This window comes from Lathyrus oleraceus, chromosome 1, assembly GCF_024323335.1.
Source record: "Lathyrus oleraceus cultivar Zhongwan6 chromosome 1, CAAS_Psat_ZW6_1.0, whole genome shotgun sequence".
NCBI lineage: Eukaryota > Viridiplantae > Streptophyta > Magnoliopsida > Fabales > Fabaceae > Lathyrus > Lathyrus oleraceus.
The window spans coordinates 107,819,415-107,963,593 of NC_066579.1; the positions used below are offsets into that span (position 1 = coordinate 107,819,415).

Consider the following 144,179-nt stretch of genomic DNA (forward strand, 5'->3'; position numbering starts at 1 on the left):
TAGGAAAACTCCAGTTCGAGCGACAAATATTTCGCCCTCAAAAGGATTGTAGAAGTAATACCCTCTTGTTTCTTTAGGATACCCCACAAATGAGCATTTTTCAGATTTGGGCTCAAGCTTAGTTGAAATTTGTTGTTTCACATAAACTTCGCAACCCCAAATCTTCATGTAAGACATATGTGGTTTCTTACCACTCCATATCTCATATGGTGTCTTCTCAACCTTTTTGGATGGAACACGGTTAAGTGTGTAAGCTGCTGTCAATAGTGCATGTCCCCAAAAGGAGTTTGGAAGATCGGCGTGACTCATCATGGATCGGACCATGTCTAACATGGCCCGACTTCTTCTCTCAGATACACCATTCCATTAGGGTGTTCCAGGAGGAGTAAGTTGGGGTAGGATCCCACACTCTTTCAGATGGTCATCAAACTCTAGGCTTAAATATTCACCACCTCGATCTGATCGAAGAGTTTTAATATTCTTACCTAGTTGGTTTTGTACTTCATTCTTGAATTCCTTGAGCTTTTCAAAGGACTCTTATTTGTGTTTCATTAAATACACATAACCATATCTACTGAAATCATCAGTAAATGTGATGAAGTACTGAAAACCTCCTCTGGATGGTATGTTCAGTGGTCCACATACATCAGTATGTGTGAGGCCAAAAAGATCATTCTCTCTTTCACCTTTTCCTGTGAATGGAGACTTTGTCATCTTTCCAATTAAACAAGATCTGCATGTTTCATATGATTCATAATCAAAAGAGTCAAAGAGTCCATCTTTATGGAGTTTGGAAATGTGTTTCTCATTTATGTGGCCTAATCGACAATGCCAAAGGTAAGTTGGATTTAACTCATTAGGTTTCATCCTTTTAGTATTAATATTATAAATAGGCATTTCGAGATCAAGGACATATAGTCCATTGCTCATTTGTGCAGTAGCATAGAATATATCATTCAAATAAATTGAGCAACAATTGTTCTTTATTATAAATGAAAAACCAAACTTGTCCAAACAAGAAATGGAAATAATATTCCTACTAATTGCAGGTACATAATAACAGTTCTCTAACTGAATTATTAAACCACTAAGTAAATTCAATACATAAGTTCCTACGGCTAAAGCCACAACCTTTGCTCCATTGCCAACTCGTAGGTCAACTTCACCTTTTGCCAAATCTCTACTTCCTTTCAGCCCATGCACATTTGTACAAATGTGAGAACCGCATCCAGTATCTAATACCCATGATGCAGAAGTAGATAAATTTATTTCAATAACAAAAATACCTGAAGTTGAAGTCTCTACTCCATTCTTCGTATCTTCCAGGTACTTTGGGCAGTTTCTCTTCCAGTGTCCGGTCTTACCGCAATTGAAGCAGGTGCTTGCCTTTGCTATGCCTCCACTAGGCTTCAAAGCAGCAACATTGGGTATGGGTTTGGCAACTTCCTTGCCTTTCCCTTTATCACCCTGCTTGTTGGGTCTTTTGTTCTGTCTCTTTCCATTTCCGATCATCAGAATGGACTTCCCTTTTGACTTCAGGTTCTGCTCAGCAGTTTTTAACATGGCTAGCAGTTTAGGAAGAGATTTGTCCATATCATTCATATTGAAATTTAGGACAAATTGACTGAACCTATCTGGCAACGATTGTAAGATCAAATCAGTCGCAAGTTCCTTTCCGAGGGGAAAACCCAACCTTCCAAGGTTTTCCACATACCCAATCATCTTAAGCACATGGGGACTTACAAGGGCTCCCTCAGCTAACTTTCCTTGTAAAAGGACTTTTGAAACTTCAAATCTTTCATGCCTTGCATAGAGCATCTTTAGGTGTTCGATCATATCGAACGCTGCCATGTTCTCATGTTGCTTTTGCAGTTCTGAGTTCATAGTAGCTAGCATGAGACAAGCAGTTTCATTGGAATCATCGACATGATTCTTATAAGCATCTCTTTCTGCCTTAGGTGCAGAACTAGGAGATTCCTCTTCAGGAACAGGTTTCTCCAAGACATACAGCTTTCTATCATGTTTGAGGACAATCCTCAAGTTTCGGTGTCAATCCAGAAAATTTGTCCCAGACAATATTTCCTTGTCAAGGATTGATCGTAAAATGTTGTTAGACGTGTTTGTTGTAATGGTAATCTACATAAGAAATAATGAAAATATAAGTATCAATAACATATTTAATTAGGCCTTTAATTAAATATGCTCCCACTATTTTACTCAAAACAAATGACCCTCATCATTTGATTCGGAAAATCCCGTTGGAAGATTTTCTAGTGGGTCGAGATCCATATTTTACTTTGTTATAAGTCCGCGTAGGTGGATTACACAAAACTATGTTATTTAGGTCGGAACTCCTTCGAATTGTATCTAATACAACTCTCGAAAATTTCAGTTGGGTGAATAACTCCTTATTCCAATCCATCATATGGATCATTTCCAACTCTTGCTTCTAAACATATATAATCTTATAATAATTTATTTAGTTAAGTTTGACCCATTGTTTTAGCAATTGGATATTACAATTATCCCATCGCACCTTACTAATATAGAACATGCACCTCGTGTAGGCGAAACCTACATTATCCGATACTAGTCTTGATGAGTGCTAAAACTTGGAAAGCATAAACTTAATATTTAATTTGAGGGAATTGCAATTGTTCTGATCTCACCGGCTTATTTATCACATAAATCGTCTCTCACATGCATCAACATATATTCACATGCATCAACATACATACACATGCATCAACATACATAATGAAACAGTTATGGCCCCTAGCGCAATTGTTCTCCCAAGCCAATGAGAGAACCTAAGCTAACCTAATAACGATCTAAGCTTCTCCAAGCAAGATCTTCAAGGTTATCCTCCTTTGATATTGAATTCTTCTCTTTCTTCATAACATTGTCCTCCTTTGATATTGAATTCTTCTCTTTCTTCATAACATTACATTACAGAAGAAACTCGTTTTACATAAGAGGGATTAAGATGAGAAAAGAAGTTACATTAAGAGATTAAAAGGAGAGGCACGACACGCAGGTCGTATTTTAAAAACCCAAAACAAAATAAAGGATAACTAAGGCCATAACCGATCACCACAAGGCAATAATAATAAACACATTATTATTATTAATTTTAATTCATTTAATTAATTAAAACTAAATTAAATTTCGGCGACCGATCACACTACGCAGAGTTAGCCCGGGCAGTGCCCCTTGCGGGGTTGTAAGGGCAGCGCCCCTGTCCGAAATTTTAATGAACAATTCATTTGAAATCGACGTCGTTTTGCATCAACACAACTTTTGCGCAGTCACAAAATAGAAACCCCGATAATTCTGACTCTGTGAATGTGACGACCGTCACAAGCATGTTACGACTGTCACGTCCAGCTTGTTATGACTGTCACAGGCCCATGACGAACGTCACGCGGCCAAAATAACAAAAACGCCTAGAATTCTGGATCTGTGAATGTGACGACCGTCACAAGGCATGTTACGACCGTCACGTCCAGCTTGTTACGATCGTCACATGCCCATGACGAACGTCACACGGCCAAAATCAGCGCTTTTTGAAACAGTCAACAGACTTGATCCAAGAAGCCCTCAATTCACAACTTCTTGACGGCACAACCCTTGTGCCGTCACTAACCCTAATGCACCAATTTCATACCGTCAAACACATCTCGATTGTTGATTCAATATGATTGATCAACAAGTCATTGCTTCACCATACTAATGTCGGATTCCGAAGCAAATGACCATTGATCGCTCAAAGGAAAACAACCACTAAGTGTTTGAATGAACGAAATAGAAACAATATATCATATATACCGTATTTTACATTAGGATTACTTATATCATATATATAACTTGATCGATCTCAATTGCGTAATCTATGGACGATCGGATGTATCGCTGCTTCACCATACTAATGTCGGTTCCAAAGCATAGTCAACATCAATCATCCAAATCGTACATACATGATGCCAAATTTAATTACTCGTTTAATTAATTGATTCTTTTTGTCTTTTAATCATATTAATACAGAAAATAAACAATTATCCGATGCATGGTTTCGTAAGTGGCTCTAATACCACTGAAGGAGAAGGGCGATCCAAAACGCAGCAGAAATTAAAATTTTCTCCTTTAGTGATCCTTACGAATGGGCATGATCATTGACAAAACAGTTACCTTTTGTGACGATTGAAACCTTTGATGCAGATCTACGGAGCGATCACGAATGTTGAACGATGACAATGCCTCTACTCAGTCCACACGAACGGATTCCTTCCATCTCAGTGCTAGCTGCTATGAATGAAGGCTTTGAGTGAGTGAGAGAGAGAGAGGGAGAGAGAGAGAGAGAGAGAGAGAGAGAGAGAGAGAAAATGAAAATGCAACCGCAATTAATGCTTCTGCACAAGGGTTCTATTTATAGAACCACTTGTGTGGGCTTCAAGCTAAAAATCTCACTTAAGTGTATGTGGCCCATATCTTATAATATGCCCAAAATCACTTAAGCGCATGGTACCTTACCATATTTCGTATTCTACTTAAGTACACCATACCTTACGATGTTCTACAATTCACTTAAGTGCACCGTACCTTACGGTGTTCCTTAGTTAATCTATCTCTCATCAATTCGTCCTTTGTGTGTAACCCTGTAGGTTTTCGCGGCATTGTCAATTATATTATATCACGTATTTAACATAATAAACAATGAGCGGTATCTAGCAACACATCACTGCTACCTAAGACACAAAAATGTCATGTGATCTGACAAATCCTTCTATGATAATACTTATGCGTATAATTACCCTTTTGCCCTTATGTTTATATTGAACACAAGGCATAGACCGTGTCATCCTTGTCCAGTTCAATATTGGGCCCATAGAAATTTATCCTGTTACGCAGGATGGGCAAATTCCATCTAGGTCACTCATGTCCCTCAACATGCTTCATGGAGTACCCATTAACTGTCTTTATGGTTATCCAGTTACGGACAACGTTTGATCAGTAATAAATCACTCGACTCTACATCTAGGGTCCATAGTGGTTTCAGGTCGAAGGGTGGTATACACCATTATCACCATGAGAATAACTTATGACACTTTGCATAACTTTCTATATAGTATTCTCATAGCAGGTCAATCCGGTATAAATATTACTCTTAATATTCATACCTATGTTTAAGACTTGATAACTCCTTATCCATGATCCATGAGATGTGATCATCAGTCTATATACATAATAGTCTTAATGATTTAATGTTATCCCACTTCATAATAAAGCTCGACTACGGATACTTTAAGAATAATGTCCTTATGTTTAATGTGATCTCATGATTAAGTCATACTTGATACATTAAACAGACTAGCTATTCTAGGGACTTTATTAAACAAACATAATAAAGAAAAAGCCTTTTATTATTAATAAATAATTCGATACAATTACCAAAAATATTGGCCTCTAGGGCTTACACCAACAAAGGGGAGCGCAAATTTTGGGGTACGACAGTTGCCCATATTTAATCTACTTAAACTTGAATTGTCAAATTGCGAGAGCTTTTCAGATATTCAAGGTATGAGTGGATTAAATACCGAAGTATCCGAAAATTTGCCCATCGAGAACGGTCAAATGGGATATAGGGACGGTAGTTCGACTTTTAGAGGTTTATCTGCTGGGATTTTTTTTATGTACTGCGGGAATATTAATGGCAAATTAGGGTCATGATATGCATGTTAAATTGTATCTTTGACCATTTTATAAGGCGATGTATGCTAATCTCTGGTATGAGAACAGAGAGCCCAATGTTTAAACATGAATGTTCTAGAATACCCTTACAAACAAGGGGTTTCAAAAATGAATCATTAGTTCAAAAACTGAAAACAAAGTCGACTAAGAAGGTTTGAAAAAGAAGAAATGTCATCAACCCTGAAGATTGGGAAAAAGTTTATCAATCATGTAGATTGAAAAAGGTTCATTAACTGTGAAGGTCGGAAAAAGATTCAACAACCATGAAGGATGGAAACAAAGGATCATCAACCTTAAAGGTGGGAAAAAGACTTATCAATCACGAAGATTGAAAAAAGGTTCATCAACCATGAAGGTTGGAAACAAAGGATCATCAACCCTAAAGGTTGGAAAAGGATTAAACAACCAAGAAGGTTGGAAACAAAGGTCATCAACCCTAAAGGTTGGAAAAAGATTCATCAATCTTGAAGATTGAAAAAAAAGATTCATCAACCTCGAAGGTTGGAAACAATAGGATTATCAACCATGAAGGTTGAAAAAGGGTACCAATCAAACTGGGCTTTAAAAGACGCCAAGCAAGTTGGGCTTTGAAGGTGCCAAATAAAAAAATGGGCTTTGACTCTCCAAATTTGCACACATGGCTTCATGTTATGCTATATGAATGATATGCAAGAATGAAGTGATGTGATTCATACATGATGATGATTTATGCAATGGTTAAGCCACATGATCATATAGAGGGAGACGGGAATTTCGGGCTAGGATAAGGGATTATTCAGATGTGATTCTTCAACACCTACTTCAAGCTGAACAATTATTATCATACCTATGAATTATGTCTGAAATATGGAGAGAGCTTGTACCTGTGTAGTTTTCCTCTACCCCAATATTCTGGGTGTTTGTACTAGTTGCCCCAGTCGTAAGTTATGGAATAGCCTCATCATCTGAAGATCTCAAACTAGCTTTCCCCACTGTCTAGAAATTATATCCTCTTGATTAACCATCCCTGGGAGTGGTGACTTCTCATGCTCTTGAGGTGGCCTACCCCCATATGAGCCTTGAAGTAACTTTCCCCCTGTCTGACTGATTTAGAGAGATTTGTAGAATCTCGACGTGGTTTCCCTAGATTAACTAACTCTTGAAGAGATCTGAGCTACAGGATATCAGAAGAATGTTCAACCTTCCCATTGTGTAAACTTTCTTGATGTTAGGGGTCTATTCGCGAGTAAAAATGCTCATTTTGAAAGTGATAATTGTAATGTCATGTTTATGCAAGTTTTGAAACTCAAGCGTGTTCACTAAGATTATGACATACAGTGAATGAATCACTAGTTAGAATTCCATATCATTATCAATACAAATGACAAGCAAATCTTTAGGAGTCAGCTTTGACGCAATCTTACCATAGTATGCTTTCGAAATAAACCTTGCTTCAATTAGGTCTTTTGAGGGTTGTAACATGGCTTGGTTCACAGTTTTAGAAAGAAAGGATATAAGGCTTAAAACCTATTCTAACCCAACCATTCTCCATGATGTTCTCCAGCCCTACATTCAGTTAGCTTAAAACAAGCATTCATCTTTCAAAAAAGAATTTTGAATAGTGTCAATGATGGTTAAGGAACCCATGAAAGCTTGGAGCGACAGTCACTCACCTTCTATTCTTATCTATAACTCCAGATATTTTCTCTTGTGGAGGATTTTGTTATTTAACCTCTTGTTTTTTTGTTTTGTATCTTCCCTTATTTTTGCCTGGGCTGATCCTTTGGGTATGCAGCCCACCGGGATGTGTAATACCCTAAAATTTACCCTTCACTTTTTCTTGGAAGCATAAGATTATGTTTCACATTGCATTAGCATCATGCTAGGTCATACTCATTGCATACTGCATTAGTGACTTGGGAAATCATGGTTTGATTGATCACTCCTTAATAGAAGGAGCCCACACAAAGCAAGACTGAGAATTGAACTTCATTCTCCAAGTATACAAGTCTCAAGGGTCTCAAGGGGGTCCAAGTGTCTTATTATGGTTCTCAGTTCACCAGTGGAAGATTCAGAGCTCTCAGAGTGTGCATCTCCATTTAATCAGAAATTAGGGTTTCATGGCTATTTGCAACAGACAATGTTTGGTGGGAAGAAAAACGGGCTCATTCATGTCATTATTATAGAGGCATCTTGGCCTAAGAAGATCCACAATCATCTCAGAAAGATCCATTGGCAGTCAGTGCAATCAGTTCTTGATCATTTTGCCCTAAAACTAGGGTTTGGCATAAAATCAGTTTATTTCTAATTCCTTGGGTGAAACTCATTTCCATGGCCCTTCATATATCCACAAGGGTCTACATACAAAAATCAGCTCTTTATTTGAGTCAGAGGTGCTTCAATTGATCAATGGAATCGGAAATCAGACAGTTTGGGAAAAGTCAACTGTGGGGCCAAAAAAGTTAACTCCTGACATTTTGAAAGTGGAATCTCAAAATTCATGCCTAAGGGAGCCTACATGTGAAATTTGATCAAGTTTGGATCATGGATTCATCATTTAATCAGGAGTTGGAAAAGTTACTAAATTTGGAAATAGTTGACTTTCCATTTAGGGCAAGTTTTTATGGTTTTTGCACCCACTTTAAGCCCATTTCCACCACGATTCAAGCTCCATTTGAAAATTTCTCCAACGTGAAAGTTGTTCCTCTTGTTCCAAGCTTTCTAGAGATATAAAGTTTGTTTCATTTGGATTAAAATTGAGAAAGTTACGCTTGGTCAAAGTAAGACATTATTTTAGAACACTTAGAAAATTTTCTAAGTCCAAAATTTGCAAAATTTGTCAAGACTTATGGGCCAGTTTTCTTGCACTTCAAGGCATCTTTTGAAAATACTTTATTCATAACAATTGCACCTTGCCATGTCCTATTTCACATCCTTTTGGAATCATCCCATTTGGATCATTGGTTTTAAAGATACACTCATCTAAAGTTGGCATCATGGACTGATTTTTTTTACAGCATTTAGGCCAAACTGGCCCAACCATTTCGCAGTTATGGAACCTGAACTTTATCGCCAATTTTCAACTCTTTCCACTCATCATTTCAATTTATGTTCAACATGAAAGATGTTAAGCTCCATTCCCTCTTTCTACTGTTTGCATTGCCTTGCCATTTGATCATGTTCTCATCAAGTTATAAGGTCTCAAAGTCACCTATTTGGACTATTTTTGTGCTGCACAAGCCAAACCAAATCAGACCACAAAACCAACCAACACACTTTTTACCTCATTTGGCCATTTTCTTTATTTCCACTCACTTAAGTTTTGCCACATTTAGCCATTTCTTTTCACACCTCATTTTTACACATGTTACTCATGAACCCAAACCATACATTTAAGCCCATTTAGAACACTTAAATCCACCATATTTAAAGGACATAAACCCTAATCTGAAGGGAGGCTACTACTTTTTTCGAGTTAAGGGTGGAGGCTGGTATTTTCAAAGTAAGCAAGGCAAGCAAAAGTTCCATTTCCATTTCACAAGTTCCATTGCACAAGCACTCAAAGTTGCAACATCAAGGCTCATTCTCCTTCCATATTCAAGGGGCAGTGGACCTTGCATCCACTAGGTACCTTTACTTCTCCATTTTCATGACCATATATCCATGTTGCTCATCATATTATCCATACTTCATGTTATTTTTCATTTATACCATGCTTGTTCCATGCTTTGAGTTTGTGACATTATTTTCAGTTGGAATCCATGTGCATGAGGCCACCTTGTTGTTCACTTTTCTACATGATAAGGCCATTACTTTCATTGAAACAAGACACCATTGTGTTCTACTCATTTCGTACTAGAACTTTGCTTTTTATACCATGCCATTTGGAGCACTGTAGCATGAGATTTGTTGGCTGGAAAATGATCGAAACATCCTGCGTTTTTTTGCGTTTTTTTCTGCACTTGCATGGGACTAGGATTTGCTTCCCATGAAAATGAGACGTGTCTCTCTCATGCACCGGCAGATCGCGTGCGTTTGATATGATCTTGTCCATCCATTTCCTATTTTGTCTTTAGTGACTTAATGAACCATTGACCAATTGATGCAAGTGACATCATTTTTTTAAAATAAATGTTACTTCAATTTATTATGTCACGCTGGAATTAGTTATGTGTGGACTAGGCCTTTCCAGCGATTGCTCTTCACACACTACCCGCCTGGCCCATTGCTATTATACCACATTCACATTTATTTTCTTTCTTAATTCATTTTTTATTTTCTGTTTTGCTTTTTAATTAATAAAAATATTTTATTTGTTCACAAAAATACCAAAAAATATTTTTCACATTCTTTAATATTTTATTTAATTTATTTAATTTTTATTTTCATATTTTATTTAATGTTAATATTTTATTTTAATTATAATAGTCCATTTTAACACACTTATTTGTATTAATTTTATTTTCATGACTTAAAATTATTTTTAGATTCTGATTTTTGGGATGAGGGTTGACCAATGTCTCATGATCAACCTGACCTTTTCTTGGGATTTTATTTCTCATTTTCAATTTATTTCGGATTTATTTTTGACCTAGTTTGCTTGGTTGACTTTTCATTTGACTTCTGTTTTATTTTAATTAATTTATACACTAATTCGTATTATTTTTAAAACCTTTTAGGGGATGATGATGTCCTGACCCCACCTTACTTAGTTTAATTTTTCATAATTTTATTGATTAATTTACTATTTATTTGGTAATTTTCAAGTTGACTTGATTTTTCAGTTGACTTTTCCAGGATTGATGTTTGACATAGGGATTGCTTAGGACAATTGAAGAGATCTTTTGATCCTCCCTTGTTCATCTCATAGGCCATGTATTAGAGGCCTTACATCTTGATTTTATTTGATCCTTGAATCATTTCCCGATTAAATTATTCATTGATCCTTTGTGTGCACAATTTCATCTGTCTGATTCATTTGTCATCTTTTATACTTGTTCCTTTCATACATGCTTCAATTGTTTGATTGTTTAACATGTTTATACTTCTCATGCATTGTCTAATGCTTCATTATTTCATTCTTTAATTCTTTGATTTGGTCATATACTTGATTGCTTATCTGATTGTTTGATAACTGTTGCCTACTTGTATGTTGTATGAGGCACATATCATGTTGTTTGATTACCATGAACAACCCCCATTCATAACAAATGTATCCCTCTCCCATGAAGTGTATAATGTCTATTCTTTCATTCTTTATTCATCTGTTAATACAAGAATTAAAACGAACATCCGATAATCATTTCAAAACAAGATCAAAACCTCGATCCAACGTCGAGTAATCATTTTCAAAACTTAACAGAACCAGCATGTATTCATCCATTCTTTTGTAAGTCGATTGCTTCATGCATCGTCATTTCTCTTGTAAGTCGATTGCTTCAGGTATCGCCATCTACCACCTATAAGTCGATTGCTTCATGCATCGCCATCTACCCTTATCCCTAGTTCCTTTCCTTGCTCCTTCCGTCGATTCTTGTTCCGTTTAGGTGGCACCCATTAGGTAGAACCCTTTGTATGATAACATAGGTAGAATTCCCTTATTCTTTTGTATGATAACATAGGTAGAATTCCCTCATTCTTTGCATGCTAACATTAGGTAGATGTTCCCATTTGTAAATCCTAACACATAGGTCCCCATTGCATGACAACTCTAGGACAGAGCTTCCCCATTCTTCAGACCTTCTGTGCGTCTCCGATCTTGTGGCATGTCAATCCGTTCTATTGCAAAGAGGTAACTGCCTAAGACTCGATTCAGCGAGCTGCGACACCTACTGCTAGGACGTTGAACACATTGCCCACTCTCCTGTGACACAGCTGGTGTCCTCCTTTGTAAGTCCATGTTCAGATGGCAGTCCCTAGTTAGTCGAACTACGACAACTCTGATTCTCATGTTCAGATGAGATACATAGGCACAAGATGCGATGTCTTGTCGAGTTTCTTTTTCTTGACTTTTGACTAACAACTAATCCTTGTTTGCTTTCGCCCTTGTTGCGATTCGTTTCTCTCGCCCTCGTTGTGATCGAGACCTTCCCTTTCTCTTTCCCTAGTTGCAATCGAGACCCCTTTTATTCCCGTAGTTAGCCGAACTACGATTTGCTCTGATTCTCATTCCAGATGAGATACGTAGGCATAAGACGCGATGTCTTACCGAGCACACTTCTCTTTATCCCATAGGTAGCCGAGCTACGAAGACTCTGATTCTCATACTCAAATGAGATACGTATGCAGTGGATGCAACATCCGTGCGAGTCATTTTCTTTTGACCCATATTTTAGTAAATAGTACCTTAGATAAACACACATCCTTTAGACGAGAACAACAAGAGTGGATCCCGTAGAGTACTACGGATGCGTAGGGGTGCTAATACCTTCCCTTCGCATAATCGACTCCCGAACCCAAGATTTGGTTGCGAGACCTTGTCTTTTCCTTTCCTTTCTCCAGATTTTCTTCGAGCGTTTCCTTTCCCTCTTTGAGGATAAATAACGCACGGTGGCGACTCTTCTATCTTTCTTTTTTTCGCCGGTTGTTTTTTTCGCAGGTTGCGACAGGATGCCCTAACTTTTTCCTAAGTCAATATTGTTTTCAAGTGTTTGACTTTGTGGTCTTTTCATTTTCTTTTGATTTTTCTTTATCTTTTCTTTTGTATTGGAGAAAATCCTGTGACACTTGCTTCATTGATTTGTTGTAAGGATTGTGACTGTCTCACTCCTTTTATTGGTAAGGGATAACCATTCTAAATTTGTGATTCAATCCTCTTGAGAGAGATATGATATGATTGATCACTTTATGGGATATTCTCCTTTTGAAATTTGAATGCAAGTTCAAACTAACTGAAGACTACCCTGCCCCTGGTTAAACATGAGGGTTTTATGTGTAAAGAAATAAACTCCTACTTCAAGGCCCAAAGGGGTTAACTGGGATTAACTTCCTTATATCTCCAGTGTTTAGGGGTTTGAATAATGCCTTATATTATCATCACGGTTTTATTCAAAAGCATATGGGTAGCAATCTTGCGCATTTTTATTGCATCATTCTCTTTTGACTTTGATTGAGAAATAGGTTGATACTGATAAACAAAATATGAGTGAACATGAATGGATTTAATCAAAACATGTACGTTTATTTCATTATTATTATCATCTGAAAACCAGACAAGTTTTACAAATGAACAACAATTAACAAACAAGAAAAAAATTACAAATGAGATATGATTAATCAATATGATATTGCTAGCCTTGATACTCCTATGAAGAGGTAACTAAGTCTGAGAAATCTTCACCATTAACTGCATTCACGATTTGTCCACAGTGATCTGGAAACAAATTGGTTATGACATTGGGCCCTGCCTTAGAGAGGCCAACAATCAGCTCTTGTACCTTGGGTATGAGAGGCCAACAATCCTCGGTTGAATGTCCTATATGCCCGACATGGTAGGCGCACGGGGCATTAGGATTATGCTTTGCATGATAAGGGAAAGTCGCATGCGGAATCTTTTTTGGCACGATTACCCCTTACTGAACAAGATATGGGAGTAACTGAGTATATGATACAGGGATCTGATCACATTGAGGACACTTCTTATCATAATGTCTACCCGGCCATGATTTTGGTTTCTATTATCTTGCGAAGGTCGCTAATTCTGATAAGTTGAAGCTTGTGGAGGCTACTAATACCGAGGTTAGTATGCAGGTTGCTGATATTGGGTAGCGGCAATGTACTGATAAGGGTAGTATGGCATAGGAGCCATGGGTGTTTGAACTTAAGGGTAGACATTTTCTATCACGACACTTGCCCCCAACTCTTTCTTGGAAAAACCCTGAGATTTCCTAACCACTGTCTGGTTATCAACACTAGCAATCTTCCTTGTTTTTAGCCCAATCTCAATACGTTCTCCAATGGTTACTATGTCAACAAAGTTGGACGACGAGTGTAGCGGGGTATTCGTTACCATTAGAGATATTGACTAAATCCAAGGTAAACCATACAAGTCGAGTCGCCACCGCACTTCTATTTATCCAAAGGAATGGTTAGAAAGCGAACAAAAACCTAAAAGTTTTATCGAATCAAAAACTAGTAAAAATGTCAGAGATCTGGGTAAGGGGGTTGGTTATGCAATGGGAAGGTGTTAGGCACACAAAACATCCTAGGTACTCCTAGGGAGCCCTTTTCACATTTGTTGTAAAGATTGTTTGTTTTTGTAAAAAAATTGTGCAAACATGATTGAAGAGATGAGAAGAGAATATACAAGTTTATTTACATTTTTGTGTTTGAATGGATGAACCCATTGCCTACGTACCATCTTAAAAAAAGATTAGGATCAAAACCTCGTAGTTCGGGGTAAAAATCCCAAAACAAGTTGGTGAATTGATTGGTCCAAAAGCCTTAAGGTCCTATGTTATCCAAAGGAGAAAACTCGACCTAAAACCACAAATCCACCATGTGAGGATAGCTTCAACATGCTAGTGAGGGGTTAACCCTATAATAAGCATGGAAGACTCATTATCCATCACTAAGGATATAGGTAAGCATTATATCTACCTCAGGGATAACTCAAACCTAATAGCTAAAGGTTATGGAAAAAAGTTTGATTAAGAAAGTGGCCATTGAAACCACAAAAAGATATTTGAATGGGTGATATTTACCAATCAACAGTATTTACAAAATGGTTAAAGTGGATTAGAGATTCAATTCAACATAAGTGTTATGAAAAGAAAGTTTGAAAATCAAAAGCATAAGGCTTAGGTTTCTAATGTTGAAAACAAAATGTTAAATGTTTGCACAAAAGTTTTGGCTTGGGTTAGAGTGGAGAGAAGAAGAAGAATGGCTAAAATCCTAAGCATACAAGGAGGTAAGGGAAAACAAAACAAAACCACACAAGGAGTTCCTCTCTTGAGATCACATTGAATGATCCAAGTAGCTCCCATCCTTTGGAATAAGCAATTACAAGCATAAAATCAAGCAATCAACAATCAATGAATTCTTGGATAAAGCTCCTCAAGGATTGGATCTCTCTCTTTTTGAAGCTCATGGTAATGGTTCATCAATTAGGCTCAAGTTGGAAACCCTAGCACAAGAAAACACACATCAAAAAGTTCTATAATACAATCAAAGAAATGGACAAGAGGGAGTTTAGAATATGGTCCTTTCAATGTTCATCTTCAAGTTTTAAGCATTCTAAAGGCATGAGGCCTAGTTGCTCTTTGACATTTAAGCACTCTAAAGACATGAGGCCTAATTGCTCTTCATCATCCATTAGCTTGGGTAAAGTCCTAAAGTCTAAGTCCATTTTGTCCAATTCTTTGCATTTGGGTCACAACAAACAGACAAACACAAACACAAAAGATATATACACAATTATGTGCTCAAATGAGCAAAAAGTAAATGGCATTAACATAAACATGTGCTCAAGTGAGCAAAGGGAAAAGCAAATGGATAATATGTGCAAGAATAGTAAATTGCATAAAAGTAAAGTGCATAAAGTAAATGTTAATTGTTAATGGTTAATGGTTAGTGTGCCATAAGGCAAATTTAGCGCTATGTTAAGCAATCGTAATTGGACTTATGTAGAAGTCACAACTATCTGAGGCCGGTCAATAATAATGTAGGCAACAAACACAAGTTAGAAGTCTTGATTAGTGAACCAAGTTCCAACAACTTGCCATGCCAAAAGAAAAAGGGAATTGATCTTGTATTGGTTTAAGCCTTTTGCATAATTTAGGAAACAACCTATCCTTAATGCAAAGCCATTCACTTGATCAATTGATCAAGATGAATTAGATTTGGATCAAAGAAGATTAAGTCTCCTTAATCAATGCTAACTTATCAACCTTCAACTCATTGATCAAAAAGAAAAAAAGAAGAAGAAGATGGATAATGGAAATGAAAATGACAAAATTAAAGTGCATTAAAGGAAATAAAATGTGCCAATCTTCATATGTTGACCAATGGCATTGAAAGTCAAGGTCAAACAATCAAAAACAGAAATGAGATGAAGATTGGAAGTCAAGAAATAAACAAAATATTTTTGGCATTTTTCAATATTTAAAATAAAACTTGAATTAAAAAAATAAAGAAAGGTCAAACCTCAAAATCACTTCAAATCAACTTTGAAAAGTCCAAGTGATTTATCCAAAGTTCAACATGGTCAAACAAAGTTTGACAAAAATATTCAGCATTTTTAAAAGTCAAAAACTATTTTTAATCAATTAAAAATGAATAAAATTAACCTAATTGAACTAAAATCTCAAATAAATCTCAAATCAATTAAAAAATTGATGAGAATATTTTTCATAGATCCATCATCATTCAAATAGGTTAGGAAAATATTTTTGTATTTTTTGAATATCAAAAACTATTTAAAATAACCAAAAAAGAGAAAATTCACAAAAAATATCAAATGATGAAATAAAAAATATTAAAAATCAAAATTAGAATCTAGAAATTATTTGGAGAAGAATGCAATTGGTCCCATAATTTTTGGATTAAAAATGAAGAAGATATTGATTTTTGAAAATAATGGAAATAAAAGAAATTAAATCAGAAAATTGGAAATTCAAAAAAAACCAGGAGCGTTAGATCTGAGCTCATTAATTGAGCTGGCAGATCATGCGCTCCAGAAACGCGCTTCCACCATAGGTCCAAGTCCACGCGTAACACAATGAATAAATGAAAGTCATAACAAGCGAAGGCCAGGATTAGATCTGGGAAACTCAATCCAACGATCCAGATTCAAACTGGCAATGGGACGGCCACCAGAGCCACCTTCTTCTCCGGTGAGCTTGTGTTTTCCGACCAAACTTGCAGATAACCAAAACTTAACCAAAATACACGATCCATACATCTTTGGAAAGCTGGGATGATGTACATCATCCCTGTACCACTCAATTCCACTCTAGATCTCTATATTGAGAGAAATCAGAGATGGAAGTTCTGTGGTGTTCATCATGAACTTGATGGATTTCAAAAATTAAATGCACAGTCATGGTGCCTCTATTGAGAGGACTTCAGCCAACACAAGATCCAAGCAAATAGATCAATAGATGATGAGTTTCGAAGAAAATACCAGTTGAAGAACAAACTTGGATTCTAGAAGATTGAGCTTGCTTCCTTGCTTCTTTTATCAAAACAGAAGATCAATGAGCTAAATGATGAAGGTTTAGAAGCTTTGGATCCAAAGATTCAACCAGATGTAGTTGAATTTTAGATCTGAAGAAAAGTGAAATTTCTTCTTTGGTGAGAGGTTAGGTTTTCAGTTCAGCATCATTTCAGGTTGATTCATGGATGAAATTTGAATGGAGTAAGGCTTCTATTTATAGATGGAATGGCAAGGTAAGTGTGATCAAAGCCATGTGCATGGAATTGGATATTCATTGCATGGGCTTGCATGATCATCCACAAGGCCCAAATTCAATGCCAAATGCAATCTGAAATCATACCAAAGTGAAATAAACGTGTAACTTGGATGGTAATTGCTTGCACATGGAGTTTAAATGAGTTATGCATAATTGAACAAAAAACTTCTCCTCTTCGAAAATACCATTTGCCAAATCCAAATATGATCATGTGAGTAATGGTTGGAAAGGTTTTAATGTAAGGAACAATTGTTATGTTGGGCCAAAATCCATTTGAAGTGTGGAAATTGGTGAAATTTGAGTTTAAAGTGCAAGGTACAAAACATGTTAAGGCAAAGTTTCTAAATTTGGCCAATGTTCAAGCCCCTCTGTTTCAATGATTAAAACCTCAAATGAGAAAACCTCCAACATCAAAGTTGTATATCTTCTCAAGACAATCAAAATGGACTTAAATTTTGCATCATTTAGATTTTTTATGAAGGAGTTATGGGCACTTGAAGTTGGACTTTTTTGCCTTTCAATGCATTTGGTCCAAAGTGACCTATAATGTTTTGCATTATCACATGTATTTCCTTTGAGATTTTGAAACTTTGTTCAACATAACGTTTGAAGTAGACATATTAAGATTTTTCAATGCATTTGATCCCACCTCAAAATCCTAAAAAATGAATGAGTTGTGTCCTTGTGAAGTTGACCCAAAATTAGGGTTTCAGTCAAAATGACCTATAATGTCTTGGAATGGATGATGACCTTCCAAGCTTCAAATCAATTTTTGATGAACATGAAAGTTGTTCATATTGTCCTTAAGAACATTTTTTCGTTTGGAATCATCTCCATTTGACCAACACATAAAAAGTGAGGTCTCAGTGCATTTCAAAATAGTCAGATGAATTGACTGATCAACTTCTCAAGTCCACAACCCATATCTTGATGAATTGATGATTGAGGATACTCAAATAAGTTCAAATATGCATGAAATGATGAACTAAAGGACTTACCTTGATTGTATTTGACCATGGGCTGAGGTTGCTTCAAGAGCAAGGCAAATGTGGTACACAGATGAATTAAGGTTTCCTTGAGAAACAAAACCTCAAATCCCTTGACTTGCTTTGATCAAAATGATGAATTGAGATATCAGGGAGGCATATTTGATGGATGAGAGCTTTGGGAACCATTACCATGCTTGCTATCATCTTCTCTTGACCATGTCTTTGCACCAATGATCTCCTTGAAACTCTTGACCTTGTGATTGCTCAAGTTACAAACAAGAGATATTAGTGACATATTTTTGTGCTTTTGGTTAGTAGACAAAGTAAGAAGAGAAATAATATACAATTCAAGCATGCTTGGTGATCTCAGACCACTCACAAGGAGTCCCACCAAAAAACAAAGGGAATCAAGATGCTTATGATCCTTAAGGCTTTGCAAATGCAATGTTATGATGCCATGAGTGATCTTAGGGGCAAAATTGGGGTCTTACAACGAGTTACCAACCATCTTCTCATACTATAAACCTTGAAGAATTCTCATGAAGATATCGATTAATTCAGTGTCTGTCAACGCGGTTCTAACTCGAGAAACCATTTCATGCCACCTCTAAGCGTATTCTTTGAATGTTTCGCTGCTCTTGCGGGCTTGATTTTACAGCTGTAACCTGGTGGGATCTGTAAGTTTAAGGAGTGCCTTAGAGGGGGGTGAATGAGGCACTTGGAAGATTTTCCGGATTTTCTACGGTTTATTGAATTTTACTTTCTTGAGAAGCTTATGTGATGAAAAGCGGTAAAAGTGCGGAAAGAAAAGAACACCACGATGTATAGTGGTTCCCCTCACAGATCGAGAGTACTCCACTCCCCTTTCAACACTAAAGAGAATTCACTATAATGTTAGATACCTAGAACAAGCCTCTAACTAAGTAATCAAGAACAATCCTCTTGAAAACTTAACTTACAAGAAAAGAAAACAATCCTTCCTTTTCTTAACACTTATATCCAACAATCCTGGATCATAAGCAATACACCTAAAACCAAACAATCCTTGGTACTTAGGATTTTTTAAAGAATTTGAATGAATATTTGATTAATTGTATTGTATAAGACTTTAATCAATTGATTAAAGTCTTCTTCTCTTTCAATATGAAATTTCAAATGCAAAATAATCTCTAAGTGCTCAAGAGTACTTTTTGAAGAAAATGATATGAAAATTCCTTTTTCAAAAGTATCTTAATATGAGAAATAGATGGAAATTGAATGTAGAGAGATTTTGCAAATTGTTTTGAAAAGAGGTGAAATTTTGTAATGAAAATATGAAAATTATTTATAGTATGAATGCATCCCTTCAATCATAACATGACAATGTTTAGAAATGAAATCAGATAATTGATCATGAAAAGATGCAAGCTTAAATCATGAAAAGTTATGATGAAATGGTGCAATTAATGATGAAATAATTTTTCAGATTTTATAAAAAAATTCAAGCATCAATCGATTGACACACACAACCAATCGATTGACATAACTTAAAAAATGAAAAATATACTAAGATCAATCGATTGACATACAACATCAATCGATTGGTTCAGTTTGAAAAACGAAAAATTTAAAACAGAAAGATTGATCAATCGATTGTATCAAGGTATCAATCGATTGGTTCAGATTAAAAAACGAAAAATTATAAAACATAAAGTTTGATCAATCGATTGACATACAACATCAATCAATTGACATGACCAAAATGTTGAAGAATTTTCTAAGTTAAAAACTTTTGAACATGCAATTTTTAAACAATATTTTAAAATAAATAATCATGATAGAAAAGATTTAGAATGACAATTTTTAATGCAAGATAAAACTTTTGAGCACTAGGAGTATTTAGTCAAGAGTTTCATATACCTATATTAGATTCATGAAAGCTTGAGCAAAGTTGAAGTGATCTTCTTTTTCCATTCTTTTGATTATGGAGAGCTTGATATGTTGTCTTCATCAAAATCTTATAGGAGGTTTGTCTTCACATTCTCCCCCTTTTTGATGATGACAACCAAATAGAGTTTGAACTCATACTCCCCCTATCGTCTTAGAGATGATCACATACAACACTCCCCCTGCATTAAACAGTTCAAGCATAACACACATACAGACATCTTCTCCCCCTTTGTCATAATCAAAAAGAAGGGAAAAGTAGACATAATAATATAGAAGAGAAAATTTAAGCATGTAAACCACACACGCAAACGATGTTCAAATATTACACCACAAGTAACTAGATAAGTCATGCAAGTTATAAACTAAGGATTGTTGTTTCCATCATTTGATCCACCACCGGGATAACAAAGTCATAAACACCATAAGATAGCCAACTACTGATTGTTGTTTCCATCATTTGACCCACCACCGGGATAGCCACCACCCTGAAAACTGCCACCTTGATAGCTACTACCTTGAAAGCCAGTTTGAGATAACTCCCACTGGTCCATTCTTGATGATAAATGACCAATCTCGGCCATAGAATTTGTGCGAAAGCCTTGTAGATAGTCCATAATCATTTGATTCGAAGGTTGATCTGGTTGAATGTCTGTAGGAGGGTTGAACTCATCATCACTGTTGGCTTCTTGTTGAGGTTCTTCATCTTCAATATCCAAATACTTTATCTCAAGAGTCTGAGGGTTAAAGATGACTCCCATCTTCCGATTGATCTATTTGATGCTAATCATAAAGGAAGGTTTTTCCATCGAAAAACACAACTCATTTTCCAGATTAACCTTGAAATGTCGGAAAATTTTGGTCAATAGGTGAGCATATGGTAGACCTTCGGCATGTTCATCATGAGACATCATATGAGATAGGATTAAATGACCCCAATCGACATGGAAGTGAGTTTTGATGGAATAGAGAAGCATCGTTTCTGGATCGGTGATAGTGCAGTGATTTGAAAATCTTGGCACAACAACATATACCAGAAAATAGTGTAACATCCTATCATTAATAGAAAAATTTTCTAAGGACCAATAGACTCGTTCCGAGTTATCTCCTCCACTACTCTTCTTTCTCTTGTTATAAATTTGATGTTCAGACAACCGACTTAAGCTATAGTAAAAGGCATGTTTACTATAGTTTTCCCATGGAGCAATTGTCCTAACAAATTTATGGCCACCAGGAGGGATTTCAAAAATAACACAAATATCAGATGCAGTTAAAGAGATTGGGACTCCTTTCACTACAGATGTTAATTTCCCTTTCTTCCTTACCATATTGGAGTAGAAAACCTTAACTAGTTCAGGGTAAAAGTCTAAATGGCAGCCAATTAGGTTACATAAATCTAAATCCTCAAAGACACTAGGAAAAGTAAATACTTCTTCAGGAAAAGTAACAAAAGTGCTATACTTAGGCTTCATGATTTTCTTTTGGAAGAAGAAGGTCTCATACCTTTCTTGTTGATGTTTTGTAGTAAAGAGCCTTGATAAATCTAGAGAGCCTCTTGAGGAAGAAGCTTTGCCTTTCCCTTTGCCTTTGTGTGATAGTTGAGATGCCATGAAAAAGGTTGAAGAGAGAAATCAAAGATGAAGCAAAATCCTTTGAAGAGAAGAGTAGAGGCGTGAGAATGCTGAAAGTTGTTTGATGGAGAGAAGTGGCTTTATGGTGGTGGTGGATTAGTAATGAGAAACAGGTAGTTGGACCAAGAAAATTAAAAGTAATAAAGGCACGCATAAAGTAACATAAAGATAGAGAATATATTGGTAAATAATATTTACTAGGGAATAGGAAAAAGGAGAAAAAATAGGAGAAAAAGAGGGAAAAGACAAATGACTAATAAATACAATGAGGCAAATGTATCAGTAAAAACAGAAATCACATGGCCATTAAATAAAGATTGGAAGAGAATCATGCGCATGTTGATAAAAAAAACAAAAATTTCAATGGATCAATCGATTAACATTCATGACCAATCGATTGGTTGTGTAAAAAAATTAAAAAATAATGAAGACCAATTGATTGGCTCAATCATGCAATCGATTGTAGAAACTTTCTGTAAAATGAAAATTGAGAGAATAAGATGGACCAATCGATTGACACCCTACCATCAATCGATTGACACCAATTTTTTTTTTGAAAAATACTTAAATTAACACAAAAACAAGTACACTTATCATAACAAGAACATCTAGGACCCCAAGTTCCCTTCGAATTTTGTAGAATGGTTCTCGCGCCAAAGGTTTTGTGAAGATGTCGGCCAGTTGATTATGAGTATCTACAAATGTGACTTCGACATCTCCTTGAAGCACATGATCACGAAAAAGTGATGTCGAATATCAATGTGTTTGGTTCTTGAGTGCATGACCGAATTCTTTGTAATGTTTATCGCACCAGTGTTGTCACAAAGGAGAGGAATGCATCTAAGATCGAGTCCGTAGTCACGAAGTTTTTGCTTAAGCCAAAGTATTTGAGCGCAACAGCTACCTGCGGTGATGTATTCTGCTTCGGCAGTGCTTAGAGCAACACATGCTTGTTTCTTGCAAGCCCACAAAACTAATGCATTTCCAAGGATGTGGCATGTCCCACTAGTACTTTTTCTATCTATTTTACAACCTGCATAATCCGCGTCAGAATAACCAATTAACTTACAAACACTACCTTTAGGATACCATAATCCAACGTTGGTTTTTCCCTTGAGATACTTCATGATTCTTTTGACCGCCGTGAGATGTGACTCCTTTGGATTTGCTTGGAAGCGAGCACATAACCACACGCTAAATATTATGTCAGGATGGCTTTCCGTCAAATATAATAAAGAACCAATCATACCTCGAGACTTCGTAATATCAATTGACACACCCGATTCGTCTTGATCAACATAGGTTCCGGAGCCCATTGGTGTTGACATTGCTTTACAACCATCCATTTCAAATCTCTTTAACAACTCTTTGCAATACTTTGATTGGTTGATAAAGATTCCGTCTTTTAGTTGCTTGATTTGCAATCCAAGGAAGTAGATCATCTTTCCTATCATAGACATTTCAAATTCACCTTGCATTATCAACGCAAATTCTTCACATAGTTCTTTGTTGGTTGAACCGAAGATTATGTCGTCTACATAGACTTGAACAAGTAAGGTGTTCCCTTGTATCTTCTTGATAAATAAAGTCTTGTCTATTTTGCCTTTTTCAAAACCTTTTTCACATAGAAAATTACTTAGACGATCATACCACGCCCTTGGTGCTTGTTTTAATCCATAGAGTGCTTTCTTCAATTTGTATACATGTGAAGGATGCTTGAAGTCTTCAAATCCTGGAGGTTGTTTGACATAGACTTCTTCGGTGATGTAGCCGTTCAGGAAGGAGCTTTTGACGTCCATTTGAAAAAGCTGGAAATTCATTGAACATGCGTAAGCAAGTAATAAGCGAATAGCTTCTAACCTTGCAACCAGAGCGAAAGTTTCTTCAAAGTCGATTCCTTCTTCTTGATTATACCCTTGAGCGACCAATCTTGCTTTGTTTCAAACAATTATTCCATTCTCATCAAGTTTGTTCTTAAACACCCATCTTGTTCCAATGATGTGTTTACCACTTGGTCTAGGAACAAGATCCCAAACTTGATTTCTCTCGAATTGGTTTAATTCTTATTGCATAGCAACAATCCATTTATCATCTTCTAGAGCTTCATCAATTTTAGAGGGTTTTATTTGCGAAACGAACGCCATGTTTAAGCATGCATCCTTGAGATTCAATCTTGTAGCAACACCTTGACTAATGTCACCAATTACTTTGTCAAAAGGATGATCTTTATGAGTCCTCCATTCCTTAGGTAGATCATTTTCATTTGACAATCCTTGAATCAGTGCTTCTTGATTCTTGTTTGAAGTATCTTCTTTAGGAATTTCTACAAAATCATCATCATTATCATCATCACAAACAACAATTTCCTCTTTCGAGGGCTTAGATTCGTCAAACTTAACATGCATGGATTCTTCTATATTTAAAGTTCTTTTATTATATATTCTATATGCCTTACTTGTAAGAGAATAACCAAGAAAAATACATTCATCCGATTTTTCGTCGAACTTACCAAGGTTGTCTTTGTCATTGTTAAGGACAAAGCACTTGCATCCAAAGATGTGAAAGAAAGCAATGTTGGGTTTCCTTCCTTTGAAGAGTTCATATGGAGTCTTCTTTAGGATGGGTCTTATGTTAACTCTATTACTTACAAAACATGTCGTGCTAACCGCATCCGCCCAAAAATACTTAGGAAGATTTGAGTCGTTAAGCATTGTTCTTGCAAGTTCCACCAATGACCTATTCTTTCTTTCAACTACTCCATTTTGTTGTGGAGTCCTTGGAGCCGAGAAGTTGTGAAATATTCCTTGATCTTCACAAAAATCTTCAAAAGAGGTATTCTAGAATTCTCCACCATGATCGCTTCTTATGGAGGCAATTGTTAATGATTTCTCATTTTGAATTTGCTTTGCAAACTTCTTGAACGCTTTGAATGCATCACTTTTCTGCACTAAAAAGAAAGTCCAAGTATATCTAGAATAATCATCAACAATAATGAAAGCATATAAATTACCTCCGAAGCTTCTTGTTCTTGATGGACCAAATAAGTCCATGTGTAACAATTGTAGTGGCCTAGAAGTGGACACCACATTTTTGGATGTGAAAGTTGACTTGGTTTGCTTCCCCTTTTGACATGCGTCGCAAAGTCTATCTTTGATGAATTTTATCTTTGGCAATCCAATGACAAGGTCATGTTTTACTAACTTATTCAAGTGCTCCATGTGAAAGTGAGCAAATCTCTTATGCCATAACCATGAGTTGTTGTTTTTCGCCATAAGACATTTAACCTTCAGAGAAACATCATCAAGGGAAATCATGAAAATATTATTAATTCGCTTACCTATAAGCATTACCTCTTGTGTGACTTCGCCTTCAATTAAACATTCATCTTTTGTGAATCTTATTTTGAATCCTTTGTCACAAAGTTGGCTTATGCTTAAGAGGTTGTGCTTTAGTCCTTCAACATATAGCACATCTTCGATGGATATGAAATTTGGTGCACCTACTTTGCCTATGACAAGAATTCTTCCTTTGTTGTTATCTCCATACGTAACATAACCCTTGGCCTTAAACTTTAGATCTGAAAATTTGTGCACATCACCGGTCATATGCTTGGAGCACCCACTATCCAAATACCAAAGATTTGTTATGACCTTCAAGCATACCTACAAAACAAAGTTAAGTTTTGTTAGGTACCCAAATTGATTTGGGTCCTTTATAATTAGTACCTTTCTCAACTGTAAGACCCTAATTTTGACCCTAAGATCCCTCATGGCATCATTACATTGCATTTGCATTGCCTCAAGGATCATAATCATCTTGGCTCCTTACCTTTGGGTGGGACCTCTTGTAAGTGGTTTGAGATCACCAAGCATGCTTGAATTGTATATTATTGCTTTCCTCCTTTCTTTTATTAACTCAAAAGCACAAAAATATGTCACTAACATCTTTTGTTTGTAGCTTAAGCAGTCACAAGGTCCAAAGCTTCTAGGAGATCCTATGTGCAATGATCTGGTCAAGCGAAGATGAAAGAAAACATGGTAATGGTTCCCAAAGCTCTCATCCATAAAATATGCCTCCCAAGTATCTTAATTCATCATTTTTATCAAAGAAAGTCAAGAGGGTTTGAGGCTTGTTTCCCAAGGAAACCCTGATTCATCTATTCATCAATTGTGCCTTGCTCTTGAAGCAACCTCAACCCATGGTCAAATACAATCAAGGGAATTTCTTTTATTAACCATTTCATGCATATTTGAACTTATTTGAGTGTCCTAAATCATCAATTCATCAAGATATGAGTTTTGGACTTGAGAAGTTGATCAGTCAATTCATCTGACTATTTTGAAATACACTGCGACCTAACTTTTGATGTGTTGGTCAAAAGGAGATGACCCCAAGAGAAAACATGTTCTTAAGGACAATATGAACACCTTTCATGTTCATCAAAATTTGATTTGAGGCTTGGAAGGTCATCATCCATTCCAAGACATTATATGTCATTTTAACTGAAACCCTAATTTTGGGTCAACTTCCCAAGGACATAACTCCTTCATTTTTCATGATTTTGAGGTGAGACTTAATGAATTTGAAATCTTAATATGTATAATTCAAATGTTATGTTTAGGAAAATTGCAAAATCTCAAAATAAATACATGTGATAATGCAAAACATTATAGGTCACTTTGGACCAAATGCATTGAAATGTGAAAACGTCCAACTTCAAGTGCCCATAACTTCTTCATAAAAAATACAAATGATGCAAACTTTAGGTCTAAATTGATTGTCTTGAAAAGATCTACAACTTTCATGTTGAAGCTTTTATCATTTGGATCTTACATCATTGAGACAAGAGGGCTTGAACATTGGCCAAATTTGGAAATTTCACATATGTATGTTTTGCACCCTACACTTCAAGCTCAAATTTCATTAATTTCCAAGGCCCAATTGGAGTTTTTATCAACATAGCATTTGTTCCTTATGCAACAAGCTTTCCAACCATTACCCATAAGCCTACGTTTCAATTTTGGAAGTATCATTTTCGAAGAGGAGAACCTTTTAGTGCATTTTTGGAAACTTGATTCAATTGCCATGCATGAGCTCATGATATCATATATACACGTCCATTCCTTCTAATTATGATGCAAGCAATCAATTCCAATCAGAATTGGGCCCTCCATGCGCCTGTACATGCCCATGCATGGAGGCCCTCTTCTCCCATGCACACTTTGTTCATGCATAACAGATGGCTTTGGCTATAAATACAAGTGTTTTGCTCTTCATTTCCTCAACCTAAAGGCGCCTGAATCCCTGCTGAATTGAATCCACACCCTCACCAAAGGAACAAATCTCAATTTTCTCTAAAAATTTCAGATCTAGAATTCAGTTTCCTCGACTGTTTTCTTAAGATCTCAAAAATCGTGACTCAATTCATCTCAATTCCAAGGTTTTGCTCAACTGCATTTTGCTTCGAAACAACTCATATATTGTTCCATTTGCCTTGATTTTGTGTTGTCGTAAGTCCTCTGCATAGAGGCATCATTATTGTGTTCTTAATTTTTGAAATCAAGCAAGTTCAGTTGAACACCACCAAAGTTCCATCTCTGATTTCTCTCTCAATAGGGATCTAGAGTGGAATTGAGTGGCATAGGAGTGATGTACATCACTCCATCTTTCGAATGGTACCTGGATCGTGGCTTTTCATGCACATTTTTTCTTCTGCAATTTTGAGCTCTCACCGGAGCTAGCCGGAGAAGACGGTGGCGCTGGCCACCGTCCGTTTGCCAGATTAAGTCGTGGCCGTTGGATCATGCTTCCAGATCTAATCAAATCCATTGGATGTTATGACTTTCTTTTAACATTTGTGTTTCTCATTGACTGAGGTTCATTGTGCGCGCGCATGCCATTGCCATTGGATCCTCCACGCCATTTAATGAGATCTCATCCAACGCATGTGGTTTTTTCTAATTTCTGATTTAATCCATTTTATTTCTTTTATTTCATTTTATTTCAAAAAATCATAACTCTCTCATTATTGGTCCAAAAATTATGGGACCAATTGCATTATTTCTCTTTTAATTTCTAGTTTCTAAAAATGATTTTTAAATTTTTTTTATTTTATCATTTGCTATTTTTTAATAATTTTCTCTTTTCTGATCATTTTTAATTCATTTTAAATAGTTTTTGATATCCAAAAAATACAAAAATATTTTCTCAACCTCTTTGAATGGTGATAGATCCATGAAAAATATTCTCATCAATTTATTAATTGGTTTGAGATTTATTTGAGATTTTAGTTCAATTAGGTTATTTTTATGCATTTTTTATTGACTAAAAATAGTTTCTAATTTTTAAAAATGCTGAAATTTTTTGTCAAACTTTGTTTGACCTTGTTGAACTTGGGATAATTCACTTGGAATTTTCAAAGTTGATTTGAAGTGAGTTTGAAGTTTGACCTTTCTTTAATATTTTAATTCAAGTTTTATTTTAAATATTAAAAATGCCAAAAATATTTTGTTTATTTCTTGACTTCTAATCTCCATTTTGTTTCTGTTTTCTATTGTTTGACCTTGATCTTCTCTATCTTGAGTCATAGCTTGTTGATTATCTCATTCCATTTCATTTAATGCACTTTAATTCTTCATTTCCATTCTTCATCTTCTTCTTTTCTTTTTTGATCAATGAGTTAAAGGTTGATGGTTAGCATTGATTAGGGAGGTTTAATCTTCCTTGATTCAAATCTAATTCATCTTGATCATGGATCAAGTGAATGGCTTTGCATTAAGGATAGATTGCTTTCTAAATCATGCAAAGGACCTAAATCAATACAAGATCATTTCTCATCTTCTTTTTGGCATGGCAAGTTGTTGGAGTTTGATTCACTAATCAAGACCTCTAACTTGTGTTGTTGCCTACATTATTATTGACCGACCTCAGATAGTTGTGACTTTTACATAAGTCCAATTACGATTGCTTAACATAGCGCTAAATTTGCCTTATGGCACACTAACTACTAACATTGACCATTAATCATTAACATTTAATTCTTGCTCTTTACATTTATGCAATTTACTATCCTTGTACATCTTATTCATCTGCTTTTCCCTTTGCTCATTTGAGCACATGTTTATATTAATGCAATTTGCCTTTTGCTCACTTGAGCACATAATTGTGTATATATCATTGTGCTTGTGTTTTGTGTTGATTGTTGTGGACCAAATGCAAAGAAATGTACAAATGGACTTAGACTTTAGGAATTTCCCTATGCAAATTTGGAGTCAAAGAGCAACTAGGCATTGGGCCTTTAGAATGCTATAAGAGTCAAAGAGCAACTAGGCATTGGGCCTTTAGAATGCTATAAATATGGAAGAGGACTTTGAAAGGACCAATCTCTAAACTCCTTCTTGTTCATTCTTTGATTGTTTGATAGAACTTTTTGATATGTGTGTTCTTGTGCTAGGGATTCCAATATTGAGCCAAATTGAAGATCCATTGCCATGAGCTCCTAAGAGAGAGAGAGATCTAAGAGCCATTGAGGAACTTTCCAAGAGCTTAATTGATTGTTGATTGCTTGAGCTTATAATTATTTTGCTTGTTTATTCCAAAGGATGGGAGCTACTTGGATCATCAATATGATCTCAAGAGAGGAACTCCATTTGTGGTTTTATTTCTTCTCCCTTATCTCTTGTATGATTAGGACTTTAGCAATTCTTCTTCTTCTCTCCACTCTAACCCAAGCCAAAACTTTTGTGCAAACATTTAACACTAGTTTTCAAACATTAGAAACCTAAGCCTTATGCTTTTGATTTTCAAACTTTCTTTTCATAACACTTATTTTGAATTGAACTTCTAAATCAACTTTGACCATCTTTTGTAAATATTTTTCATTGGTAAATACCACTCATTCAAATACTTTTGTGGTTTCAATGGCCATTTTCTTAATCAAATCTTTTATAACCTTTAGCTATTAGGTTTGAGTTATCCTTGAGGTAGATATAATACTCACCTATATCCTTAGTGATGGACAATGAGTATTCCATGCTTATTATAGGGTTAACCCCTCACTAGCATGTTGAAGCTATCCTCACATGGTGGATTTGTGGTTTTAAGTTGAGTTTTCTCCCTTGGATAACAAAATACCTTAAGGCTTTTGGACCAATCAATTCACCAACTAATTTTGAAATTTTTACCCCAAACTACGAGGTTTTGATCCTAATCTTTTTTAAGATGGTACGTAGGCAATGGGTTTATCCATCCAAACACAAAATGTAAATAATATGTACATTCTCTTCTCATCTCTTCAATCATGTTTGCATAAACAAATTTTCACAAAATACCAACCTTATAACAAGTGTGAAAAGGGCTCCCTAGGAGTACCTGAGATGTTTTGGGTACTTAAAACCTTCCCATTGCATAACCAACCCCTTACCCAGATCTCTGACATTTTTACTAGTTTTTGATTCGATAAAACTTTCAGGTTTTTGTTCGCTTTCTAACCATTCCTTTGGATAAATAGAAGTACGGTGGCGACTCGACTTGTATGGTTTACCTTGGACTTAGTCAATATCTCTAATGGTAACGAATACCTCGCTACATCAACCCATACATAATGCCCTTTTGCTACACTAAAGTTTCTAATATAGCAAGCATTAGGTGTATGGCCAATAATACCACAATAAAAACAGGTTGATTCAAAATTGCTTTTATATCTAGGAACAAAAGACTTTTTCTTTGTAAACTTTTTCTTTTTAGGATGTTGATGCACAAATTTTGGTGTGTTGACTCTTTCTTTTGGAGGTTGATCCTTAGGCCTTACAAAGATAGTGTTACTTGAACTTGGTTTAGAAAATTTGGAGTAACCAAGTACACTTTTGTCATTTGAGTACCTTTGTTGGCTAAGAACCCCTTCCAAACCAATTTTTCCTTTTTCATACCTTTCAAGGACTCTTTTAAGTTGGACAATTTGGAACGAGAGAGACTCACACTCTGGACATACAAAATTCTTCTTTTCACTAATCATCTTTTGTTTCTCATTTTCAAAACCTTCAATCTTTTCTTCCAAGGAAGAAATTTGTTTATTTTGAGATGATATATTTTTATAAAGAATTTTGCACTCATTTAACAATTCATTAATTGCATCTTGTGCACCATCATCACAAATAGAAAAATTATTACTAACCTCTTCTTCATCATCAGAATGATGTGAAGCCATTAGCGCCAAGTTTGCACATTCCTCGCTATCCGATCCAGATGAAGAACTAATTTCATTGTCCTCCCATGCAAGATATGCCTTTTTGTTCTTGAAGTCCTTCTTGCTCTTGAATCCTCCTTTCTTTGAAAGTTTAGGACATTCCGGTTTTAGTGGCCTTGCTTTCCACATTCGTAGCATGTTACATCTTGCGTAGATGTGGTGGCCTCCTTTTTCCTGAAATGTCTATTCTTTTTAGTGTTAAAGGATTTATCATTTTTGTTAAAGAACTTACCGAGCCTTTTAACAAGGAGCATGAAATTCTCATCTTTCTCCAATTCGTCATCATCTTTATCTTCTTTTGAGTCTACCTTCAAGGCAATCCCTTTAGATTTGTTTTCTTGGCTTTCATGTTTCTCAAGCCTACCAAGTTCTAACTCATGTTCTTGAAGTTTTCCAAAGAGTGATGCAGACGTCATTGTTGAAAGACTTTTCTTTTCGGAGATAGCCGTCACCTTCGGTTTCCATTCTCGAGTCAATGATCTTAGTACTTTAAGATTGAGATCGTCATTTGTAAATGTTTTTCCGAGAGCAATCAAGTGGTTTGTCAAGTGAACAAATCTCTTTTGTAGCGCCACGATGGATTCTCCGGGCAGCATTCTAAACATCTCATATTCTTGACTTAATGTGTTCAACCTTGATCTCTTTACTTCGGCGGTGCCTTCATGTGTCTCCACTAAGGTGTCCCATATTTCTTTTGCCGACTTTCATTGAGATATACGGAAGAACTCATCCATGCTTAAAGCACTTTGAAGAATGTTTATTGCTTTCTTTTCATTTAAGATTTTTTTGTTATCATCTTCATCGTACAAACTCTTTATCTTTGGAGTACCAACGCCATTGACCACACTCGTAGGATTATGTGGACCATTTTCAACGGCTTCCCATATGCCTTCTCCTTGGGCTTCTAGATGTTACTTCATACAGATCTTCCAAAAATTAAAATATTCTCCAGAGAATAGTTGTGGTTTGTTACTACTTCCACCGTCTTTAAAAACCGGATTCGTGCTAGCGGAAGTCATGTGGATCTTTTAGGAACAGGTTACCTATAACCTGCTCTGATGCCAAATGTAAGTTTAAGGAGTGTCTTAGAAGGGGTGAATGAGGCACTTGGACAATTTTCCGTATTTTCTACGGTTTATTGAATTTTACTTTCTTGAGAAGCTTATGTGATGAAAAGCGGTAAAAGTGTGAAAAGAAAAGAACACCACGATGTATAGTGGTTCCCCTCACAGATCGAGAGTACTCCATTCCCCTTTCAACATGAAAGAGAATTCACTATAATGTTAGATACCTAGAACAAGCCTCTAACTAAGTAATCAAGAATAATCCTCTTGAAAACTTAACTTACAAGAAAAGAAAACAATCCTTCCTTTTCTTAACACTTATATCCAACAATCCTGGATCATAAGCAATACACCTAAAACCAAACAATCCTTGGTACTTAGGATTTTTCAAAGAATTTGAATGAATATTTGATTAATTGTATTGTATAAGACTTTAATCAATTGATTAGAGTCTTCTTCTCTTTCAATATGAAATTTCAAAGGAAAAATAATCTCTAAGTGCTCAAGAGTACTTTTTGAAGAAAATGATATGAAAATTCCTTTTTCAAAAGTATCTTAATATGATAAATAGATGGAAGTTGAATGTAGAGAGATTTTGCAAATTGTTTTGAAAAGAGGTGAAATTTTGTAATGGAAATATGAAAATTATTTATAGTATGAATGCATCCCTTCAATCATAACATGACAATGTTTAGAAATGAAATCAAATAATTGATCAAGAAAAGATGCAAGCTTTAATCATGAAAAGTTATGATGAAATGGTGCAATTAATGATGAAATAATTTTTCAAATTTTTCAAAAATTTTCCAGCATCAATCGATTGACATAACTTAAAAAATGAAAAATATACTAAGATCAATCGATTGACATACAACATCAATCGATTGGTTCAGTTTGAAAAACGAAAATTTTAAAACAGAAAGATTGATCAATCGATTGTATCAAGGCATCAATCGATTGGTTCAGATTAAAAAATGAAAAATTATAAAACAAAAAGTTTGATCAATCGATTGACATACAACATCAATCGATTGACATGGCCAAAATGTTGAAAAAGTTTCTAAGTTAAAAACTTTTGAACATGTAATTTTTAAATAATATTTTAAAATAAATAATCATGATAGAAAAGACTTAGAATGATAATTTTTAATGCAAGATAAAACTTTTGAGCACTAGGAGTATTTAGTCAAGAGTTTCATATACCTATATTAGATTCATGAAAGCTTGAGCAAAGTTGAAGTGATCTTCTTTTTCCATTCTTTTGATTATGGAGAGCTTGATATGTTGTCTTCATCTAAATCTTGTAGGAGACTTGTCTTCACGGGATCCATGTACAAATTATATTTGTATTTCTTGAGAAAGACTTCAGACAAGTCCTTCCAATATCTGATTTTACTACTCTTCAAGCTTATGTACCAATCTAAGGATGCCCCAGATAAACTGTCTTGGAAGCAATGGATAAGAAGCTCATCATTATCAATGTAGGATGTCATCTTCCTACAATATATAATGACATGACTTCTTGGACAGCTTAAACCCTTGTATTTTGGTAGGTCTGGCGCTTTGAAATTTGGAGGAAGCACCACATTAGGAACTAGGCACAAGTCCTTAGCTTCCATACCGTAAGCAGAGAAACCTTCAATGGCTCTTATACTTTCTTCTAGTAATTGATAGTCTGCTCGTATGTTCTGATCTGAACCAAAAGAAATTTGATTAGCAGTCTGAGGATTAACTTGATGATTGGGAAGTTGAACACCCTGAGAAATTGCCTAAGCAATGACTGGTGGAAAAGCAAATTGGGGATACCCTTGAGGATACATAAATCTAGGATTAACCATATGACAAATAGTATGACCAAACTGACTCTGATATGTAGCATAGGGTGCCCCAGGATACACGGATGAAGGTGCAACATCTAGAGATGCCCTAAGGTAATGAAGAGGTATTTGAATACCTTGATTCAATTTCTGAACAGTAGGTTGAGTAGCCCGAGGGGGAAGACGGAAATGAAGGATATGGCTTATATACTCATCTTCGTTGTCATTAGGAGTTTCAATAATAATTGGTGCAGAAGTTTGAAGAGTCTGTTCTGGGTTGATCTCACGGTTGTCAACACTAACTATCTGAGGAGAGTGAGTGGTCATGCCCCAAGGATGGGCAACAGAATTCCCGTTGGCAGGATGTACATCAAACAATTGATATGGCACAAAAGCATTGCCATTATTAACTTGGGGAGTAAAATTCGGAGGCAAACCCCATGGATAGGCGGCAACATGCCTACTAGGACCCGACTGACATATTGGATGGCTTACTACAAGTTGAATCATGGTGTCCACAACAACATCAACAAAAGTGGTGACAACAACGACATCAATAACTACAGTAGTAGCGGGATTGGCAGAAGTGGAGGTAGCAACCTTCTGAGCTTGAAGGTACTCCAATATGGTGTTCATGTTACCTTGGAAGGTGTCCATTTTTCCTTGGAACTGAGCCAAGGCTTACCTATAGGTAGAGTTCTCTTGCTCCATATCTGCCATGATTCTCGACTTGTTAGCCCTTATGAAGTACTGGTGTCGAAGAGTCATCGTCTTTCTGGATGAAGAAAGGACAAGGTGAGCTTTTTCTGGTTGATAGGCATGAAACGCAAATGAATGAATGTGTATATTGGGGATGAAATGAAAATAATTATGCAACATCCATAGATTCAAAGCATCGATGGTACATTATCTCAGGTTCAAATTTTCGGCATATATACAACAATGCAATAATGATATGCAATAATGTATGTGAACAACACAAAATAATCTGGATAATCTGCGCATACTGCCCGATGCGGGATCAAAGTTCTGACGTCCATGAGAATAAAGGTATGTAAAGTCTATGATTTCCTACATAAAAACCCATATCCCCCTCATTGGTAGGTTCTAGTCTTCAAAAGGTAGTTCCTAGAAGGTCTTCCAGAGTCATCGATTCAAAATGAAAATACCCTGTCGTAGCGAATTCTCGCGGGACAAAAGTACTTTCAAGTGAATCTAATATGGGTGTGGTTCTCGTGATAACCCAACGCGCGAAACACAGGTGAACAGGAATATCCATGAGTATATCATGTGTATGTGCTCAGCTCGGGTATAGAGCTTCTCTCATGTAGCATAACCCCAACCCAACAGAGAGTATAATAGATATCCAACATAATGAATATTTAAAGCAATAAAGAATGTGATAAATAAAGCGAGTAAAACATAAAGGTGAAGACCTCAAGCAGGCAAAAAAAAAGTTAGGCTCGACTCCTTTTAGCGACTAGGGAGTATCCCAAGTAGAAGAATATCCCCATCAGGGTCGCCAGTTAAAGCTAGCGGAAATATAGTCGAACGCATCGCACGCTCGAACATACAACAGAGTCGCCATCAAACTTTTTTTATTTCCAAAGGAAAGGGAAAACATCGATAAAACCCAGGGAAAGAGAAATATGGGTAAGGAATTCGGTTATGCAAGGGGGAGATATTAGCACCCCTAACATCTATGGTACTCCATGGGAACCGGTTTGATTGTTCTTGCTCGAATGAGTGTTATCTAAAGATTACTCGCGAAAAGGATAAGGGGAAAAGAAGAGAAATAGATAAAGTGTTCGGTGAGGATTAGGGACCTCATGCCTACGTATCCTTATAGTGCAATAAGGAATTCAGAGCTTCGTAGTTCATAGAACTAGTGGTGGGAAGTGAAAAGAAAGTTGTGATAAATATATGGTTTGAACCAAAGGATAGTGTGACTTGAACTCCAAAAGGGATAAAAACTGAACCCAAGAGTAAAACTAGCGTGAACCATATATGGGGTAGCTGAAAGTATGGTGCCATTATATGGTATAGCCAAAAGCAAAGAGAATTAAGTATTTGGTTTCACAACATAAACATCTCTTGGTTCACAAACTGACACTATATGGAGCTCAAAGAGATAGTGTATTTGGCTCAAAGGTAACAATATATCACATGGAGTGAATGAAGGTAGAATATGAATGCATCATGGAGATGAATGGAAAATTCCCTACGGTAGGAGTAATAATTATAAATGTGTTTGCCAAGGATTTGCATCCTCGTGCCTACGTATTCTCACTGTGCAATGAGAAAGTTAGAGCATTCGTAGTTCGTGGAACCACGAGAACAAAGGGAGAAGTGATAGTGATGAAAAGTATAACTTGTACCAACAGAATGGTAACATGGGAACCCACAAAGGAGATTGAACTTTGACCTAAGAGTAACCAGGTATCTTAGCCAAAAATAAGGAATTAAATGTCTAGGTACGAGCCAAACAACTCTTGGTTCACAAGGTGGACTGCCACTATATCGTCCTAAAAGGGTATATACGGGGACCAAAAGAAAGTATTGTTAGGTACAAGGAATAGTATATCAACTGTTGGGGAACAATCAAATTTGAAATCAAAGGAGAATGGTATCTTGGATCCATGAAGGAATAGACTCGGAACCAAGAGTAAACAAGCGTCTTAGCCGAAAAAAAGGAATTAAATGTTTGGGTACGAGTCAAACAACTCTTGTTTCACAAGGTGGACTTTTGTTATATCAGCCTAAAAGGATCTACATGGATTCCAAGGGAAAGTGAGAATTGATCTTAAAAAGATGGTATTGATTAAATGGAGAATGAAGGATTAATAAATAAGATAGCTCGCAGAGAATCTGAATTTTCCTGCCTACATCTTCTCACCGTGCAATGAGAATGTCAGAGCTTTCGTAGTTCAGCTTACTACGACTGACAGCAAGATGATGCGAGAGAAATGATATATTGATTGCCAAGGTACACAACCTTTCAAGGCAGAAAAAGGATGCCAGAGTCCATAACTCTCAAGGCAAAGGGAAGCACCGCCAAGGTCCACAACCTGATAGGCAAGGGGATTTCCAAGAGTCTATAACTCTACAAGGCTAAGCAAAGATATTGTCAAGGTCTATAACCAAGTGCCAAAGTCTAAAAATCCATAGGCACATAAAGAGTTTGCCAAGGTCTACAACCTCATGGGGCAAAGAAAGATTGCCAAGGTTTATTACTTTATAGGTAAGAAAGATTGAATTTCCTAGGTCCATAACCTTACAAGGCAAAAAGAATGCCAAGGTCTATCACCTCATAGGCAAGGAGAGAGTTGAATGAAAGAGGGTGTACAAACACAAGGTGCCAATAGAAAAAGTGTTTCACTATTAAAGTGTTGAAAAATTGATGATATAAGAAGACTTGTCAATTATATGATTCAAATTGCCACAAAGTCTATGAATGAAGGCGAATTCTTTAAATATCTAGGGCCTACGCCCCGTACGCAAAGTCACTATAGACAAGGGTAGGAGAAACCATGTCCCATCATTCCTCATTACTTAAGGCTCATGACTTACAATTTGAATCACAGTTGCCAAGTGTCGATACCTTTGTTGTGCTTGAGAAACAGTCTCTTTTGTTGGCTATGCTTGATTGATGTTAACTTTGAAGTCTTGATCTTGCAATTGAACATTGAGGTGTTGAGTTCCTGAGATTCAGCATATCCTTGATCTTGCATTTGAACATTGAATATGATTACTTGAAAAGACCCTTGATCACTTGATATGGCAAGTTCATTGTGCCTTGTAAGGTTATGGGTCTTTTGATTACTTGAATAGGCTTGAGGATTTACAACACAATACAAAGGATTTGGTTTACCAAAGTGTCATTTGGTCAACACTAATCAGTGCGATTGAAAAATATAATAGTTGAAACTAGGTATAAAATAACCTATTGAATTAATCAACCAAATAAAAATCAGACAAATCTGATTAATGCCCTACACTAAAGGAATAGGTATGAAAAATCAAGATTCTAAGCTATAAGGACAAAATGGTCATATCTATAAATTGATTAATATTGAATTAACAAAATCTAATTAAAACCATTAATCCTAATTATAACTAGATCTAAACATATCATGAGACAAACAAAAAGGCTAATCTAATTATGCATAATTTATAGAATTAACAAAATTAATTAGAATTAATTGCAGCTTAACTAATTAAAATTGACATGATGAAAGTTAAGCCTAAATTATCTTAACCTAATTCTCATATTAGTCAGTTTATCATACAAAACATGGATTAAGAATTAATCAAAAACACTTCATTACTATCAATTAATTAATAATTAAAAGAAAAGAAATGGATTAAGAATAGTAATGGAGAAAGGGGGTGTTGTTGTGGAACACAGGGTAAAAACGCAAAAGGCCCCTAGGCCTGGGGCTCTGAGGCCCAATAAATCAAGGGAAAGTGAAGTCCAACTCGGACTGGGGTGTATGGTTTCGGAACCGGGGTGCATGAGTGATTCGTTTGAGCCTTGGGCCCAAAACGGGTCTAAGCTTGAAATGCACATCAGTGAGTCTTCTTCATGTTCATCGCAGAAGTGGAGTCTTCTTTTCTTCTTCGTGATTCTTCTCTTGCTTCCCTGAAATCGTTGTCATCGTTGTTGCGAGATCGCGGTTGAAATGCTATAGATCGAGGGTTGTAGAGCGAGAATGATTGCGGAATGAAATGCATTTAGCTTAATTTGGTTTAATGTCCTTTGCGTGTAAACTTACAGTGGAATGGAAAAGTTGATTTTGTTGTTAATTAATGTTAGTTTCAAATTGTATGTTTAATTGGTTTGTGTAATTCCAATATGCAAAAACTTGTTATCATCTGTTTGATATGCAATTAAGTTATGGAGTTTTTGGTTTTCATGCTTGGAGTGGAGCTTGGATGCTTGGAGGGAAATGAAGATGAGATGATGAAGCAAATTGGGAATTGGAAAATGGCATGGATCATGTTAAAATATTATGGAAAATATATTGGATTTTCTTGTATAAAAATGTATTGTAATGTTTGTTTTTGAATTGATTTTTAACTAAGTGACATTGACTTGTTTATGGGTTTAAGTTGAACTTTGGAAGTTGAATTGTTATTTAGAAATGGTTTCTGGTTAGACAATGACTTGGATTGTGGAATGGAATGGAATTTTGGTTGAACTTGGAAGTTGTATTACAAATTGGTTTGAATTAGATTTGGAAATTAATTGTGATTGAAAATCTATTGAATATTATTGTAAAGTATGAAGTTAATCATGAATGTGGATTTATTGTGAATTAATTATGGTTTTGAATGGTTGATTAAAATGTACTCAAATGTTGAAAAGGAGTTTGAAATGGAAGTTTACACACTAGTAAAAGTTTTTGAAATGTCAATTAATTGAAAATGGATTTTCAATGTTGAAGTGGTTTTGAAAAGTTTAATTTAAAATGTCAAAATGTTAATTAAAGTTAATTTGAAATGGTTTCCAAATGTTAATTAAAAGTTAATTTGAAATGGTTTCAAAACTAAATTGCAATTGGATTTGAAAAGATTAATCAAAATGTTAATGGAAATTGAAATTGAAAGTTCAACATGGAAAGTATACATGAACATGAGCATTAAAAATTGAATGAAAGCTTTTAACGCCTTAGTTACTCGCGACTTTGTTAATGTAAACAGAAATCAATCCATGGAAAGAAACATAATCAATGTTGTCATCTATAAAATCTAATTATTGATTATTGTCAAAATGATATGGAAATGGTATGTAAACAAGCCAAGTTAGATTTAGAAAGACCACATTTGGAATGTCTGACTTTGATAAATCGGTTGACCAAAAAGTCAATAGTTGATCAAAGTCAACCGAGAGGCATGAATTAGGGTTTCACAACATTGCAAACAAGGCATGAATTAGGGTTTCACAACATTGCAAACAAGGCATGAAACACATATTGTTGTATAATCCACAATGAATCGGACATATGGGTCAGTGCTTCTGCCAATACCAAAAGACTTAAATCAAAGGCCTAGGCAATGTTTGAATCAGATGAAACATCATGTAAGCATGCAGGTGGTGAATGAATCAAGGTTTGTACCAAGTCCAGGATGATAAGTCAAGTCACATGGCACCATAGTATCATTCTTTTCCTGATTAGGGTTTCAGACGCATAGGCAAAAGCTTATGAGGTCAAAGGCAGTAAAGCCAGGAACTAGGGCTTGAATAAATAAGTGAATGTCATGATGTGAACTCCTTGAATCAAGATCCAAGAGAGTACATAATTGGGGTTTGTATGCCATATGATGAGTAATTATCCCATCCTTTCACAAAACCCTAGTTCCAATTAACCATCAGCTTTGAATTTGTGGAGCTTGTTAGAAAGTATTAACATGAATGAATAATGCACATGAATGAGTACAAATGAATCTTAGGTCCAAGGTTGAGTAACAAGATGAAAAGGGGAGGACAAATCTTGGAGTACAACGCCATCAAACACTGAAAGCTACATATTCAACCAGCCGTTTCTGTCGTTCATCTTCGATTTTGTGCATTGAAACTCACACATATCTCACCAAACACTCGTGTTTCCCAATCCTGCAAAATCAAGAAATGCAATTCTATTACGATTTCGATTGTGGATTCAACGTAATTCAAGAAACTAAATCATTCACACACGCCTCACCGTACACTCGTGTTTTCCTATGAATCGAATCGAAGCTCTAGATACCAATCGTCGGTGCACAAGGTTGAAGATGAAGATGAAGAGGAGAGAAAGAGAGAGAAAAATGTAACTAACTTTTGAATAAAAATGATACTCTGCAATTCTGTTACACAACTTGTTTAAATACAAAACTAAAACTACCACGTAGATTCTGAGCACCAACTTCTCAACTACGTTGAGTAAGGTTCTTAAGCCTATAACTTCTGAACAACAATACTTCTAAACTATGAATTATATCTAACACTCCTCAATATTGTACTCAAGATGAGGGAAATTGTTTTTTTCTTTCTTTAGTTTTTTCACCTATAAACTCGTTCGCATGTTTGGCGTTATATCTCTTTTGGATGTGATTATTAGCCACAATCTGCACATTCGACCTCTACCTTCCACTACCAAACTACTGTCTTGCAATATGTGGTTGTTTCCTTGTCATTGAGCTCTGCCCTTCTTGCAACATGCTTCTAATAGAAGGATCGATAGTGAACCAAAATAAACTGTGATGATTCTCTCTTTCCATTACTATGTTCTAATGACTCTATCAAATAAGCTTTTAGAAGAGTTTTTTTTTAATTAACACAATTTAACCCTTCCACTCCATTCATTGTGTTCTTCACTAAGTTTTATATTTTATATCTTTGTGTAAGGACATAATATGTAAATATGCCTACAATTATTTCCCTCTCCACTCATAGGAGGCATCCATGAGAGAAAGCATCATTGTAGATATTAAGCTCGATAGTTACTTGAATAATGCTTACTCCAGAACTTTAAAAGATCTCATTCAAGATAATTAAAAGCTAATTAAAATAGTTATTTTATTTTTAATATAAAAATTATATTTTAACAAAAAGAGTTTAATTTAGTCACAATTTGGTTATTTTAATTTTAGGTGTTCAATGAATCGATTCCTGTACTTAAATTCACCATATTTTTTTGGCACGTTTCTCATACTATTAAACAAAAATATGTGATTTAATAATATTTTAAATGATACGATATGCGACTTGATGATATAGAACCATCCAAATTGATTGATTCATCCAAATTGATTGATTGTACATATCAATAACTAAATTATAAGAATAAATTATTTATAAAATTAAAACAGAAATATTTAGAAAATTTTGTATAAAATTTTAAAAGTGTTTGATAATCCTAAATCATCAAATGTCATATTATTTAACTCGTCATATTTTCATTTTTTTCTTCAAAAATTTAATTGAAAAAACAAAACTGTTAAATTTTAAAATAAAGAGAAAATTTTTGAAAGCATAAAAAGATTTAAGAATTATAAAATAAATGGTTCAAAATCATATGGTATTGTTGAAGATTGCTCAACATAGTATGTATTTTCCCACAATCCTATAAAAATATGAGAATATGGGCATGTTTGATTCCCTTTTTAAAAACAGTTTTTAGTTTTTGAAAATTGAAAAACTAAAAACTCATTTGATAAATAGTTTTTAAAATGGTGGTTTTGAAAACTGTTTTTGTTTTTTAGTTTTAAAAACTAAAAAACCAAAACTAATAAAAGTTGTTTTACTTTTGAATTTTTAAAACATAAAAATTGAAAACACATGAAAAATTTGTAAATTTTTATTATTAATAGTAATTACGTTGATTTGTTAAATATGAATTTGTAATAGAAAATATGTTTTTGTTATACTCATATGCGTAAGATAATTATTTGCATCGGAAAAACTCAACAAATAATAAATATTACGTTTGTACAAGAGAATACATTTTAATTGATTGGATATTTTTATGTTTATAACATGTACATTATATATTTATCTACTTTTTATTTTTTAATAAAATTTAATTATCATTCTTTTATGTATTCATTATTTGATTGTTTATATTTTGACATGAACATTCCGTGAAATTACATTCAAAAATATTTAACTTATAGAAAACAAATTGAAATTTGTAAAATTGTAAGATAATAATTTGTAAATTTTATCTCTTTTAAGAAAATGATATGATTGGAATAAAATTAATTTGCAAATAGTATTTTACAATAAATTAAAATAAATTATAAAGAGATTAATGGAGATGTACTAACCTAGTAAAAAAAAATTACACGATCATTCAATAAAAATATATCATTTTGTTATATCATATAAATAATTTTACAAAAAAAATAATATGATTTAGTGGGATATAATCGTTATTGATCGAAAATGTAAAATTAATTTACACTATCAATGTATCATCCATTTTCTCAATTGTAAAATAATTGTTTAAAATTTAAAATTAAAAAAATAAATTAGTTTAATTAATTACTGAAATAATTTTATACTTTTTTTAATAACTCTTTAATATATATAATATTTTATCATTTACTTATAATCACACTATTTCTAAAAGTAAAAATCAAACAATATTTGAATTAGTTTTTAAAAACAAATCAACCAAAAGTTTTTTCTTTTATTATCTCAAAAATAGTTTTACAAAACAAAGCTTCCAAATAAATTTTTATTTTGTTTTCATCCTTAAAAACAATTCTTAAAACTAATTTATAAAACAGTTTTTAAAAACAAAAAGTTGAAATTGAATCAAACAGGCCCTTAGTATTTAGAAATGATTTTTCCTTTTGTATTTTTATTTTGAATGGAGAATCACACCCAAGAAAACTGGTTTAAGAGTTTAATAAAATTCAAACTTGTTTTCAAAATTTAATTTAATTCACTATTAAAGTAGTGTTGTACAGTTCAAATAATTATGGTTCAATTAACCATATATTTTGTCCACTTCTAATTTTAATGCAACATTCATACGTTGAAAAACATTAATGAGAAAGTCTGCAAATTGGAGCATCTTGACACATGTTGATAGAAATCAGTTTTCGGTTGCTATATACATTATGTGCTTCTGAAGTGAAGTTCTTGCTTATCTAGAAAATTGGATCCTCTGTTGCTTCAAATCTAACAATTCACAACTGATCCACATTTGTAGATACAGTTTCAGGAGAAACATCCTCAGAAAATATGAAGTACTTAGTTGCACTAAAAATGCTGGCTAGATGCAGAATTACACTTTGATACGAGTAGCTCGGGGACAGGACAGGTTTTGGAAGAGAAGGGACACATGTTGGAAGAAATTCGTTTTTGTTGTAGACTGGTGCATACAAGGTCAACACTGTCTGGCAAAAAATGAATCTGCACAAGGTAGGAAACAAAAAGATATGCTGGTTAGAGAACTGAGAATTATTATGGGCAATAACAATAACAAAATCGAGAAACATCAGATCAAAAATGAAGATAAACTTTACCTCAAAAGAAGTCTCCTTATGAAGGGATCGCCTAAAACCTGTCCCCAAACTGGATCAAGCGTGTCTGATGATGCCAATGCCAATCCCCAGTTATTTAATGATGACGAGAGCAGCATTTCAGCTTTATTGTACAAGTCCTGAAATCAAATTTAAGTTGCTGAATGATGAAGTACCGAGCATAGAAATTTCTCACTTCCACAAAATGAAAAGAATTTACAGAAACAAAAAAACAGGGAACTCAGGTAGCATTAAGGAAAAATAAGGCATACCAAATCAATATCAGTGCCTGAAAATCCTAGCAGCAGACAGAAAGCTTGCAGAGGAGCTGTAAGAAACATGGTGAATAAGCTCCCATTTGAGGTATGTGAGAAATCAGACGCAATAGGAGGCAAACGGCTTGGAGAAAGGAGCATTGCCACTGACTCTCCTTTACTTGCCTCTGCTATGACCTGCACATTCTATTGATTGCTTGTCAAGTGTGTTGTAGCTAGTAAGATGTGAAAATGGAGAACTTAATCACAAGTAATAAAATTGTTATAGTTGAAATAACCACAATACCTATAGTTAAACTTTTATAGGTTTACATACTCTGAATATTTTTTTGTAAATTCCAGATAGAGGTGCCTTGCGGCCAAACCCCAAAACACTATATAATAATAAGGATAACCACCATTTCCGGGAGAGCCCAAAAAAATACACAAATAAAGAAAGAAAAAGTGACAGCCATAGATTTTTCACTAAATATTTGGTGTTCCTCTGACATCTCTAATGCCACATCAATGTAGGCACTACGAACTACAATTGAATTGGGAAATCAAACCACCTAGCTGTCAATTTATGATTTTTTCTTTCTAAATCCATATTACTAGCACTCAAACTATTCTAAAGTTGGCATTAATTCCTACCAAATTATGGGGTAAAGTTGGCATTAATAAACTTACTTTTACAGATACAAGTGATAATTCAATAAAAAAAATTTATCAAACAAAATCAAGAAAAAAATTACTGAAGTGGTAAGGCTTGCCTTAAAAGCATTGCTGTTGTCATTATCAATGACTAAAAGAAGTGGTCTTCTAGTAAACGGTAGAAAGTCAGATGGATATATGCAGTTCGATCCTGAAAAGGAATTCGGTTAAAGTAGTCTAGTTTTCAAATAAAACCATGTATATTATGAGAACTCATAATATCATCATAATACAGATTTATGCACTGGATGACAGTTAAGATGACACAATATTTCAATCAATACGTATGACCATAACTAATGTTAAATCCTTGGGTTTTAAGTCCTCTATTCAATATGCTTGGACCTATTTAAGCAAACTAACACCAAATGGAAAGAACCGATTTAAACAAGTAACTATCAGAACACTTAAACATTGCACAGGTTCATAAACATAACCATTACGACTAACAAAACTTGTCATGAACAAATTCTGCAAATGTTTGAGAAACTAGGTGGAGGACAGCGAATGGTGGAGTCTTCAATACATCCTCTTATGTAAGAGCCATTAGAGGCTTGAAGCATGGACAATACAGAATACACAAGCTCATTTTATGCCAAAATTGACTATAGTAATGAAGGCAGGTGACGAGGAATCAATCACTGGCCATTTGATTCCAAACCCATCTCTGTAATGCTGTGCATCAATAGACAAAAATCAGTCCCAAGTGATGTTTCAACAGCCCAGCAGCCATCTTGCCTCTGCTGTCACGTTTTTTTAAATTTTGACAACTTTCATACACATTGCACATCTGACAGAAATCCATAGAAAGAGATGATGACAGGCTAAGCAAGTGAGAGAGCAAGAAAGAAAAGAAAACTTCTGTTAATACAGAATCAAGGAGACTATCATCCTCTAAGGCTTTCTTTGCGAGTTGGGTTTTGGAGGGGAGGAGAGGGCTTACTTATCTTTTATAAACCTAAGACACTATATGTTTTTAAAAATGAACCAAGTGTGATTGAAGTATTATGTGATCATCTATCATGTTCTTCTTTCAATCTTTTTTTTTAAATATCAAATATATATCAAAATATAAACTTAGCCCTCCAAAGTCTAGACTAATTTTCCCCTCTACACATTTCTTTCTGTCTCATGAATCTTATCCCTAACAACGTCATTCTGGCAAAGGTTCCATAGGCTTCGCTTTTAGTATTATCATGGCCTGGCCTGTGGCTTGGTATACTCACCATCATAAGATTACAAGATGCTCCAAATGGTGACACCGCCCAACTGGACCTTCAAACCACTGTCCCACAAACCACACTTGACTTTCTGGTGCATCGCACATGCTTTCAACGTTTCCCCAGCTTACTCCAAAATATCAGTTGAATTCCTCATTTGGATCACATCTCCATTCCTTTGAACTGCATCTGCATCATCCAACGGGTATCCAGTTACCTCATTGTTTATTTCTATAAATTCTTTACCCAGTCTCTCATTAGCAGATGGCTCCACTGCTCCAGTCATTGGTAATGGCAATGTCAGTCTACTGATTCAGTGACTTTATCTTCTGTATGTACTGCGTGTGTTAACCCCTTTTCTATTCAATGTATTATCTGTTTGACTGCTGGTAAACCTTCATGTTTCCTCAATTTGGTTATTCACTTTTATATATATCACTCATTATGTCAGTTAGAATAATCTGGCAGAGCACTATATACCAATCTGAGGCACATTCAGTTGCATGAGATAGCTTTGGGAGGAAGGATACAGGATTCGTTCCTTTAGCATGTGTATGCAATATGCACATATGCTAGAAATGTATGTTGATCTTATTATTTTGTCTGGCTTTATTGAATATATACTTGGTAATTAGCCCATTGGCACACATTGTAATTATTGTAAATCCATGAATTTACTAGATTTGTCAGATTAAACAACCAAACTAGAAAATGCATTTACAAATCTCTCAGAGCTCGTCAAGTTGGTTATATTTTTAAAACATACAGCATATAAATTATATGCCCTAACTTCAGGGAAAATCTTGGTATATTAGCTTAGATGTTATTTATTATTTAGTCTGTAAAAGAATATAAATAAAGCAGTGCCCAATTAAAAGAATGTGTAATCTAATGAAAATATATAACACTGCAAAAATGAGGATGAGAACACATTGTTGTTTAGATTTTTTTCCTCCACATAGAAGCATAGCATAAGACAACAGCTAAAATCTAAGGGGAGGCAACTAGTGGCAGCTAAAATGCCATATATAAGAAAAACATACATGTGTTTTCTTGTTCAAAAAACAATATCCATTTACAGCGGGGAAATGTGACAGAACCCAAGCGCTGTCATTTGCAATAACTAAACTAACAAAGCAAGAACAGAAAGTACCTTTATCTCCACGGGAACCAAAGTTTAAACAACCAGATTCATTATGTCCTGCCCCACTAGATCCTGCTCCTGCATTTAACGTAGAAAGCAGAGTTCACCTTTCAGTATAGGAATTATATTGACGTCGAAGCATGATATAACCTACACATTGACATCCTTGAAGTCCTGGTTAATAGAGGATATCTAACCTGAAGCTGACAAATATACAAGGAGAATACCATCCAATGGAAGCTCCTCACAAATTGTGGCAAGAACCTAGCCATTAAAATGATAAACGATATTATATACTCAAATAACTTGCGATCTAGAGAAAAAAGAATGGAAGAAATAGTCACACTGATATCATGAACCCTTTTCTTCTAGTTGCAAAAAAGCAGGGAGGGACAATATCACTATATTTTAAAAAGAATAAATGGCTTGATCCAAATCTTCTTAACACATTCATCCCTCATATGATATTTTTGGGAGGATGCGAAGGGAATAGAATGTTATCCCCGTCTTTAAAACAAGAAAACATGCTTTTGAATTCACACAAATGTTTAGGATGTACAAAAAAGTAATCAAGGCTACACAAGTCCCTAAATTACATGTTAGAGGTAGTCAACTTCTTTCTATATTTATTGTTTAAAAAAATTAAATAGCTTCAACTTCAAGCCATTGCTCATTTCTTTCAAGACATAAAGAAAAATATTATTAGTTTACAACTAGAATCTCAGGCTAAAACCCTGGTTCTAAGTAACAGCCTCATGAGAAGGGGATCATTGTCCAAACTCCATACTCTTGCCAGGAAGTCGATATGGCATTGTGAGACACTTCACTGGTCTGAAAAACTAAGAAAATGCAAGGGAAGACCAATTTGGTCATGTTAAGCATTAAGATTACTAACATCATTAGGATTGTTATTATCAGTGTTAGTGAGTTATGTTTGTACTATTTGTACTTGACCTAGATTACAAGTATAATAGGCTATAAACTCAATGTTGTGCATTTGAGGACATATCACAATAATTTAGAGTTTCGTCAATGAAAATTTCTCTCTTTTTTTTACATCAAATAGCTGAACCTTAATTACCGAATGGAATCAGAAGCCCGATTGGATCCAAGAACTACATGGTTATAGGTCCATGGAAAAGCAAACAAAGAATAATATATACTTTTCATACTTACAGCTATGAAATGTGTCAGTGAAGGACGGTATAATATAGCTTTCCATGGGTTTGCCGGTAACGTAGGATCAGCAATATCTTGTAAGTAACTGATACGACCAGTCCCAGTTGCCCCATTCTGACTAAGTTTTGAGCCACTAGATTGATAAAACGAGCCACTAGGTTCCCACTCCAAACATTGAAGCATCCTAAAAGTGTCAATAGTGAGCTCCGAAAACTTAACCTGTTCAGAAATCATCACATTCACATTTAAAACCAATAGTAATGAAAGTCCATAACATTTTACCGGCAGTAAGAAACCTAACATTTTAATTAAGTTTATTGTATAAGTGTTTATGTATAAACTCTTTCTAAAATCAAAGAGAAAATCCTGCATAATCCCTGTATAAGCTATTTCTACAAGCTAATTAGAGGAGCCTAAATACAACTTATTCCCTCCAATCGCCTAAATGCATTAATTCTCTCAAATGACTAGCTGTTTCACTCTATTCCCTCTTACTAGTATTTATAAACATCAGAGTCTGACCTTAATAACTTAAGAGTTTACCTATTATATTATCTTCATTATGTGATAATGAGATAGCAATGTGTAACAAGCAGAATTATTGATGTTAACAGTTGCTGACAAAGTGACCTCGGCATGTCTTGTGTTCAAGCAACTAGTTTTCATTGAATTTAGCCATATCTGTTTATCAGACGAAAATAACGGACACACATACAAATAGAGACAGAGAGAGAAGGGCACTGACCATACTGTGTGTTTTCAGTTTTCTCGTAATACTTGTTACCATATTTATCAACACCAACAAGAGTTGCCCCAATATTGTGGATCTTGGTTTGCCTGCATAATATGGTATACATTCATCAAATATTTGAAAAAAGATATTCCTTCGTACAATTATCAGAAAGCAATATTTTTTTTTCAAAAAATTTAAAATTTATAATATTTCATCGTATAAAATAAAAAATCCAGAATATTTTAGAATATCTGATATTTCTACTTACAAACACAAAAAATACGGTTTAATTCAAAAAAAAACCCTACTAGGAAAAACTTTTAAAAATTCCAAAAATATTAATGAAAGACAAAATGGTAAAAATAGTTGAGATGTGGGGGTGCCGGGTCAAGTTGGAGAGTGGCAGGATAAATTCTCTAATAGCAATAGACTAGTGGGCCTTGTGAACCAAAGCCAAGCCCAATCCAACAAAGATCAATACTAACATTTTTTATTTTCCAATTTCCACTTCCAATTCCAAGTAGTTGCAGTAGTACTGATTTCTGAAGAGACCGAGTAGTACTGATTTCCACTTCCAATTCCAAGTGCGAACTCGAAGCAATGGATAGAGAATGGGGTTCAAAACCGGGAAGCGGCGGAGCCGCGACGGCGCAAAACGAAGCAATAGACCGCCGCGAGCGTCTCCGACGACTAGCACTCGAAACAATAGATCTAGCCAAAGATCCATATTTCATGCGCAATCATCTCGGTAGCTACGAGTGCAAACTCTGTTTAACTCTCCACAACAACGAAGGAAACTACCTCGCACATACTCAAGGCAAACGCCATCAAACCAATCTCGCTAAGCGTGCTGCTCGTGAAGCTAAAGATGCTCCCACTCAACCTCAACCTCATAAGCGGAAGCTTAACCTTAAGAAAACTGGTATGGAACCCTTAATTCTTGTTTATTTTGTTTATTTGGTAATTGGAATGATTAATTGGATATATTTTGTTTGTTTGCAGTTAAGATTGGTCGTCCGGGTTACCGTGTAACTAAACAATTTGATCCTGACACTAAGCAAAGATCACTCCTTTTTCAGGTTTTTCTTGTTTTCTTAACCCAAAAATATATTCTTTCAAGTTTAAATGTATGTTGAATTATAGGCAAAAAATGCTTAAATAACTTATTTGGTACAATTAAATAGCCAAGAGGATTGTAAAAGCAATTTGGCTTAAATTATACATATAAGCTATGAATCACCGGCTGAAAATAATAGGCGTGTCCGTGTCGGCGACACTTGTGATTAGGTTCAATTGATTCATTTTTTAAAATTATTATCGGTGTTAGTGTCGGTGTTGGTTCCATGTTTGTGTCTGTGCTTCATAGCATATATGTTAGAACCTTTTAGTTCTTAGATTTTAATGGTTATATAGTTCTAACCAATTTTGGGAAAACTTGGAGGATTAGGAATAATGATAATATACAAAAAGATATAGGAATAAGAGGATTGTGAATGGAAGTGTTAGACAGAAAATTAGGGCAGCGTAGTAGTATTAGTAGAAAATTTGATGGGTTGAGTCTCATAATAGTTGGGTTGTTTGGGTATGTGTTGACTCATAGAAATGACAGTGGAGTAGTTTGGATAAAAAATACTAGTATATAACTGCATATACTAGGGGAACAGGCAGGGACACCAGGTATACTATAGGTCACACCATTAAGAGGGATTTGGATTGAAATGGTTTGTAATTAGGTACAATTTATTTATGATATGACATTATGATATGATGATGTTGCTTATTCCATGTATACGACTCAGCGAGAGAAGAGTCTGGTGGTGATGGTGGTTGTTATCAATTACACTTCTTCTTGTGGGTATTAGGGTATAAAGAATGTTATAAAGAATGGTATTAGGTAGAAAATCAGGGCAGCACTGTTGTGGAAAAGATGGTGGAGTTGTATATTGGTTGGTTTATTTGGGTATGTGGGGAGAAGACTCGTAGAAACATTAGTGTGGAGAGTAAATTAGATGAAGGATCATACAAAAATTAGATGAAGTTGCATATTGGTTGATTTTAAATGGTTAGTCTTTGAACACAGTTCATTATAGGACATTATGATCATGATGCTGCTTAGCCCATATATTCGACTATGTGCAAAAAGATTGTGGTGGCGGTGGTTGTTGATGTCAATAAACTTCTCCTCGTGACTTTCTCAACATTGAATTGTTCTAACATTGTTATATACGATAGATTGATAGTAATATAATTTCTTTGAAAATTTCTATTGATGCAGATTGAATATCCTGAGATTGAAGACCTTGCAAAGCCTAGGCATCGATTTATGTCCTCCTATGAGCAGGTAAACTGTTAAGGCAAAGTTGTCAAATTATTTGTTGCATGTAGGCCATCTTTTAACCTTTCCGTTTTTGTGTATATAGAGGGTGCAACCATTTGATAAAAGATATCAGTATCTCTTGTTTGCAGCTGAACCATATGAAACAATTTCTTTCAAGGTAAATAATTGCTCTAGTTTATTATTTATCGTGTTTAAGTCCTCGAATACGTTTGTTGAGCTGTGGAAGTTTATTTGTTTGTACTTGTTAATCTACATTTTCAGGTCCCTAGCACAGAGATTGACAAGTCCACGCCAAAGTTTTTCTCGCATTGGGACCCAGATTCCAAGATGTTTACGGTCGGTACATTTAATCCTCTTAAATATCCATGATGTAAAAGTTTGTCCATCCAAGTGTACATATGTTGTGTAATTGTGAAAGTTAATAATTCATGCATATGTATCATCCAAGCAAAACCAAAAACTTTTCAAAAGAAAAAGAATGCTCACTGTGTTCTTGAAGAACTTTTTTGTAGATAAAACATCTTTTGATGAATTTTTTTTCTTGATATCAAAATATGCTAATTAAAACGCACTTAATCTTTAGTCATCATAGAACCAGTTTGGCCGGTTATATCAAAATCTTTGCATTTTAATTGTTTTCCCTTGTGCAAACTAATGATTCAAGCAAGCAGTTAATTGTGGAACTACGATGAGTATTTCCATCCTTTCATGCATTCTCTTTGTTCCTTTTGGTTGTGACATGCATGCATTGTTGATATTTTATTTCCACTAGCAGCTACTGACTCCAGAACTGTTGCTATGTCTTCAGCTGCAGTTGTATTTTAAAATCAAACCACTAGAGGTAACCAAACCACAGCCACCTGCATCTACTCCCAATGGCACCACAGCACCCGGTGTTCCTCCAAGGCCAATGCCCCCAGCATCACAAGCTCCATTACCACCACCACCTCCTCCCCAAGGGCTGCCTCCTGGCGCACCTTTGGGAAATCCTCCTCGAGCCCCTCCACCTCCAATGTCAGGATCAATGCCTCCACCACCTCCTATGTCTGCAAATGGTCCAAGACCTGTACCCGGTGCAATGCCGCCTCTTCCACCTCCAGCTCCCCTTGGCGCTCGACCTCCATCAATGCCACCTCCGCAAGGTTTTCCAGGCCAACAAATGTAGAGCTAGGGCATCTGTTTGCCTCCGCCAATTGCACATGACCTACCCAGTCCGCATGGCAGTATGCTGATCAGTATCGTGTGTTAAATAGTTGTAGTTGGACGCGCCTTATCCTCTGGGTCTCAGTATATTTGTTATGTCAGATGCTAGTTTTCATAAACAATACCCCAAATTGGCAATACATTGTTTATTGCATCTCATTTTTGCAACTTACAAATTTATACATTTGATTTGCAGTATCAAGTTGTTTGGTATTTAATGTTTATGTTGACCATCTTTCACTAAACGTGGTTCTCCAATCCCAAGGTATAGATGGAAATGTTTTGGTTTGTACCGTAGCACAAGAACATCCATAGGCATCCGTGATAATTAATGTAATAACATTGTTGCTTTATCATTATTTGCTTACTTAAATATTTTGTGCATCATCTTCATCAACCAAAGTTGTTTTGAACTTCAATTGTATTAGTATGTCGATTTGGAGGAAAGGGTAAAACTGTGAATCAAATATTGTCAATATGATCACAGATCAGTTCTAGACTTCGTCTTCAAAAGATTTCATTATAAAAGCACCAAAGTTACATGAATAGATGTTCATGTTTTTTACCTCTAACATGTGTACACATGAAAAAACATAAATTGTTACGTGTAAAAGAAAATATCCAGATAAATCACACTAGCATATAGTAAAACATTGAAAAGTAGGAATAATTTAATTTAGATTGATCCAATCTAAAAGTTGTTTAAATGACAATGTACAAAAGCAAGCAATTGCTTTTATTCTTATGCATAACTCTTGCTTTTATTCTTATGCATAACTCTAATACATCACACAGCTCAATGCATTATGCACCATTAGGAACACAGTATCATCATATACTCATACATATATGAAAATGGTGTCTGCAAAGGTGGTACAAAGATAGTTAATTTTCTATAAAAGTTCAGAACAAAAACTGATGAGATAAGAAAACATAGAAAAGCAAAGGTGGTACAAAGATAGCTAATTTTCTATAAAAGTTCAGAACAAAAACTGATAAGATAAGAAAACATAGAAAAAGCAGATGCTTCTTATTCACGAGCAACAACAAGCACTTGTTTACCAACATTGCGACCACTAAAAAGGCCAACCAAAGCTGCAGGACCATTCTCAAGACCCTCAGCTATATCTTCCACATACACAATTTTCTCCTCTCTGATATGAGGGAGGACAAACTCCAAGAATTTCGGATATAGGTGAAAGAAATCAGCACTGTTAAAACCTTCCATTCGAATCCGCTTATATATGATATGTGCCAAATTCGTTACACCTTCAGGTTGAGTAAGATTATACTGTGAAATCATTCCACATGCAGGTATGCGGCCATGAACTCTCATATTCAATAGTACAGCATCAAGTGTCTTTCCTCCAACATTCTCAAAGTAAATATCAATGCCTTCAGGAAAGTACCTGATTTGTATATTGCCATACATTAGTCAATAATCACTACTCAAAGCACAACAAGTAACACCTAAAACTTTCTATTACCAAACTCCTAAATACTGAATACAAACCTTTTCAAAGTTGCATTGAGGTCAGGCTCTTCCTTGTAATTGAAACCTTCATCAAATCCAAATTTGTTCTTCAACATATCCACCTGATTGTAAGACATGCATTCAATCAAATGGACTAAAAGAAACTCCTCGTAGCAAGGAATAAGTGATCGTGATTTTACATTCATTTTTGTAGATAGAAAAAACTGTTCGCGTATTAGATGTTATGTTAATACTTTCTTTTTCGTCAAACTAGTTCAACTACCTAACTCGCGTATGTGATGGTGATTCATGAAATAACATAAAACTCAAACTATTACAACAGTACCTTCTCCTTACTTCCAGCACTTCCAATGACATAACAACCATGCAATTTAGCGAATTGTCCGACAAGTTGTCCAACTGCACCAGATGCAGCCGAAACAAAGACATTCTCTCCTTTCTTAGGAGTGCCTAATTCAAAGAAACCTCCATAAGCAGTTATTCCTGGCATACCTGCTCTCAGAGAAAAACACAACATATGTCAAAAAAGAACAACAGAATGACAGAAAACTACGCGACCAACATCAATATAAATTGAAATTGTTGAATACATACGGAGAATTCCGGTGTAGTAGGATAGTGGAACATCAGTGTGCTCAATTTTGAAAAGTATTTGAGTTGAAGGGACTAAACTGTACTCTTCCCATTTAGAGAATCCCCACACTAAATCACCTTCCTTGTAATCAGGATTTCCAGATTCAAGGACTTTAGACACCCCAAAACCTGCTATTACCTGTAATTACTCAATAGATCATCACAAACTATCAAACAAGTTGATCCATGAAGATTATAATTTACACATAAAAAACCTACTTTTATGATCAAATTTGACATATACTCAAAAGGGTTATCCGCAAAAGCATTAACTTTACCGACTGAGGGGTGTAGGAAAAAGGACTGGGAGTTCCTTGTGTTTTGTTCATGAGATTCCGCATGTATGGATCACAAGACAAGTAGAGATTTTTGAGAAGAACATCGCTGGAACCTTGAGAGTAATGGTACTGTCAACTATGTTCATGTCTGATTCTTTAGGAAAACCAGACACATAGTCCTTCAGAATCACTTGCTTGTTCCTCACTTGTGCCATGTTTGGAATTATTTCAGTTCATTCAGTTTACAATAGAAAAGTGATGAATATGGAGGGTAAGTTAAGCATAACTATAAAAGTGAGATCATCAGGTTGAAAAGTTCAAGGAATGAATGAATGGTAGAAAGTAGTAACATGATAATATTATTAGTAATAATTCATTTCAATTTACATTTAAGTTTAATTTAGTTTGTATTTGAATTTGCATTTTGCTTTGAGTAGTATATAAATCAAATATGGTTTTAGTTTGTAATAGAATTTGATTCATAACAAAATTTCAAAAAAATTGTTAGAATTTGTTAGAAACTTTTTTCTCTCTCTTCCATCTTCATCATCTTTCCCTTCTTTCTGATGTGCAACAACAATTGGTATCAGAGCATGGTTCAGATCCACAGAAAACTCCAAGGGAAACACGAGTGAACGTGAGACGCGTGTGATTGATTTCATTTCTTGAATTCGCGTTGAACTTACGATCGGAATCGTAATAGAATCACATTTCTTGATTCTAAGGAATTGAGAAACACAAGTCTTTGGTGAGGTCTGAGTGATTCCTTGCACAAGAACGATGATGAACGGTGGAAACAGTAGCTTAAATATGAAACTTCCAGTATTTGATGGAAAAATTGGAATTGGTGGATGATTTAGATGCAGGTGTTGTTTGGCGCTCAAGATGTTCTTGATCTCGTCAATCACAGTTATGCGCGGTTGCAGCGGATGTAATTGAGGCAAAAAAGAACACATATAGAGACTTGAGGAAGAAAGATCAGAAAACTCTGTTATACATCCATCAGTGTGTGGATGTGAATGTGTTTGAGAAGATCATTGATTCGACAACGACGAAGGCTGCGTGGGACACACTGGTAGTGTGCTACGACGACGATGTATCAGTGAAGAAGATGAAACTTCAGCCTCTACGTAAGCAGTATGAGAATCTCAACATTGAGAACAATGATAAGATACCAGATTATATCTCTAGAGTAATTCTGATCACAAATGAGATGAATTCTTGTGGAAAGACTCTTTCTGAGCAAGTAATAATTGAAAAGATACCGAGATCACTTACTCATCAGTTTGATTATATTATTATAGCAATTGAACATCCTAAGGATCTGAGCACCATGAGAATTGAAGAGCTGTAAAATAGTCTAGAGGCACAAGAGTTGCGTCTGATAGAGAGAATCTTTGAAAGAGAGATAGAGCAGACTCCGAAGACATCTTCTAGTAAGAAGAATCAGAAGCAATCTTGGTAGAGCAAGAAGAGACATGGTGGTGGTTATCAGAAGTCTCCAACTCTGATGATAAGAAACATCAGAAGAGAAATGAGAAGTTTGACAAGAAGAAGGTTCAATGTTCCTGCTGTAATAAGTTTGGTCACTTTGCTGCTGACTGTTGGTCAAACAAGGAAAGGAAATCAGAAGAAGAAAACATAGCCAGATGAGAGTCTGATGATGAACCTATGCTATTGATGGCATTTGAGTATGATGGTGGATATTTGATAGACTGATGGTATATTGACATTGACTGCTAAAATGATCTAACTGTGAACCAACAATGAATGATTAATTTTGACTCTAGAAAGTGGACAAAAATCAGGCATATTGATGATAAGTATCTGAATGCTGAAGGAATGAGAAATGTCAAGGTCAAAGTGAAAAACGACAAAACTGTTCTGATCAAGAATGTTTGGAATGTTTCTGGCATGAAGAGAAATCTGATGGGTGTATGTCAGCTAATTGAGAAAGATTTCTCAGTTAATATGAAGAAGAATCTCTTGAAGTTGTATGATTCTGATCAGAAGCTCATTATGCAGTCTGAACAGGGAAGTAACAGAACATTTAAGATGAATGTGGAAATAGCTGAAACTAAGTGCCTTAGTGCAGAAGATGCTGAAGGTGATAGTGAGTTGTGACACGAGAGATTAAGGCATCTGAACTTCAGAAGCTTATGGCATTTGAGTTGTAAGAAGCTGGTACATGGTATTCCTAAAATTGTGAAGCCTAAGAAGTCATGTGAGATATTCATGAAGGGTAAACAACCTAGATTGCCATTTGCATCAGAAGTAGCTCAAAGAGAAACATATGCTTTGAGAGTAGTGCATTCTGATGTATGTGGACAATTTGAAGTACCTTCACTTGGAGGAAACATGTACTTTGTGTCATTTGTAGATGATTTCAAAAGAATGTGTAACACACATCAAGTTTAAGCATGAGGTGTTTGATGAGTTTCAGAAGTTCAAGGTGAAGACTGAAAAACAAAGTGGTCATAAGTTGAAAATTATCCGAACTGGTGATGGAGGTGAGTATAACTCTACAGAGTTCATAAGGTTCTGTGAGGAGAATGAAATTGAGTACTAGGTTACTGCTCCATACACTCCTCAACATAATGGTCTTGATGAACGAAGAAACATAACTTTACTTGATATGACAAGGAGTATGATGAAGGAGAAAAATCTCCCTCACATCTTGTGGGGAGAAGTTGTTGCCACTGCAACATATGTGCTAAACATGTGTCTAACTAAGAAGCTGAAGGAAATTGTTCCTTTGGAGAAGTGGACTGGAAGGTGTTTGGTTCTGTTTATTATAAACATGTCCCAGATGCTAAAAGAGGAAGTTGAATGACTTTTGGTTTCTACGATTTCCACAATTTTAGATATAATCTCCAATTCATACCCACTTTAGGTCATTGAATCAAGAGCGAAACGACTTTGAATTCCTGAATTTTCCAAGAATTCACGCCCGCCTTCCAACTATATTATTCATAACCTCCCCAAGTATCAAAATCGAGAAACGCTCAAAAGCGAAGCATAAATTTATCGTAGCCGATTTTGGATAATCATCTTCTCAGTTAATTCTTCAAAATCTAGATCTCCAATTCTTTCGGAAACCCCACAAAGTAATAGAAGAAAGCAAGTAAGGTTCCCACACCCCAAAACAAATATTCTGCCAAAGCTTATGAATGCCCGTCATAAGGAAACAAACTTCGCAGGGTAAAAGGGCGAGTCCCAAAGTTACAACAATTCATAAACAACAACAATGATAAATCGAAGATAAATGCAAAGCTCGAAAGTAAATAACACTTGAATCATTAAGGTAAAATACATCTATTGATAATTAATAGCATTACACTGGAGGCATAAAAGCCCGAGAAACATTGCAAAAAATAAAACAATACATATAAAATCAAGCCAAACTGTTTGAAGCCGCGAAACCAATACCACCTCCCTGAGTCACCCTGAGAGCGAATTTGAACGGGTCCAACATCTCAGTAGAAATTATAGCATATTGGAAGAACCTCATTGTCTGTTCCACGACTCGCTGGCGGACTCCAAGCACATTCTGCATAGTCTATTGAAGAGGGTCACGAAGCGCCCACTTCAAACCTGCCACCTCGTCCTGGAGAGCTTTCAAAGCCTCTAAATGGGCCTTGGTTCCCTGAAGAAGGGTTTTCCGATGTTCCTCCACCTAGCGAGTATTCTCCTTAACAGAATCAGAAGCAACCTAATACCGCTTCTCCGCATCCTTGAGGGAATCCTCCGACTCAGTCACACGAGCAACTTTCTTAGAAGGTTTTGTTAACAACAATCATTAGATTCAGGTGAAGTTGAAGAAACCCGATTATCCATGTCTCCTGTTACTGACCGATGTAGACAAATTTATAATGAAGATGCAAGAGCATAAGAAACAACATTTGTGAGACATATAAGACACTGAGTAGAAGAAGTTAGAAGACCAACAAAATTTATTTTGTATTAGTATTGTAGTATATTTTGCTTTATATGTATATACTTTATCGAGTTAATTGTCTAAGTGTTTTGTTAAAAATGTCAAAAACTTAAAAAAATTTCAAAACTCATCATTGCTTACTGTTATTTTAAAATATTCGAAAAATTTGATATGTATCTGATTTTTAAAAAAATTTAATATGCAATATAGATTACGAAATTAAAAAAAAAAGATATATATGCACCTGATATTTGAAATAGAGGTATTCCTTCATACATTCACTAGAAAGCAATGTTTTTCTTGTCAAAAAATTTAAAAATTTATAATATTTCATTCGTATAAACACAAAAAATTAAATTTTTTTTAGAGTATATGATATTTCTACGTACAAACACAAAAAATACGGTGTAATTCCAAAAAAACCAGTACTAGAAAACACTTTTAAAAATTACAAAAACATTAATGAAAGGCAAAATGGTAAAATACTAGTTGAGATGGGGGTGCGGCGATAAATTGGGGGATGGCAGGATAAATTCTAATAGCGATAGACTAGTGGGCCTTGTGAACCAAAGCTAAGCCTAGTCCAACAAAGATGCAAGCTTAAACCAGTACTAACATTTTTTATTTTATTTTCCAATTTCATATTCTAATTCCAAGTAGTTGCAGTAGTACTGATTTTTGAAGAGAACGAGCCAAGTGCGAACTCGAAGCAATGGATAGAGAATGAGGTTTAAAACCGGGAAGCGGAAGAGCCGCGATGGCGCAAAACGAAGCAATAGACCGCCGCGAGCGTCTCCGACGACTAGCACTCGAAACAATAGATCTAGCAAAAGATCCATATTTCATGCGCAATCATCTCGGTAGCTACGAGTGCAAACTCTGTTTAACTCTCCACAACAACGAAGGAAACTATCTCGCACATATTCAAGGCAAACGCCATCAAACCAATCTCGCTAAGCGTGCTGCTCGTGAAGCTAAAGATGCTCCCACTCAACCTCAACCTCATAAGCGGAAGCTTAACCTTAAGAAAACTGGTATGGAACCCTTAATTCTTGTTTATTTTGTTTATTTGGTAATTGGAATGATTAATTGGATATATTTTGTTTGTTTGCAGTTAAGATTGGTCGTCCCGGGTATGGTTTAAAAGCAGGGTTGGCTAATGGTTTTAGGGGTGTATCACTTTAAGATACTATCTGGCAAAGACTTACCTATCAAGTCTGCACAAGTAAGTTCTCTTCATCAACTTAATTAAGTGCTTATTCGATAATTGCTTATTTTTTGGATTGACTTGTTCGAGTTTATTTACTGATTTAGTACTTGTGATGATAGATGTTGAAATTAAGAGTAGTGTATATTATTTTTTATAAAGAATTTAGAATAGTTTTGGTGTTGACTACCAACACTCTTCCAGGCAAAGGTTGAGGAAGCAATGGAAGTAGTGAGCCCAATCAAATAAGGGATCATTTTTTGGGCTGATCATTTTTTGGTCCAGCAAGCAAGTAGTGAGCCCAATCAAAATTTAGTAAGAGACTTTCCTAATATTGTAATCAAACACTAACTGAAATAGTTGTTGTAACTGAAACAGTTACAGTAACTGAAAGACTAACCGAAACAGTTAGTTACTCTAACTGATTCAGTTTATAACTAAAACACTTATGCCATACAACTACATTATAGAGTTAACCATTTGAATCACAAAATCCTCATTGGGAATCATCATTTCAGCAGTATCCGATATTTCAACCCAATGGCAACTTTCATTAAAAATGCTCCCACCGGAAATCCCCCCTAACTCTTCCCCATAGCACTTTAGAAATTGATGCTGCCAATACCGAACGACTGAAGACTATCGCCATTTATGCTATTCAATACCTTTTAGTATTGGGCATGGTAGTTGGAGTTCAATTTCAACCATCCATACGCGATACAATTGACAACAACAACCGCTACAACATAATTTATTCTGATTCTGTTGCAGTTTTACACGGGCTTTTTTCAGTGTTAATTTTAATTGCCGCTCTTGCAGAACCGACGAATAACCACAAAACAGAAACTGGCATAATTCTTCTGTCAATCTTGGGATTCGCATACTTCTTCTCAAATTTTCTTTCAAAAGTTCAAGGTTTGAGATCTTTGTTTATCTGGTTCTGTGCGTTGGTTTTGGTTCTAATATGTAGAAAAGCCTGAGAGCTTTTTCATCATTGAAAGAATAATCCCACTGCAAATCCTATCTCAACGACAACCTTGGCGCTGAAGTCAACAACTCTGACACAAACACAACCAACCATAACTTCAACGCATCTCCTGAGCATGTAACTGACGCAGTCGCGACCAGTTTAGAGGTTGAATCCAGCCGCTTAAACGCAGATGTGTCCGGTCGGAACTCTTATGCATCTGCCGAAGATTGACAACTAAGTTGTATATCTTAGAATTTAACATCTTGTTCACTTGTATACTCTTTGTTCTGTGTATAATTGATCTAAAATCCTTACAAGATGATACTTTGATGTATGCCCCAATCTTCACCTCTTTGTTTTCTTTTGTGTGCTTGTTTTTGTTTGTTTCATTTATTTTATTTTTAATCTTTCATTCTTGATATTTTTTATATTTATTCTTTCCCATGTTATTTTTAATCAGTCAAAACAAAAAACATGAGTGAAGAGACTAATGCATAAGGAAATAACCAAACTTGACTAATTAATCAAAGAATAGGAAACTGAGTTGAGTTGATAGTAGTGTAGAGACATTAGGGGTTTAGATTATATATATATATATATATATATATATATATATATATATATATATATATATATATATATATATATATATATATATATATATATATATATATATATATATATATATATATATATATATATATATATATATATATATATATATATATATATATATATATATATATATATATATATATATATATATATATATATATATATATATGGCCGATCGTTTAAACAACTATTATTTTTTTTTTCTTTTTATTTTTGTTGGTGAATTTAATAGTAGTTCTTGTTTGATTTCTTTCTATTACTATACATGTGTGATACTAATAGAAATTATAACATGTCATGAAATTAAATGACATAATTAACATATTTCAATAGAGCACAATTAGAATTCATTAAGGCAATTTCAATAAATTACTTAAATAAAGAAAATTAATTTAAAATATTTCTCTCTCCGCTAACCTCAAACTACAACTCTTAAAATAAAAATCACCAATTATACTTATTCTACCATATATATATATATATATATATATATATATATATATATATATATATATATATATATATATATATATATATATATATATATATATAACACAACCACAACTCATTAGGGAAACTCATATAACCTATTATTTTAGAATTTTTTTTTTTTTTAAGTTAAATATTTTTATCTTCAAAAAAGAATTATATTTATCCTTACTAACATATACAATTTGTAAAATCTCTAAGTAGCAATCAAAATAAAAGAAGTTGTACAAGATATTTTCAATTATGTAATTAAGGACTCATGTGTCTCTAACAATCAGACACCTACAAACTTTACTGTTTTGTTAGATTTATTTTGTAAGCAAAAACTTTTCAAATTTGATTTACCTTCAATTATTATTATTATTATTATTATCATTTTAGTTTAAGTTTAAAAATTTATATCACATTATTTTTATAATATTATAATTTTAAAATTATTTTCAATTAAAATAATTTATAATTATATATTCAAAGTTATTTATTTGAATTATCTCAATTATTAATAATATTATCAAACTTATCTGAGCATCGCACGGATGTACGTCTATTACTATACATGTATCGCGTGATAGTAATATAAATTATAACTCTGTTTAACTCTCCACAACAACGAAGGAAACTACCTCGCACATACGCAAGGCAAACGCCATCAAACCCAATCTCGCTAAGTGTGCTGCTCGTGAAGCTAAAGATGCTCCCACTCAACCTCAACCTCATAAACGGAAGCTTAACCTTAAGAAAACTGGCATGAAACCCTTAATTCTTGTTTATTTTGTTTATTTGGTAATTGGAATGTATAATTGGATATATTTTATTTGTTTGCAGTTAAGATTGATCGTCCTGGGTACCGTGTAACTAAACAATTTGATCCGGACACTAAGCAAAGATCACTCCCTTTTCAGGTTTTTCTTGGTTTCTTAACCCAAAAATATATTCTTTCAAGTTTAAATGTATATTGAATTATAGGTAAAAATTGCTTAAATAACTTATTTGGTACAATTAAATAGACAAGAGGATTGTAAAAGCAATTTAGCTTAAATTATACATATAAGCTCTGAGGCACTGGCTGAAAATAATAGGCGTGTCTGTGTCGGTGTTGTTTCCATGTTTGTGTCTGTGCTTCATAGCATATAAGTTAGAACCTTTTAGTTCTTAGATTTTAATGGTTATATAGTTCTAACCAATTTTGGGAAAACTAGGAGGATTAGGAATAATGATAATATACAAAAAGATATAGGAATAAGAGGACTGTGAATGGAAGTGTTAGACAGAAAATTAGGGCAGCGCAGAGTATATTAGTAGAAAATTTGATGGGTTGAGTCTCATAATAGTTGGGTTGTTTGGGTATGTGTTGACTCTTAGAAATGACAGTGGAGTAGTTTGGATAAAAAATACTAGTATATAACTGCATATACTAGGGGAACAGGCAGGGACACCAGGTATACTATAGGTCACACCATTAAGAGGGATTTGGATTGAAATTGTTTGTAATTAGGCACAATTTATTTATGATATGACATTATGATGTGATGATGTTGCTTATTCCATGTATACGACTCAGCGAGAGAAGGGTCTGGTGGTGACGGTGGTTGTTATCAATTACACTTCTTCTTGTGGGTATTAGGGTATAAAGAATGTTATGATAGAAGTGAAACTGTTAGGTAGAAAATCAGGGCAGCACTGTTGTGGAAAAGATGGTGGAGTTGTATATTGGTTGGTTTATTTGGGTATGTGGGGAGAAGACTTGTAGAAACATTAGTGTGGAGAATAAATTAGATGAAGGATCATAAAAAAATTAGATGAAGTTGCATATTGGTTGATTTTAAATGGTTAGTCTTTGAACACAGTTCATTATAGGACATTATGATCATGATGCTGCTTAGCCCATATATTCGACTACGTGCAAAAAGATTGTGGTGGCGGTGGTTATTGATGTCAATAAACTTCTCCTCGTGACTTTCTCAACATTGAATTGTTCTAACACTGTTATATATGATAGATTGATAGTAATATAATTTCTTTGAAAATTTCTATTGATGCAGATTGAATATCCTGAGACGGAAGACCTTGCAAAGCCTAGGCATCGATTTATGTCCTCCTATGAGCAGGTAAACTGTTAAGGCAAAGTTGTCAAATTATTTGTTGCATGTAGGCCATCTTTTAACATTTCCGTTTTTGTGTGTATAGAGGGTGCAACCATTTGTGTGATTGTGAAAGTTAATAATTCATGCATATGTATCATCCAAGCAAAACCAAAAACTTTTCAAAAGAAAAAGAATGCTCACTGTGTTCTTGAAGAACTTTTTTGTAGATAAAACATCTTCTGATGATTTTTTTTTCTTGATATCAAAATATGCTAATTAAAACGCACTTAATCTTTAGACATCATAGAACCAGTTTGGCCGGTTTATCAAAATCTTTGCATTTTAATTGTTTTCCCTTGTGCAAACTAATGATTCAAGCAAGCAGTTAATTGTGGAACTACGATGAGTATTTCCATCCTTTCATGCATTCTCTTTGTTCCTTTTGGTTGTGACATGCATGCATTATTGATATTTTATTTCCACTAGCAGCTACTGACTCCAGAATTGTTGCTATGTCTGCAGCTGCAGTTGTATTTTAAAATCAAACCACTAGAGGTAACCAAACGACAACCACCTGCATCTGTTGGTGTAAGCCCTAGAGGCCAATACTTTTGGTACTTTTATCAAATTATTTATTAATAATAAAAGGCATTTTCTTTATTATGGTTGATTAATAAAGTCCCTGGAATAGATACTCCGTTTAATGTATAATCATGAGAACACATTAAACATAAGGACACTATTCTTAAAGTATCCGTAGTCGAGCTTTAGTGTGAAGTGGGATAACATTAAAGCATTAAGACTATTATGTTTGTAGACTGATGATCACATCTCATGGATCATGGATAAAGAGTTATCAAGTCTTAAACATAGGTATGAATATTAGGAGTAATATTTATACCGGATTGACCCGCTATGAGAATACTATATAGAAAGTTATGCAAAGTGTCATAAGTTATTCTCATGGTGATAATAATGTATACCACTCTTCGACCTGAAACCACTATGGATCCTAGATGTAGAGTCGAGTGCTTTATTGCTGATCCAACGTTGTCCGTAACTGGATAACCATAAAGACAGTTGATGGGTACTCCACGAAGCATGCTGAGGGACATGAGTGTCCTAGATGGAATTTGCCAATCCTGCGTAACAGGATAAATGTCTATGGGCCCAATATTGAACTGGACAAGGATGACACGGTCTATACCTTGTGTTCAATATATACATAAGGGCAAAGGGGTAATTATACACATAATTATTATCACAGGAGGTTTTGTCAGATCACATGACATTTTCGTGACTTGGGTAGCAGTGATGTGTTGCTAGATACCGCTCACTGTTTTTATGTTAAATACGTGATTTAATATAATTGTCAATGCCGCGAAAACCTATAGGGTCACACATAAAGGACGGATTGATGAGAGATAGAGTAACTAAGGAACACCGTAAGGTACGGTGCACTTAAGTGGGAGACGAAATATGGTAAGGTACCAAATACTTAAGTGATTTTGGGCATATTATAAGATATGGGCCAAAATACACTTAAGTGGGCTTTTTAGCTTGAAGCCCACACAAGTGGTTCTATAAATAGAACCCCTTGGGTAGAAGCATTGTCACTCCTTTCCACTCAGACTGAAATTCAAGTAGAGACTTGGAATTTTGTTTCCCTCTTTCTCTCACTCAAAGCCTTCATTCATAACAGCTAGCACTGCGATTGAAGGAATCCGTTCGTGTGGACTGAGTAGAGACGTTGTCATCGTTCAACGTTCGTGATCGCCCCGTGGATTTGTATCAAAGGTTTTGATCATTATCAGAGATCTGCACCAAAGGTTTGAATCGCCACAAGAGGTAACGATTCTATCACTAATCATGCCCATTCGTAAGGATCACTAAATGGAGAATTTTTTAAATTTCGTTGCGCCTTGGATGGCAATTCTCCAACAGCATCTACTCCCAATGGCACCACATCACCCGGTGTTCCTCCAAGGCCAATGCCCCCAGCATCACAAGCTCCATTACAACCACCACCACCTCCTCCCCAAGGGCTGCCTCCTGGCGCACCTTTGGGAAATCCTCCTCGAGCCCCTCCACCTCCAATGTCAGGATCAATGCCTCTACCACCTCCTATGTCTGCAAATGGTCCCAGACCTGTACCCGGTGCAATGCCGCCTCTTCCACCTCCAGCTCCCCTTGGCGCTCGACCTCCATCAAAGCCCCCTCCACATCCTTGAGGGAATCCTCCGACTCAGTCACCCGAGCAACTTTCTTAGAAGGTTTTGTTAACAACAATCATTAGATTCAGGTGAAGTTGAAGAAACCCGATTGTCCATGTCTCCTGTTACTGACCGATGTAGACAAATTTATAATGAAGATGCAAGAGCATAAGAAACAACATTTGTGAGACATATAAGACACTGAGTAGAAGAAGTTAGAAGACCAACAAAATTTATTTTGTATTAGTATTGTAGTATATTTTGCTTTATATGTATATACTTTATCGGGTTAATTGTCTAAGTGTTTTGTTAAAAATGTCAAAAACTTAAAAAAATTTCAAAACTCATCATTGCTTACCGTTATTTTCAAATATTCGAAAAATTTGATATGTATTTGATTTTTAAAAATATTTAATATGCAATATAGATTACGAGATTTAAAAAAAAGAAGATATATATGCACCTGATATTTGAAAAAGAGGTATTCCTTCATACATTCACTAGAAAGCAATGTTTTTTTTGTCAAAAAATTTAAAAAATTATAATATTTCATTCGTATAAACACAAAAAATTATTTTTTTTTAGAATATATGATATTTCTACATACAAACACAAAAAATACGGTGTAATTCCAAAAAAACCAGTACTAGAAAAAACTTTTAAAAATTACAAAAACATTAATGAAAGGCAAAATGGTAAAAATACTAGTTGAGATGGGGGTGCGGCGACAAATTGGGGGATGGCAGGATAAATTCTAATAGCGATAGACTAGTGGGCCTTGTGAACCAAAGCTAAGCCTAGTCCAACAAAGATGCAAGCTTAAACCAGTACTAACATTTTTTATTTTATTTTCCAATTTCCAATTCTAATTCCAAGTAGTTGCAGTAGTACTGATTTTTGAAGAGAACGAGCCAAGTGCGAACTCGAAGCAATGGATAGAGAATGGGGTTCAAAACCGGGAAGCGGCGGAGCCGCGACGGCGCAAAACGAAGCAATAGACCGCCGCGAGCGTGCCTGACGACTAGCACTCAAAACAATAGATCTAGCAAAAGATCCATATTTCATGCGCAATCATCTCGGTAGCTACGAGTGCAAACTCTGTTTAACTCTCCACAACAACGAAGGAAACTACCTCGCACATACTCAAGGCAAACGCCATCAAACCAATCTCGCTAAGCGTGCTGCTCGTGAAGCTAAAGATGCTCCCACTCAACCTCAACCTCATAAGCGGAAGCTTAACCTTAAGAAAACTGGTATGAAACCCTTAATTCTTGTTTATTTTGTTTATTTGGTAATTGGAATGATTAATTGGATATATTTTGTTTGTTTGCAGTTAAGATTGGTCGTCCCGGGTATGGTTTAGAAGCAGGGTTGGCTAATGGTTTTGGGGGTGTAGCACTTTAAGAGACTATCTGGCAAAGACTTACCTATCAAGTCTGCACAAGTAAGTTCTCTTCATCAACTTAATTAAGTGCTTATTCGATAATTGCTTATTTTTTGGATTGACTTGTTCAAGTTTATTTACTAATTTAGTACTTATGATGATAGAAGTTGAAATTAAGAGTAATGTATATTATTTTTATAAAGAATTTAGAATAGTTTTGATGTTGACTACCAACACTCTTTCGGACAAAGGTTGAGGAAGCAATGGAAGTAGTGAGCCCAATCAAATAAGGGATCATTTTTTGGGCTGATCATTTTTTGGGCTGGTCATTTTTTGGTCCAGCAAGCAAGTAGTGAGCCCAATCAAAATTTAGTAAGAGACTTTCCTAATATTGTAATCAAACACTAACTGAAATAGTTGTTGTAACTGAAATAGTTGCTGTAACTGAAACAATTACAGTAACTGAAAGACTAACCGAAACAGTTAGTTACTCTAACTGATTCAGTTTATAACTGAAACACTTATGCCATACAACTACATTATAGAGTTAACCATTTGAATCATAAAATCCTCATTGGGAATCATCATTTCACCAGTATCCGATATTTCAACCCAATGGCAACTTTCATTGAAAATGCTCCCACCGGAAATCCCCCTAACTCTTCCCCATAGCACTTCAGAAAATGATGCTGCCAATACCGAACGACTGAAGACTATCACCATTTATGCTATTCAATACCTTTTAGTATTGGGTATGGTAGTTGGAGTTTAATTTCAACCATCCATACGCGACACAATTGACAGCAACAGCCGCTACAACACATTTTATTCCGATTCTGTTGCAGTTTTACATGGGTTTTTTTCAGTGTTAATTTTAATTGCCGCTCTTGTAGAACCGACGAATAACCACAAAACAGAAACTGGCATAATTCTTCTGTCGATCTTGGGATTCGCACACTTCTTCTCAAATTTTCTTTCAAAAGATCAAGGTTTGAGATCTTTGTTTATCTGGTTCTGTGCGTTGGTTTTGGTTCTGATATGTAGAAAAGCCCGAGAGCTATTTCATCATCGAAAGAATAATCCCACTGTAAATCCTATCTCAAACGACAACCTTGGCGCTGAAGTCAACAACTCTGACACAGACACAACCAACCATAGCTTCAACGCATCTCCTGAGCATGTAACTGACGTAGCTGTGACCAGTTTAGAGGTTGAATTCAGCCGCTTAAACGCAGATGTGTCCGGTCGGAGCTCTTATGCATCTGCCGAAGATTAACAACTAAGCTGTATATCTTAGAATTTAACATCTTTTTCACTTGTATACTCTTTGTTCTGTGTATAATTGATCTAAAATCCTTACAAGATGATACTTTGATGTATGCCCCAATCTTCACCTCTTTGCTTTCTTTTGTGTGCTTGTTTTTGTTTGTTTCAGTTATTTTATTTTTAATCTTTCATTCTTGATATTTTTGATATTTATTCTTTCCCATGTTATTTTTAATCAGTCAAAACAAAAAACATGAGTGAAGAGACTAATGCATCAAGAAATAACCAAACTTGACTAATTAGTCAAAGAATAGGAAACTGAGTTGAGTTGATAGTAGTGCAGAGACATTAGGGGTTTAGATTATTTTCATTTATCTATCTATATATATATATATGGCCGATCGCTTAAACAACTATTATTTTATTTTTATTTTTATTTTTGTTGGTAAATTTAATAGCAGTTCTTGTTTGATTTCTTTCTATTACTATACATGCGTGATACTAATAGAAATTATAACATGTCATGAAATTAAATGACATAATTAACATATTTCAATAGAGCACAATTACAATTCATTAAGGCAATTTCAATAAATTAATCAAATAAAGAAAATTAATTTAAAATATTTCTCTCTCCACTAACCTCAAACTACAACTCTTAAAATAAAAATCATCAATTATACTTATTCTACCATATATATATATATATATATATATATATATATATATATATATATATATATATATATATATATATATATATATATATATATATATATATATATATATATATATATATATATATATATATATATAACACAACCACAACTCATTAGGGAAATTAATATAACCTATTATTTTAGATTTTTTTTTTTAAGTTAAATATTTTTATCTTCAAAAAAGAATTATATTTATCCTTACTAACATATACAATTTGTAAAATCTCTAAGTAACAATCAAAATAAAAGAAGTTGTACAAGATATTTTCAATTATGTAATTAAGGACTCATGTGTCTCTAACAATCACACACCTAACAACTTTACTGTTTTGTTAGATTTATTTTGTAAGCAAAAACTTTTCAAATTTGATTTACCTTCAATTATTATTATTATTATTTTTATTATTATCATTTTAGTTTAAGTTTAAAAATTTATATCACATTATTTTTATAATATTATAATTTTTAAATTATTTTCAATTAAAATAATTTATAATTATATATTCAAAGTTATTTATTTGAATTATCTCAATTATTAATAATATTATCAAACTTATCTGAGCATCGCACGGATGTACGTCTACTACTATACATGTATAGCGTGATAGTAATATAAATTATAACTCTGTTTAACTCTCCACAACAACGAAGGAAACTACCTCACACATATGCAAGGCAAACGCCATCAAACCAATCTCGCTAAGCGTGCTGCTCGTGAAGCTAAAGATGCTCCCACTCAACCTCAACCTCATAAGCGGAAGCTTAACCTTAAGAAAACTGGTATGAAACCCTTAATTCTTGTTTATTTTGTTTATTTGGTAATTGGAATGTATAATTGGAAATATTTTATTTGTTTGCAGTTAAGATTGGTCGTCCTGGGTACCGTGTAACTAAACAATTTGATCCTGACACTAAGCAAAGATCACTCCTTTTTCAGGTTTTTCTTGGTTTCTTAACCCAAAAATATATTCTTTCAAGTTTAAATGTATATTCAATTATAGGTAAAAATTGCTTAAATAACTTATTTGGTACAATTAAATAGACAAGAGGATTGTAAAAGCAATTTAGCTTAAATTATACATATAAGCTCTGAGGCACTGGCTGAAAATAATAGGCGTGTCTGTGTCGATGTTGTTCCCATGTTTGTGTTTGTGCTTCATAGCATATAAGTTAGAACCTTTTAGTTCTTAGATTTTAATGGTTATATAGTTCTAACCAATTTTAGGAAAACTTGGAGGATTAGGAATAATGATAATATACAAAAAGATATAGGAATAAGAGGATTGTGAATGAAAGTGTTAGACAGAAAATTAGGGCAGCGCAGAGTATATTAGTAGAAAATTTGATGGGTTGAGTCTCATAATAGTTGGGTTGTTTGGGTATGTGTTGACTCTTAGAAATGACAGTGGAGTAGTTTGGATAAAAAATACTAGTATATAACTGCATATACTATAGGAACAGGCAGGGACACCAGGTATACTATAGGTCACACCATTAAGAGGGATTTGGATTGAAATTGTTTGTAATTAGGCACAATTTATTTATGATATGACATTATGATGTGATGATGTTGCTTATTCCATGTATACGACTCAGCGAGAGAAGGGTCTGGTGGTGATGGTGGTTGTTATCAATTACACTTCTTCTTGTGGGTATTAGGGTATAAAGAATGTTATGATAGGAGTGAAACTGTTAGGTAGAAAATCAGGGCAGCACTGTTGTGGAAAAGATGGTGGAGTTGTATATTGGTTGGTTTATTTGGGTATGTGGGGAGAAGACTTGTAGAAACATTAGTGTGGAGAATAAATTAGATGAAGGATCATAAAAAAATTAGATGAAGTTGCATATTGGTTGATTTTAAATGGTTAGTCTTTGAACACAGTTCATAATAGAACATTATGATCATGATGCTGCTTAGCCCATATATTCGACTACGTGCAAAAAGATTGTGATGGCGGTGGTTATTGATGTCAATAAACTTCTCCTCGTGACTTTTTCAACATTGAATTGTTCTAACATTGTTATATATGATAGATTGATAGTAATATAATTTCTTTGAAAATTTCTATTGATGCAGATTGAATATCCTGAGATTGAAGACCTTGCAAAGCATAGGCATCGATTTATGTCCTCCTATGAGCAGGTAAACTGTTAAGGCAAAGTTGTCAAATTATTTGTTGCATGTAGGCCATCTTTTAACATTTCCGTTTTTGTATGTATAGAGGGTGCAACCATTTGATAAAAGATATCAATATCTCTTGTTTGCAGCTGAACCATATGAAACAATTTCTTTAAAGGTAAATAATTGCTCTAGTTTATTATTTGTCGTGTCTAAGTCCTCGAATACGTTTGTTGAGCTGTGGAAGTTTATTTGTTTGTACTTGTTAATCTACATTTTCAGGTCCCTAGCTCAGAGATTGACAAGTCCACGCCAAAGTTTTTCTCGCATTGGGACCCAGATTCTAAGATGTTTACGGTCGGTACATTTAATCCTCTTAAATATCCATGATGTAAAAGTTTGTCCATCCAAGGGTACATATTTTGTGTGTTTGTGAAAGTTAATAATTCATGCATATGTATCATCCAAGCAAAACCAAAAACTTTTCAAAAGAAAAAGAATGCTCACTGTGTTCTTGAAGAACTTTTTTGTAGATAAAACATCTTTTGATGAATTTTTTTTCTTGATATCAAAATATGCTAATTAAAACGCACTTAATCTTTAGACATCATAGAACCAGTTTGGCCGGTTATATCAAAATCTTTGCATTTTAATTGTTTTTCCTTGTGCAAACTAATGATTCAAGCAAGTAGTTAATTGTGGAACTACGATGAGTATTTCCATCCTTTCATGCATTCTCTTTGTTCCTTTTGGTTGTGACATGCATGCATTGTTGATATTTTATTTCCACTAGCAGCTACTGACTCCAGAACTGTTGCTATGTCTGCAGCTGCAGTTGTATTTTAAAATCAAACCACTAGAGGTAACCAAACCACAACCACCTGCATCTACTCCCAATGGCACCACAACACTCGGTGTTCCTCCAAGGCCAATGCCCCCAGCATCACAAGCTCCATTACCACCACCACCACCTCCTACCAGAGGGCTGCCTCCTGGCGCACCTTTGGGAAATCCTCCTCGAGCCCCTCCACCTCCAATGTCAGGATCAATGCCTCCACCACCTCCTATGTCTGCAAATGGTCCCAGACCTGTACCCGGTGCAATGCCGCCTCTTCCACCTCCAGCTCCCCTTGGCGCTCGACCTCCATCAATGCCACCTCCGCATCCTTGAGGGAATCCTCCAACTCAGTCACACGAGCAACTTTCTTAGAAGGTTTTGTTAACAACAATCATTAGATTCAGGTGAAGTTGAAGAAACCCGATTGTCCATGTCTCCTGTTACTGACCGATGTAGACAAATTTATAATGAAGATGCAAGAGCATAAGAAACAACATTTGTGAGACATATAAGACACTGAGTAGAAGAAGTTAGAAGACCAACAAAATTTATTTTGTATTAGTATTGTAGTATATTTTGCTTTATATGTATATACTTTATCGGGTTAATTGTCTAAGTGTTTTGTTAAAAATGTCAATGTCATACGGTGAACTGACTTGGGGTGTTTTGCTTTTTATCGCAATGTCGCGGATAGCAAGAGTCGCCACCGACTTTTCTTTTATCCAATAAGGAAAGGTGGAAAAGAACAGGAAAGACCTCAATAGATTTTGGGTTCGGGAGGTACATTATACAAAGGGAAGGTGTTAGCACCCTTTGTATCCATGGTTATCCATGGGCTCTTAATTGCTGGATCACTTATATTTTTGTCTGAAAAGTGTTGGTGAATTGTTTAAAAATGTTTCGAAAAGAGAGTTTAACTTTGTAATGATTCTCGTATGAATGTATACAAAGTATTTATCTCGTTTGATTTCGAAAAAAAGGTTTAGAAAAATGTAACTTGGTAATGATTCTAGTATGAATGTATACCAAGTGGTGATTTTCTAGGATTTGCAAGGTGTGAGGGGTGGAAAATGTTTTAGGTTATGATCCAGTAATTGAGAGTTATACCTTCCTAAGGTCGTTATGGGCATTTCCTATCCTTATGAGGGTAAAACTGTCCTTACTATTGAGAAGTAAGTAGTTTTATCCTTTGGATGTAAAAGGGTCATCGTAGGGTCATCGATAGGTCATTGAAGGCAACAGTTGTAAGGATACCTTAGCATTCGAAGGGACGATCATCATTTAACCGTAGGCTACACCGAAGGGTCATCGAGGGACAAAATCGTATTTTCGAAGGCAACATCCGAGGGACCATGATTTATTTTATGATGATTTAACCGAAGGGCCGTTGCTAAGTGTATCCCTACATTCGCGGGACATGACCGTTATACCGTAATACCGTAGGGCAAAAGAGAGGTCCAAGATCACATATTTAGAGGCCATGTTTTAAAGTTAATTAGGTAATTAGGGTGAATCTCCACATTAAAATCAATACATTAAAAATAATACATTAAAATTAATTACATTAAAATTAATTAAGCAATTTAGGGCAGCTCTTCACAAGGGTATCCCACAAATAAAGTGGAAGACCTAAACAACAATCTTTTCCTGGGGTGTGTGAACCTTTGCAACATTCAGCAAATGGGTTAGAATACCAAATCAGGGTGCAATCGAGGATTACACCGCAAAAGAAATCACAACAGTAATATGATCAGATAAACAATGCCTGGCTATGACAAAACATGAATGAAAAATCAGAATAGAAAAGTCGGCTACTGTCAGGTTCGCGCCTGCCTCGCCTAGCGAAGGCTTAGCGAATACTCGCTTCATGCTCGCTTAGCGACGTGCTAGCGAGCGACTGCGGATTCTGGTTTTGATATCAGTACAATTTCAACCAATTTTATGCCTTATGGCTTTCATTACAGCAATTATATGGTTAATCATTTAAGGTATTCAAGTGCACACTACAATTCACATGACAAACTTAAGATATTTTCATAAATTTAATCATAATGCCATATGCAAATTAAGAACATAAGGTAGTAATAGCAATGCCAACCTGTTTGTAATCGAATGGTAACCTTGAATTGGCCGACCGGATCGAATTGAGCGGAAGTGACCTTGCTGCCGCCGGCTTTTCCTTCAGGGTTTCTCGGAATTCTCAGGGTTAGCCTCCAGGGTTTTCCGTCTGTGAGCGCGAGGGTTTGCTTGCTAGGGTTCTCCTTTCGTCCTTTTTCGTTCTCCCCTTTTCATTACTGAAGTGCTGGTATTTATAATGCTCTTTTTCATGACCTAATGGGCTCAGAATGAAGCCCGAAATTTTCTGTTGTCTGTCAGCTTCGCTAGGCGAGCGTGTAGTGAACGTGTAGCGAACGTTCGCTAGGCGAGCGTGTAGCGAACGCGTAGCGAACAGGCCAGTTTGGGCCATTTTCTGGATTGGGCCATTCGTGAGCTGGGCCTTTGTTCCTTTGAGATCAGTGTCATAAAAATGAGTCGGAGTGCCCTGAAAAATGTCTTGAAATATTAATGGGCAAATTTTGGGGTATGACAGCTGCCCCTGTTCAATATTCTTGAACCGAGAGAGTAGAATGGTATGTGCACCATTCGTGGCCTGGAGGTGGAAGATTATTGAACACTAGAATGCCCCGAAAATTTGCGCTTGTCAATTAGTTAGTCTGGATGGAGATGGGCTTAAAGATGCCATCTAGGAAGTTTGATGATGAGAGCTTCAGAGTGCGTCGTACGTTAGAAGATATCTGAAGTCATGGGTGTCACTGGGTCATACGCCAGACCGTATAGTGAGTCATTCATTAAGTCGTCGACTTCACTGGGGATTTAGAATGGATCATACGCCGCTGGGGATAACAGATCAGAATGGATCATACGCTAGATCGTATCTGAGTTGCAGAATGGGCCGCCTGTTAGGCTGTATCTGACGAAAAGTAGTCGTACGCTAGACTACACCTCGGAATGTACCGTATGCTAGGTAGTATCTGAGGAAAGAACATCCAAATGGGTCGTATGCTAGACCGTATCGGACTTGTTGGAGGAGTCGTATGCTATGCCGAATCAGGATGAGATAAGAATCCGAATGAGTCATACACTGCTGGGGATAAAGGATCAGAATGGATCGTACGCTAGATCGTATCTGAGTTGCAGAACGAGCCGTCCGTTAGGCTGTATCGTTACTGGGGGTGAAGGATCAGAATGGATCGTATGCTAGATCGTATCCGAGTTGTAGACTGAGCCGTCCGTTAGGATGTACCTGATGACGAAGGGGGTAGTCATACGCCAGACTACACTTCAGAATGTACCGTACGCTAGGTAGCATTTGGGGCCTTGAAGGTCCAAATGGGTCGTATGCTAGACCGTATTGGAGTTGTTGAAGGTCGGAATGGATCGTACGTTAGATCGCATCTGAGTTGAAAGAGTCATATGTTGAGTTGAATCAGAATGAACCGTACGCTAGGCTATATCTGATAGTATTTGTATATGTTGTATTTGCAATAAATGTCTGGGATGGGCTTATAGATGCCATCACTAGGAGGATATCAGAGTGCTTATCAGAATGAATGTATTTGAATCTTGAATGTAATCGATAAAGATGTCCGTCTGAATGGATCTTCATTTTGACTGTATCAGGAGGATAATTAACCTGAAAAATAAAGTTAGCTTCATGCCATGTCATGATGCATGAGATGTTTTATGCTTCTGAAACTAAATGCGAACAATGTATGCATGCATATGTTGTGAAATGATGTAATGAATGAATTATGCATCGGAAAAGTTCTTCCAGGGGACTCTACTGGGGAAATAAATCTCAGTCTTCTGGTCGGAGATATTTGTATTGATGACCCTTCCTTAGCTAGGGGTATTTGACTTTTATCTGATGGCAGAGATATTCAACAGAGCCTGGCTGGGGTAGAAGAGATGACCAGTCTAGTGATGCCAATTGCTTTTGGGGAATAACTGGCTTTGCCGGGGAATAGAATTAGCAACGGATTCATTGGAAAGCATGGTTAGACCTTCTCCTCGATCCTGAAGCCTAGTAGTGATCGCTATTTCTATTTTATGCACGCATTTTTGGTAAACATCGATCATATCCAAATGCATATATTAATTCGAATTAAATCAATGGACGTTTATGCAAACAAAACAGAGAAAGTAAAACAAGAGCATTTTTTTTGAAACTAAAATTATATTGATTTCGAAAGAGGGCCTATAAACAGGCAATTTGTGTACAAGGAGACAAAAATCCTAGTAAGAGGAAATTGTCAAGAAAACAAAGAGAAAGCTATGCCGAAAACGTCCTATTGACTTTAATTCCACTACTGCCATTATGTCTTCAAGCCTCTCATCTCCTGCTGTCGGATAGAAGTGATTAGCTTGTTCAGTCCTTTGAACTTGGATGAAGCTGTCTGAGAACGGGACATAGTCATACGCTTTAATCCCTAATTTTTGCCTGGACCGCCTTTTCAGGTTTTCAATCCACCAGGATACCCTTTTTTGCCCAAGCCGCCTTTTCAGGTTTTCGACTTGCCGGGTATACATTTTTATCTGTTTATCCCTAATTTTTGCCCGAACCCTTTTGGTTCGCCGGGATTCCCTTACTTTTGCCTAGATACGTCGACCTAGCGGGTCTCTTTTATGCGTAGTATTTTTTGACTATGTCTGCGTTCACGGGATGCGGGAAGTCTTCGCCGTCCATTGTAGCTAGTATCATGGCTCCACCAGAGAATATCTTCTTAACTACAAACGACCCTTCGTACGTGGGAATCCATTTGCCTCTGGGGTCACCTTGTGGTAGAGTGATGCGCTTTACCACCAAGTCGCCAATTTGATACACCTGTCTCTTGACTCTTTTGTTAAATGCCTGGGTCATGCGTTTCTGATATATCTGTCCATGACAAACAGCCGCAAGTCTCTTCTCATCAATCAAGTTTATCTGATCGAGTCGAGTCTGAATCCATTCATCTTCATCTAAGCCCGCCTCTTTCATGATTCTTAGAGAGGGAATCTGAACTTCCACTGGTAAAACGGCTTCCATTCCGTAGACTAAAGAGAAAGGAGTTGCTCCTGTCGAAGTGCGTACTGAAGTGCGATACCCGTGAAGAGCAAACGGTAACATCTCATGCCAGTCTTTGTACGTCACCGTCATCTTTTGTATGATCTTCTTGATATTCTTATTAGCAGCCTCTACGGCACCGTTCATCTTTGGCCAGTACGGAGAAGAGTTATGGTGTTTTATTTGGAACTGCGTGCAGAGTTCAGTAATCATCTTATTGTTCAAATTAGCACCATTGTCAGTGATAATTCTTTCAGGGATGCCATACCGACAAATGAGATTATTCCTGATGAATCGTGCCACCACATTCTTGGTGACAGAAGCAAATGAGGCGGCCTCTACCCACTTTGTAAAGTAATCAATAGCGACAAGGATGAAGCGATGTCCATTAGAAGCAGTAGGTTTAATCTCCCCAATCATATCAATGCCCCACATTGCAAAGGGCCAAGGTGCGGTCAACACGTTCAATGGAGCAGGAGGTGCATGTACTTTATCCGCATATATCTGGCACTTGTGACAGGTTCTGGAGTGATGGTGGCAATCAGCTTCCATGGTAGACCAATAATACCCTGATCTCAGAATCTTCTTGGCCATCGTATGTCCACTAGAATGAGTCCCAAAAATACCGTCGTGCATATCTCCCATAATCTTTTCTGCTTCCTTTTTATCCACACAGCGAAGCAAAGTCGAATCGTGGTTACGTTTGTATAATACTCCATTACTCAGAAAGAACTTAGCGGAGAACTTCCTCAGGAATTTTTTGTCATTGATAGATGCCCCCTCAGGGTACTCCTGAGTTTCTAAATATCTTTTTACTTCGTGGAACCAAGGTTTTTCCCGTACTCCCTCGGTGTTAAGTTCATAACAGTATGCCGGTTCATCTAGTCGCTCAATGGTGATCCTGGGAGCTTCATTGTCCCATCTGACTCTGAACATAGATGACATGGTAGCTAATGCGTCTGCCAACTGATTCTCTTCTCGTGGGATATGTTCGAATGTTATCTCTTCAAAGTATGGGATTAATGTCATCACCCGTTCTCGGTAAGGGATGAGATTCGGATGCTTAGTGTCCCATTCTCCTTTGATCTGACTGATTACTAATGCTGAGTCTCCGTACACACTCAAAAACTTGACCCGCCGGTCTATAGCAGCCTTGAGTCCTAAAATACATGCTTCATACTCAGCCATATTATTGGTACAATGAAAACATAGTCTAGCAGTGAAAGGCGTATGGTAACCCTCGGGAGAAATGATTACCACACCAACACCATTGCCCAATGCATTAGAAGACCCATCGAAAACCATAGTCCATCGGGATCCTAGTTCGGGTCCTTCATCCGGTCCAGGTTCTTCATAATCAGTAACAAGCATGACATCCTCATCTGGGAACTCAAAATTCATAGATTGGTAATCATCCACTGCTTGATGAGCCAAATGATCGGCTAGCACGCTTCCTTTGATGGCTTTCTGGGTAGTATACTGGATGTCGTACTCTGTTAGAATCATCTGCCATCTTGCTATTCTTCCGGAGAGAGCGGGTTTCTCAAATATGTATTTGATAGGATCCATCTTAGAAATCAATAAAGTGGTATGATTCAACATGTATTGTCTTAGTCGGCGAGCAGCCCAGGCCAAAGCACAGCAAGTTCTCTCGAGCAGTGAGTATCTTGTTTCACAGTCGGTAAACTTTTTGCTAAGGTAGTATATGGCATGCTCTTTTCGACCAGACTCGTCATGTTGCCCTAACACACACCCTATTGAATTTTCTAACACGGTCAAATACATGATTAGAGGTCTTCCTTCAACCGGTGGCATCAGGATCGGAGGTTCCTGGAGATACTTCTTGATTTTGTCAAAAGCTTCTTGACATTCCTCATTCCATATTATCTCTTGATTTTTCCTCAGTAGCTTGAAGAGGGGTTTGCAGGTGGCGGTCAAATGGGAGATAAATCGGGCAATGTAATTCAAGCGTCCCAAGAAACCTCTGACTTCTTTATCTGTACTGGGAACTGGCATTTCTTGAATAGCTCTCACCTTGGCCGGGTCAACCTCAATCCCTTTACCACTGACAATAAAGCCCAGGAGTTTGCCGGACCTTACCCCAAAGGTGCATTTGTTCGGGTTCAACCTCAACTTGTATTTCTTCAACCTCTCGAACAGTTTGTATAAATGATCGAGATGTTCCTCCTCAGTATGAGATCTGGCTATCATGTCATCCACATATACTTCTATTTCATGATGGATCATATCATGGAACAAAACCACCATAGCACGCTGGTACGTTGCCCCTGCATTCTTTAAACCAAATGGCATTACTTTATAACAGAACGTGCCCCATTGCGTCACAAACGTAGTTTTCTCCATGTCCTCAGGCGCCATCTTAATCTGGTTGTAACCTGAGAATCCATCCATGAATGAGAACACCTTGTGTTGAGCGGTGTTATCTACCAGAACATCAATGTGCGGGAGTGGAAAGTCATCCTTGGGACTCGCTTTATTCAGGTCTCGGTAATCTACACACATTCGCACCTTACCATCCTTCTTTGGCACTGGTACCACATTAGCAACCCATTGAGGATAAGAAGTAACAGCCAGAAAACCTGCATCAAATTGTTTCATCACCTCGGCTTTGATTTTCTCAGACATTTCAGGACGCATGCGACGAACCTTTTGCTTAACAGGACGACATTCTTCCCTCGTTGGCAGTCGATGCACTACTATATCGGTGTCCAGTCCTGGCATGTCTTCATAAGACCAAGCAAAAATCTCTACATAGTCATGCAACATCTGAATCAACCTTCTCTTGACACTGTTTTCCAAGCCTGCTCCTATTTTGACTTCTTTCTTGTTTACTTCAGTGCCCAGATTTACAGTCTCAACTGACTCCTCGTGTGGTTGTATAGTCCTTTCTTCCTGCAGTAACAGTCTGGCAAGTTCTCCAGGTACTTCACAATCTTCCTCACTTCCATCCTCGGCTTGGTAGATCGGATTTTCAAAGTCATAATGAACAGTAGTAAAACTATTGTCAACAGGATCCAGAGTGGGTATGGATCTGCAATTCGTTACGTGAGTGTGTGTAAGAAAACATAGCTCGTTTGGAAGATGACAGAAAAGATAAAGAGCGCAATATTTGAATGCAAAAAGTCCATTGATTTATTGAATATGAATATGCTTATGAAGATGACAAAACCCTTAACAAATTAGCTATTGTGCCCCGGGCATAGACACAACGCTTGGAGAAGTTCAATTGTAAAAAAAACAAAAATTTGTAACACTAAAATAGAAAATAACAATTACTCCTGACTAAAGGAAATCGGGATAGTGTCTTCAGCCTTCCAATTATTGAGCCCGTCACCAATTGTTGGGAAAATCCAGCTATCTAGGTCGCAATCGCTGTCAGCATCTTCTACAGCATTAATTTGACTCTTGTCAGAGCTGAACCCCAGGCCAAATTTGTCAGACTTGTACGATACGTCGATCAATTGACCCCAGCCAGTACGACCACCATCTTCAACCACGGCTTGAGTGTCCTTCAGATAAATCATAGCAGGAGGAGCACGAATAACCTTGGGTACACAGAAAGTTGGCTTAAGGACAGGATTGGTCGGAGGAACTACTTCAAATGACTGACAAGGAGTCTCAATGAATTCACCATCCATCTCGACGTATCTGAAGGTATGCACACTACTGACAATGTACTCTTCTTCTCCACACACGGTGACAATTTTGCCCTTTGCGGGATACCTCAACTTTTGATGGAGAGACGAGGCTACAGCGCCTGCCCCATGAATCCAAGGGCGTCCCAGTAAGCAGGAATAGGCAGGACGAATGTTCATTACATGGAAGGTAGTGTTGAAGACTTGAGGTCCTATCTTGATAGGAAGGACTACTTCGCCATGGACAACACTCTTCGCACCATCGTAAGCACGTACCACAATGTCACTAGGTTTCAGTTCAATGCTTTTACAATCCAGCTTATCCAGCACAGCTGTCGGCAGCACATTCAAGGAAGAGCCATTATCGATCAACACATGAGACAAAGTGATTCCCCTACACTCAATGGAGATATGCAGGGCTTTATTGTGATTCTTTCCCGCTGGTGTCAGGTCAGCATCGGAAAAGCCTAGGCCATTGTCAACAGCCAAGTGAGCAACATAATTTTCGAACTGATCGACAGATGTTTCCTGAGGCACATGAGCAGTCTTCAAGAATTTTATCAATGCATTGGCATGAGATTCAGAAGATAACAGCAAGGATAACATCGAGATCTTAGACGGGGTATGGCCCAACTGTTCTACAACATCAAAATCACTCTTGCGAATGATTTTCAGCACTTCTTCCATTTCTTGTTTGGCAACATCTTCGGGAGTAACTTCGACCGGTGTCTCTGACTGAGAAGGATTGACTGGTTCCTTTCCTCGAGTTTCAAGGACAGGAGGTGAGATTTCTGGAGAGAAGATCCTTCCGCTTCGAGTAATTTTACTAGTCCCAACAATGCCACTAGTATTAGCAGCATTATCCACTTGCTTCACGCCATGGACGTAAACATCACCGCCATAATTCCACGGAATAGCTTTGCTTGAGGAATACGGGATCGGGCCAGGTGCAGTGATGATTAGGGGAGCAACCATGGGCTCAGCAGTAATCTTCACAGGCGCCCTGGTAGCGGTAATCTTCACTGGAACTTTGGACCTAGCAATCACAGATATTTCTTCAATAGGGTTTTCCGCCTTAGGAATCCTTTCGAAGAGAACTGTACGATCGTCCATCAGCCGTTGAATACCATTCTTCAATTTCAAACAGTCCTCGGGCCGGAGTATGCAGAGATTGCAATCTTCAGCACAACCTGGAAATAAACCAGCTCGCAATAAATTCCTCTTTATGATCGGGAGAGGAGATGTTAAGTCCGCCACATTGGAAACATGATCATCATCATCCACGGCATTAACCGTCTTGTCATGATTAGGCATAGGGGAAGTGATGACATTAGGGGTCTCCGGAGGCTCAAACTCAATTTCTCTAGCTTCGATCATATCCTGAATCTTATTCTTCAATGACCAGCAATCGTTTGTATCATGCCCGGGGCTATCGGAGTGATATGCACACCTGGCATTAGGGTTATAACGAGAAGAGATAGTGTTGGGATTCGTAGGAGGATCTCTGAGGGTGATCAAATTTTCCTTTAGCATTCCCTGCAGTGCCTGTGCCAAGGTCATATTGATCCTGGTAAACTGCCTTCTTGGCCTGTCTTGTTTGGGCTGGAAGTTTTGAGATGGTGGTGCTGCAATCGTAACTGCTCCAATGTCGTGGTCACGGTTTTTCTTGTTACGACCCTTTTGACCGTACACAGCATTTGATTCGTTCCTCCCCTGATAGGACCTTTTGGTGCTTGCAGAGGTAGCCGCCTGTATCTTTCCACTTCGGATGCCGCTTTCAACACGTTCACCTGTTAATATAAGTTCAGTGAAACCTGATGAAGAACTTCCCAGTAGATGGCTGTAGAATGGGCCGGTCAGTGTGCCCATGAACATGTCCACCAATTCTCTGTCAGTCATAAGGGGTTTGACTCTGCCAGCCAAATCTCTCCACTTTTGAGCATATTCTTTAAAGCTTTCTTTAGATCCCATAGTCATATTCTGCAACTGTAGCCGGGTAGGTGCTAGTTCAGAGTTATACTGGTACTGTTTATAGAAAGCTGTTGCTAAATCAGTCCAGGTGCGGATGTCAGAGCTCTCGAGCTGATAATACCATTCCAACTGTGTGCCAGCCAGGCTCTCTTGGAAGAAATGGATCCATAGCTTCCTGTCAGTGGTATGCGGCTGAATCTTTCTCACATAAGCTCTCAGATGCATCTGAGGACAAGACGCACCATCGTACTTAGTGAAAGTGGGGATTTTGAATTTGCGAGGAATGGTCACATCGGAGACCAGACCCAAACTTTCGAAATCCAGACCGGGCGCCTTCTGACCCTCCATAGCTAGCATACGTTCTTCCAGCAACTTGTACTTATCATCTCTTGGAGAGTACTGTTCATTTTCATAATCTTCATCGTCATCCTCAGGGTTGGAGAAATCAGCATTCTCTTCCTCTGAATCATTCTCCGCCCCCTCTTCTGGACCATTCGGGATTCCAAACTTGACTCCTGTGGCCTGTCCTTTACGCCTTCTTCCCGGGTTAATGAAACTCACAGCTTTCTTGTCTTTCTTCTTTTCGAGCAAAAGAGCCTTCAGTTCCTCCTGCCCCTTGGATAAGCTTAGCATCATCTCCTTGAATTGAGCATTCTGAGTTTGGAGATCTTTGACAGTTTGTTCGAGATCCATTTTTCTGTTTGTAATCGAATTGTGAGAACATTGAACTTGTAAAATACCTGTTATGCAGTGTTATGTTATGTTATGCAATGCATGAAATGTTTTCAAGGACTTTTGGAATTTAACTTTGCGTAAATCACCAACGAGAGAGAAATGTTTATTGCTAATTTCTTTGATCAATGTTCATTACAAAAGGAATAATAATAAAAATACAATGAAAGCTCAAGTCTCCCAGGGGCGACTTCTTTTTGGGCGAAGATACGCATTGAGTCTTCGTTCCTCATTAAGCTGACTGGTAAGTTCTAACACTTTCTTCCTTTCTGCGACGAACTGAGTCTCGAAAGTATCCCTTTCTTCTCTCAACTGGATCCAGGATCTCTTTAGTTCCTCAACATTGGTAGGCATATCTGGATAAGGAATGATCTGAGGAGCACCTCCTTCAGCTTCAGGTTCGACAATCTGAGGTCCGATTGCAAGATATGGCATGACAAGTTCACGAGCTTTGGCGCGTACCCATCTGAGATAAGGTTCCATAGGAATAAAATTTTTCTGTCCTAACATACCTCTCTTCACCATGCCCCAAGCTCGTACAAATCTTTGACGGAGGCCTTGGGAATCGTTGTCATAGTCGAACACAATGCCTTCGATGATCATTTCATGTGGACCATCTCTTCGAGCACAACCAAATTGTCGCAGAGCTAAAGCAGGATTATAAGTAATACCTCCTCTTATTCCTAGGAGTGGTACGTTAGGGAACTCGCCACAACGGTCAATGATGGTAACATTTTCCTTGAACTGAGGACACCAACAGATGTCTGGGTGGGAGAGCGACATTATCCTTTGAGACCATTTCAAATTCTGCTCGTTCTTCAAGACTGATTGAGGGAGGTGCGAAATAAACCACCTAGACAACAAAGGTATGCAGCACATGAGAGTCCCTTGCTTCTTCATGGTACGAGTGTGAAGGGAATGCAAAATGTCTCCCAGCAAGGTAGGTACAGGGTTATGAGTGAGAAATATCTTAATAGCATTCATGTCTATGAATTGGTCTGGATTAGGGAATAACACCAAGCCATAGATTAGCAATGCCAGGATGTCTTCGAAAGCACGGACATTCATAACTTTTAAGAATTCTCGGGCCTTATTTGTCAGGAATTTGGCAAGTAAACCCTTAACTCCACTCCTTGTTACCCAATTAGCTTCAATGTCGGACTTCGTCATGTGTAAAGCCGCGGCAACTTCTTCAGACTTCGGAACCTTTTCTAAACCACTGAAAGGTATTTGATCAAGGATAGGTATCCCAAGCAGTCTGGAGAATTCTTCTAGTGTAGGTACCAACTGATAATCTGGGAATGTGAAGCAATGATGTTTAGGGTCGAAGAACTGGAATAAAACTTTCATCATATCTTCTTTGAAACCAGTGGTAACCAAATTGAGGAGAGAACCGTGTTTCTTGATGAACTGGCATGATCGGAAAGTTCTGACACTAAGTTCTTGAGTTGAGGAGAGATTGCTACAAGATTAATCCGGATGGTCTTCCTGGGAGCCATAGCTTTACAAAACAGAGCAAAGTTAAATCCCTAAGTCCTTGAAATGGTTAGTACAATGTTATGATGTCATGATGTTATGATGTTATGATGTTATGAGGTTAAATAAATAACAAGCGCAAGCAAGTCACACAACCATCATCCCTAGGTTTTAAGGCTTGCATGAGTTCCATAGGTAAGTACCCTCCCCACTGAAGTTTAGTTGGTTCAACCTGTCCTAGAATAGTAACCGGGTTCTAAAAGGATCTCCAATCATTGACCTTCCCTCAAGTCCACTTCAGTGCAACACCAAGTGGTTGACCGAAGCTTCCCTAAAGTCCAATCTCAAGGAGTGTAGTATCGAGTCTCAACCAACCCCAGTCGGAACCGAAGTCAGTTATCTCACTACTTTCTAATGGCCAGGATGAGTCAATTAGGGTTCTAAAGGTCTGGTTAATGCTTTAATGACACCACGCGAATGCCAAATTTTTCCTCAAGTAAACATGAGGAACATCAGGACATCCAAAGTGTCACATTAACCGTAGCCATCGTTTTAACCATTCCAGTATACGCCGGATAGTCGCGATGATCTATTGCTACTTACCTAAGGTACACTAGATCCGGGTGTAGGATCTTTCACTCAAGAATACCCAAGCAATCCCTTAAAAGTAAATCAGACAATTTTAAATAAGTGATCTTGTTTTTTAAGGTAACCTCTCTTGTAATTTTCCCCAGCAGAGTCGCCAGTTCTGTCATACGGTGAACTGACTTGGGGTGTTTTGCTTTTTATCGCAATGTCGCGGATAGCAAGAGTCGCCACCGACTTTTCTTTTATTCAATAAGGAAAGGTGGAAAAGAACAGGAAAGACCTCAATAGATTTTGGGTTCGGGAGGTACATTATACAAAGGGAAGGTGTTAGCACCCTTTGTATCCATGGTTATCCATGGGCTCTTAATTGCTGGATCACTTATATTTTTGTCTGAAAAGTGTTGGTGAATTGTTTAAAAATGTTTCGAAAAGAGAGTTTAACTTTGTAATGATTCTCGTATGAATGTATACAAAGTATTTATCTCGTTTGATTTCGAAAAAAAGGTTTAGAAAAATGTAACTTGGTAATGATTCTAGTATGAATGTATACCAAGTGGTGATTTTCTAGGATTTGCAAGGTGTGAGGGGTGGAAAATGTTTTAGGTTATGATCCAGTAATTGAGAGTTATACCTTCCTAAGGTCGTTATGGGCATTTCCTATCCTTATGAGGGTAAAACTGTCCTTACTATTGAGAAGTAAGTAGTTTTATCCTTTGGATGTAAAAGGGTCATCGTAGGGTCATCGATAGGTCATTGAAGGCAACAGTTGTAAGGATACCTTAGCATTCGAAGGGACGATCATCATTTAACCGTAGGCTACACCGAAGGGTCATCGAGGGACAAAATCGTATTTTCGAAGGCAACATCCGAGGGACCATGATTTATTTTATGATGATTTAACCGAAGGGCCGTTGCTAAGTGTATCCCTACATTCGCGGGACATGACCGTTATACCGTAATACCGTAGGGCAAAAGAGAGGTCCAAGATCACATATTTAGAGGCCATGTTTTAAAGTTAATTAGGTAATTAGGGTGAATCTCCACATTAAAATCAATACATTAAAAATAATACATTAAAATTAATTACATTAAAATTAATTAAGCAATTTAGGGCAGCTCTTCACAAGGGTATCCCACAAATAAAGTGGAAGACCTAAACAACAATCTTTTCCTGGGGTGTGTGAACCTTTGCAACATTCAGCAAATGGGTTAGAATACCAAATCAGGGTGCAATCGAGGATTACACCGCAAAAGAAATCACAACAGTAATATGATCAGATAAACAATGCCTGGCTATGACAAAACATGAATGAAAAATCAGAATAGAAAAGTCGGCTACTGTCAGGTTCGCGCCTGCCTCGCCTAGCGAAGGCTTAGCGAATACTCGCTTCATGCTCGCTTAGCGACGTGCTAGCGAGCGACTGCGGATTCTGGTTTTGATATCAGTACAATTTCAACCAATTTTATGCCTTATGGCTTTCATTACAGCAATTATATGGTTAATCATTTAAGGTATTCAAGTGCACACTACAATTCACATGACAAACTTAAGATATTTTCATAAATTTAATCATAATGCCATATGCAAATTAAGAACATAAGGTAGTAATAGCAATGCCAACCTGTTTGTAATCGAATGGTAACCTTGAATTGGCCGACCGGATCGAATTGAGCGGAAGTGACCTTGCTGCCGCCGGCTTTTCCTTCAGGGTTTCTCGGAATTCTCAGGGTTAGCCTCCAGGGTTTTCCGTCTGTGAGCGCGAGGGTTTGCTTGCTAGGGTTCTCCTTTCGTCCTTTTTCGTTCTCCCCTTTTCATTACTGAAGTGCTGGTATTTATAATGCTCTTTTTCATGACCTAATGGGCTCAGAATGAAGCCCGAAATTTTCTGTTGTCTGTCAGCTTCGCTAGGCGAGCGTGTAGCGAACGTGTAGCGAACGTTCGCTAGGCGAGCGTGTAGCGAACGTGTAGCGAACGTTCGCTAGGCGAGCGTGTAGCGAACGTGTAGCGAACAGGCCAGTTTGGGCCATTTTCTGGATTGGGCCATTCGTGAGCTGGGCCTTTGTTCCTTTGAGATCAGTGTCATAAAAATGAGTCGGAGTGCCCTGAAAAATGTCTTGAAATATTAATGGGCAAATTTTGGGGTATGACAGTCAAAAACTTAAAAAAATTTCAAAACTCATCATTGCTTACCGTTATTTTCAAATATTCAAAAAATTTGATATGTATTTGATTTTTAAAAATATTTAATATGCAATATAGATTACGAGATTTTAAAAAAAGAAGATATATATGCACCTGATATTTGAAAAAGAGGTATTCCTTCATACATTCACTAGAAAGCAATGTTTTTTTTGTCAAAAAATTTAAAAAATTATAATATTTCATTCGTATAAACACAATTTTTTTTTTTTAGAATATATGATATTTCTACATACAAACACAAAAAATACGTTGTAATTCCAAAAAATGCAGTACTAGAAAAAACTTTTAAAAATTACAAAAACATTAATGAAAGGCAAAATGGTAAAAATACTAGTTGAGATGGGGGTGCGGCGACAAATTGGGGGATGGCAGGATAAATTCTAATAGCGATAGACTAGTGGGCCTTGTGAACCAAAGCTAAGCCTAGTCCAACAAAGATGCAAGCTTAAACCAGTACTAACATTTTTTATTTTATTTTCCAATTTCCAATTCTAATTCCAAGTAGTTGCAAAACGAAGCAATAGACCGCCGCGAGCGTCCCTGACGACTAGCACTCAAAACAATAGATCTAGCAAAAGATCCATATTTCATGCGCAATCATCTCGGTAGCTACGAGTGCAAACTCTGTTTAACTCTCCACAACAACGAAGGAAACTGCCTCGCACATACTCAAGGCAAACGCCATCAAACCAATCTCGCTAAGCGTGCTGCTCGTGAAGCTAAAGATGCTCCCACTCAACCTCAACCTCATAAGCGGAAGCTTAACCTTAAGAAAACTGGTATGGAACCCTTAATTCTTGTTTATTTTGTTTATTTGGTAATTGGAATGATTAATTGGATATATTTTGTTTGTTTGCAGTTAAGATTGGTCGTCCCGGGTATGGTTTAGAAGCAGGGTTGGCTAATGGTTTTGGGGGTGTAGCACTTTAAGAGACTATCTGGCAAAGACTTACCTATCAAGTCTGCACAAGTAAGCTCTCTTCATCAACTTAATTAAGTGCTTATTCGATAATTGCTTATTTTTTGGATTGACTTGTTCAAGTTTATTTACTAATTTAGTACTTGTGATGATAGAAGTTGAAATTAAGAGTAATGTATATTATTTTTATAAAGAATTTAGAATAGTTTTGATGTTGACTACCAACACTCTTTCGGGCAAAGGTTGAGGAAGCAATGGAAGTAGTGAGCCCAATCAAATAAGGGATCATTTTTTGGGCTGATCATTTTTTGGGCTGGTCATTTTTTGGTCCAGCAAGCAAGTAGTGAGCCCAATCAAAATTTAGTAAGAGACTTTCCTAATATTGTAATCAAACACTAACTGAAATAGTTGCTGTAACTGAAACAGTTACAGTAACTGAAAGACTAACCGAAACAGTTAGTTACTCTAACTGATTCAGTTTATAACTGAAACACTTATGCCATACAACTACATTATAGAGTTAACCATTTGAATCATAAAATCCTCATTGGGAATCATCATTTCACCAGTATCCGATATTTCAACCTAATGGCAACTTTCATTGAAAATGCTCCCACCGGAAATCCCCCTAACTCTTCCCCATAGCACTTCAGAAAATGATGCTGCCAATACCGAATGACTGAAGACTATCGCCATTTATGCTATTCAATACCTTTTAGTATTGGGTATGGTAGTTGGAGTTTAATTTCAACCATCCATACGCGACACAATTGACAGCAACAGCCGCTACAACATATTTTATTCCGATTCTGTTGCAGTTTTACATGGGTTTTTTTTCAGTGTTAATTTTAATTGCCGCTCTTGTAGAACCGACGAATAACCACAAAACAGAAACTGGCATAATTCTTCTGTCGATCTTGGGATTCGCATACTTCTTCTCAAATTTTCTTTCAAAAGATCAAGGTTTGAGATCTTTGTTTATTTGGTTCTGTGCGTTGGTTTTGGTTCTGATATGTAGAAAAGCCCGAGAGCTATTTCATCATCGAAAGAATAATCCCACTGTAAATCCTATCTCAAACGACAACCTTGGCGCTGAAGTCAACAACTCTGACACAGACACAACCAACCATAGGTTCAACGCATCTCCTGAGCATGTAACTGACGTAGCTGTGACCAGTTTAGAGGTTGAATTCAGCCGCTTAAACGCAGATGTGTCCGGTCGGAGCTCTTATGCATCTGCCGAAGATTGACAACTAAGCTGTATATCTTAGAATTTAACATCTTTTTCACTTGTATACTCTTTGTTCTGTGTATAATTGATCTAAAATCCTTACAAGATGATACTTTGATGTATGCCCCAATCTTCACCTCTTTGCTTTCTTTTGTGTGCTTGTTTTTGTTTGTTTCAGTTATTTTATTTTTAATCTTTCATTCTTGATATTTTTGATATTTATTCTTTCCCATGTTATTTTTAATCAGTCAAAACAAAAAACATGAGTGAAGAGACTAATGCATCAAGAAATAACCAAACTTGACTAATTAGTCAAAGAATAGGAAACTGAGTTGAGTTGATAGTAGTGCAGAGACATTAGGGGTTTAGATTATTTTCATTTATCTATCTATATATATATGGCCGATCGCTTAAACAACTATTATTTTATTTTTATTTTTATTTTTGTTGGTGAATTTAATAGTAGTCCTTGTTTGATTTCTTTCTATTACTATACATGCGTGATACTAATAGAAATTATAACATGTCATGAAATTAAATGACATAATTAACATATTTCAATAGAGCACAATTACAATTCATTAAGGCAATTTCAATAAATTAATCAAATAAAGAAAATTAATTTAAAATATTTCTCTCTCCACTAACCTCAAACTACAACTCTTAAAATAAAAATCACCAATTATACTTATTCTACCATATATATATATATATATATATATATATATATATATATATATATATATATATATATATAACACAACCACAACTCATTAGGGAAATTAATATAACCTATTATTTTAGATTTTTTTTTTAAGTTAAATATTTTTATCTTCAAAAAAGAATTATATTTATCCTTACTAACATATACAATTTGTAAAATCTCTAAGTAACAATCAAAATAAAAGAAGTTGTACAAGATATTTTCAATTATGTAATTAAGGACTCATGTGTCTCTAACAATCACACACCTAACAACTTTACTGTTTTGTTAGATTTATTTTGTAAGCAAAAACTTTTCAAATTTGATTTACCTTCAATTATTATTATTATTATTTTTATTATTATCATTTTAGTTTAAGTTTAAAAATTTATATCACATTATTTTTATAATATTATAATTTTTAAATTATTTTCAATTAAAATAATTTATAATTATATATTGAAAGTTATTTATTTGAATTATCTCAATTATTAATAATATTATCAAACTTATCTGAGCATCGCACGGATGTACGTCTACTACTATACATGTATAGCGTGATAGTAATATAAATTATAACTCTGTTTAACTCTCCACAACAACGAAGGAAACTACCTCACACATACGCAAGGCAAACGCCATCAAACCAATCTCGCTAAGCGTGCTGCTCGTGAAGCTAAAGATGCTCCCACTCAACCTCAACCTCATAAGCGGAAGCTTAACCTTAAGAAAACTGGTATGAAACCCTTAATTCTTGTTTATTTTGTTTATTTGGTAATTGGAATGTATAATTGGAAATATTTTATTTGTTTGCAGTTAAGATTGGTCGTCCTAGGTACCGTGTAACTAAACAATTTGATCCTGACACTAAGCAAAGATCACTCCTTTTTCAGGTTTTTCTTGGTTTCTTAACCCAAAAATATATTCTTTCATGTTTAAATGTATATTCAATTATAGGTAAAAATTGCTTAAATAACTTATTTGGTACAATTAAATAGACAAGAGGATTGTAAAAGCAATTTAGCTTAAATTATACATATAAGCTCTGAGGCACTGGCTGAAAATAATAGGCGTGTCTGTGTCGGTGTTGTTCCCATGTTTGTGTTTGTGCTTCATAGCATATAAGTTAGAACCTTTTAGTTCTTAGATTTTAATGGTTATATAGTTCTAACCAATTTTGGGAAAACTTGGAGGATTAGGAATAATGATAATATACAAAAAGATATAGGAATAAGAGGATTGTGAATGAAAGTGTTAGACAGAAAATTAGGGCAACGCAGAGTATATTAGTAGAAAATTTGATGGGTTGAGTCTCATAATAGTTGGGTTGTTTGGGTATGTGTTGACTCTTAGAAATGACAGTGGAGTAGTTTGGATAAAAAATACTAGTATATAACTGCATATACTAGGGGAACAGGCAGGGACACCAGGTATACTATAGGTCACACCATTAAGAGGGATTTGGATTGAAATTTTTTGTAATTAGGCACAATTTATTTATGATATGACATTATGATGTGATGATGTTGCTTATTCCATGTATACGACTCAGCGAGAGAAGGGTCTGGTGGTGATGGTGGTTGTTATCAATTACACTTCTTCTTGTGGGTATTAGGGTATAAAGAATGTTATGATAGGAGTGAAACTGTTAGGTAGAAAATCAGGGCAGCACTGTTGTGGAAAAGATGGTGGAGTTGTATATTGGTTGGTTTATTTGGGTATGTGGGGAGAAGACTTGTAGAAACATTAGTGTGGAGAATAAATTAGATGAAGGATCATAAAAAATTAGATGAAGTTGCATATTGGTTGATTTTAAATGGTTAGTCTTTGAACACAGTTCATAATAGAACATTATGATCATGATGCTGCTTAGCCCATATATTCGACTACGTGCAAAAAGATTGTGGTGGCGGTGGTTATTGATGTCAATAAACTTCTCCTCGTGACTTTTTCAACATTGAATTGTTCTAACATTGTTATATATGATAGATTGATAGTAATATAATTTCTTTGAAAATTTCTATTGATGCAGATTGAATATCCTGAGATTGAAGACCTTGCAAAGCCTAGGCATCGATTTATGTCCTCCTATGAGCAGGTAAACTATTAAGGCAAAGTTGTCAAATTATTTGTTGCATGTAGGCCATCTTTTAACATTTCAGTTTTTGTATGTATAGAGGGTGCAACCATTTGATAAAAGATATCAATATCTCTTGTTTGCAGCTGAACCATATGAAACAATTTCTTTAAAGGTAAATAATTGCTCTAGTTTATTATTTGTCGTGTCTAAGTCCTCGAATACGTTTGTTGAGCTGTGGAAGTTTATTTGTTTGTACTTGTTAATCTACATTTTCAGGTCCCTAGCTCAGAGATTGACAAATCCACACCAAAGTTTTTCTCGCATTGGGACCCAGATTCCAAGATGTTTACGGTCGGTACATTTAATCCTCTTAAATATCCATGAAGTAAAAGTTTGTCCATCCAAGGGTACATATTTTGTGTATTTGTAAAAGTTAATAATTCATGCATATGTATCATCCAAGCAAAACCATAAACTTTTCAAAAGAAAAAGAATGCTCACTGTGTTCTTGAAGAACTTTTTTGTAGATAAAACATCTTTTGATGAATTTTTTTTTTTGATATCAAAATATGCTAATTAAAACGCACTTAATCTTTAGACATCATAGAACCAGTTTGGCCGGTTATATCAAAATCTTTGCATTTTAATTGTTTTTCCTTGTGCAAACTAATGATTCAAGCAAGTAGTTAATTGTGGAACTACGATGAGTATTTCCATCCTTTCATGCATTCTCTTTATTCCTTTTGGTTGTGACATGCATGCATTGTTGATATTTTATTTCCACTAGCAGCTACTGACTCCAGAACTGTTGCTATGTCTGCAGCTGCAGTTGTATTTTAAAATCAAACCACTAGAGGTAACCAAACCACAGCCACCTGCATCTACTCCCAATGGCACCACAACACCCGGTGTTCCTCCAAGGCCAATGCCCTCAGCATCACAAGCTCCATTACCACCACCACCACCTCCTACCAGAGGGCTGCCTCCTGGCGCACCTTTGGGAAATCCTCCTCGAGCCCCTCCACCTCCAATGTCAGGATCAATGCCTCCACCACCTCCTATGTCTGCAAATGGTCCCAGACCTGTACCCGGTGCAATGCCGCCTCTTCCACCTCCAGCTCCCCTTGGCGCTCGACCTCCATCAATGCCACCTCCGCATCCTTGAGGGAATCCTCCAACTCAGTCACACGAGCAACTTTCTTAGAAGGTTTTGTTAACAACAATCATTAGATTCAGGTGAAGTTGAAGAAACCCGATTGTCCATGTCTCCTGTTACTGACCGATGTAGACAAATTTATAATGAAGATGCAAGAGCATAAGAAACAACATTTGTGAGACATATAAGACACTGAGTAGAAGAAGTTAGAAGACCAACAAAATTTATTTTGTATTAGTATTGTAGTATATTTTGCTTTATATGTATATACTTTATCGGGTTAATTGTCTAAGTGTTTTGTTAAAAATGTCAAAAACTTAAAAAAATTTCAAAACTCATCATTGCTTACCGTTATTTTCAAATATTCGAAAAATTTGATATGTATTTGATTTTTAAAAATATTTAATATGCAATATAGATTACGAGATTTTAAAAAAAGAAGATATATATGCACCTGATATTTGAAAAAGAGGTATTCCTTCATACATTCACTAGAAAGCAATGTTTTTTTTGTCAAAAAATTTAAAAAATTATAATATTTCATTCGTATAAACACAATTTTTTTTTTTAGAATATATGATATTTCTACATACAAACACAAAAAATACGGTGTAATTCCCAAAAAACCAGTACTACAAAAAAACTTTTAAAAATTACAAAAACATTAATGAAAGGCAAAATGGTAAAAATACTAGTTGAGATGGTGGTGCGGCAACAAATTGGGGGATGGCAGGATAAATTCTAATAGCGATAGACTAGTGGGCCTTGTGAACCAAAGCTAAGCCTAGTCCAACAAAGATGCAAGCTTAAACCAGTACTAACATTTTTTAATTTATTTTCCAATTTCCAATTCTAATTCCAAGTAGTTGCAGTAGTACTGATTTTTGAAGAGAACGAGCCAAGTGCGAACTCGAAGCAATGGATAGAGAATGGGGTTCAAAACCGGGAAACGGCGGAGCCGCGACGGCACAAAACGAAGCAATAGACCGCCGCGAGCGTCCCTGACGACTAGCACTCAAAACAATAGATCTAGCAAAAGATCCCTATTTCATGCGCAATCATCTCGGTAGCTACGAGTGCAAACTCTGTTTAACTCTCCACAACAACGAAGGAAACTACCTCGCACATACTCAAGGCAAACGCCATCAAACCAATCTCGCTAAGCGTGCTGCTCGTGAAGCTAAAGATGCTCCCACTCAACCTCAACCTCATAAGCGGAAGCTTAACCTTAAGAAAACTGGTATGGAACCCTTAATTCTTGTTTATTTTGTTTATTTGGTAATTGGAATGATTAATTGGATATATTTTGTTTGTTTGCAGTTAAGATTGGTCGTCCCGGGTATGGTTTAGAAGCAGGGTTGGCTAATGGTTTTGGAGGTGTAGCACTTTAAGAGACTATCTGGCAAAGACTTACCTATCAAGTCTGCACAAGTAAGTTCTCTTCATCAACTTAATTAAGTGCTTATTCGATAATTGCTTATTTTTTGGATTGACTTGTTCAAGTTTATTTACTAATTTAGTACTTGTGATGATAGAAGTTGAAATTAAGAGTAATGTATATTATTTTTATAAAGAATTTAGAATAGTTTTGATGTTGACTACCAACACTCTTTCGGGCAAAGGTTGAGGAAGCAATGGAAGTAGTGAGCCCAATCAAATAAGGGATCATTTTTTGGGCTGATCATTTTTTGGGCTGGTCATTTTTTGGTCCAGCAAGCAAGTAGTGAGCCCAATCAAAATTTAGTAAGAGACTTTCCTAATATTGTAATCAAACACTAACTGAAATAGTTGCTGTAACTGAAACAGTTACAGTAACTGAAAGACTAACCGAAACAGTTAGTTACTCTAACTGATTCAGTTTATAACTGAAACACTTATGCCATACAACTACATTATAGAGTTAACCATTTGAATCATAAAATCCTCATTGGGAATCATCATTTCACCAGTATCCGATATTTCAACCCAATGGCAACTTTCATTGAAAATGCTCCGACCGGAAATCCCCCTAACTCTTCCCCATAGCACTTCAGAAAATGATGCTGCCAATACCGAACGACTGAAGACTATCGCCATTTATGCTATTCAATACCTTTTAGTATTGGGTATGGTAGTTGGAGTTTAATTTCAACCATCCATACGCGACACAATTGACAGCAACAGCCGCTACAACACATTTTATTCCGATTCTGTTGCAGTTTTACATGGGTTTTTTCAGTGTTAATTTTAATTGCCGCTCTTGTAGAACCGACGAATAACCACAAAACAGAAACTGGCATAATTCTTCTGTCGATCTTGGGATTCACATACTTCTTCTCAAATTTTCTTTCAAAAGATCAAGGTTTGAGATCTTTGTTTATCTGGTTCTGTGCGTTGGTTTTGGTTCTGATATGTAGAAAAGCCCGAGAGCTATTTCATCATCGAAAGAATAATCCCACTGTAAATTCTATCTCAAACGACAACCTTGGCGCTGAAGTCAACAACTCTGACACAGACACAACCAACCATAGCTTCAACGCATCTCCTGAGCATGTAACTGACGTAGCTGTGACCAGTTTAGAGGTTGAATTCAGCCGCTTAAACGCAGATGTGTCCGGTCGGAGCTCTTATGCATCTGCCGAAGATTGACAACTAAGCTGTATATCTTAGAATTTAACATCTTTTTCACTTGTATACTCTTTGTTCTGTGTATAATTGATCTAAAATCCTTACAAGATGATACTTTGATGTATGCCCCAATCTTCACCTCTTTGCTTTCTTTTGTGTGCTTGTTTTTGTTTGTTTCAGTTATTTTATTTTTAATCTTTCATTCTTGATATTTTTGATATTTATTCTTTCCCATGTTATTTTTAATCAGTCAAAACAAAAAACATGAGTGAAGAGACTAATGCATCAAGAAATAACCAAACTTGACTAATTAGTCAAAGAATAGGAAACTGAGTTGAGTTGATAGTAGTGCAGAGACATTAGGGGTTTAGATTATTTTCATTTATCTATCTATATATATATGGCCGATCGCTTAAACAACTATTATTTTATTTTTATTTTTATTTTTGTTGGTGAATTTAATAGTAGTTCTTGTTTGATTTCTTTCTATTACTATACATGCGTGATACTACTAGAAATTATAACATGTCATGAAATTAAATGACATAATTAACATATTTCAATAGAGCACAATTACAATTCATTAAGGCAATTTCAATAAATTAATCAAATAAAGAAAATTAATTTAAAATATTTCTCTCTCCACTAACCTCAAACTACAACTCTTAAAATAAAAATCACCAATTATACTTATTCTACCATATATATATATATATATATATATATATATATATATATATATATATATATATATATATATATATATATATATATATATATATATATATATAACACAACCACAACTCATTAGGGAAATTAATATAACCTATTATTTTAGATTTTTTTTTTAGGTTAAATATTTTTATCTTCAAAAAAGAATTATATTTATCCTTACTAACATATACAATTTGTAAAATCTCTAAGTAGCAATCAAAATAAAAGAAGTTGTACAAGATATTTTCAATTATGTAATTAAGGACTCATGTGTCTCTAACAATCACACACTTAATAACTTTACTGTTTTGTTAGATTTATTTTGTAAGCAAAAACTTTTCAAATTTGATTTACCTTCAATTATTATTATTATTATTTTTATTATTATCATTTTAGTTTAAGTTTAAAAATTTATATCACATTATTTTTATAATATTATAATTTTTAAATTATTTTCAATTAAAATAATTTATAATTATATATTCAAAGTTATTTATTTGAATTATCTCAATTATTAATAATATTATCAAACTTATCTGAGCATCGCACGGATGTACGTCTACTACTATACATGTATAGCGTGATAGTAATATAAATTATAACTCTGTTTAACTCTCCACAACAACGAAGGAAACTACCTCACACATACGCAAGGCAAACGCCATCAAACCAATCTCGCTAAGCGTGCTGCTCGTGAAGCTAAAGATGCTCCCACTCAACCTCAACCTCATAAGCGGAAGCTTAACCTTAAGAAAACTGGTATGAAACCCTTAATTCTTGTTTATTTTGTTTATTTGGTAATTGGAATGTATAATTGGAAATATTTTATTTGTTTGCAGTTAAGATTGGTCGTCCTGGGTACCGTGCAACTAAACAATTTGATCCTGACACTAAGCAAAGATCACTCCTTTTTCAGGTTTTTCTTGGTTTCTTAACCCAAAAATATATTCTTTCAAGTTTAAATGTATATTCAATTATAGGTAAAAATTGCTTAAATAACTTATTTGGTACAATTAAATAGACAAGAGGATTGTAAAAGCAATTTAGCTTAAATTATACATCTAAGCTCTGAGGCACTGGCTGAAAATAATAGGCGTGTCTGTGTCGGTGTTGTTCCCATGTTTGTGTCTGTGCTTCATAGCATATAAGTTAGAACCTTTTAGTTCTTAGATTTTAATGGTTATATAGTTCTAACCAATTTTGGGAAAACTTGGAGGATTAGGAATAATGATAATATACAAAAAGATATAGGAATAAGAGGATTGTGAAATAAAGTGTTAGACAGAAAATTAGGGCAGCGCAGAGTATATTAGTAGAAAATTTGATGGGTTGAGTCTCATAATAGTTGGGTTGTTTGGGTATGTGTTGACTCTTAGAAATGACAGTGGAGTAGTTTGGATAAAAAATACTAGTATATAACTGCATATACTAGGGGAACAGGCAGGGACACCAGGTATACTATAGGTCACACCATTAAGAGGGATTTGGATTGAAATTGTTTGTAATTAGGCACAATTTATTTATGATATGACATTATGATGTGATGATGTTGCTTATTCCATGTATACGACTCAGCGAGAGAAGGGTCTGGTGGTGATGGTGGTTGTTATCAATTACACTTCTTCTTGTGGGTATTAGGGTATAAAGAATGTTATGATAGGAGTGAAACTGTTAGGTAGAAAATCAGGGCAGCACTGTTGTGGAAAAGATGGTGGAGTTGTATATTGGTTGGTTTATTTGGGTATGTGGGGAGAAGACTTGTAGAAACATTAGTGTGGAGAATAAATTAGATGAAGGATCATAAAAAAATTAGATGAAGTTGCATATTGGTTGATTTTAAATGGTTAGTCTTTGAACACAGTTCATAATAGAACATTATGATCATGATGCTGCTTAGCCCATATATTCGACTACGTGCAAAAAGATTGTGGTGGCGGTGGTTATTGATGTCAATAAACTTCTCCTCGTGACTTTTTCAACATTGAATTGTTCTAACATTGTTATATATGATAGATTGATAGTAATATAATTTCTTTGAAAATTTCTATTGATGCAGATTGAATATCCTGAGATTGAAGACCTTGCAAAGCCTAGGCATCGATTTATGTCCTCCTATGAGCAGGTAAACTGTTAAGGCAAAGTTGTCAAATTATTTGTTGCATGTAGGCCATCTTTTAACATTTCCGTTTTTGTATCTATAGAGGGTGCAACCATTTGATAAAAGATATCAATATCTCTTGTTTGCAGCTGAACCATATGAAACAATTTCTTTAAAGGTAAATAATTGCTCTAGTTTATTATTTTTCGTGTCTAAGTCCTCGAATACGTTTGTTGAGCTGTGGAAGTTTATTTGTTTGTACTTGTTAATCTACATTTTCAGGTCCCTAGCTCAGAGATTGACAAATCCACACCAAAGTTTTTCTCGCATTGGGACCCAGATTCCAAGATGTTTACGGTCGGTACATTTAATCCTCTTAAATATCCATGATGTAAAAGTTTGTCCATCCAAGGGTACATATTTTGTGTGTTTGTAAAAGTTAATAATTCATGCATATGTATCATCCAAGCAAAACCAAAAACTTTTCAAAAGAAAAAGAATGCTCACCGTGTTCTTGAAGAACTTTTTTGTAGATAAAACATCTTTTGATGAATTTTTTTTCTTGATATCAAAATATGCTAATTAAAACGCACTTAATCTTTAGACATCATAGAACCAGTTTGGCCGGTTATATCAAAATCTTTGCATTTTAATTGTTTTTCCTTGTGCAAACTAATGATTCAAGCAAGTAGTTAATTGTGGAACTACGATGAGTATTTCCATCCTTTCATGCATTCTCTTTATTCCTTTTGGTTGTGACATGCATGCATTGTTGATATTTTATTTCCACTAGCAGCTACTGACTCCAGAACTGTTGCTATGTCTGCAGCTGCAGTTGTATTTTAAAATCAAACCACTAGAGGTAACCAAACCACAGCCACCTGCATCTACTTCCAATGGCACCACAACACCCGGTGTTCCTCCAAGGCCAATGCCCTCAGCATCACAAGCTCCATTACCACCACCACCACCTCCTACCAGAGGGCTGCCTCCTGGCGCACCTTTGGGAAATCCTCCTCGAGCCCCTCCACCTCCAATGTCAGGATCAATGCCTCCACCACCTCCTATGTCTGCAAATGGTCCCAGACCTATACCCGGTGCAATGCCGCCTCTTCCACCTCCAGCTCCCCTTGGCGCTCGACCTCCATCAATGCCACCTCCGCATCCTTGAGGGAATCCTCCAACTCAGTCACACGAGCAACTTTCTTAGAAGGTTTTGTTAACAACAATCATTAGATTCAGGTGAAGTTGAAGAAACCCGATTGTCCATGTCTCCTGTTACTGACCGATGTAGACAAATTTATAATGAAGATGCAAGAGCATAAGAAACAACATTTGTGAGACATATAAGACACTGAGTAGAAGAAGTTAGAAGACCAACAAAATTTATTTTGTATTAGTATTGTAGTATATTTTGCTTTATATGTATATACTTTATCGGGTTAATTGTCTAAGTGTTTTGTTAAAAATGTCAAAAACTTAAAAAAATTTCAAAACTCATCATTGCTTACCGTTATTTTCAAATATTCGAAAAATTTGATATGTATTTGATTTTTAAAAATATTTAATATGCAATATAGATTACGAGATTTTAAAAAAGAAGATATATATGCACCTGATATTTGAAAAAGAGGTATTCCTTCATACATTCACTAGAAAGCAATGTTTTTTTTGTCAAAAAATTTAAAAAATTATAATATTTCATTCGTATAAACACAATTTTTTTTTTTAGAATATATGATATTTCTACATACAAACACAAAAAATACGGTGTAATTCCCAAAAAACCAGTACTACAAAAAAACTTTTAAAAATTACAAAAACATTAATGAAAGGCAAAATGGTAAAAATACTAGTTGAGATGGGGGTGCGGCAACAAATTGGGGGATGGCAGGATAAATTCTAATAGCGATAGACTAGTGGGCCTTGTGAACCAAAGCTAAGCCTAGTCCAACAAAGATGCAAGCTTAAACCAGTACTAACATTTTTTATTTTATTTTCCAATTTCCAATTCTAATTCCAAGTAGTTGCAGTAGTACTGATTTTTGAAGAGAACGAGCCAAGTGTGAACTCGAAGCAATGGATAGAGAATGGGGTTCAAAACCGGGAAGCGGCGGAGCCGCGACGGCACAAAACGAAGCAATAGACCGCCGCGAGCGTCCCTGACGACTAGCACTCAAAACAATAGATCTAGCAAAAGATCCATATTTCATGCGCAATCATCTCGGTAGCTACGAGTGCAAACTCTGTTTAACTCTCCACAACAACGAAGGAAACTACCTCGCACATACTCAAGGCAAACGCCATCAAACCAATCTCGCTAAGCGTGCTGCTCGTGAAGCTAAAGATGCTCCCACTCAACCTCAACCTCATAAGCGGAAGCTTAACCTTAAGAAAACTGGTATGGAACCCTTAATTCTTGTTTATTTTGTTTATTTGGTAATTGGAATGATTAATTGGATATATTTTGTTTGTTTGCAGTTAAGATTGGTCGTCCCGGGTATGGTTTAGAAGCAGGGTTGGCTAATGGTTTTGGAGGTGTAGCACTTTAAGAGACTATCTGGCAAAGACTTACCTATCAAGTCTGCACAAGTAAGTTCTCTTCATCAACTTAATTAAGTGCTTATTCGATAATTGCTTATTTTTTGGATTGACTTGTTCAAGTTTATTTACTAATTTAGTACTTGTGATGATAGAAGTTGAAATTAAGAGTAATGTATATTATTTTTATAAAGAATTTAGAATAGTTTTGATGTTGACTACCAACACTCTTTCGGGCAAAGGTTGAGGAAGCAATGGAAGTAGTGAGCCCAATCAAATAAGGGATCATTTTTTGGGCTGATCATTTTTTGGGCTGGTCATTTTTTGGTCCAGCAAGCAAGTAGTGAGCCCAATCAAAATTTAGTAAGAGACTTTCCTAATATTGTAATCAAACACTAACTGAAATAGTTGCTGTAACTGAAACAGTTACAGTAACTGAAAGACTAACCGAAACAGTTAGTTACTCTAACTGATTCAGTTTATAACTGAAACACTTATGCCATACAACTACATTATAGAGTTAACCATTTGAATCATAAAATCCTCATTGGGAATCATCATTTCACCAGTATCCGATATTTCAACCCAATGGCAACTTTCATTGAAAATGCTCCCACCGGAAATCCCCCTAACTCTTCCCCATAGCACTTCAGAAAATGATGCTGCCAATACCGAACGACTGAAGACTATCGCCATTTATGCTATTCAATACCTTTTAGTATTGGGTATGGTAGTTGGAGTTTAATTTCAACCATCCATACGCGACACAATTGACAGCAACAGCCGCTACAACACATTTTATTCCGATTCTGTTGCAGTTTTACATGGGTTTTTTCAGTGTTAATTTTAATTGCCACTCTTGTAGAACCGACGAATAACCACAAAACAGAAACTGGCATAATTCTTCTGTCGATCTTGGGATTCGCATACTTCTTCTCAAATTTTCTTTCAAAAGATCAAGGTTTGAGATCTTTGTTTATCTGGTTCTGTGGGTTGGTTTTGGTTCTGATATGTAGAAAAGCCCGAGATCTATTTCATCATCGAAAGAATAATCCCACTGTAAATCCTATCTCAAACGACAACCTTGGCGCTGAAGTCAACAACTCTGACACAGACACAACCAACCATAGCTTCAACGCATCTCCTGAGCATGTAACTGACGCAGTTGCGACCAGTTTAGAGGTTGAATCCAGCCGCTTAAACGCAGATGTGTCCGGTCGGAGCTCTTCTGCATCTGCCGAAGATTGACATCTAAGTTGTATATCTTAGAATTTAACATCTTGTTCACTTGTATACTCTTTGTTCTGTGTATAATTGATCTAAAATCCTTACAAGATGATACTTTGATGTATGCCCCAATCTTCACGTCTTTGCTTTCTTTTGTGTGCTTGTTTTTGTTTGTTTCAGTTATTTTATTTTTAATCTTTCATTCTTGATATTTTTGATATTTATTCTTTCCCATGTTATTTTTAATCAGTCAAAACAAAAAACATGAGTGAAGAGACTAATGCATCAGGAAATAACCAAACTTGACTAATTAATCAAAGAATAGGAAACTGAGTTGAGTTGATAGTAGTGCAGAGACATTAGGGGTTTAGATTATTTTGATTTATCTATCTATATATATATATGGCCGATCGTTTAAACAACTATTATTTTATTTTTATTTTTATTTTTGTTGGTGAATTTAATAGTAGTTCTTGTTTGATTTCTTTCTATTACTATACATGCGTGATACTAATAGAAATTATAACATGTCATAAAATTAAATGACATAATTAACATATTTCAATAGAGCACAGTTACAATTCATTAAGGCAATTTCAATAAATTAATTAAATAAAGAAAATTAATTTAAAATATTTCTCTCTCCACTAACCTCAAACTACAACTCTTAAAATAAGAATCACCAATTGTACTTATTCTACCATATATATATATATATATATATATATATATATATATATATATATATATATATATATATATATATATATATATATATATATATATATATATATATATATATATATATATATAAAACACAACCACAACTCATTAGGGAAATTAATATAACCTATTGTTTTAGAAATTTCTTTTTTTTTGAAGTTAAATATTTTTATCTTAAAAAAAGAATTATATTTATCCTTACTAACATATACAATTTGTAAAATCTCTAAGTAGCAATCAAAATAAAAGAAGTTGTACAAGATATTTTGAATTATGTAATTAAGGACTCATGTGTCTCTAACAATCACACACCTACAAACTTTACTGTTTTGTTAGATTTATTTTGTAAGCAAAAACTTTTCAAATTTGATTTACCTTCAATTATTATTATTATTATTTTTATTATTATCATTTTAGTTTAAGTTTAAAAATTTATATCACATTATTTTTATAATATTATAATTTTAAAATTATTTTCAATTAAAATAATTTATAATTATATATTCAAAGTTATTTATTTGAATTATCTCAATTATTAATAATATTATCAAACTTATATGAGCATCGCCCGGATGCACGTCTATTACTATACATGTATCGCGTGATAGTAATATAAATTATTGTAAGAACAAAATTGGTTCTACAATAGAATCTAGGATTTTGATGATAACAATGGATGAAACCAAAAATGGCACCCTAACGAAATTTCTCTAAGTGTGCAGGACTCTAAACAAGAACAAAGGAATCTGATCGTTTTACCAGAAACAAACTCCATAAGATACAAAGAACTAGAAGATCAGAAGAAGAAGTACGCTCTAGAAGTTCTGACTCTGAGCAAACCAGGACAATAGAATACCAGAAGCTCTAAACTTGCTCTGGAAATCAACTCTGATGATCTAAAAGACCAGAACCCTTAGAAGCTCTGATGTAACTTCAACGTACTCTCAGATTGACAGAGATAACGAAGACTCTAATAAAGGTTCCCCAAATCTAGAAAGAGTAACGGAAACAACAACTTCAAATGGAAAGAAAGTATATTTGGAAAGAAGTTATTCAGGGAGACAATTTGGTTATGGCAAGAAACAAAGAAGTAATGGCATTAAATACTCATCAAAGACAAATATTCTGCCATCACTCCAACGGTCCTTTCACCATTATATAAAGGACAACATACTTCAGTGAGAGATACACCTGAACACACAGAAATTCTCTACTCTCTCTCTCTTAGCTTTTTCACGAGCTGTTGCTCATACGTGAAAACACTTGCTTGCTATACTTGCTGTAATATTTACTTACTTTTAGAAGCACTTTAGATTACAATTCTTTTTGATAAAATTGATTTTGTTCCTCAAGTGACTCTGCGTAGTCTGTATACTTGGGAAGACTAAGAGATCCTTCTCTTAGACGTTTGGTTGTAACAATCTTTCAAGATTAGTGGATTAAGTCCTTTTTGAAGGCGAAATCACCTTGGCCGGGTGGACTGGAGTAGCTTTGTGTTATAAGCGAACCAGTATAAAATTCTGTGTGATCTTACTTTGCAAAAGCGCTTATTTTCCAAAACAATTCAAACCCCCCTTTCTTGTTTTTCTCACCTTCAATTGGTATCAGAGCTTCGGCTCTGTTATTGATTTTCTAATCAAACACTTAACCGTGTAGAGAGATCCAGAACGAGAAAAACTATGACCCACACAAATGAAAAGGACAGTTACAATGCTAAGCCTCCTGTCTTTGATGTAGAGAAATTCGATTACTGGAAAGATAGAATTGAAAGTTTCTTTCTAGGCTATGACGCTGATCTCTGGGACATTGTCACATATGGATACAAACCTCCTGTAACTAATGCTGGAGTTGAAGTTCCCAGAAGTAAAATGACAGATGATCAGAAGCGCGATTTCAAGAATCATCACAAAGCCAAAACGATACTTCTCAATGCCATATCTTACAATGAGTATGAAAAAATCACCAACAGGGAAACAACTAAAGATATACTCGACTCCCTGAAGATGACTCATGAAGGAAACTCTCAGGTCAAAGAAACAAAGGCTCTGGCTTTAATCCAAAAATATGAAGCCTTCAAAATGGAGGATGATGAAGCTGTAGAGGTAATGTTCTCTAGATTTCAAACTCTTATTGCAGGTCTCAAAGTACTAGACAAAGGATACACAACTGCAGACCACGTCAAAAAGATAGTCAGAAGCTTGCCAAAGAAGTGGAGACCCATGGTCACTGCCTTAAAGCTTTCAAAGGATCTGAACAACATCAGTCTTGAAGAACTTGTCAGTTCACTCAGAAGTCATGAGATAGAACTAGAGGAAGATGAGCCTCAGAAGAAGAACAAGTCTGTAGCATTAAAGTCCAGATCTGAAAGACGCAGGTCTGACAGAAACAAAGCCTTCCAGGCCGAAACAGAAGATGCTGATGACTCTGAACATGAAGATTCTGATGATGAAGAAGAATTATCCCTCCTGACCAGAAGAGTAAAACAACTCTGGAAAAAGAGGAATAATAACTTCAGGAGACCAAGACCCAGAGGGGATCAATCAGAATCAACTTCAAAAGGTAAAACTAACAAAGATGTTACTTGTTATGAATGTAAAGAAACAGGTCACTACAGGAATGAATGTCCCAAGTTAAAGAAAGACAGTTCCAGAAAAGAGAGCTTCAAGAAAAACTCCCTCAGAACCAAAAACGGATTGATGGCTACCTGGGATGATATCGAATATGACTCATCAGAATCTGACTCTGATGAACAGGCTAATGTAGCGTTCATGGCTACCACATCCAAGAACACCTCAGATGAAGAATCTGAATCAGAAGAGGTATTTTCTGAACTCTCTCGATCTGACCTAGAATCATGTATGTCTGAAACTCTTAGCTCATATCAGAAACTAAAACAAAAATTTAAAGCTATAAAAGGTGTTTTTGAAGAAACATTTGAAGACTGTGGCAAACTTGAGATAACCATTTCAGAACTAAAAGATGAAAACAGAACCCTGATTTTAGAAAGAGATGCAGCAAAGAAAAATTATTCAAAACTAGAAGAAGCGTTATCTCAAGCTCCACAAACTTCAAACACGATAATTTATAAATATGAAAAGGCCTTTCAAAAGTTTCTGAAAAATGGGATAGGAAGGAGTGTAATGGCATCCATGATTTATGGAGTCAGTTAGAACAATAAAAGAGGAATTGGGTAAGATCCTAATGAAGATAAAACTTCTACTAGTGACCAACCTAAATCTCCATTCTCATATCACTACACACACACACACAAGAGCAACAATTTAATAATGCCAGAAAACCCAAAGTGATAAGAAGCTCTGGGAAAACTAATCACAAAGGACCCAAAAGACTATGGGTACCAAAGGATGAGATTGTTTATGTTGCAGATATCCTATGCAGCAAAGTTCAAACACCAGTATTGGTACCTGGACTCTGGATGCTCGCGACACATGACGGGAAGAAAGTCTATGTTCCAAAGCCTGGAACTTAAAGATGCTGGATTCGTTGGTTTCAGAGGAGATCAGAAAGGAAGGATCAGAGGCTCCGGAACTATTGGTAATGGTACTCTTCCCTCTATATATGATGTTTTATATGTAGAAGGATTAATGCATAATCTGTTATCCATAAGTCAATTAAGTGATAACGGTTATGATGTAATCTTTAATCAAAAAACATGTAAAGCCATAAATCAAAACAATGGTTCTGTCCTATTCACTGGCAAGAGGAAAAACAATATCTATAAAATCAATCTTTCTGATTTAAAAGAACAAAATGTGAAATGTCTGATGTCTGTTCACGAAGAGAAATGGGTATGGCATAGACGCTTGGGCCACATTAGCATGAGAAAATTATCTCAGCTAAATAAACTCGAGATAGTCAGAGGTCTACCTAAGCTGAATTTTTCTTCAGATGCTCTATGTGAAGCTTGTCAGAAAGGAAAATTTTCAAAAACATCTTTCAAAAAGAAAAATATTGTTACTACCTCTAAGCCTCTGGAACTTCTTCACATTGATTTATTTGGTCATGTGAAAACAGCATCAGTCAATGGAAAGAAGTATGGACTAGTCATTGTTGATGATTTCAGTCGCTGGACATGGGTAAAATTCCTAAAGCACAAGAGTGAGTCTCACTCTGTATTTACCAGTTTCTGCTCCAAAGTGCAAAAAGAATTTGACTCTAAAATTATCAAAGTCAGAAGTGATCATGGTGGGGAATTTGAAAATAAATTTTTTGAGGAATTATTTGACTCCAATGGAATATCCCATGATTTCTCCTGCCCTAGAACTCCACAACAAAATGGAGTTGTAGAGAGGAAGAATAGGACACTCCAAGAGATGGCCAGAACCATGATCAACGAGACAAATATGGCTAAGCACTTTTGGGCTGAAGCTGTAAATACAGCGTGTTACATTCAGAATAGAATCTCCATAAGACCTATTCTGGACAAGACTCCCTATGAATTGTGTAAAGGAAGAAAACCAAACATTTCATATTTTCATCCCTTTGGATGTTCCTGCTTTATTTTAAATACTAAAGAACATCTAAACAAGTTTGATTCCAAAGCACAAAAAGGTATTATGTTAGGATACTCAGAACGCTCTAAAGGCTATAGAGTATACAATACAGAAACCAAAATTGTGGAATAATTAATTCATGTCAGATTTGATGATAAGCTTGACCCTGAAAAGTCAAAGCTAGTTGAAAAACTTGCAGATTTGGAAATCACACTTGCAGGTTCTGACGAAAAGACTAAGACCCCAGAAGCAAGTGCCACTCAAATTTCAGAAGGAACTAATTCACCAGCAATCCCTAAGAAAGCTAAGAGTCGCCTCAACATATCTGAAGAGTTGATTCTGGGAAATAAGGACGAACCTATACGAACTAGGTCCTCCTTCAAGACCTCTGAAGAATCTCCTCTAGGACTTGTATCTCTGATAGAACCCACTTCTTGTGATGAGGCACTTCAAGATAACGACTGGGTTCTAGCCATGCAAGAAGAGCTAGATCATTTTACTAAGAACGACGTCTGGGATCTTGTTCCTAAGCCCAGAGGCACTCACGTTATCGGAACCAGATGGGTGTTCAGAAACAAGCTGAATGAGAAAGGAGAAGTCGTCAGAAACAAAGCTCGTCTGGTTGCTCAAGGTTACAGTCAACAAGAAGGTATTGACTACAATGAAACCTTTGCTCCAGTCGCCAGGTTAGAATCTATTCGCCTTCTTGTATCTTTCGCTATAAATCACTCTATCAAATGGATGTCAAGAGCGCATTCCTTAATGGTTATATATCAGAAGAAATGTATGTCAACCAACCTCCAGGTTTTGAAAATCCAAACTTTCCAAAACATGTTTTTAAACTTAATAAATCTTTATATGGACTTAAACAAGCTCCCAGTGCTTGGTATGAACGTTTAAGTAATTTTCTTCTGGAACATAATTTTATCAGAGGGAAAGTTGACTCCACACTCTTCTGTAAAAACATTAATAATGATCTCATAATATGCCAGATATACGTTGATGATATCATTTTTGGTTCAGCTAACTCCTCTGTATGTCAAGAATTTTCTGAGTTAATGCAGGCAGAATTTGAAATGAGCTTAATGCAAGAACTAAAGTTCTTCCTAGGAATTCAAATAAATCGAACTTCAGAAGTCACGTACATTCATTAAAACAAATACATAAAATACATTCTGAAGAAATTTGATATGGCTGAATGCAATTCTGCAAAGACTCCCATGCATCCAACTTGCATTCTTGAAAAAGAAGAAATCAGTAAAAAGGTTTGTCAGAAGCTCTATCGTGGTATGATAGGCTCCCTTCTCTATCTGACGGCTACTCGCCCTGATATTCTATTCAGTGTTTGTCTGTGTGCCAGATTTCAATCTGATCCTAGAGAAACTCACTTAACAGCAGTTAAGAGAACTCTCAAATATCTGAAAGGAACTCTTAACCTAGGCCTGATGTATGAGAAAACATCAGAGTACAGACTATCTGGTTTTTGTGATGCAGATTACGCAGGAGATAGATTGGAACGAAAAAGCACTTCTGGAAATTGTCAGCTTTTGGGAAACAATCTGATATCCTGGGCCAGCAAAAGACAATCAACCATAGCCCTGTCCACCGCAGAAGCCGAATACATCTCAGCATCACTATGCACTACTCAGATGCTCTGGATGAAGAATCAGTTAGAGGATCTGCAAATCTTCGAGAGTAACATTCCTATCTTTTGTGATAATACTGCTGCCATTTATTTAAGTAAGAATCCCATTTTACACTCCAGTGCCAAGCACATTGAAATAAAACATCATTTTATCAGAGACTATGTTCAGAAAGGGGTAGTAACATTGAAATTCATTGATACAGATCATCAATGGGCAGATATCTTTACTATACCCTTAGCTGAAGATAAATTCCTTTTTATCTTAGAAAATCTGAACATTCAAAACTGCCCTGAATAAAATGTGCCTCTGAAGTTGTTAAATGGGACTCTGATGTAAACACAATGGATTCTGCCTCTGACTCTGATACTTCTACCAAGTTAGAAGTTATCTGAGTTAGAAATCTCCAGGAACCAATCTTTTGGTATTCCTGAAGATCAGATAAAGCAAACACGTGGAGTACCTTGCGTCTGACCTTGGAACTTCGAGATAGCTGTCTAGCAGTAATCATGGAATAGACTCTTGAGATCTCCTCGAGCAGTGTGCTGACTGTTGGGATTAGACATCATTTATGAGCTATAATCATTTTCCCCTCTAAACGTGCTAACTTGGTTTTTGTGCTAAACTCTGATTTGTGTGTCGTTTTGCATGTGCCCTAATTTGGGTATTTAAACACATTCATTTTATACATTGCACACTCTTCACTCTCACGCACTCTTTAAACCTCAGTCTTCTCAAGGCATTTCTGCAAGCAGTTTTCATCTTCTTCTCAGTTCATCAACAACACCATGAATGCTCAACAACAAGCAGTGTATAACTTCTCTCAACAAATGAGTTCAAGCGAACAAGTTCAAAGCACAAGCAACCCTACTCCAACGGTTACAGGCGTAGTTACAACACCAATCTACAAGGAGCCTCGCATTCTCGATCGTGAGCCTCATATTCATCTTGCAACGCCCTTTGATAATCTGGAAGTTTTATGTGAATCCTTGGTGGACTTTGATAATATGAAAAGGAATGACATAGACCTCACTGAAGAACTTCACAAACAAGGTTGGGAAAACTACTTTCAACGTCTCTACGATCCAGTTTACCCAAATCTTGTGAAAGAATTCTGGAGATTTGTTGATGCTGATGATCACTTCATTGTCTCATATGTTCTGGGAGTCAAGATAGTGATAACTGAGAAGTCCATCGCTGCTCTTCTGAGCATGGAGAAAGATGGAGGCAGAAGAATCTACAACATCAACCCTAGGGCAAAATACATATCTCAAGAAATCAATCCAACAATCTTCAAGCAAAACACAGAAGGAAATCCCTCCAAGAACAAGGAACTACTTCAGAACCTCCAGGTTTGGCTGAAGATCATTCTGGGTGCCATCCATCACCGCCCAGCGTCAAACTCCTCAGATTACATCAACACAGATCAGAAATGTATTCTGTACTGCATTCACAAGGGTCTGAAGCTATGCCTTCCAGCACTTCTCTTCAAGTACCTCAGAGACTCCGTACGAGATACCAGAAATCATATGAAGCCCGGAACTTACATCCCTCTGGGAAGACTCATCTCAGATGTACTGATAGAAAGTGGTCTCGTGGACCATTTGGTAAAGCTCAAGCTCATGGAGGACATGGCAATCGACACTGGAAAGCCTCTGAACTCCAAAAATCTGAAGAGCATGGGGATTCTGGATAAGGTCAACGTTAGATCTACTCTGGACACTTCTTGGGATGCTTTAAAAGATCAGAGGAAAATTCCCCATGGTCTATATCTGTTCTCAAAGGAAGAACCCCGAGATGCAATTCTCTTTTATCTATAAAGTCTGAAGGACGAAGGAGTGGATTTCTCAGACTTCCACTTAAGCGATCTACCAGATAAATCTCCGAACTTCATGAGGCATAAAAGAGGTCCCTCTGAGAAGACATTGCAGGCGAAGAAAGCAAAACTAGGAGAATCCTCCGGATCAAGACCTCCAGCACCTCTGCATGAGCCTTCTGGTAAGTCTGTCTCTCCTACTCCCTCTGCACAAACACAACAAATTGCTTCTTATATCTCTCAACCAACTCCCATATACACTCAATCTGAAACCCCTCCTTCAACCACCAGAACCTCTCAACCACTCCCAAAATTCAACCTTACCACTACCTCCTTACCCCTATCTGAAGCTGAAAGGATGAATGAAACCACCTCTTTATCTTCTTCCCCTGAATCACCCCCTACTTCATCATCTCATCTGACACAGAATTCTCTGACCCCTCTTCTCCCACTCTAGCCCAACTTCAGACTCAGAACCTTGTCTCACAACAACCACAACAATCTCCACTTGAACCTGAAGTAACCTCACCACCCACAGAACAACCAAACTTAACACCATCTGACGTTCAACCCTCTGACCTAAACACTTCTGACACACTCCCACCAAACACTTCCGCTGAACCACAAACTCTCAACCTAAGCCCTCCCACTTCTTCACCTATACCATCTGAACCACAAAACTCCCTACCAACCCTAGAGGAAGCAATTATGTTGTTTGCAGGAGCATCAGTTGACAAGGTCAAGTCTCTGACCATCAACTCTGGCATCAGTGATGATCCTTCCTCTGTTAGGACACACTGGAACAAAGTTATTGGCTGGATGACCTCTGAGGCCTTCAAGCTGAAGAACCTCTCTGAGCAAGTCAGAAATGACTTCATCAGACACGCTGAGGCAAGACTATAGGAGCGCTTAGCCAGAGAGGCTGAGGAACAAGGAAGAAGGGAAGCAGAAGAAAAAGCAAGACAAGAAGAAATTCAAAGGGTTAAGGAAGCTGAAGCCAAAGCTCTAGCTGACGCTGCTGCTGCTGAAGCTGAAGCTAAAGCCGCTGCTGAAGCTGAAGCTCTCCGTGCTGAAGAACAGAATGCTTTGACTCAGGGGGAGTCCTCTACTTTCGTCCCTCTGGTTCTCAAGACTCTTGAAGAACTCCAGAAGGAGCAGAAGGAAGTTCGTGCCAGATTGGATCAACAGGACTCAGTCAACGTCAACATCCAGAACCTGCTGACCCAACTGCTTCAGAGGATGCCTCCACCTCCCAACCCTTAGGCACCTAGGATTTTTTTCTTTTGCTGATTTGCTTGTTGCTATCTGTTTCTGCATGTTTTTGCTTAATATCTATATATCTCTCTCTCTCTCTCTCTCTCTCTCTCTCTCTCTCTCTATATATATATATATATATATATATATATATATATATATATATATATATTTGTCCTTTATTTTTTGCTAAGTCTTTTTGATTCTGACAAAAAGGGGGAGAAATAAAACAGCTCTGATGAAACCGTATCTAAATCCTTTAGTACTCTGCAAACATTTTACTCAATAAAATCTATCTAATCCTTTTTGACTCAAATATTTGCAGAAGAGTATCTAGAAACATCATAGCATGGAAGCTCTGGTAAGAACTCCTGAACTCCAAGGTTTATCTCAGGGGGAGCTCACTTCTATCTGATATAATAAATTCTTATCTCTGAATGTTTCATCTAAAAAATAAGTTTGTTTTGTCATCATCAAAAAGGGGGAGATTGTAAGAACAAAATTGGTTCTACAATAGAATCCAGGATTTTGATGATAACAATGGATGAAACCAAAAATGGCACCCTAACGAAATTTCTCTAAGTGTGCAGGACTCTAAACAAGAACAAAGGAATCTGATCGTTTTACCAGAAACAAACTCCATCAGATACAAAGAACTAGAAGATCAGAAGAAGAAGTACGCTCTAGAAGTTCTGACTCTGAGAAAACCAGGACAGCAGAATACCAGAAGCTCTAAACTTCCTCTGGAAATCAACTCTGATGATCTAAAAGACCAGAACCCTTAGAAGCTTTGATGTAACTTCAACGTACTCTCAGATTGACAGAGATAACGAAGACTCTAATAAAGGTTCCCCAAATCTAGAAAGAGTAACGGAAACAACAACTTCAAATGGAAAGAAAGTATATTTGGAAAGAAGTTATTCAGGGAGACAATTTGGTTATGGCAAGAAACACAGAAGTAATGGCATTAAATACTCATCAAAGACAAATATTCTGCCATCACTCCAACGGTCCTTTCACCACTATATAAAGGACAACATACTTCAGTGAGAGACACACCTGAACACACAGAAATTCTCTACTCTCTCTCTTAGTTTTTTCACGAGCTGTTGCTCATACGTGAAAACACTTGCTTGCTATACTTGCTGTAATATTTGCTTACTTTTAGAAGCACTTTAGATTATAATTCTTTTTGATAAAATTGATTTTGTTCCTCAAGTGACTCTGCGTAGTCTGTATACTTGGGAGGACTAAGAGATCCTTCTCTTAGACGTTTGGTTGTAACAATCTTTCTAGATTAGTGGATTAAGTCCTTTTTGAAGGCGAAATCACCTTGGCCGGGTGGACTGGAATAACTTTGTGTTATAAGCGAACCAATATAAAATTCTGTGTGATCTTACTTTGCAAAAGCACTTATTTTCCAAAACAATTCAAACCCCCCTTTCTTGTTTTTCTCACCTTCAATGATAACTCTGTTTAACTCTCCACAACAAAGAAGGAAACTACCTCGCACATACGCAAGGCAAACGCCATCAAACCAATCTCTCTAAGCGTGCTGCTCGTGAAGCTAAAGATGCTCCCACTCAACCTCAACCTCATAAGCGGAAGCTTAACCTTAAGAAAACTGGTATGAAACCCTTAATTCTTGTTTGTTTTGTTTATTTGGTAATTGGAATGTATAATTCAATATATTTTGTTTGTTTGCAGTTAAGATTGGTCATCCTGGGTACCGTGTAACTAAACAATTTGATCCTGACACTAAGCAAAGATCACTCGTTTTTCAGGTTTTTCTTGGTTTCTTAACCCAAAAATATATTCTTTTAAGTTTAAATGTATATTGAATTATAGGTAAAAATTGTTTAAATACCTTATTGGTACAATTAAATAGACAAGAGGATTGTAAGAGCAATTTAGCTTAAATTATACATATAAGCTCTGAGGCACTGGCTGAAAATAATAGGCGTGTCTGTGTCGGTGTTGTTTCCATGTTTGTGTCTGTGCTTCATAGCATATAAGTTAGAACCTTTTAGTTCTTAGATTTTAATGGTTATATAGTTCTAACCAATTTTGGGAAAACTTGGAGGATTAGGAGTAATGATAACATACAAAAAGATATAGGAATAAGAGGATTGTGAATGGAAGTGTTAGACAGAAAATTAGGGCAGCGCAGAGTATATTAGTAGAAAATTTGATGGGTTGAGTCTCATAATAGTTGGGTTGTTTGGGTATGTGTTGACTCTTAGAAATGACAGTGGAGTAGTTTGGATAAAAAATACTAGTATATAACTGCATATACTAGGGGAACAGGCAGGGACACCAGGTATACTATAGGTCACACCATTAAGAGGGATTTGGATTGAAATGGTTTGTAATTAGGCACAATTTATTTATGATATGACATTATGATGTGATGATGTTGCTTATTCCATGTATACGACTCAGCGAGAAACGGGTCTGGTGGTGATGGTGGTTGTTATCAATTACACTTCTTCTTGTGGGTATTAGGGTATAAAGAATGTTATGATAGGAGTGAAACTGTTAGGTAGAAAATCAGGGCAGCACTGTTGTGGAAAAGATGGTGGAGTTGTATATTGGTTGGTTTATTTGGGTATGTGGGGAGAAGACTTGTAGAAACATTAGTGTGGAGAATAAATTAGATGAAGGATCATACAAAAATTAGATGAAGTTGCATATTGGTTGATTTTAAATGGTTAGTCTTTGAACACAGTTCATTATAGGACATTATGATCATGATGCTGCTTAGCCCATATATTCGACCATGTGCAAAAAGATTGTGGTGGCGGTGGTTATTGATGTCAATAAACTTCTCCTCGTGACTTTCTCAACATTGAATTGTTCTAACATTGTGATATATGATAGATTGATAGTAATCTAATTTCTTTGAAAATTTCTATTGATGCAGATTGAACATCCTGAGATTGAAGACCTTGCAAAGCCTAGGCATCGATTTATGTCCTCCTATGAGCAGGTAAACTGTTAAGGCAAAGTTGTCAAATTATTTGTTGCATGTAGGCCATCTTTTAACATTTCTGTTTTTGTGTGTATATAGGGTGCAACCATTTGATAAAAGATATCAGTATCTCTTGTTTGCAGCTGAACCATATGAAACAATTTCTTTCAACGTAAATAATTTCTCTAGTTTATTATTTGTCGTGTCTAAGTCCTCGAATACGTTTGTTGAGCTGTGGAAGTTTATTTGTTTGTACTTGTTAATCTACATTTTCAGGTCCCTAGCACAGAGATTGACAAGTCCACGCCAAAGTTTTTCTCGCATTGGGACCCAGATTCCAAGATGTTTACGGTCGGTATATTTAATCCTCTTAAATATCCATGAGGTAAAAGTTTGTCCATCCAAGGGTACATATTTTGTGTGATTGTGAAAGTTAATAATTCATGCATATGTATCATCCAAGCAAAACCATAAACTTTTCAAAAGAAAAAGAATGCTCAGTGTGTTCTTGAAGAACTTTTTTGTAGATAAAACATCTTTTGATGATTTTTTTTTCTTGATATCAAAATATGCTAATTAAAACGCACTTAATCTTTAGACATCATAGAACCAGTTTGACCGGTTATATCAAAATCTTTGCATTTTAATTGTTTTCCCTTGTACAAACTAATGATTCAAACAAGTAGTTAATTGTGGAACTACGATGAGTATTTCCATCCTTTCATGCATTCTCTTTGTTCCTTTTGGTTGTGACATGCATGCATTGTTGATATTTTATTTCCACTAGCAGCTACTGACTCCAGAACTGTTGCTATGTCTGCAACTGCAGTTGTATTTTAAAATCAAACCACTAGAGGTAACCAAACCACAGCCACCTGCATCTACTCCCAATGGCACCACAGCACCCGGTGTTCCTCCAAGGCCAGTACCCCTAGCATCACAAGCTCCATTACCACCACCACCACCTCCTCCCCAAGGGCTGCCTCCTGGCGCACCTTTGGGGAATCCTCCTCGAGCCCCTCCACCTCCAATGTCAGGATCAATGCCTCCACCACCTCCTATGTCTGCAAATGGTCCCAGACCTGTACCCGGTGCAATGCCGCCTCTTCCACCTCCAGCTCCCCTTGGCGCTCGACCTCCATCAATGCCACCTCCGCGTCCTTGAGGGAATCCTCCGACTCAGTCACATGACCTACCCAGTCCGCATGGCAGTATGCTGATCAGTATCGTGTGTTAAATAGTTGTAGTTGGACGCGCCTTATCCACTGGGTCTCAGTATATTTGTTATGTCAGATGCTAGTTTTCATAAACAATACCCCAAATTGGCAATACATTGTTTATTGCATCTCATTTTTTCAACTTACAAATTTATACATTTGATTTGCAGTATCAAGTTGTTTGGTATTTAATGTTTATGTTAACCATCTTTCACTAAACGTGGTTCTCCAATCCCAAGGTATAGATGGAAATGTTTTGGTTTGTACCGTAGCACAAGAACATCCATAGGCATCCGTGATAATTAATGTAATAACATTGTTGCTTTATCATTATTTGCTTAAATATTTTGTGCATCATCTTCATCAACCAAAGTTGTTTAGAACTTCAATTGTATTAGTATGTCGATTTGAAGGAAAGGGTAAAACTGCGAATCAAATATTGTCAATATGATCACATATCAGTTCTAGACTTCGTCTTCCAAAGATTTCATTATAAAATCACCAAAGTTACATGAATAGATGTTCATGTTTTTTTACCTCTAACATGTGTACACATGAAAAAACACAAATTGTTACGTGTAAAAGAAAATATCCAGATAAATCACACTAGCATATAGTAAAACATTGAAAAGTAGGAATAATTTAATTTAGATTGATCCAATCTAAAAATTGTTTAAATGACAATGTACAAAAGCAAGCAATTGCTTTTATTCTTATGCATAACTCTAATACATCACACAGCTCAATGCATTATGCACCATTAGGAACACAATATCATCATATACTCATACATATATGAAAATGGTGTCTGCAAAGGTGGTACAAAGATAGCTAATTTTCTATAAAAGTTCAGAACAAAAACTGATAAGATAAGAAAACATAGAAAAAGCAGATGCTTCTTATTCACGAGCAACAACAAGCACTTGTTTACCAACATTGCGATCACTAAAAAGGCCAACCAAAGCTGCAGGACCATTCTCAAGACCCTCAGTTATATCTTCCACATACACAATTTTCTCCTCTCTGATATGAGGGAGGACAAACTCCAAGAATTTCGGGTTGACGACATATACTACATAATCTTATCATTTTATCAGTTGTATCCATTTTTGTTCTAATACGCGTGTTGTTTGGCCGTCCATTTTTCTTTCTTCGCATCTTATCGTTGTGCCAAACTATGTCCCCTTGATATGGAGGCCAATATTCCTCCATTGCTAGCACTGAGAAGCTTTTGTCATAGACATTCATGACGGTAATGACTTTGTAAACATCAGATAGATGGTTGTAACCGTCCCGACAAGTATGTGTGCATGCCGCAATGACATAGGAGCAAGGAATACAGAAGACCTAAAACTTACCACAGTCGCACCAACTTCTGTTTAGTCTGACAACATAGGATAAATTTGATCTCCTCTCATTGTAATCCATTATTTCCTATACATTGGAATTTTACCTATGACGGTCAAAGATTATAAATATGTGTGTGTTACCGATCATTGAATAATTGACCTGACACTAACACTACACTCCATCTTTTGCCTCTGATTACGAAGGTCGATGCCAACCTAAAATAGGTTGTTCTGATCAATGCGGTTATTGGTAGATCTCTAATGCCTTTGAATACATCGTTTATGCATTCCACAAGGTTTGTTGTCATGTGGCCTCATCGACATCCTCTATCAAATGCCCTTGTCCACTACTCTAATGGTATGTTATCCGTCCACCTTCTTGCATCTGCATTTGACAATCTAATTTTATCACGGTAATGTTGAAATGACGACTGAGTTAGAGCATACCCTGCATTCACCACTTTTTTGCGAAGGTTCTTGTCTTTGATTGCACGCATGAAGTTTTGTGCGATATGTCTAATACAATTGACATGGGTAGAAGGATAATTATGTCATCCGTTATCATGGTTATTGTAAGCACTCTCAATAGCAACATGTCTATTTGAAATCAAACAGAGATTGACTTGTGGAGCGACATGTGTTTTGAGATGACTAAGGAAGAAACCCCAACCACCAACGGTTTCACCTTCAACCATAGCAAAGACAATGAGAAAGACATTATTGTTGTCGTCTTGTGCAACAACCATAAGCAAAGTGCCATTGTATTTTTCGTATAACCATCTTCCATCAATTTGAATAATAGGTTTGCAGAATGCAAAATCTTTGATGCATGGTTGAAACGTCCAAAAGAGGCGGTGAAAAATTCTATTTCCAGCAACACAAGTTCCGTTTGGCGTAAATGCTGACAATGTCTCCATAATTGCAACAATCCCTGATGCATGTGTTTTAAGTGCCCATAGAAACCGTGGCAATTCTTTGTGTGAATCCTCTCAGTTGCCAAATACCTATTCAACAGTCTTTGTCCTTGCAATCTACGCTTTCTTGTAAGAGGGAGTATAATTATATCGTGTGACGATATGAGATATTACTATACTCACCTTCACTGATGGGTCTTTGTTGACAAGTGACAAAATGTCTTGACATATCAATTCAACGCTTAATTTCCAGTGATCTTGTACAACATTAGTGGCAATGCAACTGTGAGATGGGTCTACAGAAGCTATCTCCCAAGAATCACTTCTCTTCATATGAGACACAACCAACTGAAACTTGCAAAGGATGTTACATCAATCGATGACATACCTTCTCGAATCAGTGCATTTCACAGTGAAATCAGCAGAGTTATCCATGTGAATTCTTTTGATAGCTCACACACATTCTTCTTTAGTGCGGAACATGTCTCTCACTTTTAACTCACCCTCTCACCGTGGATACAGGTTGTAAAAAACATTGTCGGATGTGTCATTGTCATGCAAGTCCATGTTTGTCATATGTTGAGGCAAATTATATACATGACTTAGAGGTAATGGCGTTGGATGGTCATCATCTTCAATGTTATTGTATAATATATGATCGACTTGTGTCTCAATTTCTTCTTCTTCATCATCAACGACGTTGACTTCTACTTCTACTTCTAGGTCGGCTTCATCTGAGTCTTCTGAATCAAATTCACCAGATTCAGCTTGATTAGTTATTTGAGATTGTTGAGATTGTATACTTTGTTAGGGATTAATATATAACTCAATAGAGTTGCAACCAAATTGTTCGTGACTAACAAACATATATTCAACATTTTCATCGTCTCGCACCTTTAGCGGGTAAAATTTACATTGTTTGTTTTCGAAATAAATTGGATCCTGGTACATGATTTGTGACAGAAGACAAGATCCTAGACATGATTCTATTCGTTTTTTCTAATGCAAGAAATTTGAATCTCCCTTTATTGTAAATCAGATGGTTTCAGTGTTTCAAAAACTAAACTCGTATACATCACACTCATATGTCTCACCGTTGCAGTGAGCATTGATAATATATTTGGGTGCATATGTCATAGTATGACAATGAAGTTGTGTAGGTTTGATAATGAATTTGTGTTAGTTTGAGTAAGAGTACGAATTTGTGTTGGTATGAGGAAGAGTATTAATAAAAGAACGTGACATGATCATACATGCAAGACCTAGAGCCAATCCATGTTAAAACATAACACCTATGACTATATTAATAGTTAGACTATAATAATGGTTAAAATCTACAAGAATCCCCGGAAATGGCGCCAATTTGATCCGCTGCCGCACACGGGTCAAAACGAGTAATTAGAAAACTGTAGTTTAGCGGAAGCGACAACTCGAGTATCGTATCGCAAGGATTCTTGTATTATTATTAACTTAATGAAATCTATTTAGGGGGATTTATGTTTAGTAGTCGATTTAGAAAACAAAGCAAAAAAAATGATTAAAATAAGAGATTATAAAATAAGCCAATCTACTGTTTTCGGTTTTCGGCTAATCACTGGTTTTTACCTACCAATTCCCTAAGCGGCTTCGATCTCTATTCGATTGACAAGCGCAATAGATATATGACATATTTATATTCCTATATTCCGAATTAAGCAAATGGATAAATACAATTGTGAGTTAAGCAAACACGATTTACAAACGCAATTTAACGACAAAGTGACGAAAACGACGATTAATAGTTGGGAATGCAATCATACGAATTTAATCAAAATCATTCCATAAAATACAGATTAAGCAAATGAAATTTCATAGAATAGAATTGAAAGAGAACGAAATTAAATTGATAGAATAAAAACCTCAAAGCCTTGGAAATTCAGTTACAGCAGATTGACTCTAGGAGATTAGTTCCTTTTCATGATCGCACAAAAGCAAAAAGTTGTCGTGAATAATATGTATTTGCTACAGTACCACGACTGCCCTTTTAAACAGAATAAGGATTTCACTAATAATTCAAACTGGGTCGGAAAACCTAAATTCGGCCCAACAAATGGCCAAAAAGAAAATATTTCCTAAAGTACGAAACTTAAACAAATTAATTGAGACGTCTGCACTCCGAATCAACTTTTGGCTTCAACATAAAAGTTGTAGCTCTTTCTCTTATCTTTTCAACGCATGTCAGAACTTGCAAAATGCATCCCGTAGCTCAAGTTATGATCCGAACAGTGGACATATATCAAATAACTGCTAAAACTGAAAATAGCAAATGAAAATAGATTTAAGGCAACCATGAACTTAAATCTAAAAACATAATAAAATAGTAAGATAAGCAAAATAAACTAGATAAATGCCCAAGTACAATAATAGAAGAATCTGCATCAAAATGCACTGATCAAATTCCCCCACACTTGAACTTTTGCACTCTGAGCAAAATTACAATTTCAAAACAAAAGGAAAGAAAACAGAGCATGCACTTCCAAAAGTTTTCAAGATACAAGGTATAAGCATAATTCTAAGTCTAAGCCTCAAGAATATGGTGTTAGTAAGCAACTTTTTGTGACATTCAAAGTAGATAGAAAAACAGATTACCCAAAAGTACATCAACAACAATAAGATCCTCACAGGATATAATTCACTCAACTCTCAAGTGTTTAGATTAACTGTTTACACTCAAAGCACAACATGAAAATTAGTACTACCATAAGCTTGAAAGGACTCTAACATCCATAGTTGAAATACATGCACACAAAGATCGAAAGGACTTTTATTTGGTTGTAACGTGGCCAAGGTAAGGGTGAGATAAATCCCAAGGGGTACTAGGCTAAAATTCAAAGAGATAAAAGAGACTTGAAAGAAACTGCGGGAGTTGAATTTACAAAATATTCCATTCACTTGAACAACTCTATAGCAATTGTTTTCTCTTCTCCTTCCTCTTTTTATTCATTTTTTTTGAAGGAGTATGTATTGAAATATTACAAACATAATTCCTTTTTTTTCTTCCTCTTAGCCTTCTATTTTTTTCTTCCTCTTATCCTTCTATTTTTTCATTCCTTTTTTTTTTCTTTTCTATATTTTTTTATTTTTTTGCCAACTTCTGAAATATTACAAACATAATTATTCAACCCCACACAACTCCAAACAAGATTCTTTCAACCCTTTGAATATGGTGATAACATTATTTTTCACTTCTCGGCTTGTAATGAGTTTTAAACAAAAAAGGGAGAATAGGCTCAAGGAGATTTCAAACAAGGGATGAAATTATTTCAGGGTTGGCTTTTTGGCTAACTGGCTAAAAAAAAAAATTTGCCTTTATCATATCAGTGTGCACAAGTAAACAACAACATCAAGAAGAGTCAATTCAAGTTCTAGAGACTAATAGACATGAGCGAATCATAAAAGAAAGAAAGAGATGGGTTTTTTTTATGTTATCCATATAAGGCTCAAAGTTCACCAGGGTTAATGATCTACTGTTAAAGATATACAATTTAGAGTTTAGTCATACCTATCATACTAAAAATGCACAACAAATTTTTCACATCACACCACAAGACTTTAGTCAAGAGAACTAAGAAAAATACTCATACTTATAACTCAAAAACCAAAGGAAAAAGGATTTTTTTTAAGAAAGCAAACAAAAACCAAAACAGCGAAAAAATGAAAACAAAACAAATAAATGGTTCCCTCCCCCACACTTAAAACATACATTGTCCTCAATGAAATAACATAAATATAAAATAAGAGTGAGAGAAAGGAAAGAACACACCCGAGGAGTCAAGGCGGATAAATGATCGCATAAGCAGCCTTCCCCAAAGAGAGCTCTTCTACAGTCTCTTCTTCCAAAGTCGGGTTCTCATGGAGTAGCTTTGGCGAGTGTCCATTGACCTTGAGATTTTGATTAGTGCATTTATCTTGTATTCCAGGATCAAAAAAGTATCTTCGATAAGTAAAAGTGTTGAATGAGCACGTGAATGTGATCTCCTTTTTCACAAAATCAAGAATTAAAGGATTACGGGGCTGCCTCACTACTTTTGTTTCATCTTTAAGTGAGATCCTATGCATACATATGGATGAGCTAATATCACGAGTGTCAGCCAAGGTCCATCCAATTCCCTTCTTATATTTCTGATTAAGTTGAAGCTTTGATGAATAATATGAATCCTCAGGAAGTGGTTTAGGCTCTAAAGAATGTGGTTGTTCAACGCATGGTATGTTTGGGGCAGCCGGAATGTCAAGAGCTTCAGCCATATAAACAACTTCGTTTATACTATCACCCTGCAAGGCAATATCAATCTCAACACAAACAACACAAAGGTTAGTGTCAGTACAATCATCACATGAATAAACATCATCAAACTCAGTAATATTTTTGGTATTTTGGTTAGTGAAATGATATAATACAAGTATGATATAATCACAAAGTGATTGGTGATCTCTCCCAAAACCAACCCAATGAAAGAGGGGTAAGGGGGATGCCAAGACATGATCCCAATGCTTATGCTTATGATGAAATGCATGAAGGGTCTTAGGGTCAAAATTGGGGTCTTACAACTAACAAATAAAATATGAGTGAACACAAATGGATTTAAGTAAAACATGCACATTTATTTCATTATTATTATCATCTGAAAATCAGACAAGCTTTACAAATGAACAACATATGACAAACAAGAAAATATTACAAATGTGGCATGATTGAACAATATGATATTGCTAGCCTTGATACTCCTCTGAAGAGGTAACCGAATCTGAGAAATCTTCACCACTAACTACATTCACAACTTGTCCACGGTGATTTGGAAACGGATATGTTATGACATTGGGCCCTGCCTTAGAGAATAACTAGACCTTCTGATTAATCAATTCTTGTACTCTGGATTTGAGAGGACCACAATCCTTGGTACAATATCCTATATGCTCGATATGGTAGGTACACGAGGCATTAGGATTATGCTTTGCATGATAAGGGAAAGTGGCAGGCAGGATCTCCATTGGCATAATTGCCCCTTGCTGAACAAGATACGAGAGTAATTGAGCATATGACACAGGGATTGGGTCACGTTGAGGACGCTTTCTATCATAACGCCTGCCCTGACCTTGACTCTAGTTTCTGTTATCTTATAGAGGTCGTTGATTCTGCGAAGCTGGAGCTTGTTGAGGCTGCTGATAATGAGGTTGGTATGCAGGTTGCTGATATTCAGCAACAGTAATGTACAGATAAGGATAGTATGGTATGTAAGCCATAGGTGCTTGAACTTAAGGGTATACATTTGTTATCACGTAAGTTTCCTCATCCTTTTTCTTCTTAGAAAATACCCGAGATTTCTTAACCACTGGCTAGTTATCAACACTAGCAATCTTTCATGTTTTCAGTCAATTCTCGATACGTTCTCCAATGGTTACTATGTCAAAAAAGTTGGACGACGAGCTACCAACCATCTTCTCATAATACATACCTTAAAGAGTTATCATGCAAATATCAACGAATTATTTGAGATGTCTAAACTCGAACCAGCTTTTGACTTCAACATAAAAGTTATAGCTCTTTCTCTTAGCTTTCCAACACATGTTATAACTTTCAAAATGGCATCCCGTAGCTCAAGTTATGATTTGAACAGTGGACAGGTATCAAATAACCGCTAAAACTGAAAATAGAAAATGAAAATAGATTAAAGGCAAACATGAACTTAAATCTAAAAACATAATAAAATAGTAAAATAAGCAAAATAAACTAGATAAATGCCTAAGTATAATTATATAAGAATGTGCATCAAAATGCACTGATCACGGATCGTAGAACTGAACCAACACACTCAAAAGTCCTTCAACCACATCAGCAGATAAGATAGACAGAAGCTTCCCATAGTGCAATAAGGAAATCAAAGCTTTCGTAGTTCATCCCACTAGGGCTGAAAGAAAGGTGATTAAATAGGTGAGAGAATAATGATTGATTGAAATAAAAGAGTGGAAAGTACTTGATAGTTATTTGGTAAGAATTATACTAAAGTCTATGAGTAAAGGCGAATACGATAAGCAACGGGCCAAATGTCCTGCACCCAAACATATCCATGATTAGTGTAGGAAAGCTCCAGTCTCATTCCTTCTTTACTACTTAAGGCTTGTGACATGTAATTCTCATCCTAACTTTTAAGTTGGTGAAGGAGAATCTGTTATTGTGTAATGATGAAGACTTTATCAATTGTTCGATTCGAATTTCACTAAAGTCTATGAATGGAGGTGAATACAATGAGCAACTGGGTCAAGCGTCCCGTGCCTAAAGATATTCAGAATGGGGGTAGGAATTCTCCAGTCCCATTCCTTCTCTATCGCTTAAGGCTCGTATCGTACAACATGAATCATGATTGATAAGTTGTTTGGTGTAGTCTTTTGTTTGTTGCATTGCTTTGTGAAGAGAGAGACATGCCAATCATATGATTTGAATTTTGATAAAGTCTAGGAATAGAGGAGAATATAATGAGCGTCTGGGTAATCCGTCCCATACCCAAAGATATTCAGAATGGGGGTAGGAATTCTCCAATCTCATTCCTTCTCTATTACTTAAGGCTCATGTCACACAATTCTAGCTTTGATTTAACAAGATCTTGAAGATGCCACCTTTGATGTGCTTTGTATTATCCACCGCTTGGTATGACTGAGGATACCTTAATTGAGAATCTGACTTGAGGCCTCGAGCTCCACAGCTTACAGAAAAAGTCTTATTAAGTGACCAAGGGTCTTTTGGTCACTCAAATTAGACGGTGGGATTATACAATATCGAAGGATTTAATTGATCAAAATTTCTTTTGATCAACTTGAATAAAAGGGTTTGATTTGATTGGAAAAATAAGATTAATCCTAATTTAATGGTTAGAATTAATCAAACTAGTTTAAGGGGTCATTTATTAGGTTAGTCATGGTTTGATTAAAATTCTAAGTCATAGTTAATCCTAAGGGAATATGGAAACGAATTGATTATCAATTAACCACGAAATAATTCTAAAAGAGATCAATATTTTAATCAACACAACTAATCATGATTAGCCTCAATTAGTTATAATACTAAGAAACAATTAATACCATCATTTCCTAATGCAAGAATTAAATTCTTATTTATTTTCTAAATTAAAACAATTGCAAAAAAGATAAAATAAAACAATGTAAGAAGCAAAATATAGAAAGGGATGGGTTTATCGCTGAACTAGGGTGCAAATAGCACAATGGGTGTTTGTCCCACTACCAAGCCCAACAGGACCTTAACTTATGAGTCTAGAGGGTGTAGGGGAGATTAAAAGGGTATGTTGAAGAAAATAAAAAACAAAACGGGCTTGTAGCGGTAAATTCATGATCATCAAGCTATGGATAAGCTAGACATCAATAAAACCAGAGTCGCCACCACGCTTTTATTTTTTCCAAGGGAAAAGGGAAAAGTACGAACAAAACCCAAAAGATAATAAGTTTTCAAATCAAAACTAATAAAATGCCAGAGATTACAGGTAAGGGGGTTGGTTACACAGAGGGAAGGTGTTAGCACCCAAAGTATCCTAGGTACTCCTAGGGAGCCCTTTTTGTGTGCATATGTGTTTTTGTATAAAATGATGTTTGCAATAAAATAGAGTGGAGGGATGAGAAAAGAATCCATTAATTATATTTTTTTGTTTGACAAGACTTTCGTACTTGTGCCTACCTACCAACATAAAATGATGGATCAAAACCTCGTAGTCTGTGGTATCAATTTCAAAATGAGTGTATTGCTTTTAACAAAGATTTAAGTTTAACAAATGCACAAAAGGCCTAAAATGATTTGAATAAGTGTTAGTTCTTTTTGGCTTTTGAAATTTTAATTCAAGTATAGTTAAGTTTATTTACAAGTTTGATTAAGAAAAGGAGTTTGAAAATGCAATGGCATAAGGCCAAAGTTTCTAATTTGCAATATGGTCTAAGTTCAAAAACCAAACACAAGCAAAGAAGATTTTGAAAGGAGGGAAAGATTTGAAATTAAAGAAGTGGGGATGAGATAAAAAGACTAATCCTAAGCACGAATTTAAAAGTTAAGAGTTGAAAAGATCTGACCAATGGGCTACAATCCAATAGACAAGAATGTCATATAGAAACCCAAATTTCCCTTGGACTTTAGAATCAAGCAACATCAATACACAAATAGCAAGGTGAAAAGCAAGGCATAAAATAAAGATAGCCACATCCAAGCTTAGCCACTCCATGATCTTCTTCAAGATTTCCCATGCATTAGATGACTTCAAAAATGGCATTAGACACAGGTTCAAAATAATAGCTTCACTATGATCATGTAGCAGATGAACTCAAATGGATCTTCAATATTGTATCAGATGAATGTTTGAAGGTGAGAAAAACAAGAAAGGGGTTTGAATTGTTTTAGAAATTAAAAGCTTTTTCAAAAGTAAGAACACACAGAATTTTATACTAGTTCGCTTATAACACAAAGCTACTCCAGTCCATCCAGCCAAGGTGATTTCGCCTTCAAAAAGGACTTAATCCACTAATCTTGAAAGATTAATACAACCAAACGTCTAAGAGAGTGATCTCCTAGTCCTCCCAAGTATACAGACTACGCAGAGTCACTTGAGGAACAAAATCAAATTAGGAAAATATAAATTGTAATAGAGATTGCTTCTAAGAGTAAGCGAATATTATAGCAGAATAATCGAGCAAGTGTTTCACGTATGAGCAGCAACTCGTGAAAACTAAGAGAGAGTGTAAAGAATTTTTCTATGCGTTGTTGTGTGTGTCTCACTGAAGTATGCTGTCCTTTATATAGTGGTGAAGAGGACCGTTGGAGTGTTGATAGAATATTGGCCTTTGATGAGCATTCAATGTCATTACTTCTGTGTTTCTTGCCAGAATCAATTTGTCTCCCTGAATGATTTCTTTCTAAAAATACTTCCTTTCCATTTGAGGAAATTTCTTCCGTTACTCTTTCTGGATTTGGAGAATCTTCATCAGATACTTTGTTATCTCAGATTTCTATGTCAGAAGGAAATAATGTTGAGGTTACATCAGAGCTTCTCAGAGTGCTGGTCTATCAAAACTAAGACCCGTGGATGTTTAGAGCTTCTGGTTCTTCCTTCTTGCTTTGCTCAGAGTCAGAGCTTCTAGAGCGCACTTCTTCCTCAGATGCTTCTGATCTTCTAGAACTTTGTGTCTGACCAGAGTTTGTATCTGATATAACGATCAGATTCCTTTGTTGTTGTTCAGAGTCCTGCACAGTTAGAGAATTTTTGTTAGGGTGCCATTTTTGGTTTCATCCTTTGTTATCATCAAAATCTTGGAATCCTATTGTAGAACTAATTTTGTTCTTACAATCTCCCCCTTTTTGATGATGACAAAACAATCTTAATTTTTAGAGATGAAACATTTAGATAGGAATTTTTTAGATCAGATAGAAGCTAGCTCCCCCTGAGATAAGTCTGGGAGTTCAGAAGTTCTTACCGGAGCATCCATGAGATGATGTTTCTAGATACTCTTCTGCAAATTTCTAAGTCAAAAGCGATTAGAACCAATTTTAAACAATGTTTGCAGAGTACTGAAAGGATTTAGATATGTTTTCATCAGAGCTGTGTTTAGTTCTCCCCCTTTTTGTCAGAATCAAAAAGACTAAGTAAAATAAAGAGAAAAAGGGCATATATATATATATATATATATATATATATATATATATATATATATATATATATATATATACACACAGATATCATTTTAGAGCTAGAGAAAGTAAAACAGAAAGCAACAACCACATCAGAGCAGCAAGAAAACAAAACAAGTCCTAGGTGCCTAAGGGTTGGGAGGAGGAGGCATCCTCTGAAGCAGCTGGGTCAGCAGATTCTGAATGTTGACATTGACTGAATCCTGTTGATCCAATCTGGCTCAGACTTCTTTCTGCTCCTTTTGAAGATCTTCAAGTGTCTTTAGAACTAGAGGGACAAAGGTGGAAGACTCCCCCTGAGTCAGAGCATCCGGTGCTACCCTGTTGGCATATTCTTCAGCACGACGAGCTTCAGCTTTAGCCGTGGCTTTGGCTTCAGCTTCAGCAGCTGCTTTTGCTTCAACTTCAGCAGCAGCTGCAGCCTCAGTTAGAGCTTTGGCTTCAGCTTCCTTAATCTGTTGCATTTCCTCTTGTCTGGCTTTCTCTTCAGCTTCCTTTAGGGCTAGCTCCTCAGCTTCTCTGGCTAAGCGCTCCTGTAGTCTTACTTCAACGTCTCTAATGAATTCGTTTCTGACTTGCTCAGAGAGGCTCTTCAGTTTGAAGGCTTCAGAGGTCATCCATCCAATAACTCTGTTCCAATGTGTCCTTACAGCTGAAGGATCATCACTAATGCCAGAGTTGATGGTCAGAGACTTGACCTTGTCAATTGAAGCTCCTACAAACAGCATTATTGCTTCCTCTAGGGTTGGCAGGGTGTTTTCTGGTTCAGAGGGTGGAGGTGGAGAAGGAGGAGGGATTAGGTGGAGAGTGGGAGTTTGTGGTTCAGCGGATGTATTTGGTGGGTGTGTGTCAGAGTTATTTGGATGAGTTTTAGCGTGAGGTGTTTCAGATGGTTGAGGGTCAGATGTTGTTGGGTTTGGTTGTTCTATGGGTAATGAGGTGACTTCTGGGTTAGGTGTGAGTTGTGTTGGCTGTTGTGAGGCCAGAGCACGAGTTTGGAGTTGGGCCAGAGTGTTCTGTATTTGTGGAGATGTTGTAGTAGGGGGTGATTCTGGAGAAGAAGATGAAGATGGTGAAATGGTTTCGTTCAGCATTTCTGCTTCAGAAACTGGTAATGTTGTGGTGGCAAGATTAAATTTTTGGGATGGTTGGTGAGATGTTCTGGTGGTTGATGGAGGAGTTTCTGAGTTTGTGTAGATAGGTGTTGGTTGAGGAATAGAAGAAGAAATAGGATGTGTTTGTGCAGAGGGAGTAAGAGAAACAGACTTACCAAAAGGTCCAGTCAAAGGTGCTGGAGGTCTTGATCCGGAGGATTCTCCTAATCTTGCCTTCTTAGCTTGCTTCGCCTTTTCAGAGGGTCCTCGTGGATGCTTCATGAAGTTTGGAGGCTTATCTGGTAGCTGGCTTATGTTGAAGTCTGAGATATCTACTCCTTGTCTCTTCAGATCATCTAGATAGTAAAGGATTACTTCTCGGGGGTCTTCCTTTGAAAACAGATAGAGTCCATTGGGGATCTTCCTCTGATCTTTGAGAGCTTCCCAGGAGGTGTCTTGAGTAGGTTTGAATTTGACTTGATCCAGAATCCCCATGCTCTTCAGATTTTTGGCGTTGAGAGGTTTTCTAGTGTCGATCATCACGTCGTCCATGAGTCTGAGCGTTAACAGGTGGTCCACAAGGCGACTTTCAATCAGAACGTCAGAGATTAGCCTTCCCAGAGGAATGTAGTTTCTGGGCTTCATATTGTTTCTTGTATCTCGTACAGAATCTCTGAGGTACTTGAAAAGAAGTGCTGGAAGGCAGAGCTTCAGACCCTTGTGGATGCAGTACAAAATGCACTTTTGGTCTATGTTGATGTAGTCTGAAGAGTTTGAAGTTGGGCGATGATGGATGGTACCCAGAATGATCTTCAGCCAGACACAGAGGTTCTGATGTAGCTCCTTGTTCTTGGAGAGGTTGCCTTCAGCGTTCTGCTTGAAGATTGTTGGGTTAATCTCATGGGACATGTATTTTTCCCTAGGATTAGTGTTGTAGATTCTTCTGCCTTCATTTTTTTCCATGCCCAGAAGAGCAGCAATGGACTTCTCAGTTATCACCATTTTGACTCCCAGAACATAGGAGACAATGAAGTGATCATCAGCATCAGCGAATCTCCAGAATTCCTTCACTAGATTTGTGTAAACTGGACCATATAGACGTTTGAAGTAGTTTCCCCAACCTTGATTTCTGAGTTCTTCAGTGAGGTCAATGTCATTTCTGCGCATGTTGTCAAAATCCACCAAGGATTCACATAACACCTCCAGTTTCTCAAATGGTGTTGCTAGATTGATGTGAGGCTCACGATCAAGGATGTGTGGTTCTCTGTAGATGGGAGTTGAGACTACACCGGTAACAGCTGGGTTTGGGTTGCTTGAACTTGGAGCTTGTTCGCTTGAATCCATTTGTTGAGAGAAGTTTTAGACAGATTGTTGTTGAGCATCCATGAGGTTGTTGGAAGCTGGGATGAAGATTGAAGAATGCTGCAGGAATGCCTTGAGAGAGCTGAGCTTGTAGAGGTTTTAGAGTGCGTGAGAGTGAAAAGTGTGCAATGTGTGAATTGAGGTGTTTAAATACCCAAATTAGGGCGCATGCAAAACGAAACACAAAACAGAGTTTAGCACAAAAACCAAGTTAGCACGTTTAGAGGGAAAATGATTACAGCTCATAAATGATGTCTAATCCCAACAGTCAGTACACTGCTCGAGGAGATCTCAAGAGACTGTTCCTTGATTACTGCTAGACAATTGTCTAGATGTTCCAAGGTCAGACGCAAGGTAATCCACGTGTTTGCTTTTTCTGATCTTCAGGAATACCAAGGGATTGGTTCCTGGAGATTTCTAACTCAGATAACTTCTAACTTGGTAGGAGTATCAAAGTCAAAGGCAGAATCCACTTTGTTTACGTAAGGATCCTATTTTACAAACTCAGAGGCACATGTTATTCAGGGCAATTTTGAATGTTTAGATTCTTTAAGATGAAGAGGAATCTATCTTCAGCTAAGGGTTTAGTAAAGATGTCAGCCCATTGATGATCTGTATCAATGAACTTCAATGTTACTACCCCTTTATGAACATAGTCTCTGATAAAATGATGTTTTATTTCTATGTTCTTAGCTCTGGAGTGTAAGATAGGATTCTTGCTTAAGCAAATGGCAGCAGTATTATCACAGAAGATAGGAATGTTACTCTCGAAGATTTGCAGATCCTCTAGTTAATTCTTCATCCAGAGCATCTGAGTAGTGCACAGTGATGCTGAGATGTATTCCGCTTCTGCAGTAGACAGGGCTATGGTTGATTATCTTTTGCTGGCCCAGGATATCAGATTCTTTCCCAGAAGCTGACAGTTTCCAGATGTACTTTTTTGTTCCATTCTGTCTCCTGCGTAGTCTGCATCACAAAAACCAGATAGTCTATACTCTGATGTTTTCTCATACATCGGGCCCAGGTTAGGAGTTCCTTTCAGATATCTGAGAATTCTCTTAACTGCTGTTAAATGAGATTCTCTGGGATCTGATTAGAATCTAACACAGATACAAACACTGAATAGAATATCAGGACGAGTAGCAGTCAGATAGAGAAGAGTGCCTATCATACCACGATAGAGCTTTTGACAAACCTTTTGACTGACTTCTTCTTTTTCAATAATGCAGGTTGGATGCATGGGTGTCTTTGCAGGTTTGCATTCAGCCATTTCAAATTTCTTCAGAATGTCTTTTATGTATTTACTTTGATTAACGTACTTGACTTCTGAAGTTTGATTGATTTGTATTCCTAGAAAGAACTTTAGTTCTTGCATTAAGCTCATTTCAAATTCTGCTTGCATTAGCTCAAAAAATTCTTGACATACAGAGGCGTTAGCTGAACCAAAAATAATATCATCAACGTATATCTGACATATCATGAGATCATTATCAATGTTTTTACAGAAGAGTGTAAAGTCAACTTTTCCTCTAATAAAATCATGTTCTAGAAGAAAATTTCTTAATCGTTCATACCAAGCTCTGGGAGCTTGTTTTAATCCATATAAAGATTTCTTAAGTTTAAAAACATGTTCTGGACAATTTGAATTTTCAAAACCTGGAGGTTGGTTGACATACACTTCTTCTGATATATAACCATTAAGGAATGCGCTCTTGACATCCATTTGATACAGTTTGATAGAATGATTTACAGCGAATGAGACAAGTAAACGAATAGATTCTAACCTAGCGACTGGGGAAAAGGTTTCATTGTAGTCAATGCCTTCTTGTTGACTGTAACCTTGAGCTACCAGTCGAGTTTTGTTTCTGACAACTTCTCCTTTCTCATTCAGCTTGTTTCTGAACACCCATCTAGTTCCGATGATGTGAGTGCCTTTGGGTTTAGGAACAAGATCCCAGACGTCGTTCTTTGTGAATTGATCTAGTTATTCTTGCATGGCTAGAACCCAGCCGTTATCTTGAATTGCCTCATCACAGGAAGTATGCTCGATCAGAGATACTAGTCCCAGAGGCGTTTCTTCAGGAGTTTTGAAGGTGGACCTAGTTCGGATAGGTTCGTCCTAGTTTCCCAGAATCAACTCTTCAGATATGTTGAGGCGACTTTTAGCTTTCTTTGGGATTGCTGGGGATTTAGATCCTTCTGAAGTTTGATTGGCAGTTGCTTCAGGAGCTTTAATCTTCTCGTCAGAACCTGCAAGAGTGATCTCCAGATCTGCAAGTTTCTCAACTAGCTTTGACTTTTCAGGGTCAAGCTTATCATCAAATCTGACATGATTTGATTCTTCCACAATTTTGGTTTTTGTATTATATACTCTGTAGCCTTTAGAGCGTTCTGAGTATCCTAACATAATACCTTTTTGTGCTTTGGAATCAAACTTGTTCGGATGTTCTTTAGTATATAAAATAAAACAGGAACATCCAAAGGGATGAAAATAAGAAATGTTTGGTTTTCTTCCTTTACACAGTTCATAGGGAGTCTTCTCCAGAATAGGTCTTATGGAGATTCTATTCTGAATGTAACACGCTGTATTTACAGCTTCAGCCCAAAAGTGCTTAGCCATATTTGTTTCATTGATCATGGTTCTGACCATCTCTTGGAGTGTCCTATTCTAAAATGTTTGGTTTATCGCTGAACTAGGGTACAAATAGCACAATGGGTGTTTGTCCCACTACCAAGCCCAACAGGACCTTAACTTATGAGTCTAGAGGGTGTAGGGGAGATTAAAAGGGTATGTTGAAGAAAATAAAAAACAAAACGGGCTTGTAGCGGTAAATTCATGATCATCAAGCTATGGATAAGCTAGACATCAATAAAACCAGAGTCGCCACCACGCTTTTATTGTTTCCAAGGGAAAAGGGAAAAGTACGAACAAAACCCAAAAGATAATAAGTTTTCAAATCAAAACTAATAAAATGCCAGAGATTACAGGTAAGGGGGTTGGTTACACAGAGGGAAGGTGTTAGCACCCAAAGTGTCCTAGGTACTCCTAGGGAGCCCTTTTTTGTGTGCATATGTGTTTTTGTATAAAATGATGTTTGCAATAAAATAGAGTGGAGGGATGAGAAAAGAATCCATTAATTATATTTTTCTGTTTGACAAGACCATCGTACTTGTGCCTACCTACCAACATAAAATGAGGGATCAAAACCTCGTAGTCTGTGGTATCAATTTCAAACTGAGTGTATTGCTTTTAACAAAGATTTAAGTTTAACAAAGGCACAAAAGGCCTAAAATGATTTGAATAAGTGTTAGTTCTTTTTGGCTTTTGAAATTTTAATTCAAGTATAATTAAGTTTATTTACAAGTTTGATTAAGAAAAGGAGTTTGAAAATGCAATGGCATAAGGCCAAAGTTTCTAATTTGCAATATGGTCTAAGTTCAAAAAACAAACACAAGCAAAGAAGATTTTTAAAGGAGGGAGAGATTTGAAATTATAGAAGTGGGGAGGAGATGAAGAGACTAATCCTAAGCACGAATTTAAAAGTTAAGAGTTGAAAAGATCTGACCAATGGGCTACAATCCAATAGACAAGAATGTCATATAGAAACCCAAATTTCCCTTGGACTTTAGAATCAAGCAACATCAATACACAAATAGCAAGGTGAAAAGCAAGGCATCAAATAAAGATAGCCACATCCAAGCTTAGCCACTCCATGATCTTCTTCAAGATTTCCCATGCATTAGATGACTTCAAAAATGGCATTAGGCACAGGTTCAAAATAATATCTTCACTATGATCATGTAGCAGATGAACTCAAATGGATCTTCAATATTGTATCAGATGAATGTTTGAAGGTGAGAAAAACAAGAAAGGGGGTTTGAATTGTTTTAGAAATTAAAAGCTTTTTCAAAAGTAAGAACACACAGAATTTTATACTGGTTCGCTTATAACACAAAGATACTCCAGTCCACCCGGCCAAGGTGATTTCGCCTTCAAAAAGGACTTAATCCACTAATCTTGAAAGATTAATACAACCAAACGTCTAAGAGAGTGATCTCCTAGTCCTCCCAAGTATACAGACTACGCAGAGTCACTTGAGGAACAAAATCAAATTAGAAAAAAATAAATTGTAATAGAGATTGCTTCTAAGAGTATGCAAATTTTACAGGAGAATAATCAAGCAAGTGTTTCACGTATGAGCAGCAGCTCGTGAAAACTAAGAGAGAGTGTAAATAATTTTTCTGTGCGTTGTTGTGTGTGTCTCACTGAAGTATGTTGTCCTTTATATAGTGGTGAAGAGGACCGTTGGAGTGATGACAGAATATTGGCCTTTGATGAGCATTCAATGTCATTACTTCTGTGTTTCTTGCCATAATCAATTTGTCTCCCTGAATGATTTCTTTCTAAAAATACTTCCTTTCCATTTGAGGAAATTTCTTCCGTTACTCTTTCTGGATTTAGAGAATCTTCATCAGAGTCTTTGTTATCTCGAATTTCTGGGTCAGAAGGAAATAATGTTGAGGTTACATCAGAGCTTCTCAGAGTGTTGGTCTATCAGAACTAAGACCCGTGGATAATTAGAGCTTCTGGTTCTTCCTTCTTGCTTTGCTCAGAGTCAGAGCTTCTAGAGCGCACTTTTTCCTCAGATGCTTCTGATCTTCTAGAACTTTGTGTCTGACCAGAGTTTGTATCTGATATAACGATCATATTCCTTTGTTGTTGTTCAGAGTCCTGCACACTTAGAGAATTTTCGTTAGGGTGCCATTTTTGGTTTCATCCTTTGTTATCATCAAAATCTTGGAATTCTATTGTAGAACTAATTTTGTTCTTACAATGTTCACGTCACAAGCAATTAGTTTCACGAAAATTGGCATTGTCCAAGTCCTTTTCATAGGGAGTGTTTCCTAAATTCTAAGTCCAATAGTCTCAGATCAAACCAACAGTCCACCCAAAAATGTTTTTTAGGGTTTTTGTTCTTATTATGCACATTAAGGTCAAAAGACCATACAAGCAAACAAGTATTTAAAAACAGAATATATCACAAATTATCGCCCAAGTGGGCAAAGTGAAAATGACATTAAGTGAACAAATTGAATGGTATGAATAATGGAAAATGAATTAAAACCTCAAAATTAAAGTGCATAAAAGTAAATGGCTTGAAATTAAAGGTTAGTTGTTAGTTGATTAGGAGTTAGTATTGCTTTTGCTTTGTTTTGTTTATGTCATTCTTTGGAGAATACTCAACCCACTTATCACAAGCATGGATCCTTGAACTAAGACATCTTCCAAAGGAAGGAAAAAAAGTCCAAGTTTCCACACAATACCATGAAAGAGGGGAGACTTACAATCTCACTAACTAGAATGCTATGCCTTTTGTGTCAAAAATTTAGTGCTACGTTAAGCAATCGTAATTGGACTTATGTAGAAGTCACAACTATTTGAGGTCGGACAATAGAATTTTGGTGTTAATGCATGTTAAAGACATAGTATAATGGACTATGCTCATGAAACATACCACACACAAAAAGGATATGCAAAGTGGTGGACCTAATCTCATCCACACTCATGTTGATTTTGCAATCAACTAGCCTTAGGATATATAGATATCTTAGGTCCATGATATGAATGAATAAATAAGGGGAATGATATGTAGAGGGAGGGGGAATGGATCAATCACAAATTGGTCAAGGGAGGACTTTCACCAAATTAAGATCATTCATTCATTTTGGGAGATGGAATGTACATTCCATCAATCCCCTAAGTCCAATGATCTTAACCTAACAAAGTCAAATCACCCTTGACCAAGGCCCAACAACACAAGTAAAACTCAACAAGTCAATTAAAATGGCTCTACACAATTTATTTGGCATTTAAACAATTATGGAGAATTGAAGAGATGAAAAATTCTGGAAAATACCTTCAATGCAGTGCATAATTCGATTGCTCTTGCTGTGATTCTTGCTTGATCTCACTCAGGGAGCTTGCAGAAGTAGATTAGAATCAACCAAAGGCTTTGGATCCCTGGAGTTTTGAATCTCCAAACAGTGAGATTCAAACTCAATTTTCAAAGAAAATTCTCAGGTTTCTCCTTTCAAATGGAAGGGTTTGGGGTATTGGAGCAAAGTTGGTGCGAAGGGATCCTCAATTTTGAACCTAGAGGCTTCTATTTATAGCTGAATCACATGTTATTTGCACCTTCAAATTAAGCTTCAAAATTTGGCAATGGATGATGCATGCTTGCATGGGTGTGTACAGGCCCATGAAGTCACTCCTCTAGGTCCATAATCAAGTGTGAAGGAGTCTGAAATCAACTTGGAATGCAAGGCAACTGTACACGGTTGTTTGAAGTTTTGATTTTGCTAAATGATGATGCCATGTTCAAGCCATGCTCAGCCCAGTCAAATCTTGTCCAAAATGGATGCAATTAGACATTTTGGAAAGGTTAGATCAAGAGGAACAACTTTTATGTTGGACACTTTTCCATTTGAAGCTTTTATAATGATGAATTATTGGGTGGAAGTTTGTAAATTTTAACATATCAAAACATTTTCTAAGTGTCAAGCCATATGTTCACTTATTCCACCATGGCTAAATTTTTATGTGAGCTTAAAATGAGAAATGTTCCTTCATAAAAGTTGCATCTCTTTAAAATTCCTTCAAAATGGTCACAAATTTGACCTTATTTCGATTTGATATGAAGTAGTTATGCATTTCTGAAGTTGAGGAAAATCACTTGTTCAATGGTATTGGTCCAAAATGACCTACAATGTATCCTCATATCACATGCTCATAAAAGTTGAATTAGCTCTTACTCCAAACATAAAAGTTTAATTAGACACCTTGTATTTGATTATTCAACTTGTAACTCTTTCATCTCATAAAAATTGACAAGTTATGGCCTTGGGAAGTTGACCTCAAAATTAGGGTTTAGACAAAATGACCTATAATCGTTCACCATAAAAAATGACTTTCCAAGCAAAACTAGCTCTAGACCTAAACCTGAAAGTTGTTTGGAATGTCATTTAGAGTAACTTTTCTCTTAGAATCAATTCATATGATAAAAATGATAGGAGATAGGGTCTAGGGGACCCCAGTTTTGATCAGATGAATTCCTCTATTCAACCACCATCAACCAACTTGCTAGATTGCAATTCACTTGACTTTTGGGACTCGTGGGAGATCATATATGCATAAGATGATGAAATTTGAGGTGTCCCTTGAAATATTTGACCATTTGTTGAAGAAGCTTGGTGAAGAAGTTATACAAGACACCCAAATGAACTAGGGTTTCCACTGCAAACCAATTCTAAACTCTTGATGATTTGATGATAAAAAATAACATGTGAAGCTCATGGGAACTCATATATGATGTATAAAGCCATTGTGGACCATTCCTTGATTATGCTATTGGCAAAGAGGGTCTTAAACCCTAGATGTGAGCTTGATAGATCAAAGGTGATCATGTGCCTTACCTACAAAATAGTTAGACAAATGCAAAGACATATTTTTGGTATTTTGGTTAGTAAATGATAAAGTACAAAGTATGATACAATGAAATGGTGCTTAGTGATCTCTCCTAATACAAACCCAATGAATGAGGGGTAAGGAGGATGCCAAGGTATGATCCCAATGATAATGCATATGATGAGATAGCATGAGGGATATTAGGGTCAAATTTGGGATCTTACAACTGCCCCTATTTAAGGACGTTCTAGCTGAGGAGATGAAGGTTAAAATATTTGTATCGACTTAGTAGAATGGGCTTAAATAACAACATATAGAAACAAATTTTGGTCCCTAAGAGACCTCATGTTACATATGATATGAATGTTAAAAGAAATCTCTGTGGGGAGATATCGCCACAAAGGAAACGAATTCAGAGAGACCGAAGATCCGCAGGAGCGTAATGTATTTCGTAAGGAAGACCCACTGGGGAGACAGAGACTCTGAGGGGAGTAAATGGCTATGCGTAGGCCACGCTACGAATTAAAACTGTTGGGGGACATGGGGGATTCCATGAAAATAAATCAATGGAAAGACTCAGCCAGGGGACACAAGGAATGTCTGCAGGGGAAATAGGTAGGTCAGAACAACACTGAAATACTCGAACCAAGTAGGAACAGCGATTCCACTAAGGAAATACGCACTCAACTCAACTGGGAAAGAGAAGATTTCAACACAGAAGGAGCAGAAATATATTATCCACTACAAGTTACTGGGTACGGGGATAACAAAATCTGACAGGAGGACATCTGTTACCGGTTAGGGTAAACATATCAAGGATGACTCGCTGAGGGCCGCCAGGAGGTATATTCATTATCGATTACTTGGTAAGAATGGACTTGCTGGGGAAAAGCTGAAAAAATAGGATTTATAACTACCGGCTACTAGGCAGAAGACCAAAAGGAGAGAATATTCGTCACTAGTTAGAGTGAACATATCAAGGATAGACTCAGAGGAAAGATCATCCGTCATCGGTTAAGATGAACATATCAAGGATAAACCACATGATCAACAAGTAGGAATTACATCTATCGAATGCTGGATAGAATACCAAAAAGAGAATATATGTCACCGGTTAGGATGAACATATCAAGGATAGACTCCGAGGGGAAGAATAGGGATTACATCTATCAGTTACTGGATAGAAAACCACAAAGAGGATATTTGTCACTGATTAAAGTGAACATATCAAGGATACACTCTGCAAAGGGGAGAAAAAGCAGGATTTACAACTATCGGTTACTGGGCAGAAGACCGTAAAGAGAAGGAAACCCGTCATCGGTTAGGATGAATATATCAAGGATTAACTCTCTCGGGAAGAAAATAGGGATTATAACCACCTTTTTACTAGGTGGAATACCAAAGGGAGAATATCTGTCACCAGTTAGGATGAACATATCAAGGATAAACTCAAAGCATGGAAAAAAATATCCGTCATCAGTTAGGATGAACATATCATGGATATACTTCTTGGGAAACGTGAAAACGAATCCGCTGGGGAGAAAAGGGATTACTTTTGTCGGGTATTGGGCAAGAAGTAACAAACTGGAAACTAAGAAGAATAGTACTAGGTACTGGGTAATAGACTCTTAGGGGACCAAAAGCATCTATCTAGGTAAGATCTAGAAAGAAACGGTTAATCAAGACTCATCCCAATGAGGATATAACTCAAGGGAAGTGGTTCCATCTAGATAACTGGGGAGGAAGCTGAAATAATAATCATCCACGAGGAAATAACTCAGTGGGGAAAGGAGAAAGGTTAAAGTCTTTCTCCTTAGGGGGATGACACTCTACAATTGAAGGAGGACAGACACATCGAACCTGTATGGGGATAAAGTACCACCATAGCAGAGGATAAGAATCACAAGGAGTGTAATAATGCCATAAATGCGAGTTATATGAGTGTATATGTATACGTATATGTATATATGATGATTATGCTTACAAAACAATCCCAACGGATACAAAATTCTGCTGGTTTGAATCATCGATACAATTCTAGGTCAATCCACTAAAGAGGGAAGCAACTGCGGGAGAAAAGATCAAACATCTCAAAGGCTCAACCCTAGTTGGGGAAGGAAGGAGAAGATCCACTGAGGAAACTTCTATCAACTCGGTGGGGAATTTTAGGTCAACACCATATCAAATGGGAGACAACCTTGCGGAGGATAAACACAAATAGCTTCTCAGAAACCACGAGGAAACTCTGACTGGGAGCGAATCTGATGGCGACTGGTGGGGGAACCAAAATTCTGCCGGAAACAAGTAAACTGCTGTAATGAAATGCCTACACTCAGCTGGGGAAGAAACACAAACTCAGCTAGGAACAACGACAAACTAATCGGCCGAGGAAATTAATGAACACCAGGTACTAAACATGTTGTCGGGGGCGAAAGAGGAAACACGTTGACTGCTTGGGGAGAACCAATAACGCTTCACACTTAGGGCTTACCGCTTTTCAAACCATTGTTGATATTCCTCTTAATGAAATCAATTGCTTAAAATTAATGCTTTTATATGTTTAAGGAAAATATGATTTTGATTAAAATTTTAATTTCAAAAATGGTCATAATAAAATTTAAATCTATTTGGCTGATTTAAACAAGAGTAGAAATAATTGAATAAAAGCTCAACTTTATTTAATAGAATGGTAGTCTGTAAATGACAAGACTCCATATATCTTTCCAAAGTTGTAAAATGGTAATTTACATGGAAAAGGGCTACATTGAATACAATGATCACTAATCCTTCTACCAACTTTTGATATCCACTGTGCTCTTAACTGGTACTGAGGATCAGAATCCGACAATGTGCTCAAGAATGTCTTCAAAATCCGAAGATCAGCAGGATGTAGTTACTTACCATAATCCCTAGTTTTTGCATAAATTTCCCCAAGGTGGGGTACTCAATTTATCGGGATGATTCTTTCTATTTTATGTCTCTAACTTTTGCCTGGATCACCCCCTTCAGGTTTTCAATCCACTGAGACACTCATTTTTGCCTAAGCCGCCCTTTCGGGTTTCAACTTAGCGAGTTGTTCTTTTCTTTTTAGGAAAAGTATTTCTTGACTGCATCTGCGTTCACAGGACGAGTGAACTCTTCACCATCCATAGTTGTAAGAATCAAAGCACCGCCTGAAAAGGCTCTCTTAACAACGTATGGCCCTTCATAATTAGGAGTCCATTTTCCCCTAGAATCTGGTTTGAAAGATAGAATCTTCTTGAGCACAAGGTCACCTTCTCTAAATACATGAGGTCTGACCTTCTTATCAAAATCTTTCTTCATTCTCTGCCGGTATAACTGACCATGACACATTGCATTCAATCTCTTCTCTTCGATTAAGTTCAGCTGGTCAAATCTGGTCTGACATCATTCAGCTTCAGTCAACTTGGCTTCCATCAAGACACGTAATGATGGGATCTCAACCTCTACTGGGAGCACATCTTCCATACATAAACAAGCGAAAAAGGGGTTGCCCCTGTTGAAGTGCGGATGGATGTACGATACCCGTGCAAAGCAAATGGCAGCATTTCATGCCAATCCTTATACGTCACAACCATCTTCTGGATAATCTTCTTGATGTTCTTATTCGCAGCTTCAACAACCCCATTCATCTTGGGTCTGTAGGGAGAAGAATTATGATGTGCAATCTTGAAGTCTTTGCAAAGAGCTTCCACCATATTATTATTCAAGTTCGATCCATTATCAGTAATGATCTTAGTTGGCACACCATAATGGCATATAATCTGATTTTTGATAAACCTTACAACAACTTGCTTGGTTACATTCGCATACGATGCCGCTTCAACCCATTTTGTGAAGTAGTCAATTGCCACCAAAATGAAACGATGTACATTCAAAACTTTGGGCTCAATCATGCCAATCATATCAAATCCCCACATGGAGAAGGGCCATGGAGAGGAAATGACGTTCAACAGTGTCGGAGGAACATGAATCTTATATGCATAAATTTGACACTTATGGAATCTCTTCACAAACTTGCAACAGTCAGATTCCATTGTCAGCCAATAGTAACATGCTCGCAACATCTTCTTTGCCATTGTGTGTCCATTGGAATGAGTACCAAAGGAACCTTCATGGGATTCAGTCATCAATAAGTATGCTTCCTGTTTATCCACACATCTGAGCAAAACCATATCGAAGTTTCTCTTGTAAAGCACATCACCATTCAGGTAGAAGTCGCCCGCTAATCTCCTCAAAGTTTTTTTATCTTTCAAAGAT

The 144,179-nt window shown here is 36.3% G+C and overlaps 4 protein-coding genes and 4 pseudogenes across 4 annotated transcripts; 5 read left to right on the forward strand and 3 right to left on the reverse strand.

The window, feature by feature from the left end:
* Positions 1-43,357: 43,357 nt before the first annotated feature.
* On the reverse strand, positions 43,358-49,238 carry LOC127120058 (uncharacterized). The gene is made up of 8 exons (XM_051050442.1): positions 49,080-49,238; positions 48,332-48,553; positions 47,353-47,419; positions 47,165-47,233; positions 44,851-44,942; positions 44,096-44,275; positions 43,827-43,963; positions 43,358-43,713 (listed from the first exon to the last, which is right to left on the reverse strand). Exons 1-8 carry the CDS (start codon positions 49,119-49,121, stop codon positions 43,488-43,490), a joined length of 1,035 nt encoding a protein of 344 aa, XP_050906399.1. The 5' UTR covers positions 49,122-49,238; the 3' UTR covers positions 43,358-43,487.
* Positions 49,239-49,573: 335 nt separating this feature from the next.
* LOC127120071 (uncharacterized) lies at positions 49,574-52,964 on the forward strand. Its single transcript, XM_051050453.1, has 6 exons — positions 49,574-49,989; positions 50,070-50,146; positions 51,343-51,408; positions 51,488-51,562; positions 51,667-51,741; positions 52,214-52,964. Exons 1-6 carry the CDS (start codon positions 49,668-49,670, stop codon positions 52,568-52,570), a joined length of 972 nt encoding a protein of 323 aa, XP_050906410.1. The 5' UTR covers positions 49,574-49,667; the 3' UTR covers positions 52,571-52,964.
* A 458-nt stretch (positions 52,965-53,422) lies between these two features.
* On the reverse strand, positions 53,423-55,384 carry LOC127120065 (2-alkenal reductase (NADP(+)-dependent)-like; annotated as a pseudogene).
* A 4,272-nt stretch (positions 55,385-59,656) lies between these two features.
* LOC127094263 (uncharacterized) lies at positions 59,657-94,683 on the forward strand. Its single transcript, XM_051033121.1, has 7 exons — positions 59,657-59,985; positions 60,066-60,084; positions 92,274-92,331; positions 93,471-93,536; positions 93,616-93,690; positions 93,795-93,869; positions 94,342-94,683. The coding sequence occupies exons 1-7, from the start codon at positions 59,709-59,711 to the stop codon at positions 94,681-94,683; spliced, it is 912 nt and encodes a 303-aa protein (XP_050889078.1). The 5' UTR covers positions 59,657-59,708.
* Positions 67,451-73,188, forward strand: LOC127086326 (uncharacterized; annotated as a pseudogene).
* Positions 94,684-95,592: 909 nt separating the features above from the next.
* Positions 95,593-101,264, forward strand: LOC127094270 (uncharacterized; annotated as a pseudogene).
* Positions 101,265-102,172: 908 nt separating this feature from the next.
* LOC127094281 (uncharacterized) lies at positions 102,173-117,947 on the forward strand (annotated as a pseudogene).
* A 12,251-nt stretch (positions 117,948-130,198) lies between these two features.
* LOC127094289 (extensin-like) lies at positions 130,199-131,623 on the reverse strand. The gene is made up of 2 exons (XM_051033146.1): positions 130,628-131,623; positions 130,199-130,432 (listed from the first exon to the last, which is right to left on the reverse strand). Exons 1-2 carry the CDS (start codon positions 131,621-131,623, stop codon positions 130,199-130,201), a joined length of 1,230 nt encoding a protein of 409 aa, XP_050889103.1.
* Between the last annotated feature and the right edge of the window lie 12,556 nt (positions 131,624-144,179).

Excerpts from the sequence above, each read along its gene's own strand:
- LOC127120058 (XM_051050442.1), bottom strand. The coding sequence starts at position 49,121 with ATGGTAACAAGTATTACGAGAAAACTGAAAACACACAGTATG. Across the intron at positions 47,234-47,352 it reads TGTATATTTGTCAGCTTCAG|GAGCAGGATCTAGTGGGGCA; the intron begins GTTAGATATCCT and ends CGTTAAATGCAG. Across the intron at positions 44,276-44,850 it reads ACAACAGCAATGCTTTTAAG|GTCATAGCAGAGGCAAGTAA; the intron begins GCAAGCCTTACC and ends TAGAATGTGCAG.
- LOC127120071 (XM_051050453.1), top strand. The coding sequence starts at position 49,668 with ATGGATAGAGAATGGGGTTCAAAACCGGGAAGCGGCGGAGCCGCGACG. Across the intron at positions 50,147-51,342 it reads AAAGATCACTCCTTTTTCAG|ATTGAATATCCTGAGATTGA; the intron begins GTTTTTCTTGTT and ends CTATTGATGCAG. Across the intron at positions 51,409-51,487 it reads TTATGTCCTCCTATGAGCAG|AGGGTGCAACCATTTGATAA; the intron begins GTAAACTGTTAA and ends TTGTGTATATAG.
- LOC127094263 (XM_051033121.1), top strand. The coding sequence starts at position 59,709 with ATGGCGCAAAACGAAGCAATAGACCGCCGCGAGCGTCTCCGACGACTA. Across the intron at positions 92,332-93,470 it reads AAAGATCACTCCTTTTTCAG|ATTGAATATCCTGAGATTGA; the intron begins GTTTTTCTTGGT and ends CTATTGATGCAG. Across the intron at positions 93,691-93,794 it reads ATGAAACAATTTCTTTAAAG|GTCCCTAGCTCAGAGATTGA; the intron begins GTAAATAATTGC and ends CTACATTTTCAG.
- LOC127094289 (XM_051033146.1), bottom strand. The coding sequence starts at position 131,623 with ATGGACGACGTGATGATCGACACTAGAAAACCTCTCAACGCCAAAAAT. Across the intron at positions 130,433-130,627 it reads TTAGTGATGATCCTTCAGCT|ATTAAGGAAGCTGAAGCCAA; the intron begins GTAAGGACACAT and ends GAAATGCAACAG.